The sequence below is a fragment of the Citrus sinensis genome, chromosome 5 (assembly GCF_022201045.2).
Source record: "Citrus sinensis cultivar Valencia sweet orange chromosome 5, DVS_A1.0, whole genome shotgun sequence".
Taxonomy (NCBI): Eukaryota; Viridiplantae; Streptophyta; class Magnoliopsida; order Sapindales; family Rutaceae; genus Citrus; species Citrus sinensis.
In genome coordinates this window covers 36004668-36141284 of record NC_068560.1, presented here as the reverse complement: position 1 = coordinate 36141284, position 136617 = coordinate 36004668, and the positions used below count along the sequence as shown (strand labels likewise).

General features: G+C 34.7%; 20 protein-coding genes, 1 non-coding gene and 1 pseudogene across 55 annotated transcripts in view; 10 read left to right on the top strand and 12 right to left on the bottom strand.

Annotated features, from left to right (window-relative positions):
- The window catches only part of LOC102627347 (mitogen-activated protein kinase kinase kinase 5-like), a 5506-nt gene extending 1177 nt beyond the window's left edge, over positions 1 to 4329 (top strand). Inside the window, exons 2-11 of the mRNA XM_006473321.4 lie at positions 1 to 575; positions 675 to 762; positions 1285 to 1347; positions 1438 to 1601; positions 1917 to 1992; positions 2665 to 2724; positions 2801 to 2926; positions 3226 to 3435; positions 3559 to 3659; positions 3778 to 4329. The exon at positions 1 to 575 is cut by the window's left edge and continues 229 nt beyond it. Of these exons, the coding sequence (XP_006473384.2) occupies positions 1 to 575; positions 675 to 762; positions 1285 to 1347; positions 1438 to 1601; positions 1917 to 1992; positions 2665 to 2724; positions 2801 to 2926; positions 3226 to 3435; positions 3559 to 3659; positions 3778 to 3988 (1674 nt within the window). The 3' untranslated portion in view covers positions 3989 to 4329. The remainder of the gene's footprint in view (positions 576 to 674; positions 763 to 1284; positions 1348 to 1437; positions 1602 to 1916; positions 1993 to 2664; positions 2725 to 2800; positions 2927 to 3225; positions 3436 to 3558; positions 3660 to 3777) is intronic.
- Positions 4330 to 5638: 1309 nt separating this feature from the next.
- Positions 5639 to 11592, top strand: LOC102626676 (uncharacterized). Of its 6 annotated transcripts, none has more exons than XM_052442085.1 (17): positions 5640 to 5895; positions 6026 to 6141; positions 6241 to 6504; positions 6610 to 6707; positions 7205 to 7367; positions 7465 to 7575; positions 7834 to 8850; positions 8934 to 9086; positions 9179 to 9278; positions 9373 to 9467; positions 9727 to 9918; positions 10012 to 10068; positions 10151 to 10222; positions 10370 to 10474; positions 10660 to 10791; positions 10914 to 11106; positions 11204 to 11592. In XM_052442085.1, exons 1-17 carry the CDS (start codon positions 5886 to 5888, stop codon positions 11248 to 11250), a joined length of 2925 nt encoding a protein of 974 aa, XP_052298045.1. In that variant the 5' UTR covers positions 5640 to 5885; the 3' UTR covers positions 11251 to 11592. The 6 variants fall into 6 exon arrangements, 5 of the variants coding, with proteins under 5 accessions (XP_052298045.1, XP_006473381.2, XP_052298046.1 ...); XM_006473318.4 differs by having other exon boundaries at positions 5641 to 5895; positions 10914 to 11087; XR_003064571.2 differs by lacking the exon at positions 11204 to 11592 and having other exon boundaries at positions 5639 to 5895; positions 10694 to 10791; positions 10914 to 11061.
- Positions 11593 to 12790: 1198 nt separating this feature from the next.
- On the top strand, positions 12791 to 20816 carry LOC102626180 (CST complex subunit CTC1). Of its 3 annotated transcripts, XM_006473316.4 has the most exons (16): positions 12793 to 14035; positions 14117 to 14235; positions 14482 to 14556; positions 14637 to 14715; positions 14857 to 14919; positions 15008 to 15085; positions 15268 to 15468; positions 15838 to 15942; positions 16064 to 16342; positions 16538 to 17035; positions 17199 to 17843; positions 17940 to 18031; positions 18951 to 19158; positions 19304 to 19421; positions 19793 to 20127; positions 20390 to 20816. In XM_006473316.4, the coding sequence occupies exons 1-16, from the start codon at positions 12980 to 12982 to the stop codon at positions 20561 to 20563; spliced, it is 4125 nt and encodes a 1374-aa protein (XP_006473379.2). In that variant the 5' UTR covers positions 12793 to 12979; the 3' UTR covers positions 20564 to 20816. The 3 variants fall into 3 exon arrangements, with proteins under 3 accessions (XP_024952234.2, XP_006473379.2, XP_024952233.2); XM_025096465.2 differs by lacking the exon at positions 14482 to 14556; XM_025096466.2 differs by lacking the exons at positions 19304 to 19421; positions 19793 to 20127; positions 20390 to 20816 and having other exon boundaries at positions 12791 to 14035; positions 17940 to 18036; positions 18951 to 19133.
- Positions 20817 to 22456: 1640 nt separating this feature from the next.
- LOC102620148 (hypothetical protein) lies at positions 22457 to 23251 on the top strand. The gene has a single exon (XM_006473826.3). The coding sequence runs from the start codon at positions 22594 to 22596 to the stop codon at positions 23017 to 23019; it is 426 nt and encodes a 141-aa protein (XP_006473889.2). The 5' UTR covers positions 22457 to 22593; the 3' UTR covers positions 23020 to 23251.
- A 503-nt stretch (positions 23252 to 23754) lies between these two features.
- LOC102625523 (uncharacterized) lies at positions 23755 to 27001 on the bottom strand. Of its 2 annotated transcripts, none has more exons than XM_006473314.4 (3): positions 26491 to 27001; positions 25752 to 26234; positions 23755 to 24175 (listed from the first exon to the last, which is right to left on the bottom strand). In XM_006473314.4, the coding sequence occupies exons 2-3, from the start codon at positions 26214 to 26216 to the stop codon at positions 24017 to 24019; spliced, it is 624 nt and encodes a 207-aa protein (XP_006473377.2). In that variant the 5' UTR covers positions 26217 to 26234; positions 26491 to 27001; the 3' UTR covers positions 23755 to 24016. The 2 variants fall into 2 exon arrangements, with proteins under 2 accessions (XP_006473377.2, XP_006473376.2); XM_006473313.4 differs by having other exon boundaries at positions 26686 to 27000.
- A 6044-nt stretch (positions 27002 to 33045) lies between these two features.
- LOC102625256 (transcription factor MYB77) lies at positions 33046 to 34394 on the bottom strand. Its single transcript, XM_006473312.4, has one exon. It carries the CDS (start codon positions 34160 to 34162, stop codon positions 33398 to 33400), a length of 765 nt encoding a protein of 254 aa, XP_006473375.2. The 5' UTR covers positions 34163 to 34394; the 3' UTR covers positions 33046 to 33397.
- Positions 34395 to 39737: 5343 nt separating this feature from the next.
- LOC102624970 (protein MIZU-KUSSEI 1) lies at positions 39738 to 40887 on the bottom strand. The gene has a single exon (XM_006473311.4). The coding sequence runs from the start codon at positions 40612 to 40614 to the stop codon at positions 39901 to 39903; it is 714 nt and encodes a 237-aa protein (XP_006473374.1). The 5' UTR covers positions 40615 to 40887; the 3' UTR covers positions 39738 to 39900.
- A 3001-nt stretch (positions 40888 to 43888) lies between these two features.
- On the top strand, positions 43889 to 45456 carry LOC107176375 (phosphoglycerate mutase-like protein 4). Its single transcript, XM_052441368.1, has 3 exons — positions 43889 to 43933; positions 44261 to 44386; positions 45196 to 45456. Exons 1-3 carry the CDS (start codon positions 43889 to 43891, stop codon positions 45454 to 45456), a joined length of 432 nt encoding a protein of 143 aa, XP_052297328.1.
- Positions 45457 to 45960: 504 nt separating this feature from the next.
- LOC102624674 (uncharacterized) lies at positions 45961 to 53267 on the top strand. Of its 2 annotated transcripts, none has more exons than XM_025096338.2 (19): positions 45961 to 46364; positions 46503 to 46690; positions 47119 to 47223; positions 47323 to 47394; positions 47747 to 47894; positions 48328 to 48410; positions 48891 to 48946; positions 49241 to 49377; positions 49512 to 49602; positions 49706 to 49771; positions 49904 to 50126; positions 50880 to 50981; positions 51136 to 51221; positions 51320 to 51442; positions 52152 to 52221; positions 52319 to 52410; positions 52647 to 52751; positions 52835 to 52955; positions 53063 to 53267. In XM_025096338.2, the coding sequence occupies exons 1-18, from the start codon at positions 46027 to 46029 to the stop codon at positions 52946 to 52948; spliced, it is 2199 nt and encodes a 732-aa protein (XP_024952106.2). In that variant the 5' UTR covers positions 45961 to 46026; the 3' UTR covers positions 52949 to 52955; positions 53063 to 53267. The 2 variants fall into 2 exon arrangements, with proteins under 2 accessions (XP_024952106.2, XP_006473373.2); XM_006473310.4 differs by having other exon boundaries at positions 45963 to 46364; positions 53085 to 53267.
- Positions 53268 to 54757: 1490 nt separating this feature from the next.
- On the bottom strand, positions 54758 to 56241 carry LOC102624395 (hypothetical protein). The gene has a single exon (XM_006473309.3). The coding sequence runs from the start codon at positions 56165 to 56167 to the stop codon at positions 55049 to 55051; it is 1119 nt and encodes a 372-aa protein (XP_006473372.2). The 5' UTR covers positions 56168 to 56241; the 3' UTR covers positions 54758 to 55048.
- A 7880-nt stretch (positions 56242 to 64121) lies between these two features.
- On the bottom strand, positions 64122 to 68224 carry LOC102623920 (uncharacterized). 2 transcript variants are annotated; one of them, XM_006473307.4, is made up of 12 exons: positions 67770 to 68224; positions 67576 to 67683; positions 67141 to 67242; positions 66887 to 67003; positions 66531 to 66789; positions 66270 to 66424; positions 65822 to 66183; positions 65618 to 65717; positions 65482 to 65541; positions 65210 to 65293; positions 65010 to 65126; positions 64122 to 64637 (listed from the first exon to the last, which is right to left on the bottom strand). In XM_006473307.4, exons 2-12 carry the CDS (start codon positions 67639 to 67641, stop codon positions 64338 to 64340), a joined length of 1722 nt encoding a protein of 573 aa, XP_006473370.2. In that variant the 5' UTR covers positions 67642 to 67683; positions 67770 to 68224; the 3' UTR covers positions 64122 to 64337. The 2 variants fall into 2 exon arrangements, with proteins under 2 accessions (XP_006473370.2, XP_006473371.2); XM_006473308.4 differs by lacking the exon at positions 67141 to 67242.
- Positions 68225 to 75774: 7550 nt separating this feature from the next.
- On the bottom strand, positions 75775 to 75847 carry TRNAF-GAA (transfer RNA phenylalanine (anticodon GAA)). The gene has a single exon. It is a non-coding gene; the product is annotated as a tRNA-Phe (tRNA).
- A 314-nt stretch (positions 75848 to 76161) lies between these two features.
- On the top strand, positions 76162 to 76852 carry LOC102619875 (serine carboxypeptidase 1-like). Its single transcript, XM_025096675.2, has 2 exons — positions 76162 to 76566; positions 76643 to 76852. The coding sequence occupies exons 1-2, from the start codon at positions 76188 to 76190 to the stop codon at positions 76789 to 76791; spliced, it is 528 nt and encodes a 175-aa protein (XP_024952443.2). The 5' UTR covers positions 76162 to 76187; the 3' UTR covers positions 76792 to 76852.
- On the top strand, positions 76847 to 78435 carry LOC112495560 (serine carboxypeptidase 1-like; the record flags this gene model as incomplete). The annotated part of the gene is made up of 6 exons (XM_025096674.2): positions 76847 to 77131; positions 77212 to 77454; positions 77561 to 77679; positions 77790 to 77885; positions 77980 to 78085; positions 78172 to 78435. Coding segments are annotated over 6 exons (993 nt in total), but the record flags the coding sequence as incomplete, so codon positions are not given.
- Positions 78436 to 79233: 798 nt separating this feature from the next.
- LOC102623624 (serine carboxypeptidase 1-like) lies at positions 79234 to 84421 on the top strand. Of its 2 annotated transcripts, none has more exons than XM_006473306.4 (8): positions 79234 to 79687; positions 82122 to 82229; positions 82336 to 82604; positions 82721 to 82972; positions 83253 to 83359; positions 83610 to 83696; positions 83935 to 84040; positions 84118 to 84421. In XM_006473306.4, the coding sequence occupies exons 1-8, from the start codon at positions 79303 to 79305 to the stop codon at positions 84259 to 84261; spliced, it is 1458 nt and encodes a 485-aa protein (XP_006473369.2). In that variant the 5' UTR covers positions 79234 to 79302; the 3' UTR covers positions 84262 to 84421. The 2 variants fall into 2 exon arrangements, with proteins under 2 accessions (XP_006473369.2, XP_052297721.1); XM_052441761.1 differs by lacking the exon at positions 79234 to 79687 and adding an exon at positions 81332 to 81355.
- Positions 84422 to 84545: 124 nt separating this feature from the next.
- On the bottom strand, positions 84546 to 91307 carry LOC102622450 (uroporphyrinogen-III synthase, chloroplastic). 17 transcript variants are annotated; one of them, XR_003064467.2, is made up of 11 exons: positions 91012 to 91304; positions 89809 to 89896; positions 89375 to 89444; positions 88723 to 88841; positions 88044 to 88139; positions 87385 to 87440; positions 86496 to 86581; positions 86105 to 86242; positions 85483 to 85549; positions 85090 to 85360; positions 84546 to 84931 (listed from the first exon to the last, which is right to left on the bottom strand). XR_003064467.2 is itself a non-coding variant. In XM_025096325.2 (10 exons), exons 1-9 carry the CDS (start codon positions 91225 to 91227, stop codon positions 85501 to 85503), a joined length of 918 nt encoding a protein of 305 aa, XP_024952093.2. In that variant the 5' UTR covers positions 91228 to 91307; the 3' UTR covers positions 84941 to 85371; positions 85454 to 85500. The 17 variants fall into 17 exon arrangements, 10 of the variants coding, with proteins under 10 accessions (XP_024952093.2, XP_024952092.2, XP_006473365.2 ...); XR_008054878.1 differs by lacking the exon at positions 84546 to 84931 and having other exon boundaries at positions 84941 to 85371; positions 85454 to 85549; positions 86181 to 86242; positions 91012 to 91307; XR_003064469.2 differs by lacking the exon at positions 84546 to 84931 and having other exon boundaries at positions 84941 to 85360; positions 85454 to 85549; positions 86181 to 86242; positions 91012 to 91307.
- Positions 91308 to 96909: 5602 nt separating this feature from the next.
- LOC102622145 (polyadenylate-binding protein RBP47-like) lies at positions 96910 to 101410 on the bottom strand. The gene is made up of 6 exons (XM_052441563.1): positions 100689 to 101410; positions 98675 to 99155; positions 97916 to 97983; positions 97713 to 97843; positions 97532 to 97628; positions 96910 to 97318 (listed from the first exon to the last, which is right to left on the bottom strand). Exons 1-6 carry the CDS (start codon positions 101037 to 101039, stop codon positions 97148 to 97150), a joined length of 1299 nt encoding a protein of 432 aa, XP_052297523.1. The 5' UTR covers positions 101040 to 101410; the 3' UTR covers positions 96910 to 97147.
- A 3418-nt stretch (positions 101411 to 104828) lies between these two features.
- On the bottom strand, positions 104829 to 105179 carry LOC107176374 (precursor of CEP9-like). Its single transcript, XM_015528789.2, has one exon. It carries the CDS (start codon positions 105177 to 105179, stop codon positions 104829 to 104831), a length of 351 nt encoding a protein of 116 aa, XP_015384275.2.
- A 6601-nt stretch (positions 105180 to 111780) lies between these two features.
- On the top strand, positions 111781 to 121068 carry LOC102621653 (uncharacterized). Of its 3 annotated transcripts, XR_008054765.1 has the most exons (17): positions 111781 to 111965; positions 112626 to 113030; positions 113152 to 113377; positions 113474 to 113719; positions 113827 to 113936; positions 114094 to 114192; positions 114330 to 114417; positions 115305 to 115534; positions 116574 to 116758; positions 116962 to 117161; positions 117883 to 118215; positions 118322 to 118423; positions 118582 to 118879; positions 119482 to 119630; positions 119708 to 119992; positions 120257 to 120818; positions 120916 to 121068. XR_008054765.1 is itself a non-coding variant. In XM_006473298.4 (16 exons), the coding sequence occupies exons 2-16, from the start codon at positions 112732 to 112734 to the stop codon at positions 120464 to 120466; spliced, it is 3060 nt and encodes a 1019-aa protein (XP_006473361.2). In that variant the 5' UTR covers positions 111781 to 111965; positions 112626 to 112731; the 3' UTR covers positions 120467 to 120857. The 3 variants fall into 3 exon arrangements, 2 of the variants coding, with proteins under 2 accessions (XP_006473361.2, XP_024951886.2); XM_006473298.4 differs by lacking the exon at positions 120916 to 121068 and having other exon boundaries at positions 120257 to 120857; XM_025096118.2 differs by lacking the exons at positions 111781 to 111965; positions 120916 to 121068 and adding an exon at positions 112004 to 112076 and having other exon boundaries at positions 120257 to 120857.
- Positions 121069 to 121253: 185 nt separating this feature from the next.
- Positions 121254 to 123506, bottom strand: LOC102619586 (uncharacterized; annotated as a pseudogene).
- A 2074-nt stretch (positions 123507 to 125580) lies between these two features.
- On the bottom strand, positions 125581 to 129637 carry LOC102621367 (probable inactive heme oxygenase 2, chloroplastic). 3 transcript variants are annotated; one of them, XM_015528860.3, is made up of 5 exons: positions 129073 to 129629; positions 127280 to 127503; positions 126514 to 126621; positions 126280 to 126417; positions 125581 to 125838 (listed from the first exon to the last, which is right to left on the bottom strand). In XM_015528860.3, exons 1-4 carry the CDS (start codon positions 129590 to 129592, stop codon positions 126322 to 126324), a joined length of 948 nt encoding a protein of 315 aa, XP_015384346.2. In that variant the 5' UTR covers positions 129593 to 129629; the 3' UTR covers positions 125581 to 125838; positions 126280 to 126321. The 3 variants fall into 3 exon arrangements, with proteins under 3 accessions (XP_015384346.2, XP_006473360.2, XP_052298800.1); XM_006473297.4 differs by having other exon boundaries at positions 125581 to 125846; positions 129073 to 129627; XM_052442840.1 differs by lacking the exons at positions 125581 to 125838; positions 126280 to 126417 and having other exon boundaries at positions 126621 to 126763; positions 129073 to 129637.
- A 721-nt stretch (positions 129638 to 130358) lies between these two features.
- LOC102620625 (uncharacterized) lies at positions 130359 to 136577 on the bottom strand. Of its 4 annotated transcripts, none has more exons than XM_006473294.4 (10): positions 135532 to 136576; positions 133925 to 135085; positions 132591 to 133748; positions 132422 to 132463; positions 132085 to 132161; positions 131876 to 131960; positions 131691 to 131774; positions 131470 to 131571; positions 131249 to 131347; positions 130359 to 130962 (listed from the first exon to the last, which is right to left on the bottom strand). In XM_006473294.4, the coding sequence occupies exons 1-10, from the start codon at positions 136279 to 136281 to the stop codon at positions 130852 to 130854; spliced, it is 3669 nt and encodes a 1222-aa protein (XP_006473357.2). In that variant the 5' UTR covers positions 136282 to 136576; the 3' UTR covers positions 130359 to 130851. The 4 variants fall into 4 exon arrangements, 3 of the variants coding, with proteins under 3 accessions (XP_006473357.2, XP_015384345.2, XP_024951854.2); XM_015528859.3 differs by having other exon boundaries at positions 133925 to 135102; positions 135532 to 135680; XM_025096086.2 differs by having other exon boundaries at positions 133925 to 135042; positions 135532 to 135679.
- Between the last annotated feature and the right edge of the window lie 40 nt (positions 136578 to 136617).

Here is a 136617-nt window from a genome sequence, read left to right as displayed (position 1 = left end):
AGGGGATTCTCTCATGATCTAAACATTGAATGTGCTAATTACAGCTCAAGGGCGGATATTATTCCGAAGAGTGCCCCAACTAGTGTTTTCTCGAGTCCTGCTGTTAGTCCACAATCATCAAAAACAGGAAATGTATTCTCGTCTTTTTGGGCTCCTAAAGAAATTCAGGATTGGTCAACTGCAGAGGTCCCTGACCTAGGTAGATTTGTTGGTTGTACTTCACCAGTATCACCTGTTAAAAGAAATGTGTATAGCGCTGACCATTCTCCCCTTCCTAGCCCCCCTAGGCAAAGTTCACAAAGTAACCTGAGGAGTCCAGGGAAAGTTTATTTTCCATTGCGTCATAAATCTCTTCCACAGAATTCGAAGGAGTTGCTTGAAAGTAATAATCATCTCAATGCCCATCCATTGCCCCTTCCACCTGGAGCTTTATCACCACCTAAATCATCTGTAACATCAGCCGTTATGCCTCACATTATGGAAAAGCCAAGTGCATCCCCTAAGAAAAGTCAATGGCAGAAAGGAAAACTTATTGGACGTGGTACATTTGGGAGTGTTTATATTGGAACAAACAGGTATGCAAGTATATGCTGAAATTTGCTAGTTGTTTCTTGTAATTTTTCTGTGAACACTATTATTATTATTAGTCTTTTTTTTTTCTTGGGTGTTAACAGGGAGACTGGAGCTTCATGTGCAATAAAGGAAGTTGATATTATCCCTGATGACCCCAAATCTGCTGAATGCATAAAGCAATTGGAGCAGGTTATTATTATCTGCATCCTGTCATCAGTTGATTACAGCATAGTTCTGTTATTTCACCTAATGAGGAAACCTCCAAATTTGACCCAGATGATTATATTGAAATTGATTTACTAGGGCATTTAATTTCAGGAATATGGGGTTGGAACTTGCGACTTTCTTTTACAAGTTATGGTCCCAATGGTTGATTGTTTGAAAACTTTGCACTTTTGTTTCCAATGATAAAAGATAAAGCCAGAACATGGAATAATGGCATATCATAGCAAAAAGTTGGAACCACCTAGTTCAGCCTCCCTTTTTCCTACTAGTTATTAAGATGCCTTTTCACTGCCATCTGCAAAAATACCTATAACCATGCTGATATATTGTTTCGTTTGAAGTTTCAATTGTTGTTCGTTACTACTTCAATTTTTTGCATTAAGAATACACAAGATGCCATGTGTCCTCAGATTGCTTAGACATTCTATTATAGATTCAGCATTTCTTTCAAAATTTACTGCTATAATGACTCATTCCTTCTTGCAGGAAATTAAAGTTCTCGGTCATTTGAAGCATGAAAATATAGTGCAGTATTATGGAAGTGAAGTGGTATATGGCCTTTCCATGGTGTAGCTAGATGTGACCGCATTTGCTTTTGTGCATAATTGTGTAACTAAGAGACTGTTGTTTCCATTTCAGGTTGATGATCACCTCTATATATATCTGGAATATGTCCATCCTGGCTCAATTAATAGATATGTCCGTGAACATTGCAGAGATATTACAGAAAGTATAGTTCGCAATTTCACCCGTCACATTCTCAATGGGTTGGCCTACCTGCATAGCACCAACACCATTCACAGGTGACAATTTTACTTGATATGGAGTAGAGAGTTATATTGTGATTCCACTTCTTCGTTAATGTCAGTTATTGTAATTTGTAAGTGCTGTGAAATTTTTACACAGAATCTTGTAAAAAGGAACCCTAGAATTGTCAGTGGTCCTGTATTCCGAAAAACTAAAATGATTGTATAGGTAACCATTATATGTACTTGCTGGTTGAATTTTAAAGATTGTTGAAGAAGCGGCACTTTTTTCGTTCACAAAGATTATTATTATTATTATTATTATTTTTTCCTATACAAATGATAACTAATATAGGAAATTGTGATCTATAGGGATATTAAAGGTGCAAATTTGCTAGTTGATGCATCTGGTGTTGTTAAGCTTGCAGATTTTGGGATGGCAAAACATGTGAGTTATCAGATCCTTTAAATACTTGCATGCGTAATTTGAGTATGCTTCTCCAATTTCTTCTTGTGGATGGTGCATGTTGTTATATTTCCTTAGTGCAACAGTGCTTGTAAAAGAGCTCCCACTTTTTTTGTGCGAATACAGTTCATCCAAAACTTTTCCATTCTTTGGCCAGATTCTCTTGACTAATTGACTGGTAACTTCTAATATGTATGTATTAAAAATAAACGAATAATGTCGTTTGAGAAAATTAGTTGACAGGTGCTTCTACGAGGATGGATCTGAAATGAATTTTGTTCCTATTTTAAGAAATCTTCTTTCCTTCAAGTAATTGTTGACAATGGTTCTTCAACAAGCATCCCTTAAACAAATCCCCTAAAAAGAATAGGAAAATTGTCTGTTTTGACATTGGATTGGTAAGCATGAACCGAGTCTTACATGGTTTATCATGGTTATTATTAGCATCTAGAAGTTTGATTATACCAGATACCGAGATTTTTGAATTTTGATCCAGTGCCTCGGTGTTTTACAGTATGTGCTATCTGTGCAACTATAGTGTTTTCTTTTCTTTTCTTTTTTCTTTTTTTTGGCTCTAGTAATGTCACCTGTATGGTTATATTCACTTCAGAACCTCAGTAACTTATTTATTTTCAATTTACTTGTTGTATTAAGCTTACAGGACTCTCCTATGAATTGTCACTGAAGGGCAGCCCAAATTGGATGGCTCCAGAGGTACGTCCACTGCACCAATTTGTAATTTTAAAAAACCCTTCTTTTTAATTTTTATTCACACTTGTTACTATTGCAGGTCATTAAGGCCGTGATGCAAAAGGATGGAAATCCTAAGCTTGCTTTAGCTGTTGATATATGGAGCTTAGGTTGTACTGTCATTGAGATGCTTACTGGTAAACCTCCTTGGAGTGAGTTCGAAGGGGTGAGTCCTTGATTAAACGTAAAATTCTTCTCTATTTAAGCTATTTTAAAATACTCACTGTTTTGACGGTTCAGTATAAACTTAAAACACTTTAAATTTACCAGCCAAGTTTTGATGCTTGTATTAGCAAATTTGTTGCAGTTACTTTTCATGTTTGTACCATTGTTTGCTATTATTTCTTGAAGAAAGGATCAGGCATTATAACATAACTTTTCAACTCTTCGCTTGCTTTCTTTGTAAGGTTTGCACATTCATTTTCTCTATTAATCTCTTTATCTATCTCGTCTTTAATTTTCCAGCCTCAAGCTATGTTCAAGGTCTTGAACAGAACCCCACCTATACCAGAAATTTTATCTTCCGAGGGGAAGGATTTTCTTCTACGTTGCTTTCTGAGAAATCCTGTAGAGCGGCCATCAGCTGTTGAGCTACTGGAGCATCCTTTTATACGAAATGCAAATTATCAAAATTTGTCGGTCCCTATGCGTGTTTTTTCCAGAATAAACCTAGGGGCAAGTATTACATACTTTGATTTCAGCTGTTAGTGGGCTCCAAAGTTTTTTTTTTTTTTTTTTTCCCTTCCTTTTACCTTCTTTCACAACATGTATCGTGATAGCATATTTGCGCTTTTATAGGATAAATCACATGATCAAGTAGAACGCGCTACACGTAAAACTGAATCACTGCCTGACTCGCCGGAGACAAGAGTTAGGAATAGGAAGTTGCCTTGTAATAGGTAAGAACATTTAAGTCATCTCCTCCCAGACAACTTGCAAGATGGTATTGGATTTAGCATTATCTTCTGTATGATTACTTGTTTTTTTATTTTATTCTTTGTGTTTTTCTTCATCCAGTGAAGTTTGTCGACAATGTCATGCGGGGACTTTTAATTGCGCTACAGCTTCTCGCCACTCTTCTTGTTCAACATTTGGGGTTCATATTTCTCTATCCACATCTAATTCACATAATTTTAGCCCTTCTTCCAGGAATATGCCCCTCAGTGCTGTGAACAACCACCCTTGTGCTCCTTTAAGGAGTCAAGGACAGGAAATTTCACACATCTGAAGCATGTTTTTGGTTGAATCAGATGTATTTGATAGCAAGTCCCCTGAGTACAGCTGGAGAAGCTAGCAATAGCCCTGAGAAGCTCCTTGAGCACCTACCCAAGATTTGGATCTGGGGCTTTCCTGACTCACCTACTTTTTAGTTGGATTCATCTTATTATTTATACTTGTAAATACTAAATAGAAGCTATCTTACTAGGGAAGTCAAGACAGATAGGAAGCTGAACATTTTCATATTCTTTAATCAGAGCTTGTGGAATGTAATAAAGTCATTTTTAGTTTCAATGGAATTTGAGAACTTGATATATAATGGAGGAGTTCCATTCTGAGTTTCATTTACAATACTTTTTGCTCAATGGCGAGTAAATTTTTACGGGCAATTGGTTAAATTTTTTAAATCAATACAATATAGTTTTTGAAAAATAAGTATTTAGTAGATGAATATTGCTACAATAATCAAGCCCATAATATCGCGGGGACGTACGGCGAGGGTTTTTGCACCCTTACAGAATTCTTATGTAGAGATAAATATCCATTTACAGCACAAACACAATTACTTCCCAAATTTACTTGTGGAATTCTCGTGTTTAGTTCATTTTGAACCATCGTTATAACTATAATACACAAGATGTACTTTATTTATGGGAAAGTGAAATACACTTTGAATAAAGCCGAAGACAGTGTGGAGATAAAACTTTTGCCACCACAAGCTCTCTGACCCACCTATATAGCAGAAGCACATCCAACAATTCTTGCGGCCGTTTGAAGTAGAGATTTATTAGGTATTAAAAGTAAATTTAGTTGTTTCCTGTTTGATTATGAGAATTTGACGATTAATTATTGGAGCTAGACTATTGAAACCTCTCTAATCTCCTCGTAAAAGTCCTTTTTCCTGTTTTTTTATTTTATCTTTAAAAATGTCACTTTTTTTTTTAAAATACATTCTTCTACATTTTTATTTATGAGTTGGACTATTAGCACCCCGTCTAATCTCCTGGCGACATTTTTTTTTGTTATATTTATTTTATTTTCGAAAATATCTTTTTTTAAAATAAACTTCTAATTTTTTGTTTTATTTTTTTATTATTAAAACTTGAAATAGTATTGTATTAATTGAAGCCTATATGGATTTGAATATAAATGTTTAGATGACATGTTCATTTTTCTTTTTAAATATCTAAATATGAGCGATATCTTATTAATTTTTATAAATAAAAAGTATTTTAAACATGTTTATTTAATATTTTATGCGTCGAAATGAGTAAATGACTTAATTTTATAATTTAACTAAGATAATTTTTAAGTCACACAAAAACTATTTAATTTGCTGAAATAAGACAGTAAATGTATTAACTAAATTTGCTCTCTATTATTCTAGTTGTCTTGTATGAGCAGAGAAATTTTCATAATTTTTGTCTTGTTATCTTTGAGTTATGAATTCACAAATAAAATAGGATATCACTACTAAAAAAGTTTAAAAATTATAAAAGAATTTTTTTTCAGTAGTACAAAATTATAAAATAAATTGATTGGCTTTTTCGAATGACATTTCATTTTCTTACATTTTTTCGGAAAGAAAGGACCAATAGAAAACATCCACGTAAGCAGTTAAGAAAATTTTTCGAAGTGCCGGTCTCAAAATCCGAATTTTTGCGATTGTAGCATTTCATTCAATTCGAAGACAAGATCTCTGTATTCTCTAGTGTATGTAATTCTTTGAAAAAAACGCACCGGATGGCGAAGAAAAGTTTCTCTCAGTCTACTCTTCCCGGCGACGAGGAAAGTGATTGAGTATCAGCAAAGAATCAAGTCCCGAACAAATAAAACAATAAAAAAAAAAAAGTAAAGAGGCTTTCGATACTACATTTGCGGAATTCTTGATTTTAGAAGTACTTCTCATGGGGATAGGCAATGCTTTATTACTCCTTTGAATTCCAAATTTTCAATTTATTACTGTTTGTCAATTGCATTTCTTCTCCGTTTGTCACACTGGGCTGGTAGTAATTAGGGATTTGCAATTTCATTTTTGAACCTGCAGAAGGGGCAGAAATTCAAGTTCCTAACAGTTTAATGGATAAGATTTACGGCGTGTTCTCTGACGGCATACATTTTGCGACACCAGTATCGTCCTCGAGAACAAATGAAGTTGACTTGGTATGCTCATTCCTTTGGCTTACTAAGATATCTGGCATATGAACCGTTTAATTTTAGCATTTATTTATTTGTTATTAGTATTTTTTATTTAATTTTCAGGTACGAGGTGTCTTACAAATGTTGCAAGGTCTTTCTAGTTCGTTGTTTTATTGGGATGAGAGTGTTCGGAGTTTTTGTGTCAAGACTGGGATTTATGTGACTCATCTTTCCCAGAAAAGTGTACATGTTATTTTGAATCAATTTATATATGCGGCAACATGTTTGAAACTAGTAGAAATTTATGTCTCTAGAGTGGAGACTACAGGCAGAATAAGTTCTCCTACTCTTCGGGCATTTTCATCCGCCGTTTCTGCATGGCTTAAGGTATGTGGCGTGGCATTAAAATTGTCGGATGTATTTTTTTAATTTTTTGTCTAGTGTTTTTATATTTGCTTTTCACAAAGAGTGGTGAATTTATCCTTGAATCAGATGTTCAGGGGCATTGCTTTAAAGGAAGAAATGAAGATAACTGAATCAAATGTTGGAAACACACCAACCCTATTGGGATTAGCAAGTTCTTTATCAAGGTAAGTGACAGGGAAACTTAAGATATTAAATTTAGAATGTGTGAGAATATTTGTAGGTTTGGACATCATGTTAGATACCTTTGTGTGAGAATGTTTGTAGGTTTCGACATCATATTAAATACCTTGACCATTTATTGGTCATCAAATGTGAGTTGAGTTCATTTATAACTTTTCATTTTGGAAGTTCTTACTATATTTTCTTAGACACAAGGATCCGGTCAAATAATGATTGTACAAAAGATCATATTCACAAGGCGATATTACATCCGTTATATGTTCTGTATTTTCCTTTCAGATCCATCTTAGGCACTAACATGGTCATCATGCTTCTTGTTTTCTGTTGGAAAAGTTTTATCACACCAGGACATACATATCTGCAGTTTAGTCCTCATTGCATGTTATTTATTTTCCAGGTTTTATGTGGACAATTTTTGTAATACACTCATGGTCTTGATCTTCTTGTTATGGAATTTGCTGATGATCTTTCACTTATTTAGTCTTTGCTCAGGTGGTGAATATCTTTTGCAAATAGTGGACGGAGCAATTCCCCAAGTATGTTTTCAGTTTAATATGCCTGTTCCAGCTGCTCAAGTGGCTGTTCATATCCTTGACTATCTTTACAAGAAGCTGGATGAAGTGTGTCTTGTTCAAGGTGGTGAGGTTGTAGTTTCTTTTTTGGATACTTTGTGTGTCTTGCATTTATTTCCATTTTCTGATTTCACAATTCAAACTTGAAACATGTGCTGATGATGTTCAGGTGGAAGAATATCAGATGCTACTTCATATATTTGTTGGAAGCTTATTGCCATATATTGAGGGTCTTGATTCTTGGCTTTTTGAAGGAATGCTTGATGATCCTTATGAGGAGGTAATTGGTGATTAAACTATTGTTTGATATCATAGAGTCTTAAACAGTGTGTTTAGGCATGATGGAATGAGATGGTACGGCGTTAACATTTTTTTTTTTTTTTTGGCGGTGTCATATGCCTGGATTGTTCTTGGCCTCAGTGATGAACATGAAGTTTGATATGCAAGCTCATTGGACCTTGAAATTGTCTTCCCTTGCTGCTTTATTCTTTGATGCTGTCTGCTTTGTAAAATGTATGATTGTTTACTTTCCATGCAGATGTTCTTTTATGCCAACAGAGCTATATCAGTTGACAAGGCAGAGTTCTGGGAGAAGAGCTATGTATTGAGACAATTACAGTGTTGGAAATTAGATGCTGAGTCCTCCAGCCTAACTTCTGAAAGTAGTCATGTACGTGAAACAAATGAAAAGAGGCAAAATGGTTTGAGGGAATCCATTTCCCTGTCTAGTTCTGTGAAAGGACTTCAAGCTTGTCCTTTATTTATCAAGGACATTGCTAAGTCCATTATTTCTGCCGGAAAATCATTGCAATTGATTAGGCATGTATCTAGCAAAAGTAATGACAATGGCATTGAATGTCTGGGAAATTTCAATTATGGTAGTGATTGGAGCACAGTTCATCATGGACAGAGCATAGCTGGGTTGACTCTGTCTGAAATTTTCTGCATTTCATTAGCAGGTCTCATAGGCCATGGTGATCACATCTTTAGATACTTTTGGCAGGATGACTCATGTGAATCTGAGTTTATCCCTTCTCTACCGTCCTACATGAATGATCAGACGACGATGAATGGGAATACTGAAACTTTGGCAGTCTTAATACACTCAGAAAAGATGTGGTTTAAGTTCTTGCTCGATACATTGCTACAGAAAGGAGTGATTGATCAAAAATCTGCTAATAAGATTGCAAGCAATGTTCCAAACATGAAAGAAGAGAATATGGGTAAAGATATTGAGAACAATTTGTCCACCCAAAAAACATTTTGTCCAGAAAATCCAGTTATTTCTGTATGTGATGTGTCACTTAATATTAATAAGAGTAGTAATATCTGGAACGCACTGAACTTGTCTAGAAACTATTATCTTCCCCCGTTAAATGATGAGGTGCTGCGGAAGGCTGTTTTGGGTGCAGAGAGTGGGAACATTTCTGAAGTTAAAGGAACAAATTATGCTTTTGGTTTCCTGTTTGGTGAATCTGAACATCTTCGTTCCCAGTGTGATACAAAGTTGTTAGAAGTCCTGTTCCCCTTTCCCACTATTCTTCCATCTTTTCGGGTAAACCTCGATTGATATTCCAGTAAGCGATTCTGTCACATTTGTTGAGGTTAATATTAAGCATTATTCATAATTTGTAACAGGATGAACTTCATATCTCCGAGCTCTTACCTTTCCAGAAGAATAGCACCCTTCCATCTAGAGTACTAAGCTGGATTCAAAGTGTTGAACCTAGAACTACTCCACTTCCTGTGGTTATTATGCAGGAATGCCTCACTGTCTACATTAAGAAGCAGGTACTGCTCATATTCATTTGTGGAGATTTAGTATATTTTTCGTTTGAGCATGCTGTTGATTCTATTGAAAAACTTACTTTTACATGTCATAGGTGGATCATATTGGCAAGCTTATACTGTCAAATTTAATGAATGACTGGAGATTGATGGATGAACTTGCAGTGTTGCGTGCCATATACTTATTAGGATCAGGTACTACCTAGATTGGTAGCTTCTACTTTCCTGGTTATATTGTTATTTTATCAAAGATGATAACTGACATGTTCTGGTACTTTGCTACCTTCAGGTGATCTGCTGCAGCACTTTCTGACTGTGATTTTCAATAAGCTGGACAAAGGGGAAAACTGGGATGATGATTTTGAGTTGAACACTCTATTACAGGTGCAATCACCTTTTCAACAATATGCTCTGCCATTTGTTTAGATTTATATGGGATAAAAATATCCAACTTCACCACTCAATCTTTAGTATATGTGGTTCAAGTTATAATGATAAATGATGTGAAAGTTTTGTTATTGAATTCCACTGGATCTTGGGTTCTGACTACACTTTAATGCGACACTTACTCGTGCTTTGTATTGCATGGAATTCTGGACCTGTTAACGTCTTCTCAAGTTTTTTATGTTTCTTATGCATCCAGGAATCCATTAGAAATTCTGCTGATGGCAAATTACTAAGCGCCCCAGATTCATTGGAGGTCTTGATCACCGAAAGTCATGGTTCTAACAGTGATGAGCAACCTAGTATGGCTAACCTTGCATCAACTCCTCGTAAAAGTCATCCACATAGCTTTGGAATAGATGGTCTGGATTTACTGAAATTCACATACAAGGTATATCCTGCAGTCATGAACAGTTTATTTTGTTTTTTAATCCTTGTCCCTGAAAGAAATTATTCTAATATATATATTTATTGTTTGAGACAGGTCTCTTGGCCACTTGAACTTATTGCTAATATGGAAGCAATTAAAAAGTATAACCAGGTAAATTTTTCACTCTTTGCCTATATTTCAAAACTGTTGGTTCTAATTTAGTTTTCTGTTAATTGTTGTGAGTTTGATGTAGGTGATGGGCTTCTTGTTGAAAGTCAAGCGTGCCAAATTTGCACTTGATAAAGCTCGGAGGTGGATGTGGAAGGTTATTCTGTTCTGTTAACTCCAACCTTATTCACCCTCCTCCACACTTTGAAAGAGGAAATCCCATTAAGACTCTTGAAGTCACCTGACTCACCTATGGGGCCATTGTTTCACCACTGATCTAATTCTTTAGTATTGTCACTTCCAGGGTAGAAGCCTTGCAACAAACAGTCACAGTCACAAGCGCCATTGGTTAGTGGAACAGAAACTACTTCATTTTGTGGATGCCTTTCACCAATACGTAATGGACAGAGTATGAGTTTTCTCAATATTCTCTCTTGAATGTAATTTGGTTGAGGTGTATACTTGGGCATGTGCATTTGCTACTCTGATCCCCTATATGGTGTTTGGTTGTTTTGTTGAGCTACTTGTAGAGGTCTCCTCTAAGGGAAGTATATAAAGCATTTTAGTTATCTGACATATAGATTTCATAAGTAGGTATATCACAGTGCATGGCGTGAACTCTGTGAAGGTATGGCGGCTGCTGGATCTCTGGATGAAGTTATAGAAGTACACGAGGCTTACTTATTATCAATCCAGCGGCAATGCTTTGTGGCACCAGACAAACTGGTGGGTACTCATCTCTATTTACTAGGGTCTTGGCAATCAATGCTGAATGTCTTCTCTTTAGCTGGAGAATATTGTGAAATATATCAGAGTAAAGAATGTTCAATGGTCTCTTTTGCGTACAGTGGGCTTTGATTGCCAGCCGTATCAACAGCATCCTTGGATTAGCTTTGGAGTTCTATTCCATTCAGCAGACTTTAAGTAGCAGTGGAGCAGTTTCTGCAATCAAGGCCAGATGTGAAATGGAAGTAGATAGAATTGAGAAACAATTTGATGATTGCATTGTTTTCCTCCTCAGAGTAGCCTTCTGCCCATCCTGTTGTCTTCTTCTGTTCATGATTTGACCATCTAGTTTGCAGCATCTCACTCACATTTGTCCTTGGAATCATAAGCTTCATCCTTCAATTTTATGCAGGTCCTTTCCTTCAAGCTAAATGTGGGGCACTTTCCTCATCTGGCTGATTTGGTTACAAGGATTAATTACAACTACTTCTACATGTCTGATAGTGGAAACCTAATGACTGCCCCTGGCTCTGAAGCAGGACTCGGCAGGACCTTTGCTAGTAGAACAGATTGATGAAGAGAGTTTCTTAAGATGTGGTGGTCTCTTGTCTGTTAAATTAATGAATATCGGACACGTGCCAGCTGTTTGTACAGATCTGGGAAGAAAGCACTTTAATTTTTTTATTTAATTTTTGTTAATTTTTTTCCTTCAATATTGTAAATTTGTAATTAGACACCGTATGACTGTTTGTGAGGAATGTTTTGTTGGCTAATTAATAATTTAAGGACATTTTTACGGTTTTTCGAATGAGAAATTAGGATTAAAATAACAGCGCTGCTATTTCCTCCAAGTCAAACTCCGAGTCAAGCCTCGAAAGTCACAAAACGACGTCATTTCGTTTTGATCTTGAAATTTTTTAATTTCAGTGCAAGTGTTATGTTGAGCAATCTATTTCAATCCAAATGACGTCGTTCTCCTTCAATTCTTCTCAAAGCACACGACGTCGTTCTCGTTCAATCTGTTTCAAAGCTCGACACAGCATCGTCTTTAATTCGTTTCAAAGCACACGACGCCGTTCTCCTTTAATCTGTTTTAAGAAAATGAGTGCGAGCATATGCTTTGTCCTTCGATTTCCTTTCAACAACAGCACTCTAGTTACAAAACTCTAAGTACAGAATTCTTAAATTGCAAAACTCTGGCTGGTTCCTCAAAGTTGAGTATAGAACCCCTAAATTGCAAAACCTTGGCTGGTTCCTGAAAGTTGAGTGCAGAACCCTTAAATTGTAAAACCCCAACTGGTTCTTCAAAGTTAGTTTTAATTTGTATATGAGTTTTAGCATAAGGTAACGTATTGGTTTCTCAACATTTACTTAAATTTTGAGTTGGTTCGTGGTCTGTAGCTCGTATGATGGTTATAAGTTGTGAGCGATAGTGGTTGTAAGTAGTGGTTGGTAGTGGCTGGAGACCTGTCGCAATTGTGGCTAGAGAACTCGAGGGGTTTGAGATTACAGATTTGCAATTGTAACTGTGAGTTGAATTAAAACGGTGTGTTTTTATTTTAATTAAAACGGTGAGTTTTAATTCATGATTTGAGTCGGAGCACAGATCGGAAGTAGCTTTTTTCTTAAAATAATTCTTGAACACGTGTAAGGTGACTGACATTCATAATTTTTTCATGATTGTGATGAAAAAAACTTTTTAATGTCTCTTGTACGTGAAAAAGGAGTGATTAAGTTTGTATCATTCCAATTCTTGATTCACTCTTTCGGTTCGGTTTTCTTTTTAATTTTCTAAGAATATCAGGAAATATGTAAAAGACTTTAACTCTGTGGCACAGGTGCTTTGACGCCGAGGAGTACAGAGTAATGACAGAAAGTCGTAACTTTTTTTATTTTAAAATTTATATTAAATGATATTAAATAATATTAAATGGTGTGTTATTTTTTTTTTTTTTAAATCTTGTGTTATTTATTGATTAGTTAAAAAGATTAAGAGATATGTAACACTAGTCGACGAGTATAACGCAAGGGACAATATTCTCCCGCCTCCCACCCAGTCCCGCGCTATTTCCCGCCCTCCCTTCTCTTCTTTAAACCCTGCAAACACAAAACTTTACAAATTCTTTTATCGTTCCCCGATACAATCGCTAACATATGCTTCTCCGAGGAACATAAAACTCATAAGAGTATGCTGGAGAAAAATGTAAAGGTTCTCACAATCGCTGAGCTAATCCACGGTGCCCGGCCGCTATCCGGAACATCCTTCCTCCACCCTTATCTCGACCGTCCGATCTCTCGAACTTCCTCATCAAACTACCGAACACCTCTTGGTCCCGCCGATTCAATTTCTGACTCTACTAACCCTAAAATTCTGACTCCACTTAACCATCCTGTCGTTCTCATTGGAACCCTAACCCTACACTCCTCGCACGATGATTGCCTCGAATTCACCGATAGTTCCTCTGAAATTTGCTGCGATATTCTCGATTTTAATGTTCGCGCAATCGGAAAGAGAATCCACGTCTCGGCTTGGAACTTCATTCCCTTGAAAAGCACTAACGGATTCTTGGAGATTATCAAATGGAATTTTCCAGAGTCGACCTCTGTACTTCACGGGTGTTCAAGTACTGATTCTTTCGATTCGTTTCCGTTATTTCAAAGTTCCGTCGCTGCTAGTGAAATCGATCATTCAAAGTCTCGTTATCGCTTTCATGGCGCAATAGAATCAGTTAGTCCTGTTTCAATTGTTCCGTGTTCACGTCCATGTTCTTCGAACGATTCAGCTAACATTCGAGGGTTTCTAATGCGAGTTTTGGCTTGTGACTGTAAATTTTGTACCGCTAAAGAGTGTGAAATAACACACGAATGTCATTCATTTACCAAACCGAAGTTTGTATATTTTTTCGGTGCTGCTTCATGTTGGCATCCGGTGGCGACGAAGCTTGTTGGAAAAGTTATTACTATCTCGGGGCTCAAGAAAAAGTTGGTTTTCATCGGGAAGGAGGAGTCTCAATTGATGTTTGTGACGACAGAGAATTCTGTTTTACATGTGCCTCGGTTGTTGAAAAAGTGGTCACCCCCTTCAAAGACTGTTATTAAGGGGAAGGGTGAGTCTGGAGTGTATACTGGTGTTGTGAAAGGCGTATACATGCAAGGCTTGCTTGTTGAGCTCGACAACGAAGTGTGGCTTCTGCTAACTGATAAATTACGCACTGTACCACATAGTCTTAGATCGGGTGCTGTTGTACGTGAAATAACTTTGTTTCTCTGTCTCTTCATTGCATGACGCTTCCGTTTTAGTTTATAACTTTTTTTTTTTTTTCAGATTTCTGTGAGAAATGTTCATTTTGTGAATCCAAGATTTTCTTGGACAAAAATTTTAATACTTGGGGCTTGCTGCAAGACTAGCATTATTGTAGAGTCATTTTCTCCATTGGAATCAGGGTTTGTACTGTTTATTTTGTCATTGTTTATATCTCTTAGAACTTTTGTCAAGTGATTAAAACATGGTATCTCTAGAATTGGCTCGTAAACCATTGGTTGTGTTTATCAGTTATTTAACTCAATTGTCCTGTTGGTCTCACTTTAGGCTCTTCCTAGGATGCTATTCAAAAAACCAAGAATTCATTCAATTTCCTAACCAGAAAATGCCCCAACACCTATGAAAATAAATTCAATTGTTTATTGCAGTTGCTATATGAATGCTGGCGCCCAAAATCTATTGGGGAAGTTCATTGAGTCTTTGTCATTTTCTGCTAGACTCTGGTATGAATTTTGTTAATGCTTTTAGGAATTTATAGAACCTCCTTTTGATCTTTGATATTCTAGATTGATTTGGATTTTAGGGCACTTCTTGTTGTCACATGTTTCCAGAAAAAGTTTTCTGGTATCTTATTGGATAAGGAGATTTTGGGATCAAAACATGTAAGTATTCGTTTTCTTGGTATTATATTTTGCTTCTAATGGAGTTTCTTGTTCTTGTGTGAAACCTAAAACTTCTCTTGCACAGTCATTTTCATATAAATTTTTGATGAGATGATGTGTATTGTTGCAAGGAGTTATCAGAAAAAAGGACTCGCTCAGATGTATTGTAGCTCACATTTACCGTCTTCCGTAATTCGAGCTCGGGTAAATTGGTAATTCACAGTTAGATATATGAATATATCTCTGTTATGGCAATTACATTGTCATCTTCTTAATGAGTGTCTTTTGGCAGCATGGGATGTTTACAGAATTGTGTAAGCATGAATCATGTGGCTGTGGTAGCGAACCATATTGTGGTAACCTTAGATTGGTAAGTCCGTGTCTGTGAGTTCTCTCTCTTTTTTTTTTTTGAAGGGTGATTTTTTTTTTAATACATTAGAATTAGCTAGTCTTTCTAGAATGGGCGGATTTTAATTGATATGTTCATGTTTGTCACATTTAATTGACAGTTAAAGGGAGATTAAGATTTAATATTTTTCTGGTTATCTTCAGGTGGCGCCAATCTCTAGTTTCATCTACCACTGTGAGGCTACAGGGATAAAAATGCTGTTAGAATTTGACAATGAATGTCATCTATCGTTTAAGAACAACAGATACATCCTTTTATCTTCTGAAGGTGAATACTACGGTCGGTCAAAGAGGCAGATTGTTCCTAGTGAAGACATTGGTATTGTTTTGCTTGGAAGTTTAAAGGTTAGTAGTTTGACTTCATTTCAGTAACGTCATGGGCTTCTTGTTGCGATAGTCTATTGCAATATGGCCAAACTTGTGTTTAGGGTAATAGGGGTGTGTATAAAAGATATATACTGATGCTATGTTTGGTTATTGACTGGGAAAGAGAATGAATCATTGATTTTCTTGTTGAAGTTATTTGATTTCTTGTTCTGAATTATAGATTATCATCTTAGGATGTTTGGTTTGCTACTTTAGTTATTACCATTAGATGCCATCCTTTGCACTTTCAGCGTATTTGTTCTTTGAATATGAAGATTTAATCAGATACTTCCAATTTGAGAGGCGCAAAAACTTCTGTGTATCTAATTGTGACTATTTATGTTTCAGATTTCTCCATCTTCTGGAAGGTTGCAATTGGTAGACATGACTGGAACCATTGATGTTATTATTCCAGACCTTTCATTAACTTGGGAGAACAGCAGTATATTTGAGGTCAGATTCATTGATGATTCAACTTCCTATTCTCCTCCATCTTGTTCTAAACTTCTTTCACTTGTGCTACTTTTTTCCTCTCAAGTCTATAGGGTAAAACTTGCTTGTGCTGGATTTTCAGATAATTGACTATACTCTCATGATGGAAGGCTTACCTGAAGTTGCAGATCGATTGTGGTTGCCAAAAAATGTTTCATTCTCATGCAAGGCAATTTTTAATTGTGCTCCGCTATCAAGAAAACGAAACTTATCAACTTTTGTCTACTTTCACATGTGCAATTCACCCAACAACTATCTTCCCTTTTATCCTTGTGCGGGCTGGACAAACGATTTCAAGGAACTTGAAAGTGGAATGTTCCATCTGATTCAGGTGACACACAAATTTCCTTTGCTACAGAAGGTATGTCTCATCTTTTAAACGATGTGATAATTTGTAAAAGTTTCTTCTTTTTGTTTTATTTTTTAATTCTGTAACTGTTTTTGCTTGAGAAGCCATAACGGAGGAGAATAGCTCAGTAGTAACTGTGTTCTCTCAATCAGCAATGCTTTCTTATATTTTACAGATTGTTAACCTTTTACATCTGTCTTTTACCAGTTTGAAGGTGATCCTTTGGTACTAAACAGGTCTAGTATGTTTGTTGAGGCCATAGTGTTGCCATGTAATCTAGTTCTTTATGGGAAGGATGGAACTGAGCATCCAACTAAGGTTTTAGGGGGTTTGCCGAATGAGCTCGTGAAACATTGCACTGGTGAAAATTACCGAGGATATGTTCCTGAAAAGAGATGTAAAAGTAATTATAAATCAGGCAGAGCAGTTAGTTCAGGTTTGATGGATGACTTGGCTTTTGTTGAATGTGAATTGAGCACTTGTTTTCAATGGGAATCTAGCAAGGAACGGAAACATACACACTTTGAAATGTCTCATGAAATTCCGTGCAAGGCTGCTGTTAGAAGTGCTAATAATCAGAGCTTGGTTCTTCCCGCAATCTTGTGTCGGATAAAGGCCAATTTAAATAGTAATGTTACCTTCCAATGTTTAACTGCTGAGAAGATCTTGCTGGAATTCAATTCTGAAAGTTTTTTGAAGTATCAGGTATCTGGTTGCCTTTTTGTTTTTCTTTTCTGGTCTATTTGTTTTATTTAAATATTTTATTTTCAACTAGTTTGCTTACATCTTTTGGGCATAATAAAATATTTCCCTATTTTCCTCGATTTTTAGTCAAGATAACATGTGCTTATTTGAATCTGAATTCCAGTTGTTGCAGATTGGTGGTTATTACATCTTTAAGCACCATATAGAAAATTGTTTTTGTACTACAAAGGACTCAGAGAATGTCGGCAATGCTAAAATCCCTGCCAAAATCCCAGTCAGTTCTAAAACACGGATGTGGAGTCTTACCTTCTCTACTGATGAAGTTGTCACTTATAATAGATCACCTTCAAATGGTGATTCTTCCTTCAGCAGCCATGAAGCTCTGGCAGTAGATCAAGTTGAACTGCTTCTTCATGGACTTTCGGACAGTTATTTAGGAAAATCTTCAGATGTCCATCTTTTTCTATCTGCCAATGCAAAAGACATCTTGAAGGTAAAACTCAAGGATTTGGAGGAAGACTTTATTAAGCCATCTGTGGGACCAGATCAGACTTCCAATATTTCTTCTTGCACACGGACCACATTGAATGTACCTGGGCTCTCATATGGACCTCTTGATTCTAGTTTCCTGGTTCCGGAGGGAAATTTAATCTCTCTGCATGGAGATGTGGTTGCAGTACATGGTTTTGATGACAGTTCCGTCAGTGAGCATCTAAGCGGTGAAAGTCTTAGTGATGTTCTTCAGTTCGGATTCTTTCAAGAACTTGGAAAGACCTTTTGCATTCATGTTTTGGTGGACCATAAACCTGTAATTGTCTATTATGATGTTTATTTCTTATTTTTTCTATTTTATTGTATGAAGATTGCATGTCTTATCTAGTCATCTTATACTTTGATTGGTTAGGTAAGGATTTTTGGTTCCCTAAGCGAACATGTGTATCTAATTGGATTTGGACCTGGTGTAAATGCAACATTTCACCGGATTCTACCAGCAAGGTTAGGTTAGCTGCTTCTAAAAAGACATACATTTTGCAGTCTATGCTTCAATACTTTAGTTAAACTTTCTTCAAGTGCATTGTGATTTATCTTTCTGATAGTATTTTAACTGTTAGTGTGATGTATGGAAATTCTGAGACAGGTCGTAGGCTTTTTGTTTTTGGGTATTTCCCTTCGCAATCTTCAATTGTTACTGTATTCAAACCCCAAAGTTGAGAGAGCAGTAAATTGTTCGAAGAACTCTAGTTTCCTCTCTCTGATACACCCTGTTGAAACAGAAAATGAGAAGATTACTTCTTGGCATGATTAATGATAGAAAATCTAAATCCTCTGAACCATGGTCTTTGGGTGCTGCAATTAGAGTTATAAAATTTAAGGTTACTGTGGAAAACCGATGCTGATTAGCAGTGGGTCATATGTTAAGTTGATTTATGATCATATGATGATAAAGTAGCTTTGGCTTTTAGAATACCGTAAGAAGGATTTTGGCATTTTATGTACCCGGAGATTGTAGTCTGTCACCAATCAAGATTTTCAGAAGATGTCAGATTATAACTGCAACAATCTTGTATTGGAGTTTGTCAACACATCCTTAGATTGATTGAACCATTACCCATGGGGAAATAGATCATAATTCTTCTTCGTCTTGCATTAGATTTTGTTATACAGGCTTGCTTTGCAAAACTCTTGCTGACCATAACAAATTCTCTCTTCTTTCCCTTCCTTTCAAGTGTGAGATGTGGACATTATATATATTGGCAAATGTTACACTTTCATGTTAATTGTTCATTATTCATGTGCCTGTGGCTTACACTTCACAATTTCAATGTTTTACAACCTCCTGCTAAATTGCTTCCTTGTGGTTTTGTTGAATCATCTTAATGAATACTAACATAATTGCCATTTCATGGTTTTCCAGGGTACCTGACAGCTTCACACTGTTATCTATATCATTTATTGTAGTAAACTCCATAAGAGTTGTCAATAATCCATTTATTGACAAGATTTCCAACTTATGGTCTAATTCCGATATGTGCAACAAAGCCTCACCAGACACTGTTTCTTCTGGGTTGATTTCAGAGTTGGTTCAATGCTCAGATTGCAAGCCAATGCGCTTATACTGCAGGGTAAGTTGTATTTAAAGCCCCAAAAAAAAAAGTTTGATTTCACATCTGTCTCTTAATCACACGCTACTGTCTTTGCTTTTGTATTCTTATGGATGAAGTAATTTCTTGTAATGAGGATAATCATGTTTACGCGTTCTTGTGATAGGTTGTTTCTGTCCATGTTCTCATTCTGGAACAGAAGAACCGAAAGTGTGACAGTTTACATTCAAAACCTCATTCCAGGGCCCATCTTGTTGACATTCCTCTTGCTTGTTTTGTGTTGGGTGAGTTATTTGTCCTTTTTAGAGAGTATTAATTGAATACATGAGTTGATAGTCCACATAATTTTGACAAAAGCAATGGCATCATGTCATCTCTTAACCTTTCGATGGTTTTCTATTGACATTGTTTTGCTATACCTAGTGGCACTTTTAAATTTATCAGAATGATGGAATAGGTCTCCATAGTTGCATCAATCAGCTTGCAATTTTAATTTTGGGATTCTTTCTGCATTATTAGAAAATGCAGCACATTACATATGCAACTGAGATACATCATACATGAACTCTGTGGCTTATCTCGTGCATGCGATGGTGCTTCATGATATTTATTTCTATTTTTTCTCTCCTTTTTGTCCATGCATTTGCATGTTTAGATGATGGATCATCCTCTTGTTACTGCTGGGCTAATGCTGAACAAGCAGCAACCTTTCTAAGGCTGCACGATGAACTCCCGCAGAGTGCTCTTGAAAACAGTGGATTGACATTGAAGTGGATTGGCATTGATAACAATGGCTGGACCACCACTATGTATCATCTTGAGAGGATTGTAAAGAAGCATGACAGAATTACTGTAAAGAACTATGGTTCGGCAGCTGATTCTTGTTACCAAGATCTCACTGTTTCTGTCAGTTCAGAAAATGTCCTCACCAGCTCAGATGAAAATCTCCTCAAACTTATAATCTACAATGCTTGCTTTGGCTCATTGTGGGTGAGTTATATACAGTAGATATTTTTCTTTGAGTAATAAGTATATGAAGGAAAGCGAGATGTGGTGCAACCCCATTAAATTTAGTATGATAAATTATTCTATTTGTGCCAGTCAACGACTGTTGTGTTCCATGGCTTATTTCTTTAATGGTCTTTTTTTTTTTTGGGGGGGGGGGGGGGGGGGGTGTTCCTTTTCTTTTGCATTCATTATTCTTCAATGTCGAAGCACTGATTGAATGAGGTATTTTCATTTGCCCGCGCAGACTGTTGTTGCTAGTGTGATGGATTTAAGTGCTGTCAGGTGGTTGGAAAAAGAACACCTTATGAATACCGAGATGACAATGAATTCTATGCAAAACATATGTGCTACAGAAGTCTATCACACCAATCCAATCACTGAGGCCCGGAATGTGATTCAAGAACTACAGGACAGGTAGTTGTTCCTACTGTTAAATTTGCTTGATGTGAGATGGATAATTATCTTCTGTACATGTCTTACCCAAAAAGATATGAAGTCAACCAGCCGTCAGTCCGGGTGGCACCAATAATTGTATTTAGATGATCTATTTTCCCAGCATGTATAGCAATTTATTTCCTCACATTTTGAACTAGACTCTCCAGATTGTTCACTCAATCAAATGTCATTTGATTCAAAGTAGTAAGATGTTAATGGAACTTACAATTCCTCAAGTGCTTTTCACATGATGCAGAAACTTGTAGGTTTCATGATTCTATAATAATAAAAAAAAAAAAAGCTCATAAAAAGCTTATTTGATGCACTATACCTACTCATATTGTGGCTAATCACTGTTTTCTTTTGTTTAAGCTAAACTGCCTTTGAACCATTAATTACTGAAGTGCTCCTCGCACATCAGTATGGTGATGGAAATATGTACTCCCCTTTACAGTTGTACTTCAGTTGTCAAATGGAGACATTTAGTTATTGTATTTATGTTGTCTAATTATGACTACCATGGCCCCGATAAAAAAGGATGTGAAGCCAATTTCCTGTAATGGCTTTTGTGGGGGTAAAGCCCTGTTGGTCCCGATCCATTGTCTGTGCAGGCTCAGATGTGCGATATCCTTGCCAACTGGGAGAAAATAAATAAACTCCATAATTTTCTCCGGGAAAAAGATCATGTCAGAAAGGGCGAAGAATTGAGTTAAATTTTAATATTTCGGCATCAGGCGACTGATTGGTTCACATCACTCTTCAGTTTAGCCCTGAGCATAATATTCGGCTGAACTGAGTAAAATGCTTGTGGGAAGAAGGGTATCAAATTGAGTAGCCCCTGCATTTCATACATTAACTTCTTACATAAATGTTTGTCTGAGTCTTCAACTCCTTTTTTTTTTACTTTGACCATGTTAGTGTTAATGTATTTGGTCTTCCCATTAAAATGCAAAGATGGCTGGAGATGGAGAGGGATGCAATAACATATTTCCAAGGTAACTAGTTAAGTTTGTATTTGTAGAGGGAAGAATGCAGTCAATCGTCTCATCCAAGTAATCAATTGTATGGGCTTTTCCATTTTCTCCACTGAAGACGAAATTAGGTAAATAATTCAAGAAATGATTTTCGGTCAAGGGAACCGAGGTAGCCAAATAATGGGTTAAAAGTCGTGTGGAAAGTGGTGTTCACGCGTTACAAGTGAGAGTTTGACTGTAGCATTGTTTTAATACATACGTACTGAGTAAAGAGTGAAGTGTTAAGGTTGTTTTCCAATTGCTTATTAGGAACCAGAAAAGGCACTGCAAAAGTTCGTCGACGTTTTTGAAAGGAGGCTGTCTAGGAGAAAGGATTTGGACTTTTTTAACTTTTGACAGACTCCTTACAGATTCCCTCGTCTTTTTCTCATCAACTTTTCCCCTTTTCTTTTCTTTCGTCCTTTTCACTGTCATTTCATTTGGGTTCTTCATTCAAATATTTTCCTTTAAAAAAAAAAAGAAAAAAAATTATTTAGGCCCATCTTCACACCATCGGATATTAGATCTACCATGTCCATGTGTTTCCTTTTCTCATATTATTATGTCTCACTCAATTTCTCTATCAAAATCTTCTCTTAAGCGGTTTTAAAAGAAAAAAGCAATTATATGTATATGTACTCACATACACAAATTATAGTTTTATTTGGAAGTTGAGCAACCAGTCCTGAATTTTAAATTTTTATTTTATTTTATTTTGTGTATTATACGTTTTTCTTCGCTAGGAGTAAGAGAGAATCTCTCTCTCTCTCTCTCTCTCTCTCTCACAAAGACGAGCCACACTACAATTCTACAAAGTAATAATAAAAGATTTAAAGCCCCTGATTTGCACAGAATGGATCAGGTTGTGTTTTCTTTCTTCTAATTTATATGCACTTGAACATCCGGCAATCAGTCTCTTGTAAACAACTTCCCAGACCAAGCCCTCATATACATTTTCACATTAACGTTAAACAAACAGAGATTTTTAAAGCAACCAAAAATGACAATGCCCTTAACCCAGCAACCACCAACAGCGACTACAACCCAGCAGTATTACAATGCTTATCCCAGCCACGGTTCTGTTGGCCCGGTCATAGCGGTACTGGTGGTTATCATAATCTTAGGCGTACTTGCTGGCATGATCGGACGGCTCTGCTCAGGAAAAAGAATCATGGGTTATGGTCAGTTCGATATGGAGAGCTGGGCGGAGCGCAAGTTCTCTTCATGCATTGACGGAAGACTTAGCCCCACGTTACCATTACAAAGGCCGCCTATTAATGTTTCGGACACCTCTGTTTCAACTCCAACTCCAGTGCCAACGCCAGCGCACCAGGAAAGAAAGCAAGAAGAAGAAGAAGAAGAAGAAGAAGAAGAAGAAGAGGAACAGCACTCATCTTCTTCAAACCAACCTACACATCACATGTAGATTATTAACAAGGTTTAATTTGTCTGTGATAACCACTCTTTGTGCGGCCATACTTTTATTTCTATTTGTTAGCTTAGTTACAACATCAATTTGATCTTGTACTTGGCGGTGTAGGAGAGGCTCTTTAATATCTTTTTGCCTTCTGCGGCCTGTTTTGTGAGATTTACTGTTCCCATTGTGTAGTGTAATGGTTACTACATTCAATCAAATCAAAGTGGGGCGGCTTGTTTGACATATCCTTCATTTCGCTTTTCAAAACTCCCTTCAAAAGGCTTGTGTGAAGCAGAGTAGCCTAAAGACAATTGGCCATTGAAAAAAATTCCGTTTTACTTTTTTGGGTTTGGGGAAAGTGCTTTAATTCCACAGCCAAATGGAACTTAAAAGGCTTGGGTTCCTTGCAGAGTCTGAGACTAACGTCCCCTTACAATTGGTTACACTGGAGAAACAATTACTAGGTAGCTGCCACAGTTTGCATGAGGGCCGGGCCCCACCCACCCCCCACCCATCCCCTCTCCTCTTTAAGCCTGCATTTCGGTATTCTAATTTTTCACTCACCATACGGTTCATTTCCGCTCAATAATTATGGCCGGCCTAACAAAGGAGATCCCTTCACAATATAAAGCAGATGCTCCTGGGAAAATTATTTGAATAGCACAACCGTAACAAACGCCTGGATGATCGTTCAGAGTTGTGCCCTCCACAGTTTTCAACAACCTTATTTAACTGACAGCAGTGTTGGCAGGGAATAAAAACTAATAGTTCAATTAGCACCATTTCAATTACATTTAAGAACAAACCAATTCAACCATCCAAAGGATACAAGAGATTTGATGCCGATGGGCGAACCACTTTTTCTCTGAATCAATTTCACTACAAACAATTACAACTCCACAGACCATTCAAAACTAAAAAATTTTAAAAAGAATTACAACTTCAGATACGACTTTCATGAACTTAACAAGGATGATAGTTTTTGTTGACTTCAATTCAATTTAATCTAGCTGTTCTTCTTCAAAGGGCGCTTCATTTTGAGAAGATGAGAAATACCAGCCACTACATGTAGTCGACTGCTTGGAATACCTGTCTTCGCCAGTGCCTTCCCATCTTTGTCCAACAGTACGAAACAAGGAACATAATTAATGTCATAATGGAGAAGCTGCATCAACAATGAATATAAATAAATTAGCAATCCAAAATGAATTTCATTTATCATTGGGATTGATGATCGAAATCCACAAAATGGACAATACCATTTCTACCGGAAGGAACTAGCAAACGGAGCCGACAGGATAATAAAGCTCAATGAAATTAATTATACCAGATTATGCACACATAACTAAATATGTTAATTATTCCACTAACTCATGCATTGACATAAAATCTCAAGACCAATTCCAATCAGCAACCGGTGAAAATAGCTGTTAGGGGCTGAGTGACCTGAGTTGCTAGCTCTTTTAGCTTAACTCATGTTTGATGCATCTTCTTCTGCAGAGCTTCACAATAAGTAGAACAAACAGTGATGTATTCCATAAAAGTCAGCAGCGATGACGCCATATGGGCTACAAATGTCTATCACACCAATCCTATCACGCTGAAGCCAGGAACATCATTCAAGAACAACTGGATATGTAATTTGTTAGTATTGTTAAATTTGCTAGATTTAAGATTTATCATTATTTTTTCTGCATGTCATACCCAAAAAATAAAGAAGCCATCAGGGAGGGTGGAACCAATAACTGTGTTTAGATTACCTATTTGCCCAGTATATAACGCGATTTATTTCCTTAATCCTTTTGAACTAGACTCCAGATTCTTCAGTCCATCAAAATTCTTTGATCCACAGTGGTTGCATAATAATGAATCTTCAAGTACTTTCACATTAGATGAAAATACTACTATTAGGATTCATAATTTTATAATAGAAACGAACATGAAAAGCTCACCATTTGATTAACTAAACCCACTCATTCTCCTTTGCATTAATCTAAACTGCTTTCGAATTAATTACTGAAGTGCTCCTTGCACATCAATATGGTGAGGGAAATATGGACTCAACTAGCTATTAAAGTTTCAATTGAACTTAACAGTCGTACTTTCGATGTCAATTGGAGAAATTATACGCATGTTGTCTAGTTATGACAAAGATAGCTAGATCTATGAAGCCAATATCCTGTACTGGCTTCACCTGCCAATACCCTAATCTGGGAAATACTTGCCGTAAAAAAATGAAAATTATTGCCAAGTATAACTACTGGCAGAAAATAAATGAGCATCACAATATCTCTTGGTAGAAAATCAATAAAGATGAGGCTGAGCATGTCAGAAAGGGAAACAATTTTCCTAGTGCATGATAAGATGATTGGTTACTATCAACATTAAGTCCTGAGCATTTATGCATGTTTCTTGATAAAACTATGAATCTTGTATGTCTAACTAATATGAGACAAAAATAATAATAATGCTGCATTAATTTAAATGTTGTAGAACTGATTATACCATGTGGCATGCCAATGACAATAATAAGATCAAAAAGTGAAATAAAATAACACGGGTAGAATCTCCATCTTCATGCTTTCGTTCACAAAGACAGAGATCATAAATTGTCGCCGGATGGTTATAGCACATAACAGAAAAAGTTTAACCAAACCCAAAGGGAAAGTCGTAATTTTCAGTCCATGCATTTCCAAATTTCAAGCATCTATGTAAAAGAAGTCAGGAAGGGAACACATTACCTCAGGCAGCCATTTCTCGTTTTCAGCATCTGCCATGACAATGTTCAGCCAGTTTGAATTTCTACTCTCCACTTCCGTGACAAAAGCAATTAAGGAGTTGCACAGACTGCATTTGGGTGAGTAGAATTCAATCACCGTAGCCTCTTTCCTACTTGCCAGCGCCAACGCAAATGCTCTTTGTTCGGCCTCTCCTTGTTCTTCTGGACTCAAGATCCTTTTCTTCGACTTCAAGTTATTATTTTGACCGGCTCTAACATACAATGGGGAGTGAGTAAAGGAGTTGATCCATGAATTTGAGGATTTCGAAAACATGTCGAATGAATTGAAAGCAATGGATCCAAGATTTCGCAGTGATTTCAACAACCAAGGGCCTTGGAAAGTACAAACATTAGGAGCTTGAGGGTTTTGATTATTAAGCCATGGCCATTTCAAACAAAAGAAAGGCTGTTTGTGAGAAGAATCCATCTTCTCAGATGGAAAGTACTGCTCAAAAAGATAAACAACAAAGACAATATGTCAACAACAGGCATATGGATATGGAGAATCAAACAAAACAAGAATATGAACATTGAATTGCTAATATTTTTACAAGGTTATAACATTTCTACAAAACGGCCCTCTTTACGCAATGAACCTAGTTTTACTGGAAGTAATACATGAATTGAACTTTTTCCCCCCCAAAAAAAGAAATTGTAAAAAAAAATGGTTATATGTATGATATGCCACGTAGGTTTCGCACCTCTCCTGGCCAGGCAGCAACTGCTCACATTCAACTCCAAGGCAGAGGTCGGACCTGGCAGCTCTAGCAGTTCGGCTTGAAGACAAGACTCGTGGAGTTCGTAAAAGCAAAAACCCCATAAAATCCCGCAAACCCGTATAAAAATATTAAGTTTCCTCCAAAATTAATAAAATAAAAAGAAATTTAAGAACGAACCTTTACGTAGCTGCTACAATTCGAATCGGTCAATGTAACGAATTACAGCTTAAAAGAGAGAAGATATACGGCTTACTGTTCCAGCACTGTCATCTAAAAGATAAAGCGAGCAAATCGAAACGGCACCGTAGATGGTGAGCGCCAACGAAGTTCCATTCCAGTGAATAGTTTTCAGAAAATATATCAAAAATTTTAATTTTCAAACTAATTACAAGTGTTCAGAAAACCTGTCAATGTCTTCAACTAACGAACCTAAATCTAAAACCTTCGTGAAACCACAACACTAACAGTAAGAAAAACGCAAGATCAAAACGACGGCGTTGAGTGATTGCTATGGCAGTTCGACTTTTAAGTGGGCCGGGTTATACATACGCGGAGTCCTAAAATTGATAAAAACGTTTAAAACTTTTTTTTTAATAATAATAATAATAACAAATAAATAAATTAAATAAAAATTATCAACATTCTTTTCACACTAAAATTATCACAGAATTTGCATTAGGATTTAGATTCTCATAAAAATTACACAAGGGATTAATTTATTTTTAAATGATCATCTACTGTATCTTACATTTAACACATGTACATTATTAGTGATCTATGATTTAGATGTATCATTTTATTATTTTTGTTTTTATATAAAAAACAATAATAAAGCCAAAGGCAAGATGGGGACAGGATCTCTAAATCCACTGGTTTAATGCGTATTCTTCTTTTCATTTATTCTTCTTTTAATCCAACAATTACCACGTGCTTGCTTGCTGCTTGGGAGTACTATAAGATTGCAAAATAAATTCAGATAAATGAGATCTGAAATGTTTGAATCTCATCAAACTATGGGCTTGAGGTAAGAATTATCATGTTGCAACAGTATGTATTTATCGTTATAAATTGCTGATCAGACTTCTCTCCTGATCTGAACGCTTTTGATCTTTTACAAATCTTATGCTACACGTGTTTTAATGTTAGTGGATGATTATGATTTAATTACTTTTTTTTTTAATTTATTAACTACCAATCATATTAATAAAATTTATTTAGATAATATAAGATCAGGAGAGAATCTTAATCCATAAACTGCTTCCTAACATGTCATACAAATTTGGGTAGCATCAAATCCGAATTTAATACGACCTTCACATATCGCTCTTAGGCTAGCATTCGATAAAAAACGAGTATAGCTAATAGCTCTAAGCGTTTACTGTGTACGAGAAACAATTTCCCAATGTCGAACAGCTGTGAGATGATCATGAAATGCAATGAAATTCAAGTTACCACGTACTATCACCATCACCGCCGAAAAATGTCATGAAAGAGCAGTACAAAAGGCCATGACGAAAACTCGATTACTTTTGGGCCTTTCTGGACAAAGACAAATCCTGGAATCGGTTGCTGGTAAGCACGCAAAAATGGACAAAGTGAAAGACCGGCCCATACGCTTCCTGTTTTATTATTATTATTATTGAGAATACTCGATCTCGAATCTGCCGTCTGTCTCTCTTGAGTCTGACCATGGGAGTGATCTCCCATCTTTGTACACAGCGGCACAGACAATAGCAATTATTAGCGAAACTCTGTTCGTGCCCTGTCACTACAGTAGCGACCAAGTATATATATATACACACTATCGTTGTCTTGTCCGATATATTTCTTCTTGAGTCTGCTGGTCCTTCGATATTAAAATTGTCTATTGATTAACCTTTTTAGTCCTATTTCCTGGAAAATTTCCCGTTCAGTTGGATTATGTGGTACGGCAAAAGTGTTTAGAACAACTCCAGCTATTTTTCTACCAAACTCGTCTCTCTGACTTGGGTCTGAAATTATTGCTCGAGATAAAAGGCCACAAACTACGAGTAAGGTCGGTATTAACAACTATAAAAACTAATTTTGTTCCTCTAAAATCTATTTCTAGTGGTTCATATCTGAAAAAATCTATGCATGCTAAAGGTATATGCTGAGTTCCAACGGTGATCTTTTGTTAGATAAATAATACTCCTAGAATCATAATAGATGTCCTAGCACATACGAACACACAAGATGAGAACATAACAATAAAATTAGTAACACGAAATAAATTAGTAACTGATTATTTTTACAGTACAACTATCATTAATCATTTTAAAAGATACCATATTACTAAACTGAACCTATAATCTCTCTATTAATGTTTAAGGTAGCGTTTACTTTTTGGATTGGAGTGGGAATTCTGAGGAGTACGAATCCTAGGATTAGGAGTGTGGAGTGGGATTGAGAGTAGGTTGTTTACTTGCACTGGAATTGAAGCATGGAATGAAGATCAGAATCCAATTTATGTGTTTACTTTGTCTTAGATTGTGAGTAAATAGTTTCAAATTATAATTTTATCCTTATTTAAAGAATAATAATTTTTAATTACAAAGTTAATAAAAATATATTTAATGAATAAACATTTATTTTATTATATTTGTAAATTTATAATAAATATTAATATTCTTAATTATGACCATCACAATTTTTATTAATTTTAATTTTAATTATATAAATTAAAAATTTTTGATGAGGGCAATATAAATGAAATATTTTTACTATTAACATAGTATGAAATTAATATTTTCTTAGAATAAACTATTTATTAGTATTAATTATTAATATTAAATAAATATAATACTATAATTTTTAAATAAATATAATATTATTATATTTTCAAATAAAGATGGTATATAATAATATTATTTTTTCTATTAATATAATAATATTATTTTTAAGTAAATTAAACTTAGAATCAAACCCAATTATTATTTAGTTAAATAATATTATTTAAATATTTATTAAATATAATTATAGTAAATTTAATAAAAAGAAGGATAAATATAAAATGAAACATTATTCTATTTAATATAATTATATTAAATTTATTATTTATTAATATAATATTGTTTAGTACAAAATTAGTAACTATTTATTATTATTAATTATTAATTATTAAATAAATAAAGTACTATTATTTTTAAAATAAATATAATAATATTATATTATTAAATAAAGATAGCATATAGTAATATTTATTAATTCTCTATTAATATAATAATATTATTTTAAAGTCATTTTAACTTATAATCAATGCAAATTATTATTTAGTTAAATATAATAATAATATTTAAATAAATATAATATTATTTATTTTATTTTAGTTTATTAAATATAAAATATTAAATCAAATTAAATTAAATTTAAAAAATGGTAGAAAAGGGAGAGGTGGGAGTGGATTCCCACTCCTACTCCCCACTCCAAAAATAGGTGAGGTCTACAGAGTTGAATTCCTAATCATTTCATAATTAGTTGAAGTAAACACTGGAGTGGGAGGAATCTACACTCCTCACTCTCACTCCAGAAAGTAAACACAACATAAGTCTCTTGCCGTACTATCAAGAAGTTATACCCCGTTTAGGCATGCTTCTTTTATAAAAATAATAAAAGTTTAATTCAAAGTAATAAAACTTTCGGTTAAATAAGAGCTATACTATTAACATTTATTTTCTCCTTACTTTTTCGATGCATGTGACTTATATAAGATTTGATATATATGTGGTTATTTTAATATGAACCGAATGTTTCTGAGTCATATATAATCATGACCTCTTTAATTTGTATGAAATATATAATATAGGTATTATAATTAAATCAAATTTAAATAATAATGTTAGTCTTTAGAATTAGTAAGAATAACTGGAAAGGTAGTGCCGCAAGAGTCAAGACATGAAGCTTTGGCGCAGTTAAAAACGTGCGCGCTGCAAGCGTTATGTAAAATTATATTAATCATGAACGTGAAATTGCGAAAATGTCTCGATAAAATGGGACACGGCTCTGCCAACTGTACCCCTAGTTTGTGAGACATAAAATTTGTGGGTTGCTCTTTAAAAATATATTTTTTGGGGACTTGTTTGGTCCGTTGGATAGGTTAGAATAAGATAAGAAGGGATAAAATAGGATAGGATTATAATTAGTGTTGTCTCAAAATTAATATATAACAAATAGGATTTGATTAGATTAGATTTATAATTTTTTCATTAAATTGGTTAAAAATAAATAAAACTCACTAAATGTTTGGGTTTTTTATTCTCAGTTGCTTACCTCACATTAAATTATAATTTTTATAATAGTTCTTAAATAAAATAATTAAATTAATAAATTTTAAATTAAGTGAAATTTGTTGAATATTTTCTATTAATAATCGATTGATAGTTTTTTATATTTTATTTATTTATAATTCTATATTTACATATTGATATGGTATTAATATTGATAAATTGGTAAATATACTTTGTAAAATTATTCCAACAAGTTCATCCCATGGGGGTTCATGGGATAAATTTTCTTAAGCTTATCAGATTATTTTGTGGCCCAGGATAAGTTTAATCAAAAGCTATGTACACACCAAACATAAGATATGACAATTTTTTTTATCAATTAGTCAAATCCCTAACTTATTATCCTGCCACTAAACGCACCCTTGTTGCATACTATACCCTATTTTAGTAAGATTCTAATAACTTATTCAACTCTACATTCTAATGAATATGATATACGAGTAGTTTTCTATTAAGTTATCTCTTACTTTATTAAAGTAAGGCAAGAGTTAAAAAAAAAAATGCACGCTCTAATACAATAAATTTTATCATGTAGTGCATTAAGATATGCGTTTTTTACTTGATAATCACTGGATATATGTGTATATATACTTAGCGCATGGTTTTGGATTTCATGATGGCTTTGAATTTCAAGCAAGTTCTTTGCACGTACTTAATATATTGGTGAAATTAGACTATAAGAAAAAAACATGAGTCAATTTGGGTTCTTGAAATAATTTTTATGAATTTTCAAAAAATTTCTCAAAAAACCAAAAAAAATGCCAACAAATTATGAGAAATTTTCGCATTGATGTGAAATTCCTGGAAGCCTTTTTATAGCCCAAATAGGGTTTTAATAGGGAAAAAAAAACCTCAAAATTTTCATCGGGTATAGAACAGAAGGCTAGCACATGGTTGTAGGCATTTATAGCACAATTTCACGAAGGTGTTGAATTTTGAGCTAGTTTTGCACTCACGTAAACATTGCTAGAACTAGACCACAAGAAAAAAAAAATGAATCAATTTGGAGGCCTGAAATAACTGTTACGAATTTCAAAGTATTTTCTAGAAAATAAAAAAATCCGAGAAATTAAGAGAATTTGTTAAATTGATGTGAAACTTTTTAGGAGACATTTTTTATGTCCCAAATAGGATTTTAGTGAAAAAAAATTCCTAATTTTTTGGGCCCACTTTAGCTACGAACTAAGGCTATAATGCAGAGTTTTGGGTCTTCAGAGATCGATTCCATGATGGTGTTGAATTAGGAGCTAGGTTTTTGCAAACATATATATAGATAATAGAGAAACTAGACCATTGGAGGGGGAAGGACCGAAGGAGTCAATTTGAAGGCTTGATATTTTTTTACAAAATTTTTATTTAAAAAAAAAAATTCCAAAAAATTTAGAGAATTTATAGGGTTGATGTGAAACTCTTTGGGACTCCCTTTGATGGATCAAGTTGGGTTTTGGTGGAAGAAACTCAATGTTTTGAGACCTAGTGCCGAAGGCTCTAGTACACGGTTTAAGGCCTTTAAACAACAATTTTGAGAACGCATTGAATTTCGAACTAAGTTTTTGCATGTATGTAAATATTGATTAAATAAAATCATGGGAAAAAAGGAAATTGATTTTGGAGGTTTGAAATAATTTTTATGGAGTTTCAAAAACTTTTCAAAAAATAAAAAATCCTCAAAAATTAAGAAAATTTATGAAATTGATGTGAAACCCTTTAGGAGCCTTTTTTATAACATTCACTTTAGTTCATGTTATTTGGTCCAATGGAAAGGAAAAAAGGAAGGGAGGGGGGGGGGGGGGGTACAAGGATCATGTTCTAGTGAAAACAACGATTGTGACATACCATCGCCATTCACCATATACATTCCCTAGCTCGAAGAATTAGAGAAGTTTCTTTGATTCTGGATATCTTTACTGGTACATGATACGAGTTTTGACCATGTAATGCAATGGATTTAATATTACAACAAGTATTCGGCCTCACATTATTTTATCTAAACGCGCAGAATTTAGCAACGAATCAAATAAAATAAAATTAAAAATCATCCTTTCTCTAAGTGATCCAGCTCAGAATTCAGATGCCAGCAACACCACTTTCCAGTTAAGGAAAGTTAATTTGTGTAATTGAAATTTAGAGAGTCATAATCAAGCATGCAATGCGGGATGACGTGGCATCATATGATTTGCCATAACCCGATAACCATGAGAGGAAAAAACAAATAAAATTAAAGACGATCTCATAACAAACAAATGATAGTAAATTTAATTCCTTTTCTCTTCGTCGTTGGTGACAGGCTGTAATACCAAACCACACAGAGACAGATGATAAGTAATTAACTTAATTTTGTTCACTTAATGAGAAAAAAAAAAAAAAAAAGAAATGGAATGCATGCCCTGAGCTTAGGCTATTCAGGATCTGTCTTAATTTTAATCCTTCATGTCCTTGATTGATTAATACATCCCCATATGAACACCAAATTAATCAAAAGAGACGAACAAAAAGGAGGAATAAGGAACACCACCACACCCATTAATGGATTAACAAAACACATAACACAAGCACGGTCAGCACTCAAGCACGACGCCGTATCTCTAATGAAACCCTGAAGTTCCGGACAATGTTGAACTCATATAGTCCCTCACTTCCCGTGCTATCACACCCCTCATCGCATCCCAAAACCCCGCCGGTAAACTCTCCGTCCTCTCCGCACTACTATCATTAATATTGATACTACTACTACCTCCCGGCGGCCCCAGAGTCAAAGCGGTCAATGCGTCATCTTCCAATCCCATGCACTGCTGCTGATGATGATGAGATCCTGAAACAGCAAAACCTCCGAGTCCAATATTTTCATTATCATTATTGTTATCGCCACCATTATCAACAGAATCCATTAATTGTTGTTGTTGGTGGGGTTGCATTTGGACTGGATGCTCTCTGGTTCTTCGCTTCAACGTGGAGTTCCAGTGATTTTTTACCGCATTATCGGTCCGGCCAGGTAGCAGTCGGGCAATGGTGGCCCAGCGGTTCCCGAATCGAGCATGGGCGGCCAAGATGGTGTCGTCCTCAGCTGGAGAAAATGGCCTGTGTGCGACACTCGGGCTCAACTGGTTACACCACCTCAGCCTGCATGATTTCCCAGACCTTCCCTTAATATACCGGCTTATAAGAGACCAGTTTCTTGGTCCATATCGTTCGACAAGCCTGGTCAATATCCTGTCTTCTTCAGCACTCCACGGACCTTTAATCCTCTCGGGTTTATGGGTCGCTCTTCGAGTTTTATTATTACCAGATAAAGATGACTCTGAAGACGATGATTCAGAAGATGAAGTGGAAGAATAAGAACACGCTTCCATTGATATAAAGCAAAAGAAAGAGATGGTCAGCAGTGATGTCTGATGATATTATGTAACGCAAGAATGACTAAAGGGGGAGTTTGAGGCTTATATACTGTATGTGACTGTGAGATAAAAGGGGGGTGCATGAACAAATCAAGCGCAAAGCACTAAATAAGAAGAGGGGTTACTTCCAGGAAGCTTGCTTTTGTAAAGTTGGTAGGGGTTTTTTTTAACTCGAATTAGTGTTTTTATTACTTTGATTTTCTTTCTGCGAGCTAAAGTTAGCCGCAGAGTCTCTTCCACTTTGTCTCCACTTGTTTATTGACCGTTTTGGGTTTTATATTACGTTTATAAGATAGTATAGCATAATTAATCTAGATGTGGGGACAAAACCATTCCACGATCATCTTTCAAGATTAGACCAGCTAATCAAATGTCTCTATGTCGAAGACTCCAAGACAATTTTGTTAATCTTGTAATTTTAAGTACTGTGTCTACAAGAGAGTAAGACACTGAGATAATTGACAATTCTTCCCCTAATTGCATAGATTACATTACTATATGGTTGTGTATATAGACAAAAAGACAACAAATATATTATTATTGTTCTTGAACTCGTGGGCCAAAAGAAGAAAAGATGGGCATGATTAAACTGTGTACAAAGTTGGTATGTTACTATCCTTTACCGTGTGTAGTAAGTTATCCCGATAGAACAATAGTTATTTTCTTAAATATATTTACGTTAGACCCAAGCTTGATTTTTTGCGTGTTGCACAGGCCACAGGGTTACAATACTTAGGGGTAAAAATGGAATTGAAGGGATCTGGGTGGAGAAAAGAAAATTAATAAAATCATTCTCGTACTCGAAAACTATGCTAATAAAAGAGCGTTTAAAACATGACAGGAAAGGAAGAGCTGTTTAACACAAAACAAACGTTTTAAAACAGAAAGTGGGGCCTATTCTTTTGACTAACTTTTTGCTCAGATTTACAGCTGTTACACTGAGTTAGTCCAAATCCGGATCCTCAATCGCTTAAATCAACGGCTCAAATCGACCGTCACAAAAGACCCCTGTTTAAAGGAACCTCTTAAAATAACCAGATTGAAGATGACTTCAACGTCTTCCACGTAGGATGGGCCCACTCCCAGCCTGTAAGAATCTCACGTGATTCGAGTTGAATCTCTTTGACTTTGTACTGTGATCCACGATTACGCAATCGTCTCACTCTTCTTTTAGGAGCGTGACTTTCACAATCCAAATTATTGCATTTCTAACAGTTTCTAGGAGCGGGATAAATCATTTTGAAACAACATAGATACACAGACACACGCATATAAAGATTTAAATTATGTTGCATATCTGAAAAGTATAAAGAGATGAGATTTCTAAATATCAATTCAAAACTTTTCTTCTAAAAGAAATTTTATTTGACTTTCATTCAAAAAAAAAAAAAGATTTGACTTAAAAATATTGTTGCATAAAGTTTTCAAATAATTTAAAGAAGCATCAAGTTTAATTAATCAATACAAAGTACTATGTGTACCACTACTTTGAAAATGATTTAAAAGGTTTTATTGCATAAAGAATGAAAGTATCTTTAAATATTATTTTTAAGGGGCTCAAGAAAATAAGTGAGACTATTTGTACTCTAAAAATTATTTTGAATGTTATATTATTCTATACACTCATTTATTAAATTTACACTCTTAAAAACGTCAAAAATTTTTTTTAATTAGTTTACTTAAAATACTAATAAAATTATTCAACATGCTCGAATAAAATTTTCAAGAAATTTAACATAACTTACAACAATGGAATTAAGTCAAGTTTCAAATAAATTATTTAAAAAAAGTTTACTTATTAGTTTTGGTTAATTAAAAAATGTATTCAATATTAATTTTTACACCCTCAAAGTCTTTAAGATCAAGAAGTATGGACTTTTATTGACTCGCAATAATAACTAGAAAACAAATTGTCATATCACAGTATCACACAAAGAAGAAGAAGAAGAAGAAGAAGAAGAAGATGCCGACTGGATTAGTGGTTTTAAAGAGATTTTAATTTTTTTAAATTAAAGACAAAAAATATGAGCACCTTTCCAATATTTTTAGTTTATTTTATTTTTTGAAAAATATGAGGGTCACAAATACTTTGTCCTCAAAATAATTTAAAATATTAATTTACTACATATTGAACGAAGTGTTTTTTTAAGATGTTAAAAAAAATTTAAAAGTCCGTGGTAAGATGATTATATGTTGAATAGTGAGGGTGCTATGTTAGTGTTTAAAGTAATTAAGTTACATTGGCTCATAAATAAATTATTCTTAATAATAATTCACATAATGAATAATTTTATAATAAATTATTTTATTAAAACGAGAGTATTAGAGTAGTTTTTAGAGTGTAAATGATCTCATCACAAAGAAATGCGCACTCAAACTTTTGCAAACATTAATTTAATTCTATAAGAAAAAATACTTTGACCCTCATAAACTTTCCACAGCTTATATACGACTTTATAAAAGATTTAACAATTTGAATTTGCCTCTCTTTATTTTATGCTTTCCAGAGACTAAATGAATTTGCACGAAACGTGATGATATAGTGAAAAGAAATGGTAAATTAGCTGGTGAATGGCTCGTAAAAGAGCACGCGCTTAACATAGACTGGGGTATTAAAGCCCGGTAATCTGAACGGAACTGATATCATCATTGCATCCTAGCCGCCCACGTGGCGATATTTATGGATTTTGGAGTGTTATGGTGTACCTTGTGATGCAACTTTAGCAAGAAGCAGTTGGGCAGTTGATGTTACAGCTGGCATCAAACCCTGACTCACATTCACCGACTGGATTGAAGAGTTTTTCAAACATCCAATGAAAATACAAGGCACTAACATGCTCAATGAGTGAGTCCTCTCAATAATTTATCCACCAGCTGTTGAATGGTGGGGCCTAAAATAGAACCCTGTCTGCTACAGAAATTTAAATTTTTGTGACGAGAGGAATTTGAGCCGCATGATCTTCATGTTTTTAGCCATTCGGTGGGACCTTAACTGTTCCCTTCCAACCCAATTGCCGGTTGGTTTGGTTCAATCGACTTCGACTGTTTGGTTAGGCTCAAAACCGCGTGGGAACGGGTAGTTTGTCCTCTTGTGCACGAGTCAACAATTGGTTATTTTGGTTGAATCCTGTTGTGGTTTGTTTTGTACCTCTTGTGTTTTTCCCCCTTCCTTGTGTGCTAATTAATAAGAAAACAGCACAATAAAATCTCTTCATTCATTCAAGGAGGAGTTTTAAAATATATCGAACGGACAATATCAATTGTATGATAAGTATATAATATTATAATATATATGTATTTATTTAAAAAATTTATTATATAAGTAATAAATATATATATATATATTAGTTGATTGTATTATTTCTGATATATTAATTAGTTGTAATACTTATGAATAATTAATTTTTGGCGTGATTTCAAAACTTAAAGCTACTTACTATTTAAGTAATTGATTTGAAGCTCCTAAGTTTTCTTATTATCAAATATCAACAAATTGGCTAATGAAACATAAACTAACACATAGCGCAGATAAGAAAATTTTAAGTAGAATGGCTCCAATACGAACATATTTTAGTAAAATGTTTTCATGTATAATTACGTTCATCCCATGTTAATATTCTTCTGTTCATACGAATATGTCAAAAATTATCAAAATAATACTCTTTAATAGTATGATATGTGTATTTTTTTGGTTATTATATATTTTTACTTATTTTTAAAAGTTACAAATAAGGCAAAATTCAAATTGCTTATTTTAATTCTCTAACATCTATAGGATTCAAACGGCGATGCCCGGCCGCTTGGCCAAGTAAATGAAGCATGGTTGGAGGTTATTGACTTACCGTGCAAACGATGCAGAAATATTTATTTTTACCCTCAAACAGTAAATCTTACTGGAACTTTTAACACGAGCATTTTAAATGTGGTTTTGATTGTATACAGTTAAAAAAGAAAAAAAAGAATGGTTTAATTTCTACTTCGTTGGTCAACTACAACTTCAATTCATGAATGCGAAGATTGACAGAAACCCGAAAAAGGAAAAAATAAAAAAGACATCAACGTGGTGAACAAAAAAAAAAAAAAAAAAAAAAAAGAGTGGTAGCAAAGTAGCAGCTGACACGATGTTGGGTTTCATTCAATTTGGAACGGCGCCTGAAGTTTCCCGAAAACAGCTCACTAACATGACCATCAATTAACTGGCTACGGGCCTTTAGGTGAAGGCTTGGGTACTTTGCCACCACTGTGGATAGGGCCCATCGAATTTAAAACGATCCGCGCAATAGTGACAACGGATCGTCTGTGACAGTGTGGTCCAGTGGGCTAGCTCTATCAAGTATCAAGATTTTTCTTGGCTAGTTTGCAGATGTTTAAGTTCGAATAGGATTGCGGCCGGCGGGCTGGGTGCCCAGATCGACTTAATATATTTTTTTTTTACGTTGATTTTTTATTTTTACTTTTTAGATAATTCATTCGTATGTTTATTTTTTGATTTTGGCCTTTTTTTTTTGTTTTATTTTCTTGAACTTGTTATAATTAATTCTATAAATACATACTTGTAATACAATTAGATGTATATTAGCTCGGATATCTGCTGTCACAAATAATGAGAGAGAAATCTAGTTGCAATTTACACTTGTAGGATAGAGAATTAGAATGAGTCTATCTGTCTATGTGGGGGCTCAAACTCACACCTTCAAGCATTTTGAGGATGTGAGTTACCACTGAGTAACTAGGCCTAGTCCCTAGTGGCAGCAGAAGTTTTGGTTAAGAGAGAAAGGAGATACATGGTTTTTAGTTTATGCAGTGAGAGCGTATTAGCAATGCCATAGCAAGAAAGCGAGTGGCCTCTAAGAAGGAAATGAAAGGTACTTCGCGACATGATCTTTTTTCTGCATTGTTGCTATGTTCATCTAATTCCGTTGAATGCGGCCCTTCATCATACACATAATAATAATAATAATAATAATAATTTTTTTTTTCTTTTTTGTTTTAAACAAAAGAAAAAGAAAACGCCAGAAAACTGACAGGGAGGTGAGACATCGTTTGATAGATTGATGGATATTTCACCATCCATATTCCGTAACATTGATTCCACTACAGTGAGCATTTCTTCTGGACACGGCAGCTTTCCAATTTGAGCCCATTATAAGTAGCACGCGTTGAGATTAGGTGAAACCCTTTTCTTGATGGCGTCCACTTACTCTCATGATAAGACTTTTAACTTCATTTGTTTGTTTTCATGCCAAATAATGGAGCTTTAATTGACAATGATTAATGATTATCGGAAGAAACAAAAACGTCAAGCATGCTGATGAATATCATAATTACATATTTCCTCCACATTATAATATTTCAGGTACTTTCTCCAAGCTTCCAGCTAAAAAAATAAAAAAATAAAAAAAAATTCTCTTCTGGGTCGTGCTGACCGCTGCTGAAGCAAAACGATGCAATCGATGGCATGAATTGGAATTGGAAATTAATGGACTAGGAGCCAAACGATATGTATATAAGACTACAAAGAGAAGGCCGATAATTAATGATCTTCGTCCTTTTAAATCATTGAACAATAATAAAAAAAAGCATAAGCGACTTTTCTTTTATGACATTCGTGACAAATGTTTAATTCACAGAATTAATTACGAACGTACCTAGCTGTAGTCGTAGTACATATACATATAAAAATAAAAATCTAATTAATGGTTTCTGACAAAGAAAATGCTCAATTCAGGCCCTGCTGCACCCTCTGGATTGATCATATAAAAAGCCTCAGAATCCTTAGACCCAGCAACCCTCTCAAATCTTGCTCTCATGTACGTCAATTCACCATCTGTACATGCGCTTGCTTCCTTCTCATTTGGAGACGGAAGCACACCCGCGCCCATTGACACACCTCGCAAAAGTTGCACCACATGAAGTTCATCGTCTGACAAATGCTTCCTCCTAATGGAGTACCCGATTTTTCTGCCATTACAATACACGGCCCAAACAAACTCCTCTAGGAGCTTCTTCTTATGAGTCTTGGTTTCAGATTCCAGCGCGATTCTAACGATATCAGAAGCCATTTCCTTTTGAAGAGCGGTTGTAAGCATGGGTAGCTCTATAACAAACATTGGTAAGCAATGAGGATCTTCTTGTATGGCTAGACACACTCTCCCTTTGCGAAAACCAAAAATAGTGCCCGTCGTAGCGCTGTCTTTGAGTAAAGGCTTTCGCGGTCTACCCAATAATGCAACCATCTTGCAACCTGAGGTTAGCATAGGAAAGAGCTTGAATATCTTTAAAAGCCCGCCCGTGGATGATGACTTGGAACGCTTCGGTTCACCCGTGCCGGTAGTAGTATGCCGGAGCAATGATAGTATCGCCGGATTATCCATTTGGTAATATGGACTTGAGTGTATTGGTGGCATCTTTGAACGTAAATAATTAGGGTATGTTTGGTGGAAGATAAATCTAGGGATGGTATAGCTATGGCATATATGTATGAGTGAATTAGGACGGTGGTTGGATTGTCCTTGGAAACTTTTTTAAGTGGGGAAGGGAAGATAAACAAATACAAGTTGGTTAAACTAATGGGACTAAAGTTTTGATGTGACTAAGTTTAGTGATGAAAAAGAGAGATGGTTGAATTGAATGTGATTTAAGATAAGGGGTCGGACCACGAGGTGTGGGGATGGCAATGCAGAAGAAAATTAAAAAAAAAAATTCAGAAAAAGATGAAAAAGGGGGAGACTGCTAATGTTGGTTTAGCATGTGCCTTTCTGATCATTACATAGGGCATCAACATCACTTCACTTGCTTTATACTTTCTTTTTCCAAACCGATTACAAAGGTCACTAATTATTGAGGTGCAGCTCATCTTTCCTCAAACATTTTCTCCTGTTCATCCTTGGAAATTTTGCTTTAATTTTTTCTTTGTGGGTTCGGTGACTCTACCTTTCTCTGGTTCTCATGAGTTACTTCTCTTTTTCTGGTGTCAGAGCACCTTAAAGTCTTATTCAATAAAGTCATTTTAGGCAACAGAAAATGAAAAAGATAATTGGATATTTAGCACTTCTTTACATTTGGTCACTCAGCAAAACAAAAACTAAGTAGTCGTTGCTTAGAAGCAATTTCAAAGCATTTTATTAGTATAATGTCCAAAACAAGTCAATTTCTCAGAGGGGATGACATGACTAAGTTGGAAAGAAAGACAGATACATATAAGTGTCGGCATGTTGCCATTGCAAATTTGAATATTTATACTTTTATAGATAGACTAAGTTGTTCTGATCAGGTTTTTATATTAATCTACTGCTATGATTACGCTTATATTGTACAACTAACATAGTTACGTAAAATTTGTCAACCCTAAATAATTTTTTTAAATTAGGTGACTATTAAGTTATGTTAACGGTACGTTTGGGATTGAGGTTGGACAACTACAATTTAAAAGTTATAAAACTAAAATGTTTGGTAAACAATAACTACTGTAACTTGAAAGTTATGTCGATATGATTTTTCACTTGTGTGATAGAAAATTTATTATATATTTAATAATTTTTTTAAAATTATTATTTAAAATTTATATTTACTACATATTATTAATTTTTATTTTATAGTTATAATTTTTTTCTACAGTAGCGGCAGCTTAAAAAATACAATAACTCGATCTCAAATAAAATGTAAATTATGATAGATTACAGTAGGACTAATCTAATAAGCTTTAGTTGATAATATAAAAGGCAAGTAAATGACAAGAAATCTTAAACAGAACCGCAAGCTGGACACGCAGAATCATCAAGCACGTGTATTGATTAGACAAAAGTTATGTTCATAAAGCATACTTGTGGGGTGTGGCGTGTGAGCTAGTCTTACCACGAAGAGTTGAATTTGAATTGATGCGCCATCAAGTTTAAAGAGCTAGCATTCATAATTAGATGACTCTTAGAACAGTAAGTAATAGAAAAGCCAACTTTTCATTCGAAAATTAAATCATCGATTCGATTAAGGACGCTTTAGCTGATTACTGAATAGGAAAGGAAACTCGTTTGATAATTAAAAAGTTGGTGATTATTTTGCCTTACTGTCGTTGATTTTGAAGTAAATATGACATCAAAGGGGAGCTTCAAATGAGTGGAAAAAGTGACCTAAATGTGATTCTATGAATCTAAGGTGCTTTATCTTTGCCTTCTAATTAAATTTCCTGAGATGGAATTGTTAGGCCGATCTGCATCAGTTACAGTTCAATGTGACATTCACCAGTTTCATTTCGCTAATATAGCTTAGCTTAAGAAAGAAAATTGAAGGCATTCATATTGATAATCGGACCATGGTTGAAGATTACAAACTCATGAAGATAATTAAATTTTAATTAGCTTGTCTCAACATAATTAGAAGGCCTTAATCCTATGTCTGGAAAAGGTCTAATTATAAGTTGCCATCCCACACTTCTATGATTAAGGGGGGCAACAGATGGGCTGCAGCGCATAAATTGCTTTCCGTAATGATTGAAGCTTTTGAAGATGCTTATTTCCATACACCAGAAGTGCTTCTGCTCTAGAAGTGCTTCTGCTTTTGCCTACTACTTCAGAACCAGATTACATGAACCTGGTACTTTTTTTCTGAATGCTTTATCATTTTTATGAAGAACTCTTAAAAGGACTATTGAAAGAAGAGTGACAATTTGCTATTAATTTGGAAGAAAATTATTCATGTGCTTGAGCGTCAGAGCATGTGTTATGTTATTGAACCTTATCCAACTTCATAATTTAGTTCTGATAGCTAGGTTGATAAGAGCCTCCACTAATTTTATATATATAATGTTTGGATATTTATTTTCCCAAAATAATTGCAAGCAAAGGGGTCCCCTCTTGTTGTTGGCAAGCTCATCATTAGACGATGGCGCAAGGTATTTTGAGTACTAAAATGAAATTTGAACATTCTCATAGAAGACTTAACTAATCCAATAATACATAAATAGGTGGTAGGCAAATTTTAATTAGTTTCCAAGCAGACCAAGTTTCTCTTTTGATCTGATCAGTGTTTTCTCAACACAACGTGATCAGTGGGCAGGAGAGGATTTTTGCTCTTACCGAGGATGATGTTTAAAAGTTGAGAAAAACGCACCCGTTTATTTCATAAGTAGCCTCAAATTTTATTTATCCAAAAGTTTCTTTTACACATTTTTCATGGACTGCATGACGGGTGTACTTAGAATTGATCACGGTGTTGCTAGTGCATTGTTGCTTTATGTGCCACGCGCCCAAGTCCGTAATGTGTGACAGTGCGACCCACGGGGAAGCCCGAGTGAGCAAAGTAGCGTAAACGGGGCCGTGTGTATGATTAACGCGTCCAAAAAAACGACGCAAGTGCAGCATTAAAGATACCCGCCCAATTGTTTGACCTCCTCAACGGCAATAGAACTTTCCATTTACGTAACAAATCCGTAATCCTCTGTCTCGGCTGCGCCAACTCAAACTCAATGGTTGATTTAACGGCTGTAAATTCTGATTCAAGTTTTTTTTTGTTTTTTGGTTCTACCTCTTCTTGATTTTGAACTTCGATGCGTTAATTCTTGTAACTTGTAAGTGAGTCATTATTTAGACTGGTTTATTTTGCTTGCACACGTGAATCTACTAGCTCAGAGGAGAGGAGCATTCCTTTTCTTTCATACTTAGAAGTGGGTACCGCGAGATTATAGTGATGCCTCATGGAGAAGCAGCATGGAATGCTGATGCAAGAATTCAAGTTCCTTCCACTTTCTTTACCCTCTGTTTATATTGTATAGAGGACGTGATTATGATGTGATTTAATTTTAACCTTGAACGTACAGAAGTCAATTATGTGACAAATGAAGCACACTTAGGGTTTTGTTGGTTGATTCTCATCTGTGCTTATACCTCAACTATCATGGAATGATCTTGTTTGCAAACATTTCCTTTTTTTTTTTTTTTTGGGTTATAGTTTAATCTTTTTATAGGGATGTGGAATTGAATGATGTTAGATGACAAGAAGCAACTGCTGTAAGTTAACTTTTGCTTCTATTAAAGCTTTTGTGCCACTCTTGATGAATAGCCAGCTTTGGTCAAGGTTGCTGATCGACTTTCGAAGGAGAGGGCAACCTCTGCTGTGTACTCATCTGACTTGAAACGAGCTTTTGAGACTGCTCAGATAATTGGGAGCAAATGCGGTGATCTCGAGGTTTATTTTTTATAAAATTTCATAACATCTTACCCATGAAGACCTGGTTTTCTGACTTATTGTTATGCTTATGCATGAATGATATGCTACTTGGTGCATGCTAATATCAATCACATCCCTGGTGGAAATAAGCAATTATGTTTTCGCCAACAAGATTCTCTGCTGGCTTGTTTATCAACAAAACCATATTTAACAAAAGCTAGGTAGCTATCAAAAATTGATTTTTTTTTTTTTTAAAGGAATCGGATTGACTTTCAGTTCTGTTTTCTGTTTTTGGTATCTCTAATTGGGTGTAGTACAATGGAGATACTCACTCTAGAACCTCTCTTGTAATTGAGTCTGCTATTAATTTATGTATTCCTGTTTGATTGGCAACTTCTTTCTTCTTTCACTTTATCTTAAAAATATTTTGTATTGGGAAAATGTCCATCTACTTATGCAAAATTATTTGTCTCCTGATCCATAACTGTGTCAACTTGATGTTCCTATTCAATTGATGGGTGAAAATCAATAGTGATGTCTGATAATAGTTAACAGAAGATAAGATTTTACAAGATTGAAGTTTGAGATAGCTCATTAAATGACCAATGTGAACAATTTGATCAGGGAATCGCCAACTAAGCTATTTCACAGAAGCCGAGAGGAGATTACTATTTTTATGCTGCACAATGTTTATACGACTTTTATTGACAAGTGTCAGAATGACTGATGGTGTCAATTAATTTTTGTATTCTGACTGTGTTGTTATCGATCACTTGTTACCTGCAGCCTGATATTTGCTGCTTCCGAAGAACTCTAACCCATTTCAGGTCATTACAGATCCAGACCTAAGGGAAAGACATCTGGATGATCTCCAAGGTTTTGTATTACAGGAAGCAGTGGAGCTGAAGCTAGATGCTTATTTAGTATCTTTGTCTTCAAGGACAGATCAAGAAATCCCAGAATGCAGTCGCCTATTGCCGAAATCCAGTAAAGTTTTTGATTTTTTAGTTGAAGCTGCTGATGTTAGCCATCTGAATAAAACTGGTTATCTGGAGACTGCATTGGGAGGTGATAAGACTTATGGTTAGGAGATGCGGTCTGTGCTTCTGTCTGTCTGTATTTGAATGTAATGTATAGCAAACATGCGGACATAATTTGAGCATCTGTAGGAACATAATTACCTTTAAAATCTTCCTTCTCAAGTTTCATATTTTATATTTTAAGCACAACGACTTTGGTATACATGCTGGAAACCGTGGCTTTTTCTGCTTGTGCAGTTAGCTGTGAAGGATTCATAATCATAGGTTAGCATTGTTAGATTATGAAAAAAATTTCGGAGCAAAAATGTTGAAATCTGACGCCTGTCTGTTTGGCTGTATTAATATCATTTTCTACTCCCTCAATTTGCCTTTGTTTTTAATTTGGTTTATTTCATGATTAGTCCATCTGTCCGTAGATGAAGTGCATTCACCATCACTACTGTATTGCATGCTTGCTCGCATCAATGTGGCAAATTATTATTTATTGGAAACCGAGAGTCAGGATGCAAGCTAAGTGTTTGATATCCTCAAATCAGACGGTGATAGTTATTCCAAGATAACGTGCACCCGAAAACACGATACCGTTGATTCAAATTCAATAATCAATTGTAAAATGAAATGGCTATTTCACTACTCTCAGCCATTACCACTCTCACTCGCTTCTCTGCCTCTTCATCTTCAGCTAGCATCAACTTTAAATATATCTTTAGTAGAAGAACAGTCTTCACAGCATCGCCCAAGAGGCAAAAGCAACGAGGCTGTAAAATAATGGCTTCAACGAGTCCGGTTCCGGAGACATATTCGGCAACACAAGACAAAATCACAGCGCCGTACGGCTCTTGGAAGTCACCACTCACCGCTGACGTAGTCTCAGGCGCGTCCAAACGACTTGGCGGTACCGCTGTTGACGGTCACGGCCGCCTCATCTGGCTCGAATCACGTCCTACTGAAGCAGGGTACGCTGAGACAACTGAACTGACAACTGTTATACGAACAGCTAAAATATATGATAAATACGTTTGATTGTCTAATTAATTAATTATTATTACTTTATCTTGTTAGTGAATCAAATTGATCTGGTTAAATGAGTTCAGGCGAGGGGTTCTTGTTAAGGAACCAGCGAAAGCAGGGGATGAACCTAGTGATATTACACCAAAAGAGTACGCCGTGCGCACGACGGCTCAGGAATATGGAGGCGGTGCATTCAGGATTTTTGGTGACACTGTCATTTTCTCCAATTATAAGGACCAAAGACTCTACAAACACTCAATAGATTCCAAAGGTAAAACAGATAAGTGTGTTATCCTGTTCCATTCTGTTCACTTTCTCTCAATCTACTTCCTAACTGACACTGTTATTAGACTTCATAGTTAATTGAACTGATGGAGGAGCTGAATCTCATGTTAACTGAAATAGAAATGCAAATATGACCACTCTTAACTTTTCCATGTTACAACATTTTTTGGTTGATTCTTTTGTAGTTCACATATTGCGATCTGAATCTCACATTAACTGAAATTGGATGCTTGTCTTCACAGTTTGTTATCGCGTTCCATTCTGTTCTCTTTCATATAGAATTGATGGAGGACCTAATAATGTCCATGGGTGCTCAATTCTAGGTCATACCGTTTTAAGGAATCATCAATCATGAAGCAATTTTTTGGTGCACATTAATTAATTAATTAATTTTTTTATTTTTTGTGTGAGCAGATTCTTCTCCTCTACCAATTACACCAGATTATGGTGAACCACTTGTGTCTTATGCTGATGGAATTTTTGACCCTCGCTTTAACCGATATGTTACCGTAAGAGAAGGTAGATTACCGCGGTTTTGTTAATCTCTGAAGGCTGATGTTCGGGTTATCTATTTTCTTTTATATGAAAAGCATTTATTTATTTATGTCTATTTGGCAGATCGTCGTCAAGATGCTTTAAACTCAACCACAGAAATTGTAGCCATAGGCCTCAATGGCCAGAATATCCAAGGTGAAATTTCTTAGAAAGCAGTTGACAACTGTTTCTTTCATGTGAAGATATGTTGGACATATGAACACCCAACCCTACTCCAGTTAAAAAGGAATCCATGATTAAGACTTGTGTGATGCATAATTTAATAAAGCAAGCAATGATGACCAACAAGTTGATGGTTAGGATCTTAGCACTTGATATAAAGAGGACTTAGAAAAAGGTACAAGATGTGGCACAATTTAGGTTTCACGGGGATTTTCCTTATGATTGATTATGTTTGTACTGTTTAATGTTATTTTTGTCTTGCTTTCACCACTAATGAGGAATGATTTCTGTGGCTTCTCTCTCGCGCACACCATATTCCATTCAGAACCAAAAGTTTTAGTAAGCGGCAGTGATTTCTACGCCTTTCCACGTATGGATCCACGAGGTGAACGGATGGCATGGATTGAGTGGCACCATCCGAACATGCCATGGGATAAAGCAGAACTCTGGGTTGGCTATATTTCCGAAAATGGGTGAGCAGATTTCTCTACGAGCAGATTTCTTTATGATTGCATAGCCGTACTTTACTAACCTTACTGAACAGTTACCAGAATTTTGTTTAATGTTTTATTATTAAAATGATATAAGTCACTAATATATAAGTTTTTTTTTTTGAGACATGAAAACGGGATTTAGAGAACTCGGTTGAAAACTAGAAATGTGACACACCTTTTAGCTAATTATGTTGAACTTCCTTATGGTAGTTGATCACTTGACATATTTTCATATGTAGCCTTATGGAGTCTTTTATATTTGAAATGCCTTCTCTTGCTTACTCCCACAGTTGTTCTTTTCTCCTATTTGGTTTTATAGACTCCCTGAACTCTTGAACTTTTGTGCTTTTTATCTGACTTCTATATATTTATCTTTGATAAATTGGATTAATTCTTTAATGCTATAATACAGAGATGTCTACAAACGTGTTTGTGTTGCTGGCTTTGATCCTACAGTTGTGGAGTCTCCGACTGAACCCAAGTGGTCCTCCAAAGGTGCTTAAGTTTGAACTGCTGATGTTAGTCAGTGGGGCTAAGGGTAACACTGTGTCATTTAATACATATTACTGAAAGTAATTTATGTGAAATCTCTGCCGCTGGGTAGATGCATCTAATTCTTCGATCAAATTTCTGTATGGTTAACTACCCATTAAACAACATTGGCACCAACTTCCTTTACCACCTAGTTCTTGTTAACTCAACTCAACTGAGTCAACGTTGAGATTTAGTAGAGGACCCAAGAAAAATATTGAAATCCTAGTTCATGCTGGGGATTTGGTTATTATTTTATTTCTTTTTTGTTTGGATCCTCCACTTTTTTGGGAAACTTGTGTTGGTTTTATTGGACAATGATGGTTATCAGATGCCACGTATGACAATTCATATGAGAATCCAAGTAAGAAATATTGCTAGATTGGCTATCTCTATAGTTTTAATTTGTTGCATATCTGAATGTTTATCTTTGTATTTATGCAGGTGAACTTTTTTTTGTTACTGATAGAAAGAATGGATTTTGGAATCTCCATAAGTGGGTAAGTTCAATTATTTGACGTTTTCAGTATTATAGTAGTTGAACTCTACAGCTCAATTTTACCTCGTATGGTGTTTTTTTTTTTTAATTAAAGGAGAAGGGTCTCACATTAATATGAGAGTGCGGTTAAAGTATAATATGTAGAAAGCTCACAGCTTCATAAATTTTTTAGGTCTTCTTTATACTTTTCATGCACCGCAGTCACACAGCTTGAATGTGGTCATGCAGTTGAACATCCTTGATAATTTGAATGATTTACTTTTCCATGAGACTTGACTTTCTCTACCTACAACAGATTGAATCCAATAATGAGGTACTAGCAATTTATTCCCTGGATGCTGAGTTTTCAAGACCATTATGGGTTTTTGGCATTAATTCTTATGAAATTATTCAAAGCCATGGAGAAAAGAACTTAATTGCTTGCAGCTACAGGTAAACTTGAGAAAGTAATTGCTGTTAGGCTCTTTAATTTATGTTGTCGCACGCTTATGTGAGTGCATGCACACTTTTCACTTGCAAGTTATGGTGACTTTTAGTACATAAAAGTATTTTATGTTTTGATGCAGGCAAAACGGAAGGTCATACCTTGGGATTCTGGATGACTTTGGGCATTCCCTATCTCTGCTTGATATTCCTTTCACTGATATAGATAACATTGTATGTTCAAAAAAACCTTATCCTGTCATTTTTTATAGCATTAAAAGAGTTTCATCACTGAGAAGCATGATGATGGTTTTTATGATGTGAACTAATTGTGCAGACTTTAGGAAATGATTGCCTGTTTGTTGAAGGAGCATCTGGTGTTGAGCCGTCATCAGTGGCTAAGGTTCTGGAACCTGCTTTTGCTTCTTATTTGATGATTTGACTTTTGTTTACAGCTCCAAAATATCATCAAATGATAGCATTAAAAGATTATATTTACTGATATTAGCAGTCACTTTTTTTCGGGTCTTTGTAGGTGACGTTGGATGACCATAAATTAAAAGCTGTCGATTTCAAGGTTGTTTGGTCTTCCTCACCAGATACTTTGAAGTACAAGTCCTACTTCAGCTTGCCAGAGTTAATTGAATTCCCAACAGAAGTTCCTGGTCAAAAGGCATATGCATACTATTATCCACCATCTAATCCTATCTACCAGGCTAGTCCAGAAGAAAAGCCTCCACTATTAGTGAAAAGTCATGGTTTGTTCACAAGCTTAACATTTTTTTTTATTTACTGGTTGTAGCTGTAGGACTCATCCTACCATCTGAAGCTAACACAACAAAAGGAGACATTTCGTGCAAGTGTAGGGAATTTATCGCTGCAGTATTTATGTATCTGTCACTTTATATGCATCATAATTTATGTTATGGTTTCTCTGTCAGTTCCCTACAACTTATGTCAGATTTTTGCCCTTGCATTGGTGTCCTGGTTTGGACTGCACCTGCCTGTGTTTGTGCAATAGAGTTTTATGTTTAAGCAGCAAGCTGTGTAAATGTGAAATATGAACTGCAAGACCTTATGGATGATAGAATAAAACAGAAGAGTCAGAAGGAGTTATGTCCTGAGAAAATGTGAACATTATCTTTCACATCTCTCGTATGTGCTGGTGTATACTTGATTAATAAAGGTTTCGGTTAAGGAATGCGAATAATGCTAACTGAAATTGCAACCAAAGTTATTGCAATAAGAAAGAGTTTCTGTCTATTTATGGCCATAAATTGCTGCAAACTTTTTGAGTATATGGTCTTTAGAAATTCATTTTGATGAAGTGAAATCAAGAAAATTAAAATGCCTAGTTGCTTTCCTTTAATAGACTCAGCAATTGCTAAATTGTCAAGGCCCCAAAGTTCTCCCTCTCTGTCTATGGTAGAATTAGCATTCTTTTTTATGAAAGGGCAATCTCATTTGTATATTGACTTTATATATGGTGACATAGTGTTTAAATACGGCAGGAGGACCTACAAGTGAAGCACGTGGGATCTTAAACCTAAGTATCCAATATTGGACCAGTAGAGGCTGGGCATTTGTCGATGTGAATTATGGTGGAAGCACTGGTTTGTCCTCAGTACCCTCAACCAGTATATTTGTTTGAAGTCCCTTTCTCAGTTCAGCATGTTCTTTACTGCAATGTTTCAACATGTTGAAGAAATTTATATTAGTTCAACGTATTTCATCACTTGATGAGGGTGACATGCATGAACATGTCAGGTTATGGCAGAGAATTTCGGGAAAGGCTTTTGGGGCGCTGGGGAATTGTTGATGTTAATGATTGTTGCAGCTGTGCTACATTTTTGGTAATTACATTTTTTTTTCCTTCAGTTCTTGTTATGTTCTTGCCATATAGGCTTCCTGGGACCGTTCAGTTTATGTTAATATGCATCTTTTCATCTAGGTTGGCAGTGGAAAGGCAGATGAAAAGCGACTATGTATTACCGGTGGCTCTGCTGGTGGCTACACAACCTTAGCTGCTCTAGCTTTTAGAGACACATTTAAGGCTGGTGCTTCCTTGTATGGTGTAAGTATTCCAGTCATAATTTCTGAAGAATTGTGGAGTATCTCTTGTGTGTAATGTTGTCTAGGTCATGTTTCTTTCCTTAATATAATCATTTTATGTTCTCTAAGTCAGTTTGCAGTTGAAATTGATTCTGCTATAAAATTAGTGTCTAGACTTGATAGATCATCTTCCAGTTTGAAAAGAAATTTGTGACTTCTGGTTCAACCTAGTCAAACTATTAACATGCTTTTAGCCCTCATAAAATTTTTGGATCTGAATACAACATCATGAATAATGTTTATTTAGGTCTATTTAGGATTTGATCTGGCATACAATTTAATAGCGGGTGTTTTAGTGTTTAGTTGAAGGATAGCATGCTGTGATGAGCTCAATGCCTCAGTGCCTCAATCCTGTATTGAGATATCTCATTTTAGCCTGTTTTTATCTTTTCTGTAGCTGAGTTATGCGATTCAAATGCATGGAGACCCTCTAGGGCATTAGTCTGTTACTCTGGTTGCTACCAATAAGGCTACAAAAACTAGCAGTGGCTCCTCAGAATCTCTTTGATGTTTCTTTGCCATGTCTCATTGATGTGTATATTTTTCCATTTTTTGATGTATTATTATTATTATTTGAGGTTTTATATACTTATGTTTGTGTAATTTCAAGAAATGATAAAAGGCAATATCCTCTATTAAATAGGAAACTAACAGTGTTTCATTCATGACAGGTTGCTGACTTGAGCATGTTGAGGGCAGAAACTCACAAATTTGAATCTCGTTATATTGACAATCTTGTTGGTAATTAAAATAGAAACACACATAATATATCATTTTTTTCTCCTTTTGTCCTGTTTACTCCATGATGCGGCGGTGATGTTTTCTTGGTGGGTTGCAGGAAGTGAAAAGGACTACTATGAGAAGTCACCAATCAATTTTGTTGATAAATTTTCTTGCCCCATAATTTTATTCCAAGGATTGGAAGACAAGGTATAAATTAAATTATGGTTACTTTTCATCTCTGTGCCGTCCTGCTTGCGGTTCAAATATTTCCATCTACAAGTCACGTTTGATTGGATATTGAAATAGACTTCAGCTGGTTTTCTATAATCTTCTTGGGTTAATAAGTAAATATTGATATGTATATGTGATCAAATTGTTTTCTTTTTTATTTGTGTAATATATAAAAGGTTTTGGGTTATTCTGATATCTTGTACTTTTTGCAGGTTGTACCCCCTGATCAAGCTCGTAAAATCTACAAGGCACTGAAGGAAAATGGTTTACCTGTTGCTCTTGTGGAGTATGAAGGAGAACAACATGGATTCCGGAAGGTATTTACTATTTTACGGGATAACCAATTACAAGCTTCTCTTTACATCTGGGTATATTCTCACTGCCCTTGTTTGCTTTACAGGCTGAGAACATTAAGTTCACTCTTGAACAACAAATGGTGTTTTTCGCACGAGTGGTTGGACACTTTGATGTTGCAGATGAGATTATCCCAATCAAAATTGATAACTTCGACTGAGCATTTAGTATGTATATCTGGTTTTGGTATTTCTAGTAACTGCTCCAGTATGAATGAAGTGCTAATAATTAGTCAACTACTAATGTCTTTGTTATGTTTAATCATATATTATAGCAATCAATTTTTAACTTTCCAGGAAGGTCGTGAATGTTTACCTCGCAGAGAGCTTCAGAAAGCTGGGAAAAATGAGTACAGGATTGTGGAATGCATTTAACCTAGTCTCTGGTACTTCTTAAAACCTGAAGGTGGATTATATTACTATGTTGTGTGTGAATTATAGACTCTTAATAACCAATAAAAGTTGTTCCTGTTATGTCAACTACATTATATTGAATTTTATAGTTTTTTGCTAAATTTCGATTGAACCTTGTGGTATTAGTAAGATTTTCCCTTCCACTTATGGTAATAAACTTGTTTGTGATCCCACCCAGTAGTGGGAATCTGGGGCGGTTTTTGTTTTCTCGTGGGAGGTTAGCACTTGTAATAAAAGGAACAAGGGGTTTTAAGAGGATGTTAGGGCTCCGATGTGTGCCAATAGCACCACTCTAAAAAATTTAGCGGGTCTTTTAAACCCCATTTAGCCCGGCTGCTTGGTGGCTAAGCTAAATGGGCCCTTAAAATTACACTTTAAATCTTGAACAAGAATGCTGCGTTTGTGTAATGGTTTAATTGATTTATTACCAATTATTAATATATTATTTTTACAATTCATTCAACCAATGGATGTCATATGAGTTGAAATATAAACTAAAAAAAGTATTTTAATTGAGTAAGTATGCCATCAGTTGTTGTGAGATACAACTTTATAGTCTAATTGTGAACTACTCATTTTGAATTTTTATTGTAATTCAAGGCTTTGTTTGGTATATGTGATCGTGCCATAAAAAATATTGTTAAAGCATTTGGTGAACAAATATAAAGTTGTTTTCCAACAAAATTGATTTTTTTTCTAAGAAATAAATGTATGTTATCCTTTTAATTTTATCATAAAAATAGTTATATTCTTCTTAATTAGAGGTGTGTGATTTTTCTCTTTTTTATTTAATGGTTTTACTAAATATTCGTGAGCTTTTAGTTAACAACCAGAAGATATATTCTACGAACAATTATAATTTCAAAGCCACGATATCAAAATATCAAATGAAGCATAATTGACAATAACTTGTTTGGGTAATTACCAATTATTTTGTCATTTGTCTTCACTTGGAAGGCCCTGTATCATCTCATCATTCAAGAAACACAAATGCAATCATGCCAATCAAATCAAGCCTTCCTACTTCTAGAAGTTGACAATGACAATTTGTTTAAATAAAACCTTTTTGTTTCCGGTATCGTAAAAGAAGATTATTGCAACTAAGATTGATATTTTTATGCAAGTTCATATCTATCCAAAATCCAGCTTATTCCTTAATAATTGTTCAATAAATATTTTAATATGGTACCGGTGACAGATGTTACGCTGTTCCGTTAATTATTTGACTTTGTAGCAAGCAGTTGAGTCCTGATCCTTTATTCATAATATAATCTTGTAAATTATAGCGTCATTAATGTTTATTGAGGATGTGGGCCACCACATCTTTCAATTCGCATTTCCCTCAACTATTTTAATTATTTTTTTATCAGCAATACAACACAATATACTGTATTGGTAGGTGATACCTGATGGGCTGTCTTTGTTTCTTCTGAGGGAGTCCATGTGATTAAGTTTTAATTTTCCATGTGCTTGACGAAATTACTTTTTCCCGGTTTATATCATCTTTAAGGGCGCAAAGAATGATCATGAATAAAAAAAAGTAGAGACATCTTAAATGATTACGTCCAAGATTAGCGTGCAGTCACACACTAATGAAATTTATTGAAGTAATAGAATTTGCCAGATATTGCTGCTGGGCAAAATATATATGATTTGTAAAAATGAATCAAAGATTACAATAATCATGGAACTAGTCACAAGACCAATTTGTTCATCATGTAAGCTCTACAATTATAAAAAGAAACAACAAATTATCTTTACAACAACTAAAAAATATTTATATGTAAAAATAACTAATTTGGTATGAAAGAAAGAAAGAAAGAAAGAAAGAAAGAAAGAAAGAAAATTCAGGAACGTGAGAAAGCCCCAAGTCCGTGGAAACCCAGGATGCCGGATTTGTAAGGCAAGAAAGTTTTCTTGTTCAAATCCTTAGAAGCAGCTTTATTCTTAGTATAATGCAACTCGTGAGCGGAAACCGGTCCTTTTCTGCGACCCGAACCGGAGCCATCGGTTGGGCGGGAACTCGTATTCTTCGTGTCTTCGTTCCTCTTGAAAGCTGAAAACTTCCTGAGGGGATCTTTATCTGCTGCCCGTCCCTCGGATGCGCTTCGGAACAGTAGAAAATCCGTGAATCTCCATTTTCTTGAAGAACTCTTTGTAGAAGAAGCAGCAGCAGCAGCAGCAGCAGGAGGCGGCGGCGGCGGCGGCGGCTTTGAATTAACCGAAGGCTGCTTGACGGGTGGCGGTTGTTGATGCTGCTCTTCCTCCCATGGATATTGAGATACCCTGTATGGAGACAGCGATCTTGTGGCCCTGCGGCTCCCGCTTGATAAATCATTCCGTCTTTGCCTTCCTCTTTCTCTTTCATGTTCTGTTGCTTTAATTTGGGTCTGGACGGCAGACGGTTCGGCTTTCTTCTTGTTTCTTGGTGAAAAAGCTTCGCGGATAATCTTTTTGCCATGCGAAATAGGATTAAGGGATGATCTCGGCGATCTCGGAGAAAGCAGGGGACTTCTCTGGCCAGCCCGCTCGTCAGCCCGTGATCTTGGGGGAGGCTTGAGGGGGCGGATTTTACCGCCGTCAAAGAGCTCGTCAGCTGTGAGCGAGGCCTGCTCCAGCTCCGCGCTGAAGCTGAAATTGAAGGCGAAATCATCTTCTTTCGGGGATCTCGGGGATTTAGATTTGGGAGTACCAGGCCTTTCTTCCCAGGAAAAAGGAATCGACGAAGAATTGATGCTGCTGCTGCTGGTATCATGGTCGTTATCATTATTATTCATCATGAAGTAGCTATCAAATTCCTGATAAAACTCAGAAATGCGAGAGGGACTCGAAGGGGCGCTGGTGTAGTAGTATTGGCCGAAACGTCTTGGGGATGAAGGAGCGCTCGGCTGCGGACTTGATCTCGCGCTGTTAAAATCGAACTCCATGCCTCCTGGTCCCTGTGCTCGAGGTATCACTATCTCCATCTCTACCCTAGCCTGCCTGCCTGCCCTTTTGCACGCTTTGGTTTGATTCAATGATTTCAGCAATTTAAAGGAGGAGACTCTCTTTTTATATTTATATATAATAATAATAATAATGATTATTATTATAATAGTAATAATTGAAAGGAAAGTGAAGAGAAAGGGCGGGGTGTTTTGAGGAATGAGGATAAAAGAGCGGTAGAGATTGTTGACCATTAACACCAAAATGAAGCCGCCTTTTAATACTTTTTTGCAAAATATGTGTTTACTCGTCAATTCTCTCAGCTAGCTGCTCACACACAACGACGCAACGTGGGGTCCATCATTTTTTGTTTCCTTTCGCATGGGTGGGTTTTATTTTATTCAACATTTAAATTCGGTCGTTACTGTTACGATTAGGGGTGGGCATAAACCCTCAACCCATAGATTTATCCAAACTCAAACCAAATTAAATGGTTTAGGTTGGGTAAATTATTAAAATGGGTTAGATGTGTGTTTTATGTAGAAAACTATTTCATTATGGTTTGGGTATGGTTTATCCATGGGTTATGGATAAAATCCCAACACTTAAATTTTTAAATGAAATAAATGAAAACAAAATAAATTAACACAAATAAGTGAAAGACCACCATTAAATTTTTTACGGCGTGATTAATTGTCAACAGTTAGAAAATAAAAATAACAGTAAAAATAAATTTATATTAAATAAATATTGTTGTAAATAACATAAATTTTTTTTCTTATTTACAAAAATAATTCCTCCCACATAGAAAGATCATCATAGAAAGAGCAGGAGACTCTACTAATGATCAATAATAATTCGGCTTGGACTAGGTCCGATATGCTAGATGTCGGCTAATTTTTGGTTAATAATTGAATGTAATGCCCATATTAAGTATTAAAACAAGAAATATATATTTTGATATGAGTAGAAAAATTAATAATAAAATTTTTTCTTGTAATTATTTATTTTGTGAACATTTTCTTATAATAAATATTTTGTAATATTTTAAAATTAAATGTAAAAAGTATAGGTAAAATATTTTATTATTTATCTTATAATAAATTTTTATTTGTCAATCAAGTTTTCTTATAATAATTTTTTTATCATTTGACTAATAACGTTCTTATATATTTATTATAAGAAAATTTTCAAAAATAAATAAGTATAAAAAAATTTTATTATTAATTTTTTTGTTCATATCAAAACAAATATTTCTTATTTTTAATGCTTTATTTTTTATTTAGTTTCTATTCATGTGATTTATTTAATTTAGAATAAATATAAATAAAAGAGTAGTTGAAAATAAGGGTAATATTGTAAACTTATACTATTAGAGGAGTTTTTGGCCATTATAAAAGCAGAAGGGGAAAAAATAATATATGTTGATTACTGTAGGGGGGAAACTGGCAATCTCCCTAAAATTAAACATATAAGTAGACAACATAACGCAAAACTACCAAAACGATAAATAAAAACAAATATTGCATAATTAAATAAATAACAAGTGGCAAAATTTATTATTAGATTGTTAATGTCATGTTTGTGAAAGTTTATTATTAAAGTGTACGTTCTTATTTATTGAAAAATAATAATTTTTGTGATTAAACTTTATTTTGATTTTCTAGTATTATTTAATTTAAGGATTAAGTTATTGTAAAATTTATAATTTTTATCCACTATATTTTTTATATTTTAATATCAATTTAATAATTAATAACAATTAATAATTATTATAATTTTGATATAATTAAATTTTATTAAAATAAAAATTATTTTAATAATAAAATTCAAACCAAACCCAAATGGTTTGGTTTGGGTTGGTTTGGTTTGAGTTAAAAATATTTGAATTGGATCTAAATTTTTATGGTTTGGTTTGAGTTGACTTAAAATCCAACCCAAACCAACCCATGCCCACCCCTAGTTACGATTAGTCTATTACTATTACTATTATTATTATTATTTATTTTATTTGTTTTCTGGGGATTTAGGTGAGGAGGAAGAGTGTTGTGTTAACCTACCTGCGTCTGAATCTTCTTCGCAAGAAGCATAGGCGGAATGGGACGATACAATGTTGTTGACAAAACAAAATTTTATAAAGATTAAAAAAAATTTCCGGGTTAAGTTTATTTAATTTGCTTGAGCGGCACGAGCGGCATCAGTTATTATGTATGGCTTTCATCTCTGTCTCGGTTCTCACCCTCCAAGGCTCCAACCTTGACTTTGCATAAAATAAATCTGCGGTCAATTGAATCCACAAGTGGCTTTGGCCTCACTTGTGACACGACCCAAAATGTTTCTTTTCTTTTCACACAAATACAATATTATAATAATAATAATAATTAAAAAAAAATGATGAGACCGGGGACTACCCTTTCAGCTAACCATCTAGAAGGAAATTAAAATTAACTAATTAAATGGTGAAAAATAAAAATAAACTTGCAGAAGTAAAAGAGAATTTGGGAGTCGAATCACGGGATCTGTTTGTTGTGAAAATGACTTTCTAAGACGAATTTAGACTTCATGTTTGTCATGATATATGCCTAATACATTTTGTTTAGAATAATTTTAGAGCCACAAAATACTTAAATAAATAACTTTATATATATATATATATATATGATTAGTTAATTAAAAATATAAACAAGAAAATAAATCATTTAGGTAATATAATAGTATTAATTAATACTACTAATTATAATATATTATATCAGTCTGTATGACATTAATGCATGGACAATAAATTCAAAAGATTTTTATATAATAATTAATGGGTAATTTTTAAAAACCTCCCCTGAGGTTTGGGCTTGTTGCAAGTAGATGGCGAGAATTGATTTATTTGTAAACAACCCCGTACCGTCAGTTAAGTTTAACATTGACCGTTAGTTGACCGTGCAAAGACAATATTACCCTCAACAATAGTTTGTAAACGAAAATAACTAAAAAAAAACCAAAATTATTGGTGCAAAAAGCACAAACCCTATTTTTTGACAATTTTATCCTTGTCAATTCTAAAAATTTACAATATTATAGGTAAAGATTATAACTATTTCATTTTTAAATTTTTAATTTTATCTTTCTTATAGGAATTTTAAGGAAATATCAATAATTTAAAGAGGATTTTTTAATTTTTTATAAGAACTTTAAGAAAATATCAATAATTTAAAAAGTGTAAAATAGCTAATAATTTTGGTTTTTTTTTTAGTTATTTTCGTTTATAAATTATTGTTAAGGGTAATATTGTCTTTGCACGGTCAACTAACGGTCAATGTTAAACTTAACTGACGGTAGGGGATTTTTTACAAATAAATCAATTCTCGCCATCTACTTGCAACAAGCCCAAACCTCAGGGGAGGTTTTTAAAAATTACCCAATAATTAATCAATGGGAATTATACGGAAAAAAATATATTAATATATAATTAATCTATGGATTGGCAACCCTACACACCAACCACTTTTGACATCTCAATATTTTATTGCATGGATAGTAATCATAGAAAATTTTGTGTCAAAAAGAAAAGGTGTTCAAATTTCTAGACTGGGCCACAAGGATATGTGACAACTAATATAATTTTTATTAGTATTATTATTATTATTATTATATCAAACACGACATTTACATTATTGTTAGTTGAATAATTCATGTGAGTTGACTATCAAATTCCTCGTGCTTAAAAGAAGTATGGCCACGGATAATTTTTTATTGACAAGTATTGTTTTTTTTTTTTTTTTAATTACAATTAGTAGCATGTGTGTGAAATAGATCAATTAGAATGATTCCTGAATTCTAGAGTTTAGACTTTTAGTTTTAGGCCTCCTAAATATCTGCAACGCACCTGACTCTTCAGTCTTTTATTTGATTTTTAGATGACAAATGCACCGAAATTTATTAATATATATATATATATATACTTTTTAAATGAGTTTCTTAATCAAACAACAACCAATTTTAATTTTTTTTTAATTGACTTGCTTTTGAACAATTCCCTTTCATCAAGCTTGTTTTTCAATCCATGAGCAAATAAATATTGGCTTCTAGAATGTAACCGGTGTAAGCAATGATTTGTTTCGTTCACATTGGTATACTATTTGACAACTTAAATGATAATGGGTATTGATTATAAAATAATGAAAATGGGATACCAATGGGTATTGGTTACAATAATAAGTAATAATAATTTTAACAACAACAATAATATAATAATCAATGATAATAAAATTACTAATAATCATAATAATATTATTATTAATTCATGATGATGATGATGATACTATTGATTAATTAATAACAACAACAATTATTTTGAATAATAATAACAATAATAAAAATTATTATAATAAATAATGATAATAATCAATTAAGGTCATTTTAGTAGCTTGTAACAATTCATTCTAATTTCAAGACAAAGTAAATATATCAATGACAAAGCAATTCATTTCGATTTTGATTTACAAAAAATTTATTTTGATTTTCATTCTCTATTCTGATTCTAACATACTCTAACTCCAACCCATTTCGATTACCACGTAGTAAACACACCATTAAATTATTATAAATCTTAACTTACCATCTTTTTTTTTTATAAAGAATATAAAAAAATTTTCCGTCAGCCCACTCCCATTTTTTCATTATTTTTTGAACAAAAATAAGAGTTAGCTGAAACTCACAAGAGTTTAAGGGTATTTTAAAAATTATTATTTCATAAGAAGATAATTCAAAATTTACTCAAAAACAATTAACAAAAGTGGACATATTGTGTCATAAGATTTTAAAAATGGTTGTTCTAATAAAAATAAGATAAAATGAATTAGATCCCTAAATTCCTTTTTCGTTTTATTTATGAGAGGAGAAAATTTTAAGCCTTTCATTAGGACTCAACTTTGTACTCTTAATCAAAGTTAAGAGCACAAATCTCACCAGTAAGCCAAGGCTTTTGTGGCCACTAGACACTAATATCATGCTAAGTCCGTGTTACTTTAATTTTGAGCAGGATTATAACGTGATATTTTAGCTCTGTGTTTTTCTAATCTTTTTTAAAATACAAAATTCAAAAGAACATATAGAAGACGAGAAATTCAAAATTTGGCGGTTGTTTGGCAATAAAAAAAAATAGTCAATAAGGAATTTGCAAGGCTTGCATAAGAAAAATAATTAAAGAGAGTGTAAAATGAGTTCAACAAAACAAAATATGGTAGTTGGAACTGGTAAAATTTGACATGATCCATTTACCCAACATGAACACAAGAAGAATAAATAGGCATGGGTCATCAAATTTGATACGATTATTAATAGGGTTGGATCCGAGTCAACGTGATTTTTTTTTAATGTCAGGTTAGGGTTAAAGTTGTTGACTCATTTACTCAATCAAATATTAGACATGATTATCTTTTTTTTTTGAAAGGATAAACATATAAATAATGTTTCATTTATAAAATTTTATATAAATTTAAAACTTCAATGGTGTAAAAGTTTAATATTTGGATAGATATTATATTTTGTAATATCAATAAATTATATATGTATGTAACAATGCACAAATATTTGATATAAATTTTGTTAAATCTATAGATATTAAGCAACCTATTAGATAACCTATTTATTTTCCGTTCATGTCAAAGTTTCAATATTTTAATATGATTATTAAATAAATTGTGTTTAGTTTAATTTAAATTTAACACGACATAAAACTGATACAAACATGACCACATGGCCTATTTTGTATTTTGCCAGCTCTAAGTAAGTTAATTATCATTAAGTTACTAGCGATTCGCACGAAAACAACAAGTCAACAACACTGTATAATGAATGATAGGATGGCACCCTCCAAATAATGCCGCCATAGGTGAGTTGGTCCTAGTCCAAAAAGGTTGGATGATTTTATGCCCCAGATTATTAAAATCATTATCTATTCGTTTATTTTATTTATGGGAAAGTAAAATTCAAATTTCTTAAAACTAGACTTCATTAATCATAAATACCCATGGAGACCTCCATCGTTAATCCATTTTCTTAAGTTCGAATGACAAGCAATTGTTCTGAAAACCCAAGTGGTGTCAATGTTCAACCGATCAGCCACCATCACCGTCGTTGGTGCCGGAAGTGATGGCCGACCAGTATTTACTCTACGCACACACGCGTATTATTTTCATTATTATAACAATTTAACAAAAATATTTGGTAAACACTTAATTAATTTTGTCTATAACATAACTAACAATTATTATTTTAAAAATTACAGTATTATTAAATTCAACACTATTAATTTTGCCTTTAATAGGTTTTGATCGACTTTTGAGTGCATATATTCAATAAAATTTGTATGCAACACCAACACAGATAAAACAATAAACAATGGCGGTCTTTATGGAAGTGCAGAGTTTCTTATTAAGTGTTCTTTTTCATCTTTTATCTACATTTGTAAATTTTGCATGTTACTTTGCTGGGCCAATAATTGCCTTGGGCCAAGCCAACGATGTGGTTGTTTCCTAAATTACCATCCTTTTTCTTAATGTCGATTATTTTCAACCTCTCCATTTTGTTGATATTATGTAACGACAACTGTAAATACATATCCCATGTAAAATGATTAAATAGATAATTAAAATTTAATTATGTTAATTCAGCGAGCCTCTTATGGACACAAACCTGAGCCTTTGAAAATACGATTTAATAAACCCGTTATGAAACCGAGAGAAATATATTTTCTAGCAGTAGAATGCTTTCGTGCATCAATCATCCAATCAAATTAATAATCTGTGCATGTGAATTTTGATGAGTCCTTTGGATCGCATAAGCATCATATGGGCCTTCTTCTTGTTCTTATAGTTCTTAATCACAGTCAGTTACAGAAAATTAAGGGTTAATTTCGGATTATCCTTTACGAATTAATTATCTTCAAATCACTTTCTTATCTTTTAAAATCTTAATCTATCTATTTTTTTTATTAGGGAAAAAATCTTTTATTTTTTAATAAATAAAGATCATTTAAAATTTTTAAAAATAAAAACAATGATTTAAAGATAATTAATTCAACTGGCTAAACCAACAGCAGTATCCAAGTAGGAGAAAATGAAGACAGACACAGGCTTCAGCTATTTGTTAACGTGTGATTGATCCCTCGCTCTTTCGAAACGCCATTTGTTCTTCACCTCATTTTAGCTGGTGACTATTGACAAAACTAGGCCCATATGCCGCAACTGTCTTTCAATCATCATTGTCACTGCATAATTCTTATAAAGTTTGGACCACATCACTTTCATTCAATGAATCCATTTTCCCAGTTCCAGCTTCAGCATAAGACAAAATTTTCATTCCATAACCAAACCGGCCGGTTTAATACAACATAATCTGGACATAATCAAATTATCTTCTTACTTTTTCATTATCTTATCTTAATAATACCTTTGGAAAGAATTTTCAGTGTCACTCCCCCCCCTAAAATTATGTAAATGTTAATTAACATCATTCTCATACAAATTTAATTGACTTCAAAACTAATATTATGAATCGACATCGATGATCAAAATTGTTAATTGAGAAAATTGGTATAAGAAATAGCAGCTTGTCAATGTAAAATTAAAATGTGCACCAGTCTTACTTATGGAAATTAAAGTGGCCTCTCTCCTTTCTTGGACCACAGGCTATAATGAATTGTGATAGATGTAGCTAAGTGAGTTGGAATTCCTATTCCTCTATCTTAACTAGTCTCAATGGACAATGGCAGCTCCTCTGTTCACTATTAATTAACTTTCCAGACACAGTAATGGTCCCGTCACTGTTCACACCCAAAACTCTTTTAATGAAACTACCACCCCTCTGTTTCCATTGTCAGTGTAGTTGGTTTATGAAACCAATCATAATCAATTCAGCTCAAGTTAAATCTAACCACTTGACTTAAGCTTGCAAACAGTTCAAGTTGAAGTATATGTTATCTAAATTGATTCAGAAATCAACTTTCTGTACACAAATCTTTCATCAATAACTAGTTACAAGAAGAATTTGATATCAGAAGAGAACATTATTTCACTTACAACTACATACAAGAAAAACTAGATCCAGATTATACATTTAATTTTAACATCTATTCTCTAGCACTGTACAAAACTGTAACTACAACGCTCTAAACAGCCATGTAAATAGAAATTATTTCAAAAGACGTGCAAAAATTATTCATGCATGTAGAAGATACCTAAAACTGAACTCATATGGCATAACTTGGATGAATTGTGACAATGGTTCATTTTTTCCTCTCTCGAGGCATTTTATTGCTTTCTTTCCTAGTTCACATGGTAACTGAAGGCAAATCCAATCGAGTAATGACTCGAAGTCCTTTGCAAAGTCAAGTAGATACCAGTCTAATAGCTTTGGGATTGCAAACTTTTCTGATGAAATGCCAACTGCAGCCTGTAGGTACTCTCTTTTGGCAACTTCTAGTTCACTCTCAACTTCAGATGCAGTGTACACCCTCACCTTCATATACGAAGCATAGTCATTAATCAGTAATTGAATGATCGGTAAACCTTCCCTACATATAAGTCTGGATAAATTCAGGATATAAACATTAAGGGGTTTGCCGAACAGTAAGAGATTCTTGAACTGGAATCAACAACGGCATAAACTGTAATTAAATATTTCCCGCTTAACAAAAAAAAAAGGCTTAGAATGCGGCATTACACACAAAATTTACACTCTTACCAAATATTTGTGTAATGGACGGATAGTTAATCATAAAATTCCAGAAAATATAGGACCACTGAAGAGTTTCATTAAATGATATCAGAGTGCATGTGGGAATAAAGTAGATAATGAAACCAAATCTATCAATTTCATGATTGGACTTACAGCAGGGGAGGACCAGCTTCCACAAGAGAGGGCAAATGTTACCAAGGGTTCAGATAACTCCAATCCGAACATGAATCTGGCAGTCATTTCGTCATTTTTTGCACCCTTTGAAAAGGTCTGTAGTGCATGTAGAGGTAAGTTGCTGAGAAAGTCTTAATTAACAAGCTGAGAAGGGTTGAGTTGAAATGTGCAACACTTACATATTTTGAGTGATAAGGCAATCTCAGGATAAAATGTTCAATGGTTATTGCATTTAGCAGGTGGCCCCCTACTCTTATTGTTGCCTGAGGAGTAAGAAATGGGATCGTATAAAATAGTGGTTATAATGTTATAAGCTACAAGTTGGTGGAGGAGCAATATACTTTTCCGGGATTAAGCTTTCAAGCATCTAATAAACACACCACTAGGCCAAAATAATAGCACACGAAATACAATATCACTTCTGTATATATGATTCCTAAATGTTTCATACCTTTTGCATCAGTGCAACAACCATCTCGGGACTCTCTGGTATTCCATTCTCAAGGAATGCCTGAAGCAAAGCAGTATTAGAATTTGCCTCTCTGTCTTTGAATTGACGAGAACAAAAATAAGCACACAGAACATACGTTCATCATGCAGGAATTGTAAATGTTTATCCAGAATGCAAGCTTCTCCTGATGATTAAGGTTTTCTAAATTGAAGGAGGCAATTTTTCCAAGGAGGATTCTGAGAATGTAGGATACAAAATGGCCATTACTACAAGAATTTTATTTTATTTTTAAAAAAAATAAAAAAACACGAACAAAATGAGAAACTATTTAACAACTTACTTCAATCTACGAACAAGGAACATGGAACTTGATGTTCGGTTAGTATCGATAGAGTCCGCCTCAATTGCAAATAAATGCTTATATGGACCGATATCTCTCTTTCCAAATTGTGAACAAATACCATAAGGATCCTGGAACTCTGTTTCTTCATTGCTTTCTTCAGATGCTAACGTCGAAAAAAAATGCAAATTTTCTGCAGTGCCCTTTCTCTTACCCGAGCTCATTCGTAACAAGATGGTTGATAAACATCTCACAATGTCCTCAGAAATTCTGTTTGGACCATCATCTCCAGACTCTCTCTCATCCGGCACACTAATAGTCCTTGCTCCTTCATTTTCTGGGTTTTGTAGTCGACATGCTAACTGAAAATTAAATACAACTTAATGCCTCATTTGTCAGAAAATATTTTCGCTACAACATTTTAATTGTTATCAATGTTAGCACAAACCTGTATCTTCTGACGATCTAAATGCCTCATTGTCTGTTTACAGTCATTGGAAGGTCTCTTCACAGGAGTTCTGCCTGTTTGGACTTTGTGAACAGAGGATCCTTTCTTCTTCATAGAATTTGTGCACAATTGATTCTCTTTTCCCCTCCCATCAGCTATTAGCATATCAACAAGGAGGATTAATATGTAAACGCTTGATTATAATTCAATACCAGCTAACTAAATACACATTGTGAGTGTAAATGTCGTGCCGACACCTACCAGAAAGAGCTGCCAATTGCCTTATTGCCGATGTCGTGGATCGACCCACATTTCGAGCTAAAAACTTGGATTGTTCTTGTTTAGAATTTGTATCATCAACGCATGGATCACACAAATCAATTGAAATCTCCATGTTCTTCTTCGAGGATGAAATGTAGACCGCTTCCCGATACAAGTCTTGTCGGAAATGCACTACCTGTTCCTCAAGCCTTACAACTTCTTCCTCCAATACAGCCACTTCTGCAAGAAGCTCCTTCGTCTACAAAAACCAAAAGAAACCCCCAATTCAAACACGACTATGGCAATCGAATTCGACAATGAAGAACACAAAGCGGATGGTGATTTTTGTTACTGACAGAAGGAGGAAGATAAGGCGGTAGACGAGGCAGAGCTCCCAGAGGCCTACTGAAAGCTCTCTCCAGAGCTCTGTGAACATTCTCTTCGTGTCTAAGCTTCTTCTTCAGCTTATCAACCTGAACAATTCCAAATTTCAACACAACTATCACTAAAAGAAGCTAAAACAAAATTAAATCCAAAATAGCAAATTGTGCAGTCACTAAGACGACAAAAAAAATAATAATAATAAATAAAAAGATAAAAACATCCCCACATCTTGCTGCAACGCATATTTTCGTTGTGCGTTAGAAGCTCTTCGACTCGCAGTTGTTTTTCTGGCACCCGTTACTTTGGTTATCGGCATTTCCACCTTCTCCTTCATTGCATTTGCACCAGAAATTGAAATTTATAAGCGCGAGATTCAATTTGAAAATCTAGCATCGGATTCTAATCAAAACAAGACCAAGTGTTCAAAATCTTTAGGAGCGTTTCACTTTCAGGAGCCTAGCTTCTCCGCATCGAAATTGAAGCCATATTATATATGTGAAACTATATTAACCCCCCCTCTGTCTGTGGCCTCCATGGGGAAATAATTACAACATTACATTTACATGATTTAATTTGAACAGAACAATCATACTAATAAAAGCTAAGGGGGCCCAGTTTAAATATGTGATCAAAAGTTGATTTAATTGTGATTAATGGTTACTTTATCTTGATTCAATGGAGCTTCAAAAGATTGGCATTGCAGTGAAGTCCTGAGTCTTCTACTCATCTTTTAACAGCCTCTGCAGAAGCACAACAACAGGGACAACTTCTGCATAATCGGGAAAAGAAAAATCAGAAGACGTCATATTGAAATGCATTCATATTAATTTGACAAGAAGAGAATCAAACGCAGACCTCGTTAAAAATCTTGTATGCATACGCATGTAAGAGAAGTTCAATAATTGCGACGCAGGATCATTGCCGAAGCATTAAACAAATACGAGGCAGAGAAAGAGGAGCTCCTGAGGATGAGCGTGTTAGTGTGGTAATACAATATCCTCGATGCTTGCTGAATGGTGGACAGTGGCCTTGGAATATCATCTAATAAAAGGAGAGAAAGAGGTGGCAACTGGCAAAGTGGGTGAGTGAAAGCTCAAGGCTGAAGCGGTTGGCTAAATTTTGTTAAAAAGATGCACATATTGATAATAATATACGACCGTACGTTGTCTGTTAACTTGGAACTCTTTAGCATTTAAGCGACTCTCTCTCTCTCTCTCTCTCTCTCTCTCTTTACGATTGGGAATTGGGATTTCGGATCGGGATCTACCGTATTCTCCGTCTATCCTATGCATGTCATCATAGATCAGTAAGCGTGCGTGCCTCTGCGTTGCCCCATCTCCTTCTTTTTACACAACTATTTACCGTTACTATTTCTTTGCCAATTCCCTTATTTCATGGTACTTGTAGTAATAGTAATATATCAGCTAAATATTTTATTAAAAAAAAAACAAACATTAGGGCGGCGCTTCGATTAATCATAAAAATAATTCTATATATACACACATAATAAAAAACGAACAATAAAGAAAATTATGCTTTTAGAACGCTAGCCACAGTCTTTCAAACTATTCTATTCTCTCTCTCTCTCTCTTTCTATATATATATTTGCGCATATCCAAAAATTTTCAACTTATAAAGCATAAATTCGGATCTGAAGAAAATAAGAGCTCAATCACGACACACTTATATTTCAAATAGAAAGTGAGAGAACGGAAAATTGTCTTTAATAAGCTGGACTTGGGACTCAAGATTGGATTCCCCTTAGGTGCAACAGTGGCACCGTACCACAGTTGCACCTAGCCGTTGGATGCAGTTGGATTGGTGGGATCCACTGACATCCAACTGCATCCAACGGCTAGGTGCAACTGTGGCACGGTGCCACTGTGCACCGTAGCCTGATCCCTCAAGATTTATCTCAAACAAAGAAATGTAGCCTACGAATATAAATCGAACCCTCTCTCTCTCTCTCTCGAAATAATCTTATTAATTGACATGTGTGGGTTAAAAAAAATTAGAAGTAAATGTTTGATTATGGGTCAGTGGGGGTAATTGTGTAATGAGGAAATTAAATTAAGATTAGTTGCTGGTATTTGAAGGCAAAAGCTGCCCAACTCACATGTTTGCCAACTAAAAATATTTTCGATTTAAGGGGAAAAAGAAGTTAATTAAAGTTGGTCCAAGCCTTGCCGGGACTTGACATTTAATATGGCGGTTCGTTGTCTCTGTCTGTTTATCCCATAGTTGCAGTGCGTGCTCTAAATGTATTGCAAATTAACTTGGTTTGCAAAATGATAAAATATTATTCGTACGAGTTAATTTTGTTCCATTTTGGGTCAATGTGATGGAGTATCCGTCGTTATTTATGATTTTATGGAAATAATCAAAAGTTTTCTCGATAAGTAGCTATTAGCCCAGACTACATTCAAATTCATGCTCACTATAAGATTGAATGTACCTAATTTGTGCCATTTAAAGTCAACTGGTAGAGAAATTTTATAATATCTCAGATGTATTACAATCAATTAATGCATTCATAATATGTATAGTTAAATTTAATACAACTATCACTTATATGATAGTTTTTCAAAATAAATATACACATATTATGATATTATTTACTTATTATATAACTGATATAATATCTCATATGTATTTTAAAATTTCTCTATCAAGAATGAGTTGTTCGATACACATGAGTAATTGAAAAAAAAAATTATACAATTATTGTTTCTATTTTTTTTCTGGAGACTAACGTTAACCCCGATATTATTTTGCACAGCTTCATGGTTTATAAATTGAGTTATGACGGCATGAGGCAGTCAACGAAATATCGGAAAGGGATCCAGCAAATTAATATCTCTTCATAAACGAATCAAATTTTTTATACACAAAAAGCTCAAAGTTATCGGATTGGAATATTGATTTAGAAACCCCACGTCGCGTGCAATGTCTACCTCTCAAATCTATGATCTTAATCTGTCCCTTCAAAAAAAATATATAAACTCACCAATGGAACTTTGGTCCTGTGGGAGAATTCTTACACTTAAAATAATTAGTATAAGGGTTCGAGTCTCCATAAAAATATTTATAAAGCTTATTTACAATCATTCATCAATTATCAAATAATTAAGTAAAGTTAGTTTATTCCTCACGAAATATGAGTAGCGTGGACAGCCCTCGAATATTTGAGAGGGTTTAAAGAATTTAGGCAGCGTTTCAGAAGAGTACATGCCACGAAGAATGTCTCAATTATAAAATTTATTTATAAATATTAATTGTAATATCTATAGTCCTATATAACAATATTAAATATATATATATATATATATATATATATATATATATATAAACTCTTTTAATCAGCAGTACGAAAATGAAAGATGACATATTAATTGTTTCGTTTATATTTTATTTATCAATCTTTTATTTTATTTTATTTAATCTTTTTTTTTTTGGGGTGAAAATGAGAGGATATAGAATCCCATGGAATGAGACGCTGTCGTCATGATTGTTTTGTTGGTGATAAAAAGCGATGATAAATATAATGGACACACCACTCGTAGCCACGTGACAGTGACTTTTTAGCTTCAGAATTCAGATCAAATGAATAAATATTAATTAATGTTTAAATCGTATTAGCTGTTGATAATGGTGTTGATGATTGCGATCTCTGAAAGCCGAAGCTAAAAAGTAAACCAAAAATCAGTTGGGTTTGTACAATTATTAATTAAAAGCTTTTTATTTTGGGTATAGAAAAGATTAATTTTACCCTTATTTATGATGAGGCAATTATAATAAATCAAGAATAACGAAAAGACAGCCCCGGGGCCTGACCGCAAAAACGAAGCCAGATTTCTAATTTTTGTCGGCCAATTTAATAATGAATTTAATTGAGTAATGTTAGGTTAGGTATTCCAATACTTACGTTTTAATTTGAGTCTCAATTAATGTAATATTCATTTATTAAATAGTAATTAAATAATTTTGTAAGTTATAAAATTTATTATTCAATAGATGAGTGATAAATGTAATTAAGATTTAAGTTGACAATTTGACAATTTAGCATAGCATTGACTTGTTCCCAGCACTACGTAATATATCACGAACAAATAAATAGCATTTTGGAAATAAATTTTGTAATCGATTCCGCAATCCAGTTTGGTAACAACCATACCTTTGTGTCGGTGAATTATGATTATGTGAGAAAACATAATAATTAGACTACGTGAGTACAGAATCATTCATGTTCTTTGTCTTACTACTAATTATTTCCCATTTAAGGCAAATACTTTTAGGTGGCCGGTTCAATTGTTCATTATTATTTAATTTCAATTACTGATATTAGAACTAAATCCTAGCAAAGATAAAATAAATTATATTGGGTGAGTTTTATCTTCTTTTTTTTTTAAAAAAAAAAAAAACTTAAAACGACGTAGTTTTATGAATATTTTTGTCAGGTTTTTATCATCATTTAGTCCCCCAATCATTTTTCTTTACTTCCATACAAAAAGTTGTTAGTCTTTTTGAGTCGAAAATCCATTTACCATTATCAAAACTGGAATACAAAGTATGCGAATTGTTGCAATATGGTCCCAATTGTAAATTATTTACGTGTTCTGGTCCATCTACATTATCATTTTTGTTTTTTTTTTTTTTCACTTCACCCCACTTTTGGCGGCAATCCATTGCTCGGTCATTATCATGAGAAAAATGGAAAAATAATGTTCGATTTAGACAAAATAGTAATAAGACAATTCTTTGATATAGTTTTTATAATTTTGTAATTTTTTGGGGGGGAAAAGGACGTAAATGTTAGATTAACCCAAAACAAAATCTTGATTACCGAAGATGAAACTGACTCCTCTTCTGTATGCATGCCAGTTAATTTTTTTTAAAAAATAGGCAAAGAACTTGGCTGGATGCCATGAATACATGTATGTGGATGTATATTATTGGATTTGCGATTAATAAAAAATGTTAAGATTATCAATAAGTTGGACCTTGACTAAACAATATTAAATTAGACGTATTTAAGGCAAAAAGCAAAAAAATTGCTTGTGAATGTCACTTAATGTTGTTGTCACAGCCTCACAGGAGCGTAACGCTTCGCCAGGCAGATAAAATGTCAATCTCAAGAAAGCAAATTATATTAATTTTAATGTATAAAGTTTTATTTGACATTTGTAATCTATTAATTAGAGGTGTACAGGTTTGGTTGAGTTTTGGATTTACATGATCGTCGAGGATTTTACATGTCGAAATGTTCTTACTCTCTGTTTTGAAGATATAATATGTAACGAGGTGTGTAGTTTGATTGAATTAGAGTTGCATAATAATCAACGATTGATAATGTAATCTACTCAATTTTGAAGGGCTTCGCTTCACGTATCATCTTAAAGTTACTTTTTTTTTTTTTTGAAGAAGTCAAGAAAATAATCATGTAGATTTCTAAATTTTTGATAAAAGATATCAATACTGTCTTTTTTTTATGTTAAAATAAATTTAATAATAGATACATTTAAAAATAAATTTATTATTTAAAAAATATTTTGATAATTTACAATCTATTTGACATATTTTATTATATTAAGCTAAAATTTATAGTGAACAAAAACGTAATGTTTAAATAAATATAAAAAAATTAAATTATTCTAAAAAGCGTATAAAATCATTTTTAATGTCATTAGTATGTAAAAAATATTGAATTAATTATAAAATCTATTTAACTCAAAGATTTATTTAAAAATTTAATAAACACAAATATATTGTTAATATAAATATAATACTTTACATTTTTTAATTATTTTATGTTCCAAAAAATATTTTAATATTATTAATAATCTACTAGACTAATTAAATTATTTATATTATATTTGTATCTATTAAAAAATTTTTAATTCATTTTTTTAAACGTAATATTCAAAGGGCATCATAATAAAAAAAGGGATCCTCATGCCGTTTAATAAAAATTTTGGGCCTTGCATAATCATTTTTTTCAAATCTTAGGGGTTATAATTATCTTTTCTTTTCTTTTTTCCCATTCGTTTCAAGTGTTTTAAATATATATATATATATAGAGAGAGAGAGAGAGAGAAATGTTCTAGTCCAAAATTTTAAAGTGCGGGCGGTTTTAAAGCTTTTTCGGATTTTAAAATACCTGACCAGAAAACTACTAATATATATATATATATATATATTATGAAAATTTTATTGCCATAGAATTCGACCATCTACAAGAAGCATGACAAATCACATAAGATTTAAAAAAAAAAACTTTGGTAAATTATTTAGAATGTTCTTTTTTTTTTCCCCTTCCTGAAAAGATATTATTTGGAATGTCAAATGTGAACATTACATTGTGTCATTGTGTGTGAAATAATTGAAGTACTAAGAGACATGGCACATGAGGTTCGATCCCACAATCGTGTAAGGGCATAGAGTTTGTTTAGATATGTGGTTTGACCCTGCTCGTATGCGTAGTCAGAATAGAGAAGAGTTTGTTTCCTATTCTTGCCATGCTTTATAAAATAAAGATAACTAAGAATTTGGTAACCAGTAATTACACTTGTAAACTCATCAACTTTTTTATATTATTAAATTACATGAAATTAATAACGCAAAATTTATGTTGTCATTTTAAGTTTATATGTCCCTGTCAAGGTGGCAACCAAGTGGTGAAGACGATAGATTTGATTTCCAAGCTATGGTTGAAATTTAGGGGAGGTTTCATATAAGAACTAAGAGCCATTTGGTCCCTTGAGTTCATATACCACTCTTTCACCAAGCACGGCCATTTAATTTCCACCAGAAAAAAAAAAAAAACAAGACATTTGGGCCTACGCCTGCGAATAACCAACGTCAACTTTCCATATTTTCATGCCCACTAACAAGAAAAGCACTGTGTCACTCGTTAACATTTCGATTACTAGGACTCATGATTGAATTTCCGATTGGGGTAAATTAAATGTGCTCATAGTATTTTGTGAAAATGAGAGAGAAAGTTCAATGTTGGGTGGGTAGGTCCAATAAAAGAATCAATAAGGCGTAAGTATGTGACTCTTCACCAAAAAAGAAAAAAAAAATGAAATTCCCAATTGCTCTAGAGCTGCTGTAACTCAATAGTAAGAGATGTGACGATTGTGTGCTACGGATTCCTCAAAAGTAAATAATAACCCTCGGCCCATTTCTTCATTTTTCTTGCACAAACAGATGTTACCCATACATGTTATGGATTCTCCCAAAAAGTTGAAAGGTTCTTGTAATTTTACAATAAGCTTTTAATTAAAGTTTTTTTCCAGTGTGGGGACTGATTTGTCATGCCACTGCGCGCTATGATAACTGTACCCTTATAGCCTCTTTCACTAAAGCTTCTCTTTTCTTCTTTTCAGCTTTGCTCTTTTTGCTTTTTGGTTTCAGTGATGCTGTTTATTTGCATATGCTTGAGCAACAATTACAGTGAATTATCTTTCTTTCAAAGAGATTGTTACTGAAGCAATGTGCACCACTGTTTCTAGAATATTGGGTTGGCTTTAGCCTTTAGGTGGTCCTATTGATATTATATCCATCCACGGCCATGGGTTTCCGGAAATGAAAATAGAATAATAACTTTGGATCTGTGCCACTCCTGAATCCTGATGATAATCGATGAAAAAAATATTAAAAGTGGAAAAGCAGCTACATGCTAAAAGGTTAGGTGTCTCTTTTTACATATTGTGGCAGCTCTCAACTCAACTCAAAGCCACTTTGGGGGTTTTGGTCCCCCGAGCTGTTAAAAGTTAATCACTGTTCACTGTCTAACCTTTGCCTCTCATCCTCCTCTCCTTGCAATAAGATCTGAAGGGACCCTCTACAATTCACCCCTCTACAATTCACAAATCTCCATTATGGAAAGCAACACCTGTTCAATCAATTAAGATAAAGCAAAAAAAAAAAAAAAAACTGGTACAATGTTCACTTGGTGGGTAATAAAATCAGTAGGATACCAGCTGGAAAATATTGCCACCCGGGGCCATGTTCCTCGTAGGATTTATTTGTTTTCACTTTTCTAGTCACAGAAAAGGCATCAACCCACTTTAATATGGGTGCTTCATTCACAGTTACCACCGCAAGGCCACACTTGCCGTTCGATCTTAAGCCGCCACGGAATTAGGAAATAGGAATAGGGTTACAATTTACTGAGAGAGTGGTAGCGGAGGCATTCGTATACTGTAATGAGACAAGGGCCACACATGGAAACAAAGAGAAAAACTTGGGTGGGTTTGTACATAGACGAGTCATTGTCGCTTACTTGTCACCTTATTATTATAAATCTTTTTGTGCCAGCTCTTTCTATTGAATTGGTCCCCGGTATCTAGTTAATCTGTTAGCTCTTATCTTAGCTAAGCTAATGCTCAAATCTTCTGCAATTTCAATTTTAATTTTAATATTTCCATTTTAAGCATAAGAAGAAAATCACCATTCTTGGCGTTATTTCACTTTCAATCCAGCGTTGGATGCATTTTGCTTGTCACATCTGTAAGAGCAATTAAATTGTTCTTTTGATTATAGTTTGCTTTGTTAGTCACTTACTTGAAGAACAACTAAAATTATGATAAGAACTTATAAAATCAAATAAGTATTTTATGGTCATTAAATAAGTCATACCAAAAAGGCAATAAAATTTTTAATTTTAGCTGCTCGAGGAAATGGAAATTCCTTCTTTCAATTATGTGTAGCTATCAAGGACTTCAATGTCTTGCTCTTGTATAGTAGCAGAATGTGTTTTAATTTTTTTGGATTACGAAAATTGGGCCGTATGCCCATAACTTAGCTTGGCCCATTTGTTTTTCGAAACTGTGGGAAAAAAACGCGAAAATATAATTGCGGTGAGCGTGGATCGAACACGCGACCTTCAGATCTTCAGTCTGACGCTCTCCCAACTGAGCTATCCCCGCATCGATGTTGTCTGGATGCAAACAATATTTATTAAACAACTCCCCGTCTAGTTTTTCAGTTAATGCAGTAGGGTAATAATATTTTGGTTCTTATTCTAATATTATTAACTACTTGCATATATATTATTGACTAAAATTCTACCCACATGAAGACAGTGTCAACATCTTTCAACTATAAACTATTGCTTAAAGTCAAAATTGACGCATGTACAACAATGTATAGTCTACACTATTTGTTCTGCTTTTCTAAATAATGGTCAATTGTAGTTGATCAACTTATGGTATCAGTAAGAAATCAAGACATACGAATATAGTGTAACTCAATCCAAACCCAGTAACAATGGCCAATTCTGCGTTTATCATTTGGATTTCTCTATTGTGCTTGTCAAACTGGAAGTGCTATGGATGGATAGATATGAATCCATTGAAATTCATAAAGGAAGAATTATCCAAGGAGAGGGACAATTATGCACTGACAAGTTATAGTTCGGACATATATGCAGTTGCAGGACATTCAGCCTTGCTCAATAGCCCTCAAGATGGACTAAAAGACAAGGATAAAATTGAAAGCCTGCCTGGACAACCCCTTGGAGTGAACTTTGATCAGTATTCAGGATACGTGACTGTGGATCCTGAGGATGGCAGGTCATTGTTCTATTATTTCGTCGAGTCACCTCAGAATTCTTCTTCCAAGCCGCTTGTCTTGTGGCTCAATGGGGGTAAGCTTCTTGTCATGCTAAATTTTCTGTAGTATTATTGCAAACAATTATATCTCTTTTATTTTCTGGTGGGCAGGGCCTGGTTTTTCCTCGTTTGGAGCTGGAACGATGATGGAACTTGGGCCATTCAGAGTTAACAAAGATGGCAAAACTCTTTATCAAAATGAATATGCGTGGAACAAAGGCGAGTTTCTAAAGTTTCAACACTTGTCTTGCTTAACATAATCTCTAAAATTCGAAATAACCAATAGACGTAATTTGGATTTTATTTCTTTGATGATCACTTTCAGATGCAAATATCATTTTCTTAGAATCCCCCGCCGGTGTTGGATTTTCTTACTCAAACATAACCTCAGATTACAAAGTAAATGGTGACATAAGAACTGCACGGGATTCCTATACATTTCTTGTTAGTTGGCTGGCGAGATTCCCCGAGTACAAAACTCGAGATTTTTTCATAGCTGGAGAGAGCTATGCGGGACATTACATACCGCAGCTTGCACAGGCAATTCTTTACAACAACCAGCACGCCAACCAAACTATAATCAATCTAAGAGGAATTGCAGTGAGTCTCATACATATTTACATACTTTGAATTCCATGGCTTTATGTTAGATTTTGTAACAAAAAGGTTTTGATGATTAGATGGGTAATGCGCTTATTGACCTTGAAACGATGATGAAAGGGACAGTGGATTTCTATTGGACACATGCCCTCATGCCTGATGAAATCTACCACGGGCTTACATCAAGCTACAATTTTGCTTCACTAAATAGTTCAGATAAAGTATGCTTGGAATTTATTGATCAAGGAGACGCTGCTGCTGGCAACATCTATTCCTATGACATCTATGCCCCCTTGTGCAATTCTTCCTCCAAATTTAATACTGTATGTATTTTTTTACACGGATAAATTATCTAATGCAGCATATCTATAGTTTTTTTTTTTTTTTTTGAGTATGTTGATCCCTCTGCTAACAGGAAATAGCAAACAGGTTTCGACATTTGATCCCTGCTCAGAAAATTATATTGAAACATACTTGAACAATCCTCGAGTTCAGGAAGCTCTACATGCAAACGTCACCGGTCTTCCTTATCCATGGCAATCCTGCAGGCACTGCCCTATATACCAATTATAAGTTAAGTTTCAATTAGTATCTTGCAGTCTCATAATTTTCTAAATCAGATATTTGTCTTTTGATTTCATGCTACCTCTGAAAACAGTGGAGAAATAAATCGAAATTGGAAAGATAAACCACAAACCGTGTTGCCAATCATTCAGGAGCTGATGGCTGAAGGGATCCGCATATGGGTATACAGGTACGGCAATGTAAGTGAAAATGTTCATCCTATGAAAAATTAAGTCATTTCAGTATTCAAGCTTTAATTAATTAGTGTTTACCATAATATGCAGTGGCGACACAGATGGTGCCTTGCCAGTGACATGCACTAGGTATGCCGTTAAAAAATTGGGGACACCGGTTAGGACGGCCTGGTACCCCTGGTACACTCAGGGAGAGGTAAGGTTTCGCGAAACTAAGCATTCGTTTTAATTTGAAAAAGGTATTCTTATCATTAAACTAAAGTAGATTTGTTTCATGTTAAGGTCGGAGGATATGCTGTTGGATATCAAAACCTGACATTTGTGACTGTAAGAGGCGCCGGACATTTTGTTCCAAGTTATCAGCCAGCTCGGGCCCTGGTGCTATTCTCCTCATTCATAAACGGCACGCTTCCACCTCCTGCATAGAGAAAACTAAGAGAAAGATTGCTAATACTGTTTCTTTGTTAGTTTGTACCTGAGTTTCTTTGTTAATTTATACTTAAGCTTATGTGGAAAAATAATCAGGAAGCAAATTTTCTTCCTTAATTATGCTTGGTGGATTTAGCTGACAACTGAAGGGGTAATTGCCAGTCTCAGTACTCAACGGCTTATCTCACAAAATAAAGCTGACAGCACTCCTATTGCTCGCGTGAAAGTAAGGGCAAGAAATGAAGCCTCTTCAGAATTTTGCTTCTAAGTTTAAGATTTCAGATTTTGAATTTTTGATATCACGACCACCTGTCAATAAAAAACTAGAGCACAGCGCCTTTATTCCGTAAAAGATAAGAGGAGCTAATTAATGGTCTAAAGCATCTAAAGGATCAAGAAAACAACAACATAGTCTTCAAATTATGCATAGTAATTTAAAACTGATAATGACTGGCCTGTTGGACATATTGATAACTTTTTTTTTTTTATTTCAAAATAAAACGTTAAAAGATATATATCAATATGCAGGCATAATTTACCTAAATACCCAAATGGCACCATTTTAGGCCCTCCCTTCAGTTCAGTGTGATTCTGGAGCAGCTGCATACAATATTTTAAAATATTTTAAACCAACAAAAATGACTGAAGCTCAATGAAGACCAATTATAAAAGTGCAAAATACACCTTTCTCCCATGAGAAAAGAGGAGGAATTAGAATAACAGCGCCCTTAAATTTGGACCATTAAGATGATGATGTTTACCAAATGCTCAAACAAAGTTCCAAGTACTGGCGTTTCAAATTCGAACAATTATCAACAACAAAATGGAGGGCCCCATGTTTGCTTCTTTCATTAGTGTGCAAGCTGTACAAACCACATATATATAAGTTGCGTCACCTTAATACTGCCATCTCTATCAGAGAAAAATAAACCCTTAATATACTCTTTTGGCACTCCAAAAGCTAGACAAAAAGGCTATCAAACGATGAAGGTTAGTCTCACAACCACAACCACATGGTGGCTGCTGCTCTCACTCTCTTGCTACCAATTGGCTTGTTACGCAAACCAAATCGACAACCTCAACAGGTTGATTAACTCTAAAAAATCCAGAAACCCTCAGCGGACAGAACCGTGGACTGATCAATCAAAAGTCAGAAATGTTATGTCTCCGGTGGATATTGGACCCCAAGAGGGGATGATGGAGGCTGACAAGATAAAAACTTTGCCGGGACAGCCTGAAGGGGTGGATTTTGATCAGTACGCAGGCTATTTAACGGTAGACCCCAAGGCTGGAAGAGCATTGTTCTACTATTTCGTTGAGTCCCCGCAGAGTTCCTCCAGCAAACCTCTGGTGTTGTGGCTAAATGGAGGTAAATATCACGCTTCAAATTCATCTCTGTGCCATCCTTTTTTCAATTTCCTTGTCTAATTTTCTCATTTATGCCTCTAAAATCTTGCCTTGCTGTTTACGCAAATTACACACACATGTTTGTAAAGTCCCCATGCATAAACGTATTAGATATTGACGCGCACGGATTAAAAGAAAATCTTTACACCCTTAACTTGCTACCCATAAATTAATCTTTGATTATATCTATGTATTCTGTGCTACAAATTGCTCTGTGTTGTATGAGACTTTTAGTGGAGTTCATGTATTGAATCAGAGTGTCAAGGAGAAAGAAATTAAACTAGGCAAATTTAACACAAATTATCGCCAAAACTCGCGCGTGACCACAGTCCACTTTAAAAAATGGTTAGTACGAAAATAAAAGATTCCTGAAAATTAAGCTTCTCCTAATCTAGCTAGAAATGTAAACTTAGAATAGACGTCCATGAAATTGGCTTACAACTAGTTTGGACTTATGGCTAAAAGGGCATTTTTCTTTTTCTAATTTTATTTATAATACCAAATATTCTTATTATTTATTTATTCATTTGCGTTCAAGCTCAAATTTTAATTTTTTGAAATAGAGATTGCAAAGGTTTCTTTTTTTTTTTTTTTTTGAAAAAGAGCTGAATTGTTTAAAATGCTGACTTACATATTTCTGTTGTTACAATTTTACTTCATTTTTCTCCAAAACCTTAATTAAAGAACTTGTTTATCATGTTGATTATACAGATTTTGTTAAAAGTTGTGATTGACAACTAAATATTTATTTTTATTTTGAAAAACTCTACAAATACCGAAATTTACTAAAGAAACTCTAATTGAAAATGAAAAATAATGCCAAACAAACTCTTAATGGTGTATTGAAGATTGTCATTAAGGAAGGAGATTAGGATTCTCTCCTTGTTTTTTTCCCCTCTTAGTCTCTCCTTATTTTTTAAATTTAATTAAAAAAACTCTATTAATTTTTAATATTAAAATTTAAAATTCAATGTTTAATATTAAAATTTAAAATTTAATATTTAAGACTCATTTATCGAGAAAAAATTATAAGAGAAAAGAAACAATTAAATAATCCTTGCGGAAAGCAAAGAGCACCCAGGGAATCTTGAAATTTCCACTAAGCAGTAGCTAGATATGTAAATTATGATAAGACTTGATGCCGTAGTCCAACAAGGAAATATATATATATATTTATAAAACAGGAGTACCCAGACTTACTACTCACTCAGCCTTTCGCTGTCACCATCTTACTTGGGTGCTTACCCCCTTATCCGTGCTGAATGCCATTATTGTTAATTCTTAATATGAATTGTGGATTTGTGGGGCAAAACATAATATAGGCAGCCACTCATGGCCCGCCACAGAAAAAATACCACCCAGCACCATTTATAGTGTACGTAGGTCAAAGCAACTGTATTCTAGATTACTATCGGGGCAATTCGATGTTATTGTTGACTTCAAATTGTTCTCTCATATCTTTTTTTTTTTTTTGCTTTGGCTTGTTTTGTTCATGATTGCATCTTAATTAGTGACTGGTCAATTTCGAAGGGAGCCACAGCCACTTCCACATGGCTGGGTGGTGTGAAGTGCGAACTGCTACCCTCCACCTCATGGGACTCTCCTTCCACCCAAACAAAGTTAAGTGGAGGTAGTTTCCCTTTACAAATATAATGTGCTAGAATTGTCCATTATGGATATACAAGTTCGGCCTAGGTCATATTGGTGGTCCTCTTTCTTCTCTAGGCCATAGATATCAGATACTTTTTTTCCCCCAAAAAGAAAACGGCCGGAGTCGCATAGTTGGATATAGAGCTGGCATGATCCACTACCAGTGCCAACAGTTATTACCGCGTATTAGTGCCTGCCATTTTCTGAATTATCATCATCATCATCATCTAACTTACGTACTAGACCTAGATACTTGTAAACAAATTTTGGGTTCCAAACTCGTCGACTCATGGAATCCTCCTTGACTTGCTTTTTCTACTGGTAAATTGACACCTTTTCTCTTATCAATACTTTCTGCTTTTACTATTTACTTTCTACTATTTCTATAATAATTACTATCGTTAACATAAAAAATTGTAACTTAAAAATCCATATCAAGTCTACATTTTTTCCTTATAAAATGGGAGGGGAAAAAAGTCTATTCATGTCATCCACTCTCTCTGTTTTCAGAAGCGTTTGTACAATTTTCGACTAAGCTAATTTTAAATCATAATCGCATAATTCAAAGATAAGTAATTAAGTGTTGCTACCTTGTGCAACCAGTATTTTTGTTTCTTGAAAATGCAACTAAATTAAGCAAAAAAGACTAAACTTACCGTAAGATTTGTCTCCTTCACCTCACACATTGAGTAGCCAAAAGAAGAAAAGAAAAGAGTAACCCATAATAATTTCTGAGATGTATACAGGTCCAGGATGCTCATCTCTTGGATATGGTGCCATGGAAGAACTGGGCCCTTTCAGAGTAAACAGCGATGGCAAAACCCTATACAGAAATGAATATGCTTGGAATAACGGTAAAATGCATGCACGCTGTTACCAGTTTGAAAGTTCGGCATGTTTTTTTTCTGTTTTACTATCCAAAATGAAAACCCGCATTGAAGTTAAATATGTATATTGCAGTGGCAAATGTGCTATTCTTGGAGACGCCAGCAGGAGTCGGGTTCTCATATTCAAATACCTCTTCGGACTACAGCAATCTCGGCGACAATAACACAGCTGAGGATTCTTATACTTTCCTCGTGAATTGGTTCGAGAGATTTCCCCAATACAAAAACCGTGACTTCTTTATTACTGGTGAGAGCTATGCTGGCCACTATGTCCCTCAACTTGCTTACACCATTCTCTCCAAGAACACAAGTAAAACAATCATCAACCTCAAAGGCATAGCTGTGAGTTTGACCAATAATAATTCATTAAGCTTATCCAATCTCTCATTTTTTTTATTTTTTTTTATAGTAATAATGCTAGTTAAAAACTGATGTTAATTGCTGGATCATATGTGCAGATTGGGAATGCTTGGATAGATGATAATTTGTGCACCAAAGGAATGTTTGACTTTTTCTGGACGCATGCTCTCAATTCCGATGAAACCAATGCCGCGATTAACAAATATTGTGACTTTGCGACCGGTCAACTTTCAACTTCGTGTGATCAATATCAAACTCAAGGAGTTAGGGAGTATGGACAGATTGATCTATACAACGTTTACGCTCCACTTTGCAAATCATCAGCACCACCACCTCCAACAGCCGGCGTTGTAAGTGTGTCGATTAATTTTATGCTCGTAATCACGCCATTCTTTTAGTTTCGGTTCAATATAAAATCAATATAAAGTTACGAACCTTAATTTCCGTTGGTTTTCTATTTTCAGCTAATTAATTACTACTTTTAAAGCTAATTCAGGAGAACAAATAAATAATAATAATAATAATAAAAGGGGAAAAAAAAGAATACACGTTGAAACCAACTGGGCCTTGCACAAATTAACCGATCAAGCAATTGATGATAATGATCTTGGTATGATCTTGTGTTATTAGATCAGCGAATATGACCCCTGCTCCGACAAGTACGTTAATTCCTATTTAAACCTTGCCGAGGTGCAAGCAGCTCTTCATGCGAAACATACCAACTGGACAACTTGCGGGTAAGACCAATTTTTCTTTAGATTACATTACGAGTTAAACATGTTTTGGCTAAAAATTCGACCCTTCCACAAATGTCAATTCTTTTGACTGCACCACCTCTGATCCAAGGGGTGTGGGCTCAAATTGATTGCGCCGAACACTAAAAATTAAACGAGATAAAATTATAAAACAAACTAATAATATAAGTCCTGATGAAATATATTAAAGGCTTATAGCTGATTTTTCTTCGGGATTATTTGAATTTCCCAGCGACTTGAGATGGACCGACAGCCCATCAACTGTGCTTCCAACAATACAGCAGCTGATAGCAAGTGGAATTAGGGTGTGGATATACAGGTATGTGAGTCCGGATCGGCGGATCCTATATGCCTGCTAAATTGCCTACTTAGTTTTTTCTTCTAAACTCATGCTCTGGAGAAATTTTATAATTCTACTTCCCCCACAAATGTTGAAGCTATACAACTGAAACGACACATAGTGCAATTACTATCAATAGTAATAATAATAATAAGACCACAGGTTATCGAGCGTACTAATCTAACACTGGATACATAATTGAAAATGAAACCTGCAGCGGTGACACAGATGGGCGAGTCCCAGTGACATCCTCTAGATACTCCATCAATGCTCTGAACCTTCCGGTTGAAACTGCTTGGTACCCATGGTACACTGATGGTGAGGTAGGAACGATCATTCAATCACATTAAGACCCAGAGCTGTAACTAGACGACATATTTATAATATGATGTTTGCGCAGGTTGGTGGATATGTGCTCGGGTACAAGGGAGTGGTATTCACTACTGTTAGAGGGGCAGGGCATATGGTTCCTACTAACCAGCCACAGCGAGCTCTCATCATGATCTCATCTTTCCTCGAGGGGAATCTTCCTCCCTCCTCTTAAGAAAGACATCGAAAACTGTTATCCCAGCTTGACATATTAGTTATTTCACAATTTGAAATTTCAGTTCCATTATGCATTCTGAGCACGAAGAGTTCCGATGCTATTATACTTGTATGTCCTAAATAATAGTAACCAGAATAAATGAATTATCATTAGAATACAGCGTTGCTATTTTCAGTCTTTTGTTCCAAAATGCTAGAAGGTATCTTGTGATTTGCACCAAGATGCAAGCGAAGCAAGTGGAAAAAGGAAATAAAGGGGGATAAAATGAAAGAATCTTATGCTGAGAGAATTTTCAAAACATCTGCATATCAATTTTTTGCCTTATCAACGTAACCAAAGTTAACTTACTGCAATTGGCAACACAACCAGTCCACTTCCCAGTGTTGACAAGTCACAACGGACATAACACTCAAGGAAGTTCTTATTACTAAATACAATAATTGAAGAGAAGGGGTGTTGTAGAGGGACAGACGGCCGGACAAAAGAGAGTAAAGGAACTCATAATGCAGAAACCCAATAGTCTTCAATGCAAGTTTTACGATAACCGGCCATATAAGTGATCATAAAGCTCTATCCCAAAAAAAAAAAAAAAAAAAAAAAAGACTACATAGCACACGTTGAGTACATCCACAGGCATAAACCCCATCAAATCATGAGATCTCTCATTCTGCAACAGTAAAATTTAAACACATTAAGCATAAACATGTCAGATGAAATGAGCTTCAATTACAAGCTTAAAATGTATGGAGAAATTAATCACAGCTATACAACAAAATATACCACTGGTTAGCATTTCAAGAAGTTGAGTATCAATGGGTTACGTACTGATGATAAATCAGGTATACAAATACGAGAAAAATGCATATACAAGTTGAGAAGCCTCTTTCTCCACAAAATCATATGAATGGTCTCTTCACTAACGTCAAGAGAAAGCTTTGCCAACAAGATACAATCGGTCAGGAATATGAACCATCTTGGCACCTTTCTCTTCTACAGCTTGACAGGCTCTCAGGATGATGATGCAACTCGTCCAAAACTCATTTTATTTGGAGAGCTGCTTCAATCTTGCAGCGTTTTGCTCATTATCAGTCACAGCCTGTGAGAAAACTAAAAAGGTATGAATGACTCAATAATCCACAATGGTAGGAAATGCTTTCTTATTTTAAGACAATGGTTTTACCAAACTTACCAGTGGAAAACGTTTTCTCAAAGAATTACCTGAATAACTTGAAACATCTAGAAGTGACCATGTTCTCTCAAGGCTTCAAGTATGCTATCTACCCAGCTGCCACCAAAAAATTATAAAACAAGAAATTAAAAAAAAAAAAAAGGGCACCCATCTACCAATTTGACTCTGGTAATTTGGGCTAATTCATCACTCTCCAATAGAATTCAGGTTTTGCCAGCCGTGGGTGATGAAACCTTATGTTCGCAAGAATCATACTTAAATATGTAAATGTATTAGTGCTCCTAGGAGCATCCTTTTGCTTTAAACCAGGATTTACTATATTGAATTTAAGTTGAAATAAGTGCAACTTATAGCTTCCATTCAGCACAGCAAAGCTTATGTCTATGATATTTTGAGTTTTGAAATTAAGTACGTAATCACTTTTTCATTTGAAAAAGAAATATTTCCAATTTATATACTAATATTCGCACAAAATCAAATTTCTTTCTCAGATAGCTTCCATCTCTTATCCCAATTACTAATATTCACACAAAATCAAATTTCTTTCCCAGATAACTTCCATCTCTTATCCTAATCAACCATACGGTATATAAGAGGGCCATCAGCATAAAGCAGAAGCTTCAAAAAATGCTAAATGAGACCGAGGGTTACCCTTCAAGACCAGGGTGAGTTGGGTAGTAAACATTTTTCAGGCCTAATCTTTTTGCTGCCGAAGCAGTAGTCTCACCAATGCAGGCAACAGAATTGCTCCACTGCTCTGTGTCTGAAATAAGATTGACCCAGGAACTGCTGCAGCAGGGAAGTGTAACTAAGTAAAAGAAATAATTACTATTGCAAAGGAAAAGTATTTGGAAGAGAATTATCAAATCATGAAACATCGGTCATTTAAGGATCCCAAATGGGAACAACCAAAAATTTGGAGCGTTCCCACAATTCTTAATTGGGTGCCAGGGAAGTAAGTTCAGTTCATGAGTTTCCTTGTGAATGAATATAAAGCTTTTAATGACTATGGTAGGACCGCTGCTAGCAACTAGCTACTTACCGAACTGCAGATGGTGAAGCAACAGCCACCACAGGGATAGAAAGTGCTTGCTTGAGAACTGTTTGGTCAACATGATGAACGGGTTCCTGAAAGAAATTATGAGAAATCATGGGCTAAATGACGTAAATCATTCAATTAGTGATGTCAAATACCTATTTAAATAGATTTTTAGGTCTTCTGAATTAAGCTACCATAGAACAAACACTTCATAACCAGCCAGGATAGGTAAACATATAATTTTCAAATATGAGAACAGGGCAAGGACTTGAGAAACATAAGGCTGAGATAGCAACTACTGTGAATTTGTGATGGCTTTTGCTGCAGGATTAACTATGGCCAACATACACACAAACCATGACAGGAACGCCATAACCCCAGCACCACATGAACAAGTGAAACCATGAGCTCTTTGGTGTATAAACAAGCTTCTTACAGTCGAATTATCTGTATAGCCGATTCAATAACTGATGGGAGACAAAGCAAGCAGCCAACCTCATGGCCGCATCAAATCAGCCACTGGTAGCTAAGTAGAGTCCTAGGACACACACACACACACACACACATATATTGATCATCAAATATGCAAGAAAATATAGTAAAAGAGTTACTTTTCCTGATTATAGAGCTCTCATGCCAAAGCAGGAGACAATAACCAACAATACATTACAAAGTTACCAAACAACCATTCCAGACAAGACATAATATAACAACAAATAGTGTACCTTGACCGGTGAACCATGATTCCTTGGATTGTATGAAGGAATACAACACAAAAATAAATAGCTGTGTCTCAAACAACCATTCCAAACACAAACAGGAAACAATGCCTGTACAATCAATATTGAAGAACTGCACTCACAGGTCACAATGCCAGCATTGAAACACTTACCGTAGTGTATGTATTCAGCCTCACAACCTCAAATCCACGATTGGACAGACCTTCCTCTGAAACATAAATGACAAATAGGCATTCAATATTACATCTACATTCTTTCACATTGAACCCAATCATGAAATCAACTGCTACCTTACGACATATTCAGGTATTATATTGTACAATTTGGGCCTTAAAAATCTATCAGAACATCAGAAATGAAGAAAGCTCAGTGTTAGAAAGTTACAAAAAATATTATACGGCAAACTTACACATTGGCAAAAATTATCTATACTATAAAGTGGAAACCATTGCATGATGTGGATCACAAACTACTGATGCTCTCAGAGTCAAAAGTTCTAGAAGTTTTAGAGGATCGAAAAACCGTACATCTAAGTTCAAATATAACTAGAAGAAAAAGGATCCAATTATAAATTAAACTCCAGATTCCAGCAGTTCACAAACTGAACAAACTCCAGCTTGTAACCACAGTAATAGGAAAAGATTAAAAGCAATTTGGGCTGCAGAAACCAGTCAGATTAAAGTGGATTGATGAACATTTACTCACAGATATAGCAAACATGAAACAATCGACTGCCAGAAGAGGAAAAAGAAATAGAGAGAGAAAGCAAATCAGAAAAAGGAAAGCATAAAACCAGAAGCTTTTAACATACCAATCTCATTGCTAGCTTTTGCAGAAGCAGGATACAACACAGTGCATTTTTTTTTTCCATTCTTTGGAAGCTCCGAAGCCAAAATTTTCCCTGTTGCTGCAATGCAGAATAAGTTACGAAAAAAATTTGAAATCAGCACAGATGCTTTTAGAAACCAAAAAGTGGCAATCTACAATCATTTACCAAGAAACATCAGAATCTATGACTGTAAAATAACAAATAATACAACCATGTCAGTGATGTTGACCACTCATATGTCATTTACCAAGATACTTTTCAAGGAGAGAATGTTGAAATATTATATTAGCATTGAAGTATGTTTTCCTCAGAGCCAAGCATATCCACAAAAAGACGTGGGAAAACTGGAGAAGTATCGACACAAGGCCCAAATACAATATATCTGCTATCTAGAGTTTAAATCTTCAATTTCATTAATGTAAAACATACACGCAAAGCAACAAGATTTATGCTGGAGAGTTGACCATTTGCTTCATGTAGAATTTCATAATTTTTGTTTTATATTATTGTTAGTACTACAAAACAATGGGAAGAGATTCCTATCTGAAATGAATGCAAGATTCTGACTTTACTTGAGTCTCCTAGAATACAATGATGCATAACAGGCAACAAAGAAGTCCAGATATATAGCATTCTTGCACTTATAAACATGAAAGAATACCTTTTGATGGCGAAAAGGCCACATCCAGTGAACACTTTGAAGATTGAATTACTTCCTCAAAAATGCTTGCTGTGCCAGCGCCCACAACACCAATCCTAACATTCGGGGTTCCAGCTTCCCTAAGGACCAGAATTCAGGGGATAAAAATAATTAATTATGGAAATTAGAAAAAATAGAAAGTGAAAAAAGAACTAAACGTAAAAAACCAAGGTGCCTGCCAATGCACCCCAGTTTATGAAGAAACAAAATACATCAGGATATGAGCATTGCTCTATGAAAGGAATTGTAGGTAGTGCTTGTTCAAGCCTTCCAAAAACTAAGCAGATAACAAACAAATTTAGGATAATAACTAGACAATAATAAAAATAAAACTAATTTTGATAATAAAAGATACTTTGAGAACATAAATCTAAAGGTCCATAAAAATTGGATCAACTCATCCAAAACTACAGCAGAAGCAGTGAAAGGAAGTAGACAAAAATATGAACATCCTAGGATAAACAGTATCCATACAAAATTTTAAGTCACAAAATAGAACTGGTTGAAAAGAAAAAGCCAAAAATAGACTAAATCATCTCTGCAGCAAAGTGCAGAAAAGGAATTAATATATAGAAAGTAGGATAGCGCCTTGCTAGTAGTTTCTAATCCTTACTTCCATGCCTCTAGAAACACAGAACCAGCTTCAGGAGAAGTTATGATAATCCAGTCAAATATAGTATCTGCTGCAAACAGAAATATATAGTAAGAAAAAAAGAAAAGTGAAATAACTCATATGAGTCTTGACTTTGGCATAATGTTAAACAAACAAAGACTTCAGTTGCTTCAGATGGAAAAAGTGGTTTTACCATGCAGAAATACTTTCAAAAAAATAAATAAATAAAATTTACAATGCAGAACATTTGCTTTGCCAGAACCAAGCTCATGAAGAGCATGGGGCATAAAAGAGAGCGAACCTCAAAACATATAGGAATTTTTTCCTGTGTAGGAATCACTGCCACATGTATTGAGATCATTCCATATTCAGGACCAGTGAAAAACTAGATCAGTCATCTCTTTTTTAACAGGGGGGGTGAGGAAAGAACTTACCATTTAATACAGAAGAAAGCCTATCCGTATCAGGCCCCTGTGCATGCTGAATCAGGGGGAGTTCCAAACAGTCAATCCGATGTTTAGCCTGCTCTCAGAAACAGAAAATCAATTTTCTGTTCATCCTAAGTGCAAAACAAGGAAAAAATCTTTGCCCTCGGTTAGTATGATGAATATACCATGCAAGCACCACATGACACAGTTTGGTACCAAGTATTTGCACAAGCAACATTATAGCTAGCGTGGAGCCCAAGACAACAGAAGCTATAAATAGTTAACTGATTAAAGACATCAAGCAACCGTGATGTGAAATTTTAAAGATATGCATTAGAATGGAAGTGACTGAGCTTCTAACAGCTCTCCATTTACTTTGTACTCTTCCAAGCTGCAGAGAAAAATTGATGATGACAACTGGAAAACAAATCTTTTATTTATTTTTTGGTTTTCATTAGAGGCAAAAAGGACTAAGAGCACGTGAAGCTTGTTAATGACACTGGAGAAGTGCAAAAAATAGTTGAAACACGTAATGCTCTATATTAGCAATTGATTTCCTGAGATCTTATAAACAATCACGTTTTCATTTATGTCACTGGTGACTCCAATTTTGTTCAGTGATAGTATTCGACGTAAAAAATGCATGCCATTCAAAGTAGAGCTACTAAGTTCAGTAGCCAATCACACTTACACTCGTTTCTTCTGCAGAAAGAAAAATGTTAACAGACATTAAAATTATCAAAAAAGTCTCAAGATTTATTTACATTTTTATATTTCTCCACATTGACTACAACATATACTTTCTTGAAAGTTTCACCATCTGAAATATATATTCAGTGATTCTTTATTTTCACAGATTTTCCACGTTATATTATTAAACCAAAAAAAAAAAGACAAAAAAAAAAAAGAACAAAAGCAATGATATATGCTACATTCATTTCAGCATTTGATCAAACACCTCATGCTAGAAATGAATCCTCAATTCATATTCGAAAATGCGCACTACAGAAAGGAAAAAAAATCCTGAAAACATCTAAAACTAGAATATTCTTGAGCGCTTAAATCCAAAGCTACGAAAATTGATACCGAAACCTTCTGTGCTCGAACAGTTTCGAGAAATAGAAAATGACGACAATGTATCAAATTATAAAATGAGATAGCTGAAGAAACGACAAAATTGAATGGAGTACGAGAAAATAGAACGCGTACCAGAGCCTTGATGAGCTTGCCGTTTTTGCCGCGTTCTCTGGTGACCACGACCTTCGGATTTGAATTGGAAGCAGAAGCAGATGTTGCATCAGAAGAAGCTTGAATTCTGCTGAACTGAAATGGGAGTGGCCTGTTTAGTCGCAGACGAGAAGAAACAGCGGAAGCTGGAAATGGAGAGGAGAGAGAGAAGAGAGAGAAGAGAGAGACTTGTGCCATTGAAACGTGTTGAGACTTTGGAGGCCGCAGGACCAGCTGTTACCAAATTAAGCACTTCATTCTTTATTTTATTTTCCTTTCGCTAAATATCTGAGGAATATTATTATTAAAATCAAGACTAAACAATATAATAATAATCGCGCTTATAATTCTTGGTTTTAAGAAAAACTAATTAAATAGAGCCGAGCCAGAAGGTAACACTAGGGACACCTGTAGAAGTTACTGGAAGACACGTAGCTCTTAACTGTGGGGCCGCGGCGCTAGCATCTCTCATGTGCATCCACTGCCAACGAAACGACCATTCAATAATCATTATGTGTCTTTTCTTCATTTGGAGTTATAGTCATGTGTTTGAAGAATGACCTTTCTATTATGATCTGGACCGTAGATTTCTCTGCAATGATAAAGGCAATAAATTTGTCAGATAATCTAAGGGTCAAAATTTGATAAAGATTAACTAATCCAACTTGAATATTCTTTGCTTCCCATCCAGGGTACCCAACTGTGGTGTGCTGTGCGCCCGTATGGGCCAACACTGGCCAAATGAGTGGCTGAAAAGTTGTGAGCTTTGATTGTCGAGTACTTGGTGTATCATAACTGCTTAGATATCTTCATCTTCTACCGTTGAGATGATTGCTTATCGTGTGATTCAAAATCAGATGGTAGAGAATGTCAGAGACAATGCCAAATAAGGAAACTGGCAGCATGGGATGGTGCTCCCATGCGCCACTGCGGCTCTGGGAGATTACGTTACAAAATTTTTGGGACAGACGTCTTCGTGTTTTTTTTTTTATTATACCATAGGAAACTGGCACAATTATATGCCAGTTCGATTGTCAGTTTGATCTCAAATCTGGGACAGTAAGATTAGTTTGGCGATGCTGTAGTTTTAAAGATAATTATTGTTAATTGTGTTGTAAAAATAATTTATTAAATATTTAATAAAATATATTTTTAAAAGTGTTATGAGTTTTAAAAACAGTTATATGTATTTATTAAATCTTACTATTAAACTATTGTGATAACCTAAAAAATGAATTAGTGATAATGTTAAATAAAATTTATTTAAAACATATATATAATATTTTTTATCGTGTAAGTATAATAATTGATAACTAAAATAAACATTTTGTATTATTAATTTTATTTTTTATTTTGTTACCTCAATCTAATTAACAATAATAATAATTTTTTTAAAGTTAATAATTTTATTTTCTAATTAATAAGGATAATTTTAAATTTTTATAATATATATGAGGATATTTATAAAATTACATTAAATATAAAAATGATTCTCAAGATAAGATTTTAAAAAGCCACTCTAATTCTGTTTTTTAAAATTTACTGTAAGATAAGGCGATTTTGCTAAAAGTAATTTTTAAAAAATTTTAAAACACCAAAATTAATTTTTACCTTTTCAAAATCAGTTTTGAACTTTCTAAAAACAATTCCAAATGGGCCTGAGATCAATAGAGGTCTTTCATGTTTCCTTATGGTCTCAAAGTACAATATCGTATCATAATCACAGTCCTCATAGACAATGTTGGTAATTTTTTTCAGTCTAGCAAATGATAGAAGGGCTTTATTAAACCAATTAATCACAACATTGCAAATTTATTGAAGTGATTGACTAGCTCTTTACTTTGAACTAAGATTCTCTACTCTTATTAACTTTGCTAAGCTTTTAATAATCTTTGCTCCTATTTATATTATTGGTTATTTGCCTTCCTATGCTTAATGAATGTTAGTTACGTGATTAAATAAATTAAGAAAGAATAATTTGATGAACTCAAAGGCCGGTCGAGGAAAAAAAATGTTTATATGTCAAAGACATAAACTCTATGGAGAAATATTAAAAAGGTTGAGATATATATATACTGTTGAGTTGTGTCCCACATTAATTAATAAAAGAAAAATATTTAGGTTTATAAGGAGGTATATCACTCTACCTAAAAAACTAGTTTTTTGCATTAGATACTTAAAAATATTATGCTAAGTTCCTCCAACAAATGATATAAGAGTTAAACCATATTAGTCGGAATGTGGTGGTGGAACAATTCAGGTGTGTCGGGCGAAAAGACCGGAGTCCAACGGTGGTTTCATCTGGGGGAAATTGTTGAATTACGTCCCACATTGGAAAGTGAAGGAGAGATACTCAAGTTTATAAAGAGGTAAGTCACTCCACCTAAAAAGCTATCATTTTGGGTTGGATACGTATAAATCTTATGCTAAGTCCCCCAACCTATACCAATACACAGCAACCACGTCTCTCAACATTTGATATTGATCTGTATATAATATACAACATTTACATATTTGTGACACACAATTTACATCCAATTGCCGATTGCGTGGTACCCAAGGGTTCATTGAGAATTTTTCATCATCTCTATTGAAGTCATAAGCCTCCTAATATTAGTTATTTCAGGCTTATTACCTCAATAAGCTCATACTATAGATGCTGATTCCATTAATGTGGAATATGTGATAAGATCGTTTATTAACGACAGAACAGTGTATATATAAAGTCAACAATTTTTTGTTGGGAAAAATAGTATGATTTAATTAATGCACAAATTGTTAAATGTTAGAGTAGTCCAAAAAATATTTATTTATTTAGGTAATTATCAACCAACTACTCAATTTATGATGAAATACAATTACTGAAATATTAATTTTTATCACGTAACTATCTAACTCGTAGAACAATGACACAAACTACTTTTCTTTTTCATCCACATCCCGTTAAACTCTTTTAGAAAATCTTGGTATAATTACTGCAATTGCCTTAAAATATATATGATTAAAGTTAAAATATTTTTTATTTTTTATTTTACTAAATAATCACTGTGAATTATTATTGAAATTTATATTTTAAAGAAGTAAAATATTAAAACATACTCACATTGAAAAGCAATTGTGAGCAATAAACCCATGTCGAAATTATTTAGGAATATTCATGTTGTCCTTGAATGCAGTGGCGAGCAATCTGTCGAGTACCTAAGGTTCAGGCTCATATTAGATGATATAATTATTGCAAGAAATTTGGTGTAGCCTTTAAATTTTTTATAAAGTTTGTTGCAGATTTATGAAGGTCCCGTGTGTTATTTTTACAGAAAATTATTGTAATAATGTTATTTTTATTATAGAAGATTATGTTCATAAATTTCATTACAAAAACTATCCATGAATATATTTTTTAAAATAATATTTTTCATACCTCACCCCCAGCCTCCATTATAATCACAAATTAAATAAATTTTTCTTGTAAAATTGGTTTTGCAGAGAATCAAATGGGGATGGCAATGAGGAAGGAAGAGTAATCCTTGTATCAATCCCCCATATTTTAAATACGTCCCCCTCCCCATCATAATTACTTGAGAAGAGGGGGTTGGGGTCCCCGAATAATAACAAGAGATTTGAAGATCCTTGATCCCCGAATGATTTAATAAGTTCTTAATTTTCAAACTTAACTTAATCATATTAACCTAAAACTTTTGCTATATATATTATTCAAATAATGCTTTTCAAAACAAAATTCAAATAATGTGAATTTACACAATATTCACGTGAGTGCTATCCGTGAGTAATGATGCCTCTTGGCCACCGACTTTGGCACAAGGAATGCCATGCGCTAGGGTGCTAGCTGATGACGCGATGAGCTAGATTGTTTTGCCACGGACAACGGGATGTGTTACTAGGCTATGACGAGATGAGGACAATCCGTATCATGGCTATGGCGCATATAATTTGGAAAAAATGAGCGGGATTGTGAGAGAGTGGCTTAGGGTTTGATTTGTGGATTGTACACTTGTAGAATTGCGAGCTTTAGGTTGTGATTAAATATAAATTATATTAAAGTCTATATATTAAATAATATTTATATAATTTGTATAAATATATTGATATTTGTTATTTACGCCAATATTTAATATTTTACAATTTAAGTTTTATTATTTTTCACTAATAATCTCGGTAGGGGTGGCAACTTGGGTTGGGATTTGTTTATTTGATTCGATTTGAAGCAAATTAAATGGGTTTAGATTTGAAAAAATTGATTCGTTTAATAAATGGGTGAATTCGATTTGATTCGTTAATTAAACAAATCGAATCTGGGTTTGAAGACATTGATTCGATAATTAGTTCAGCACTCGTTTAATAAATGGGTTATAACGAACCAAATACAATCTATTCGTTTAATTAAATTACTTATTTATTTTTGAATATTTATGAGAAATTTAAAATATGAAGGTTAATATGGTAATTATAAATAATAAGTAAACATCTAAATGGGATGAAAACTTTGATGGTTTGGATTATTTATTTAATTTTTGTAAATGAATTCATATTCAATTCGATTCGTTTATTAATTCTATTAAATGAATTAAACGAATCAAACCGATTATTCGTTTAATAAACTAATTGAATATGAATCTTGATATTTTAATTTGTTTAATAAACGAATCAAATCTGAATCCACAGAATTTTGACCGAATCTGTTTAGGATTCGATTTGATTATCCGTTTTACCACCCCTACTAATAATTCTAAAAATTAGAATGAAAATGAAAATGAAAATTAAAATGAAGAAATAAAGAGGGGATGGAGATTCCACCTCATCCCATCCTTTCGCCAAATAAAAAATTAGATAAAAAAATATCATTCCCTTCCCTAAATAAAAAAATAAAGTATAAAATAATTTTCATACTCTTTGAAAAAATTCCCCAAGACCTTCATTCGGGTGGAAATTTTTGCCATCTCTATAATCATTCGGTTGACATATGCACGTAATTAACAATATTCCTGTAATGTGCATGACACCTATCAATTTTTCAGGTGACCACTTCGTTTACATTTTAGTGTAGATCAATTGACAAAAATTATAGCAGTTCTTATTTTACTAAAACGACGGCAACAGCCACTTTGCTGGTCAATTTTTTAGATTTTTAATTAATAAATATTAAAATTTTGTTATATGTATCTTCTGGATTTTGATTCGATGGGCGACGTAGTGAGCAATAACCCGCGTGCCGAGCTCCGTAAGTCCCGTTTCACAACTCTCCTAATAAAATTGGACATGTGAGCTATTATGATGAGCAACGGTGGTGACCAAATCATTCTCATATCCTTTTAATCAATTAGCCCCAGCTATTTAACATACTACAGTTACGGCCCAAAGAACATCAGTCCATCATCCAGACTCCAGGTCTAGAGTCTACTTGTCGCATTTTAAAGCCACAATGTATTTTTCTGGGGGATTATGAAACAATTGTAATTACCTCACGTTCTCTCTCACTGTGGAGGTGAAGATCGGTACGAATGTACATTACCTACTTGAGCAAGCAATATTGCCCACCACTCGTCAAATAAAAAATTGAAAACAAAAATGTGAAAAGGATACTCGGTACGAACATAGGAACAGTAGAGGTGCATGATTAGCAGACGGTTTTTGACCAAAACAACATACTCTCGCTAAACCAATGTGCGTAAAGAGTCGTTTGTATCTTCATATCTTGAGAAGATTTACTTGAAAGCCTTTTAATCTAAGTTTTTACGCGGATAGGCACGCAATATTAACGCAAAATCTCCCAACCATTATTAATATGATGAGTGTGTGTGTGAGCGCGCGCGCTGAATGGTCGAAGGACAAAAGCACGCACACTACAACACATGGCAAGATCAATTATTCCAATAAATAAGTTTCCCATCTCATTAACACCCTTAGTTCTAGACAAATAATAAATCCAATCCCTAGAAACTACCTCAGGTCGTCAAAATTCAATTCCGCTCCACAATGGACGGCATTTTATAAGAATTACTACAGAACCAAGAGACTACCGAAGATCAGGCACATTTGCCCTTTCTAGCGTGATAACGTTTAAATTTCTAGAGCTATACGTATTCTCTCCCGTGCAGTTACCTCAGCTTACTTGTTGTTGGTGGCTGCCATACACAGGGTAAGCCCCATAGGCCGCAGCTGCTGCAGCGTACATGCTTGGGTCATTTGGTGGCGGAATAGCATACCCATAACCATCATAAACTTGCCCTCCATAGTATGCCCCACTCCATTGATTGCCATAATCTGCCCTAAACTGCTACACCAAAAACATTATAGTTCATGAGAAATTAACAAATCAACTGTTTTTCAAACCCTTTTTTTTTTTTTTTGGTTGTTTGGGAAGTCAATAAGATAAACAAGTTTTAATAGTTTTTACAAGTTAGTTATTCTACCAGTTCCCTATTTATTAAGCATTATATTCAATTTTCTTAAATTGCGTACTACTAGTAAAAGGGGAGAGAGATGCCTGCTTATTTGCTGGGTTGCGCCCCCAAGAAAGACGCACACTTTGCTTGCCAATTACTGTCCCATTCAACTTATGCAGTGCTTCCTCAGCATTCTCTCTGTTAGGAGAGATCAGATGGAGAATCACAAGTCACTGAGTGAAGCAAGAGCTAGACTAGTATTTCATCCATTGATAAAAATACCTGTTGGCAAATTGTACGAATCCGCATCCTTTCCCGACTGGTATTTTAACCGAGGCTATTTCGCCATACTGAGAGAAAGGTTGTCGTAGATCTTCATCTGTGACATTAGGGTCAAGGCCACCAACAAATATCTACAACAAAAACATGAATTAGTCAGTGCTGCTCCTAATGGCCAGAATCAGATGGAGGAGCTGGAAACTCACTGTTGTGTTTGAAGAGTCTCCTTCAGATTGAGGGCCTTGGCCTGGGGCACCATTTGACGCATACCCTCCTATTAAAACCAAAAGAAAAACGATATCGAATTGCAATATGAAGAATTTCTATGAAAACACAACTTGTATAACAATGTTCTCTCTTCTCTCTCTCCTTTCCTCTCACAACAATGTCTTCTCTTCTCCATCTCTTTCACTTTCTTTCCCCTTTTTTACTCTTTGTGGTCCTGCATCACCTCAGAAACAAAATCTGATCGCAGAAACAAAAATAAAGCAGATTGAACCTAAGTGGCCTAACAAAGAAGCAAAAGTGGTTTCATAAAACTGAAAATAGATAGATAAAGGATGAGGCAGGAAGAGATGTAGTTCTCAAACTAACTGAACCATCGTTACTAGAGAAAAACTGGATTCTACTCATTGGTGGAACCAAACACTTTAGTTATTACACAAAAGCAGAGGAAGCATTTACAACACTTGGTCATCCATGAGGTGCTCCAAATAAACTTTGGGTGCAAATGTTGTAGATAGGAAAACAAAAATTGGCTGATTATAGTCATAGGAGCAACTACGCCATAGCTATTGGAGCATAAACTATTCCCACTAGGCAGTAGCTATAGGAAGGGAAGGGTCGGACCATGCCTCAAAGCATGTATAATAAGTTAGTAACAGGACATATGAAACAAAGCAGTGTCAAGAAACCTCGCGAACCTGTTCAGCATGCAGAAAATTGCAAAAAGAAAAACCAATTACCTTGAGAAGAGTATTGCTGTTGATAACCAGAGGACTTCCTTGGAGTTGCAGCACCAATACGCATAGGCCTGCTTGAACAATAGACACCATTCATTTCAGTCATGGCCTGGGACCTCTCATTATCATCTCCAAACCTTACAAAACCATAACCTTTTGATCGACCAGTATTGGCATCAAAGACAACTTTTGCTGCTTTAACAGAAGGATATCTACTAGCAAAAGTTTCATGCAATAAGCTATCAGTAACATCGGCAGCTAAATCTCCTACAAAAATAGAAAGATCAGGACCATTATCTGAGCGCTTGTCACCCGTACTAAATGTTGCCCAGTTCAGGCGGAAAGGCTGATCTGTGTTGGGCATCAGAATGCTAGTATAGCTCTGCAGAACTTTCTCAGCTGTTGCATGGGTAAAAAATTCCACAAATCCATAACCTTCTGACAATCCTGTCTGCTTATTGCGAATAACCTTAATGGAGGCAATCTAAATGATATATAGCATTTTTTTGTCAGAGCAAGAAAAATAAGTAATCTAAATGATATATAGCATTTTTTTGTCAGAGCAAGAAAAATAAGTAATCTAAATGATATATAGCATTTTTTTTGTCAGAGCAAGAAAAATAAGTAACAAGAGAAGAACAATATGAGTGGAACTCATCCATATGGATGAATACCAGGTTAAAGAGTTCTCTTAGCTGAATGATTTAAGAAAATAGTCAATAATCTTTCGACAGTCCCAAACAAAACAAAGTTTCCACAAGCTTTTAGTACATAAAATATGTAGTAAGGAGTGGTACACAAATAAAAGCTTCTTTTTCCAGAAAAAACTTCCATAACCTTATTTCCTTCGGACCATTTTATTCTTCTTGCAAAGGAGAAAAATATCTAGAGAAACGAATATCAGTATTAACATAAGCACTATGAATTTCATTTACCTCTTCTACATTAATATATTATTTAGTTTAAAAAAAAAAAAACCACGTCCACCCTACTAATAACAAGCTTAAATTATACTCTACTTTTTCTCTAAGACACTAACTCTACTCTTGGCCAAAAATCCTTTGTATTTTCAGTATACTCCAACCATGATATCAAGCACAAATATGAAACCAAAAAAAAAAAAAAAAAATTCAAGAACATTATACCTTTTCTTTTATGAGTCAAACTGAAATGTAGTAGTAGTAATCTACAGATAAAGGTTAGGCCAAAAAGTGGAGAAGTAATTAGGCCAATGCCAATTGAAAGCAAGTGACAAACTTGTCAGCAAATCAAAGTAAACAATATGCAAGGACACTTTGTGTCTAGTTATAAAAAACAATAGCCATCTGGTAAATATTACTATTTGAAAAACTGCAGAAAACTAACATTGCACATTCCCAAGAATCAAGCACTAAAGAGCACGCAGGAATATCATTCACCTGCAAAATTTGATCTCAATGTTTATTTTTATAATTGTGGTATTAATTTATTTTGACCAAAAAGTCACCCTATGCCCATGGTGAAGAAAACAACTACTACAGAATCTCAAAGTCCTCTCGCACAACACATGCAAAAAGTGCACAAGCATGTACCCATGAGTCTATTTTTCATTTATTATCATTCAGACTATCTAACATGGAAGCAAAAAGCCATATTATCAAGAAAAAGTCACGTACATATAACTCCTAAAACAATTTAACACTTAATTCTGAACGTTTCCTCCACACTCTCAAAAAATGGTTTCTTTTTATATCCGGATTAATATTCTCCACTGAAACTCACCATTTGCTTCACCCTATCATCGCATATTACAAACTAATCATCACCATAAAACTTTCCAAAAATAGCAACGTTCAAATTTGCCAAAATAGTTAAAATAATTATCCAACAAGAAAACAAAATATCACAACAGCTAGTTCAAAATTTGGCCACAAACTTTAGTATTCATTAATACAAGCACACTACATATCCCCGTGAAGTAGTCTGTTTACCCAAAAAAAGGAAAAAAAAAAAAGAAAAGTTCATAGAGATTTAGTACCTCTCCAGTGGAAGCAAAACAGCTATGAAGGTAGTTCTCGTCCATCCAATGATGCAAATCACCGACCCAGATAGTCTTATTCTCACCACCGCCAGATCCTTGATGCTGCTGCTGCTGTTGGTGCTGTAGATGCGGCTGGTGGTGATGCTGGTATTGGTGATACGGCATATAGGGAGGTGGTGGTATCGGGTAATGTTGAGGTGGCATCATTTGGTGAGGCATTACCATCGCCGCCGCTGGATACTGCATCGCCATCCAAGGTTGCTGCTGAGGAGGCGGCGGCTGTTGTTGTTGCCGTTGATTCTGCTGGTCCTGCGATGAATCAGAGCCGCTTGATTGCATCTTATTCATTTATCTTCCTCTTCTTTATTAAAAATAAAATGAAAATGGAAAGATTCAAGGATAGGGTTACAAACAAATGTAACAAAATATAATTAATGAATCTGCGTTGTTGTTAAGAGAGAGAAAACGATGAATCTGAGAGATTTCAACAAAGAGGGAGAGAGAGAGAGAGAGATTAGGGTATAAGGGAGAGGATTTATGTTGAGCTGAGGATCAAGGATGCGTGTGCTGGCTTTGTAAACGCGGTTCGAGTATAGACCAATGGATGAGGAGGTGGGTTCTCATCTTAGCCGTTCATTTGTTGTCAAAACTAAGGATATGCATGTGGTACTGTTTTGAGTGTTAAAGTGTCTCACTTCCTGGATCCGCCGCCAGGCCAGCTGCCTTGAGTCCTTAACCTCGCCTCACCTCATCTCTCCTCCCCAACTTTATCAAATTAAAATATAAAAACAATTTTTTTTTCCTTTTACTAGGAATGGCAAACTGTGCTTGCCATGGTATCTTTATCACTTTCAGTGTCACGCTTGCTTATGGTAAGTCCTTTCTTACTGCTCAGAGCTTTGTTAACGGCCACTCAAGATTCACTGCGCCTGCATTAAAAAGTTATAGCATCACTCAAGTACATGTCATCTGATGTGATGTGCTTCCTTTTTGTTTTACCGGCATGTAACTTGAAAATTTCTGAAGCGAAATTACTGGCGAATAATTAATAATTAGTCACGACTAAATTATTATTATTATTATTATTATTTTTAGTAAAATTATTTCATGTGCTTTCATGTACAGTTTTGAGCTTGTTGCATTGTTGCCCATTTGAGCAAGTTGTTGTGTTGCCAGATACGGCCCATTTTGCTTGAGGTGACTCGAAAGTGTGCGGCCCAAAACCTTCTTTGTTCAGGGAGCTGGGAATATTTACCACAAAAGGCAGATACAATGAGATATTAAATGTGCCCCTGTCAAACCAATCTACAACGTGTCATTTATATTCTCAGCTTAAACCCGACATGTAGTTTATACCATAACTAGCAAGGAAATGTCATCGTCGCAGGGCATAGCAAGAAATGGTATGCCGTTGGCATTTTATGCTTCGTGTGGATATTCACATTTTCTTTCCATATTGAAATTGATAATAATTCACCTAAAAAAAAAAAGCTAATATTTCCTAATATGATATAGGGCAAGTTTGGGATTACGGTTACTGATTAAATAAGCTGCTTCGGCTGTACAGATGTAATAAGCAATTGATTAAAAAAGTAACTTGGTGTTTGGTAAACTATGTTGTTACAATTGTTGTGAGTTTAAAAAATAATGTACATGCGTTTGATTAATTTTATTACAAATATGTTATTTTATCATATAATAACCAAAATAGACATAAGTTTAAATTATCTTTTATTTTTTTTGAAGTAAATTTGATAATGTTTAGACATACCCTTTTCTCTTTAACACACGTAAAGTTATATTAAGAGAAAAAAATTTAATAATTTATTATATAAAATATGATAAAAATGCATACTAACATATAATTTAGATACAATAAAAATGTAATATGTATTACTTTCACATTAAACTTGTTGCAATAAATACCATGACTATAAAAAAATATAAATAGATTGAATGTTAAAAGCCATGGTTATGAAATTGATTTTAAAAGTTATGATTAATTTTCATATGAAATTGTTCGTAATTCAAAAAAATTTAAATAATTATATGCAAGTCTTTTTTAATCTTATAATAGAAAATACAAGTATAATATAAAAAAATATGAACTTCCTGGATCAAAACTTTGATATTAGAGACAATATGTAGTAGTTGTGATGGTAATTTGATTGTGTTGTAATATGATATCTTATGGCTTATATATTAGAGTGTATGGAAAAATATAATATAGTTGTTTTTGTTAAAATATTAATTAAGGTTGTAATAAGAACTTTAAAAAGATGTGGTATCTTATTTAATAAGCTGCTTATAAAAAGCAATCATCTATCTGCATTTAAAAGCTACTGTCGAAAAAAATAAAATTATAAAATAAACAGTTTTTATAAAATTTATCAAACACTATTTTTGTCATAAATTATTAAATAAATAACTTATTGAGTCTTAACCTCAATCCCAAACGGGGCAATAGTGGAGGCAAGTGCAACTTCAAGTAAGTCTGATGAAAATAGCTCATCTACAAATATTGCACGTGTGATTATCTCGCAAAAGGTTTCTTCCACTTGGACCATTTCTATGAAAGGAAATAATCACTTCAACTGCTGAGTTTTTGGTCATAAACATCTGCTTGTACTCCCATAAAGAAAGTGGTCTATACGCTAAATTATAAGCTTACAATAACTATAAAAAAAAAAAATGCATTAAGTGGTCGACAGTTTCAATGTTTATATCCCTATCCACATTTTAAATATCCGAATTAATTAAAGTTAGAAAGGATATGGAATCGGCACATATATTTTGTAATAAATTCCACATGTCCTTAAGCAATTGAAAGCGTCATGTACTAGAGCCCCAGAACGATATGATCATGAAAGTTTCGGACACACACACACACACACACACACACACACACACACACATATATATATATATATATATATATATATATTCTCCATGAATAATTCCCTCCGCTTTGTTATTTAATTAATTAGAAGATTTTTTTTTTTCAATTCTGATGCTTTTTTTTTTCTTTGGAAGGAGCACTTTGGATGATATTGGGCTTAGCCTCAACAACTCTATTATGTCCTTTTTTATTCTAAATGTTGGAAATTGCGGCTATATAACTTTCTACAGAAACTTTTCATTTGTTTATACATATGTTATTGGTTTTGATTACTTTTTTAAATTGATGCTACGGCAACAAAATAATTAGCTTAATTAGCCTTTTTTTTTTTAAATACCATTGGAATCCATTTTTTCACAAATCATTCGGAGTGAATTATAAGAGGATTTTTTTTCTCTGATTCTCTCTGGTTCAATCACGGATCGAATTTAATAATATAATTAACATTTCGCTGAAATTTTCAAATGGTTATCAAGATCGAATCATTTTTTGTATTTGTACAAATTGATTCAAGGACTGAAATCGTTGAAACTTAATATGGAAGTGAAAAATCCTGAAGATCTCTATTTTTTTGGCAGCTACTAAGTTACATTAACAGTAACTTACAATTGATCTAAAATTAGTTTTACGCTATCTCTAAATTATTTGAGTGGAAACCCATTAGAGGTACAAAGAAATTATTTTTAAGTTGTGGTACATTACAACTAATGTAACGTTGCCAGAGTCCTGTTTTTATTTGGAAATTATAGGAATCACAGGAAAATTGGAACCAAAATCAAAAGGCCATGGTCCTTTTCTTGGCACAAGGTGTAAACTTATGTATATAACATTTTATACACACACACACGCACGCATATATATATATATATATATATATATATATATATAAACACACAAACACACTAAGATCACTTTCCTTGAGGTATGTATCAAGTTATTAAAACTACACTACAAAATTACTAGATAAAATAAAATCGAAGGTATGTATAACACGTGATATATACATATAAACTTATCGTGTATTTTTAGAAATACACGATATGGAATAATTTATTCATGATATGAAATGATTTAAAAATACACAATACATGGAAGATAAAAGAAACCCTACAATAGAGGGCTGTCGGCCGGATAGAACCCTTACATTACAATTATTACATACGGCGAATTACCAAATGCTTACTAATATTAGTTATTTCACAATACATCCATGCATAATAATTAAGAATATATATATATTAATTAGGAAGACCAACGCTGGCGGGTCCACTAGAGTGGCCGGCACCGGGACTGTGGCCTGGAGTGGTGGGACGGAAGTCGTCACTATCCCCTGAAAGTCTGGGAATACCGGGGCTGTGACTGTGACCTGGTGTCAACGGACGGAAATCATCCTGTGCTGAAACGTTGCCAACACCAGGGCTTTTACCAGCACCCGATACAGCATTTCCCAAAAGGTTGCGGCGCACATCACCATCATCTCCACAATCTTTTAGCAGCCTTTGCTCGGTGGAGATGATTCCATGTGAAAAAATCAATGCAAAAAGAAAGGCAGCACTGAAAGTGAGCTTAAAATAATTATCATTGGCCATAGTGAGAGATTATGGGCAATAAATGCTAGCTAGATAGCTCTTTCTTAGCTGAAGAAAAGAAGATTCAATTATTTAGCTAATTAATGAGGGAGAGCCAGGTATGCTTTAACTCAGTTGACACCTTGGGTATTTATAGAGTTTAATAGCCAGTGATGGAGTTGTGGAGCTAAGAAATTTTCAAGCAGGTGACATGATTATGTTCCCTTAGATTCTTTTTCTGTCTGAAGAGTGTGTGATCGGTATATTCTTTTATTGGTTGAGGGTATACAATTTTCTATTTTTGCATGTCCCATGCAACTATCCTCGGTAAAATTTAGACACGCAAGTGGCGAAAAGGACTTTTCCGGTAGAATTTCAATATTTGACTTAATGTTTGGTTCTTAAATTTGCACTCAAGAGTTTAAATGGAGGTTGGAGACTGGAGAAGACTGTTTTGCATTATCTTTTTAGTGCTAACGTGGTGAAAGTACATGCATCTGCGCTTACTTTATACATCTATATGGAAGTTATTCCCAGTTAAACAGCTATCTAACATTTATCATTTCACTGATCGCTGGATTCCACAATTTAAGTCGGCCAGTTTAATTGTGTGGGAGCAAATTGGCTCGTCTGATAAAACTCTTGGACGATACGACATGATGGGCTTGTTCTTCAAATGGATTGGAAAAAAATATTTACTAATTTTCACTTATGTTAATTTTTTTTTTAAAAAAAAAGGAAAGAAAATGCGCCGTCTCAGAAATTACAAATGAAAAACCCTAATAATTGCAAAAATAGCCAAAAAAGCACACAAGAGTTGGCATATATATCCCTAACGCCAAAGAATGAACCGATAACAAAGCATGGGAAGAAGATGATGAAAAATTTTAACAGCAATCCGTAAAAGTTGTTGGAATTAAAATGTCATTTTTCTTGGAAATCATGGATCTAATCTCCTTCAAGCTTTTAAGCTTGCTCTTAAGTCATAATTTGTTTCCCCTGAAACATGTTGGTATTTTTCAAATGAATCGTGCATACTGTCTTTGAATTCTTAGCTAACATTAGGTGGTTGGAAACTTGGAATATTCCAGTTCCAAATCTTCAAGTCATATTTTTTACCTTTTACTTTTTATTTTGAGATCAATGTCAATGTTGATGTGGTTGCCAGCTGCTAGAGATAACTTAACCATATATATAGTTGCTTGTCTAGTGACTGCATTTTTTCCCGAGAAAAATCTGTTGGTTATCATGATCAGAATCCTGTGAGGATTTTGTGGGGCTGCGATCGTGCCTGGAAAATCTTCTTCCATGTGAAATAAAATTCAGATTGTAATACACTAATACTTATACCAGGAACTTTAGTTGAGCACTTAAGTTGGCCAGAATCAAAAGTTCCAACTCATCACCAAATCCCAACAGATGAGAATATAGAGGAGCTACCTTCCTGTTGGCTCCATCTCATTTGGGTGACCCAAGTCCAAAATTTTATTAATTTAGGTGTTTAAGCAATTAAAAAAATATTGTGGGACTAAGTCAAATTAGCAAATAGAAAATATAATATATAGGGCAAATAAGTGGAAGCAGCAGCAATATGAGAAAAACGCAATGAGACAAGAAAAAAAATACAATGGCTAATTATTATGATTTGGGGGAAAGGATTTCAATTTTTGATTGGACAATTGAAAAGTGTTTTTTAACTCTATTTTCTTCTAAATTTGGAGGGTAAATTCCTAGCACGCCTTCTGCATTTTTACTAGTCTTGATTTTTGTTTTATTCTCTTGTTGGCTGTTATTTGAGATATTTGTGTGTTAGAGAAACATATATTAGGTTGTTACTGTAAGTTATGATTGTCGGGATTTTTAATGTTGTTAACCTCTAGTGTTATTTATAGAAGAATTTGTATTATAATCTCATTATTATATAGTGGAAGATCATTGGACTACAATCCCTCTAATTTGAGTTTTTTACGTAAAAAATATGTATATCTTGTGGTTAGTTTTATTACTTTGGATTATGTGAATTTGTTTTAAACTTATTAATTTGTAGACACATCCCATTTCAATCACACAAAAAGGAAAAATAGTTTGTTTCCACTTAATTTGGAACTGCTTGTATGGTTTCTTTCCCAACACTTCCAAATAGAGGGACACTCATTATTCTTTACCTACTTTCTTTGTGATTAATTGAATTTGGAAAAAAAAAATACATAAAGAAATCCCAATTGATCTTCAACTTCAAACTCTTGATTTTTGATAAAGCATGAATATGCACTAAAAGTATCCAAGATTCTCTGGTCGATCACACATGAATAATATTCATTAATTTTTTTAACACATGTTAGCGGTCTAACCATACCAAAAACTTACAAGGACCATCAAGAAAATTCCCCAAATAGAGCAAGCATCATTCTAAAACCATGATCAAATCAACTTTAGTAAATAAAAAAAGAAATTAAGGAAGAGATTACATGTCGAACAAATTAAATGGTGATGGGAGATATTGATGTATTATTAGTAGAAGTACTAGCGATCTTGACCAAGTGCGGCACTATGTTTTCAGAACTTTTACCACTAAAAGAAAGGACCACAAACTTTCGAACCCCACGGAAGTCCGCGAAGGTCCCACTATTTTGTATAAATCTAGACAAGGAAATTATAAGTCAAATTAAAATAAATTTAATTATGTCCTCGTTAGAACTTAAGCGTCAAACTTCCACTACCATCAGATCTTGAAAATGAAGAAGTTATAATGGTGCCCCGTTGGCTCCTCAAGTTGCGGAAGCTACCTTCTTCTCACCACTAGAATAAATTACACATACATATGGTGAACGGCGCCATCAAATTGAAAGGAATCCACTTGCAGAATTATTGAACCCAAGTGAAAGAGCCCACTTAAATATCTAATAGTTGAAGCCACAACAGAGAAAGTTGATAATTAGTGCAGAGTATCTAGCTAGGTCTGGAATCTTTGTGAAGTAGGGGCTGGAGGTTTGCCACTTTGAGCACGTTTCTTTACCTTCCTTAGTGGGTAGATCATCATTGCCGGAGAGACTTTTTTATTTTATTTTTTAATACTATTATACAGAACTGTTACTGATATTACATCAGATACAATTAATATTTAGGACTGTTACTGACATTATATCAAATATAATTAATATTTACAAATAGATTATACAACTGAGACCTTCGTATGTCCACTTCACTCACATTTCGTGAGAAATAGACGGGCTCCACTCAATTATTTGATAATTGAAGGAAGACTGAAACTAACCCTTATAATACTTTTATAAAAGATCGAACTCTTACTCTTAACATTGTAAGTGTAAAGATTCTTCCACTGTACTAAATGCCTATTGGTCATTGCGAGAGACTTGGTTGGAAAATTGAAAACTGAAAATATTATTTTAGCAGGCTGAAGGATGCACATGGGACATGGACAAGGGCACCAGGGTGCTTCAAAGTTCAGTTAAAGGTTGGATGGGCTAAGCCCAACAACCCCTCATACTAGGTCTCCAAGGAGGCCTTTTGAATTCCCCCAAAATTCCTCATAAATCTTCTTTTTAATTAAAGTTATTTAAACAATCAAATTTAATTTAATTCATTTCTTTTATTAAAAAAATAAATCATTTCTTATTTTTTAAAATGAAAATTCAATTAAACACTTAAATAAATTATTCTTTGAACAAATATTTTACACTCAATCTATTTCAATTTTTTTATTTAAACTCATGTTTTAATAAATATAATTTTTGAGAAAATTATAGGAATTTAAAATTATGAAAATAGAAATGATATAATAAACAAATAATTTTTTATTTTAAGCTCTGTATGTGCTTTATAGATAAATTTTTTTTAAATATACATTTTTTAGGATAACAAATTTTATAGAAAGATGGTTAATTTTTATATATGGATTTATATTTTATAAATTAAACTATATGTATTTTAGGAATTAAATTTTAAAAGGAGTGTTATAAGAACTTTATTGGTTTTTTATTTTTTATTTTTAGTTTTCTTTCTCCTAACACAAAATGAAGTCTTACTTTTTTTAGTTTTATTTTACAGTCTTATTTATCAACCCTCCACATAAACAAATTTCCAAGGTGATAAAATCTTATAATGCTAATTGTTGATTTAAAGTAAATGTATTTATATTTTAATTTAAAATAATTGATTTTTTTCAAAAAAAAGAGAGAGAATAACGAATCTCTAAAGATGGGGGGTCAAATATTATTTCAACAGAATAATTGATAAATGACGATTGAAGAAGAATCACAAATAGATTACAAATAAATCAATGACTTGTTGAAATGTTCAAAGAGTTTGCGGAGAAAACAAACAATACAATGAGTGGGTGTGTTAAGGAGTTTGAAGTAAGAGAAACGGTGCAGATGATCAAATTCAGAACAGTGCGATAATAATATATGTGAGCTTTTACCCTAATATAAGCTAGACAAGTGATTTCATACTCTAAGGCCATCTAATCATGTGGCTATTAGAGTCTAGTCTACATTACAAATCCTAAAGTATGTAGATTAAAAATTAAAAAAAAATGTGATTGGATGAAAATATCATTGTTCTTTTAATAATAAGTTATAATGTAAAATAATTAAATTAAAGAATTGTGCCTTCAATTATAGTTATTGTTCAAGCTTGAAGTATTCGCTACATGTTTTAAGTGACATAAGATGTCCACTAACTTATTCTACTTTATAACCTTTCTCTTGTGATGAAAAATAAATAATTAGATTAAAGAATTATGCCTTCAATTATAGTTATTGTTCAAGCTTCAAGTATTCACTATGTCTACTAAATTATTCTATTTTATAACCTTTGTCTTGTGATGAAAAATAAATCGTTATTACAAGTATAGATTTAACTAGGCTAGGGACTTTTTTTTTCTTAATAGTAATTTTTCATAACTCAAGAGATTTTATACTTTCTTTCATCAAATAAGTGAAATTAAGAAATTTGATCACTTCCATTATGAAAGTGGTAAAAAAAAGCTAAGTAATCAATAGGAGTTAGTCTATTTATTTATCTAAGCAAGCCACGTGATAAAAATCTTAAAAATAACTCACAATTAATTTGAGGGGGCGAAAGAGATATTATAGGCAAACAAATTTTCTGCCTGTCATATGCTCAAACCCTCGTGGGATCAAACTGTAAATAAGCCTAAAAAGCATGACCATGTTTTTATGTAAGAGGGAAAAAAATCTAAAAATTTCCTCTCTTTTGTAAATAAATATAGAAATGACCACTTTATTTATTTAAACGACGATTTGTTTAATAAAACATAAATATTTTATTTCATTAGCTCTGATGAAACTTGTGTTTGGTAAATTTTACAAAACAATATTATTTCATAAGTTTCTCCATTTTAATAGTTGCTTTAAAAATAAAGTATAAAGCCAATTTGAAATTGCGATGACTAGTAAAAGAAGCTACTTCCACTATGCAAATGAAATAAAATTTATCTGCTGATTGAAAAAATAACTTGGTATTTGATAAATTATATTGTTCTAATTGTTGTGAGTTTGAAAAGTAAAATACAATATATGTCTGGTTAATTTTATTACGAAAGTATTATTTTACTATAGAATAACTAAAATAAATATAAGTTTTAATTGTATTTTATTTGTATATTATGATTTATCAAAAAGTAAGACATCATTATCTTTTTATTAAAATATTAAAATTATAATTTAAACTTTAGAGAGGTGTGATGACTTATTTAATAAACTACTTATAGAAAACAACTCTCAATCTGCTTTAAAAGCTGATTACCAAAAACAACCCCCAATGTGTTTTAAAAGCACATAGAAAAAGCAATTCCTAATCTACTTTAAAAGTAGCTATTAAAATTAAGAAACTTACAAAATAAGCATCTTTTAAAAAATTTATTAAATACTATTTTTGTTAAAATTTATGAAATAAATTATTTATAGTATTTCAACTACAATATCAATGGGAGGTTTACATCTCTTTAAAAGTAACCATTTAAAAGTGATGGACATTTAAGCACATCCAAAGATGACCAAATTCTTTTACTATGCAATATTTTTCATATCAAGTGCTATAGCGTGATGATAATCGTGAGTCGTGACCATGTTTATCTTGTTGATTTGTTGGCAGGATTCTTTAAGAAATTAACCTTTAAAATGTTTAGTTTGAGTTTTCAAAAAAAAAGTTGTATGAAATAATTGCATCATGAAAACCATCAATTTATCGTACAGAGTACATGCCTTCCCTTCTACATTTTCCAATTGATTTTCGTAACTTCACGGATATTTCAGCAAACAACTAAATAAATTTAATTAAAAGAAAAGAAAAGAGAAGGAAAGGAAAGGAACAACCAACGCGATTCATTCTTTGATTGAACAAGCACGTGGCCGGTGTCACATTCAGGCTCAGGCCCATTATAAGTGCATTAACCCAAGTCTCAATCCAACGGTCAACAATCTGAAAAACGTGGGTTCAAAAAACATCCCTTTATGAGCCAAAACAGTGAAGTCCAGTAACCAATTTTAATTTTAATTTTAATTTCTGGATTTTTTTTTTCTTTTTTCCGTGACAAGGAAAAGTCAAAATTGAGCAACGCGTAACCTCTGCAAAGGAAAAAAAAAAAAAAAAAACTAGTTATGTGTAGTGAAGAGAATATGCCATTGTTTAGTTCTTCGCAAACATTCTCAGATGCCATTTCCCTGTCGTTTTAAGATAACTTGACGCAACTCTTTTTCATTTTTATTAATTATTTATCCTTTCATCCACATGCACGCTTTCCCTTTCTCTCTCTTCTTCCAGGTACTTTCTCCTTCCAATTTACCTGCCTGTGTGCATTATTAAATTTCTCTAACTGCTAATTGTATTATGTTTTCCTTCAATTGATTTTTAAATTTGATTAATTTTGCAAAGGTTTGTTCATAAGAACTGCTGTGCTTTTTGTTGTTATTATTATTATTATTATTTATGCTTGTGGCGGTTTCTGCTATGGATTTGATACATTTTCTTTTTTTAAGGGAACCCTAATGTCTGTTAGTTTGCTGAGAAAATGTTTTGGAGACTGGAATGACTACTGCTTTATAACTTTTGATTTTAGTGAAACATTTTTCTGTGCTTTAACTGATGTGCGCCAAAAGTATTTTGCTTTGCGCATGCGTGTAAAATCATAATATTAACATAGATTCTCTGGACTTATTTACTTCAAAATTAATAAGGTCTGACTTCATTTTCATTGATTTTGTAGTAGTCAATCAAATAAAAAAAAAATGATCTGCAGTTACTTAAATGCTAAGGTTTGCTTTCTTGAAAGTTGAAAGAAATATTGAACTAGGGTATCGGTAAGTTTGGTAAAAATATGTGATGATCTTTCACCAGTTTGTCCATGCCTTCGATTAATATGATTAATCAACTTGAATATATTAGCATTTCTTTTAATGACATTGGTTTCATTGAACTTGGCAGTGCGGCGGAGGTGGTCTGTACCAGAGTTTTGGTTCACACGAAATTTTTGTTGAGCTGCAAGAACTTGAATTCTGTGATTAACATGAATTAGTGCAGTCGCTGCTTAATGGGTTCTGATAAGCATTCTGCTGGTTTATTAGATACTCTCCGGATGGAGAGGGTCAGGACAATTCTAACCCACACACATCCTTATCCACACGAACACTCGCGTCATGCTATAATTGCCGTGATTGTGGGTTGTTTGTTCTTTATCTCCTCTGACAACATGCATACTCTCATAGAAAAGTTGGATAATAATATCAAATGGTGGTCTATGTATGCTTGTTTGCTTGGCTTTTTCTATTTCTTTTCGTCTCCATTTATAGGGAAGACCATTACACCGAGTTATTCAAATTTTAGTAGATGGTAAGTTATTTACGCTGAAACCTATTTTTCATTTTGTAGTTTGCACAAATCTGCATAAGTTATATTTCTGTTAACATAGTCCTTACGGACATTAGGATGATTTGGAGCTTTCTTTTTGCAGGTATATAGCTTGGATTTTAGTTGCAGCTGTGTATCATCTTCCTAGTTTTCAGTCAATGGGAGTAGATCTGAGGATGAATTTGTCTTTGTTTTTGACAATATTTCTCGCTTCTGTTCTGTTTCTTCTTGTTTTTCACATTATATTTCTTGGCCTTTGGTATGTTGGTCTTGTCTCCCGTGTAGCTGGAAAGAGACCAGAGATCTTGACGATTATCCAAAATTGTGTCGTAAGCATGTTTGGCCTCATATAGTAAATTAAAAATATTTACCTCCTTTTTTGTGATACTTTTTTTTTTTGAACTTTTTTGGTGGTTTATCTGTAGGTTATCAGTGTATTCTGCTGTGTATTCTATAGTCATTGCGGTAATCGTGCTGTTTTGAGACACAGACCACTTGAACGTAGAAATTCTAGTTGGTTTTCTTTATGGAAGAAAGAAGAGAGGAATACATGGCTTGCGAAGTTTCTCCGTATGAATGAGTTGAAAGACCAAGTCTGCTCATCATGGTTTGCTCCTGTTGGGTCTGCAAGTGATTATCCACTTTTGTCCAAGTGGGTTATATATGGAGAGGTACAATTGGAAGCCATTTATTTTGTCCAATCTGGTTTTTCCTGTAAATGAAGTGCCTTATGTTGTTTATAATTTTAATAGTGTTAGAATCTTTTTCTTCTTTGCAGTTAGGCAATGACAATGGTGGTTCATCAGATGAAATCTCTCCTATATACTCTTTGTGGGCGACATTTATTGGCCTTTACATTGCCAATTACGTAGTGGAGAGGTCGACAGGGTTAGTTTTAACGCTTTGCTTGAAATTATGACAAATAAAATATTTTTGTTGTATGTTGATTTGATGTACATGTAAGAATATTATGCACGATTACATTTTGTTTTGATAATGCACGTCTGGTTTGCTTCTTATTATGTTGATCTCTGACTATCATCAGGTGGGCTCTTACTCACCCTTTGTCTGTTGAAGAATATGAAAAGATGAAGAAAAAGCAACTTAAGCCTGAGTTCTTGGATATGGTTCCTTGGTATTCAGGGTATATGTCATTGTTTCTTTGTCTCATTTAGCTTTCATGCCTTCATTTTTTATTTTTCTTCGATTGGGATGGGGCATGAACATCTTAAATGGAATTTTAATACTCATACTCACATTGCTAGTGCCTCTTTATTGCAGAACATCTGCTGATTTGTTCAAGACAGTTTTTGACCTCCTGGTATCAGTGACTGTATTTGTTGGTCGGTTTGACATGCGCATGATGCAGGTATTGTTACTTTTTGATGTTATACATACATCTCACTCCTTTCTCACAATATTCTACAAAAAAATTGTAGACTTTTTGGGCTAGTTGCTGAACAAAATGATGTTTCCTTCTGAAATATCTTCTCTTACTGGCTTAGTTGTTGCTTAATTGGCTAGGGGTAATCTAGCTAGATTCCAGGTTTGGTCCTCTGTATTTCCAGGCAAAAAAGAACTTTACCTGCGTAGGGTTTAAAACCATTGTAAGAAGATCCATATGTAGTATGTAATATCTGTGTATTGTCATTTTTATGTTTCTGGTTTACAGCAGTTCAGACTTCCTGTCTCTATTTTTGGCTAGATATAATCATACCCATTCTGGTAATATGCTTTGTAAGGTGAATAGGCTCTTAGATAGGAGTCATCTGGAGCTTGAGGAATAGAGTAAAAGATTATGTGTTTTTGTATTTAACTATATATCTATGTTAAATTTCTTCTCAATTACTTCTTTTATGCACCTAGAAGAAAACAAGAAAATCTAATTTTCTTTTCTGGTTAATGTATATGAGATAATTAATGGGTTTGTATCATGGGATAGTTCTGTATCTTCAAATTTTGCATTTCAAAAAATAAAAATCTAGGGGCAAATGACACCTACAACCCCTGAAATTTGATGAATGTGTCAAATGGACCTACATGAGCAAAATCAGTTACCCTAAACCCTGAATCTAGGATTTCCTTTTAAATTCAGAATTAACGGAAGGGGCTCTGTCTGTTACTTGTTATGCACATGATGGTCCATTTAACACATGCATGAAATGTTGATGGTCTTGGTGTCACGTTCCCAAAATCTATTCTAATCTTTAAAAGGATTTTATGACACCTTCTTCCCTCCCATTTTGCTATCATCAGGCAGCAATGAACAAGGATCAAGAAGGTGCACAGCATGGAGATTTATTATATGATCACCTTAGTGAAAAAGAAGATCTATGGTTTGACTTCATGGCTGATACTGGTGATGGTGGAAACTCATCATACTCTGTGGCACGACTACTTGCACAGCCTCATATTCGGGTTACAAGAGATGATTCTGTTTTCACCCTGCCACGTGGAGATGTATTACTTATTGGAGGGGATCTTGCGTAAGTTGGCTAAATTTCTTATACATGATTTATAATATAGTGTGATGATACCAAAATTAACTACTCTTATTGGCTTACTAGTGTAGCTATATGTTGATTCTATTTTGATAGCAGGGAATGATCAAATAATTGCTCGCTCTACTAGATTATCAATATAAAGAGTTTTGCCAGTGGGTAGAGATGTTTAGAAAGATGACATTGCTCAATGCGAAAAAGGCTGATTATATTTTTATTGAAATAGCTGAGTTTTTTGGGATATAATAGATTGGATGTGTAATGGTAATCGTTATTAAGAGTAACTGTTTGAGTTGCTTTTAGTCTGATATTTTAGTTACTCATTTAGACATTGGATTAAGGATAATTACAAAATCGAACTCCGTAATGATAGTTCTGCTGTATAATTTAGTTTTAAAAGGAAATATCCTTGATTTGAATAATCCTAACTTAGAGCAAAATTCTGGATTTCCATCCTGGTTTCGAGTTTGGCATGCTAGCATACTCATTGCTACAATTGTCTTTTCTGAATCTCCACATTCTTGCTGCTTCCCATTGTAAGTGCTGTCAGAGCTGCCTCCACCAAAAAACTCCTAGCTTTGCTGTTCAGTCACCATTGCCTTATCATGTCAACTTCTCCTATTTTGGCATTATCAAACTGCTAGATACTGGTTATTGGTTTTCCATCAGCCTTTGTGGGTGCTACTTTGTACCAGCATTGTTTTCTGAACTGATCATATTAGTACTCTGTTAGCATGGTGTTGACACCTTGGTGTTAAAGCTTAGTGAAGCTGCAGTGGAATTTTTGTTCTTGCATATGTACATATGTGATATTTATATGACTTTTATCTGCAGCATTTGTGCTTCTGGGATGCTTATATGGCTGTTCTTTTCGGAGCACACTATTCAATAAAAGTATCCATAGTCTAATTGCATATGTTTTTTAACATTGAAGGAAATAATATGCCTTTTGAATCTTCTTTTTTAAAATAACTTATGTGTGTATTTTTATGTACTGTTTACGGTTTGTGTGGATTCATTGTAGGTACCCTAATCCATCAGCATTTACGTATGAAAGACGCCTCTTCCGTCCCTTTGAATATGCTCTTCAGCCCCCGCCATGGTATAAAAAAGATCATGTCGCTGTAAACAAGCCTGAGGTACCCAGTGGGGTTCCTGAACTGAAGCAATATGATGGGCCTCAGTGTTATATTATCCCTGGAAATCATGGTTAGTTTTAAGTTTTTGCCTGAGCTGCTTCTAAATCTTAGACTTATGTTGTTCTTGTCTTTACGTCTCATGCTTTAATGATCTGATTACTTCAACTAGTAAATGTGTTTACTTTCCTGGTTTCTGATCATAATATTATGTTCTACATTCCTTGCGATTTACTATTTTAAGCTGGTTTAATGGTTATTCTTTTCAAATGACAGACTGGTTTGATGGACTAAATACTTTCATGAGGTTCATATGCCATAAGAGCTGGTTGGGTGGGTGGTTTATGCCTCAGAAGAAGAGTTATTTTGCTTTGCAACTCCCCAAAGGATGGTGGGTATTTGGTCTTGATCTAGCACTTCACTGTGATATTGATGTGTACCAGTTCAAATTCTTTGCTGAACTAGTAAAGGAACAGGTAATTTTCTACATTCTGTTCCTCGCTGTTTTAAGATATATTCCACACACTAGCTCACTAAATAGATTTAGGTCCCCAATGATCTATAGATTCTACCATGCAACCCAACCACCCCATCTCCCTCCTTTTTCCCCTGCAGACATACAAATTAATCTTAATTCCTCCAATGTTGTTGTGGTTTTGGTTGTTTTGTGTGTGTTGGGTGGGGGGGGGGGGGGGGGGGGGGGAGGAAGCAGTCTCACTTAGCCTTTCCTTTTCATGAAGGCAAGTAAGGGGATGAGGGGTTGTGTACAGCCTTTACTGCTTAATATAGGGTCATTGTTTGTATGAGATTCAACATAAGAAAATCAGAAGAATAGATCTTTTCCATTCCTAATAGGAAAGGAAAAGGTAGACTTAGGGCGTTCTAGACAGACTGATATCTTGACTTCTTGCCCATCGACAAGATATCTAATCAGTCAGGCTATCCTGTTAGTGACAATCCATGAAATGTTTTTCTCATCTTAAGCTTTTGGTTCAGATATTTCACCTTTCAGTTCGTTTATCTCTAGTTTGTGAGAATTTTATTAGCTTTTGGTTCGGATATTTCACCTTTCAATTTGTTTATCTCTAGTTTGTGAGAATTTTATTAGCTTTCTTTTTGCTTTTCCTTAGGCTCTCTTTTTTCTGCTTATCTTTGATCCTGTCTGGAGATAATTCATGTCATTATTTATTCTTTTAGGTTGGAGAGCGTGACTCTGTTATCATCATGACACATGAACCAAATTGGCTTCTTGATTGGTACTTTAATAATGTTTCTGGAAAGAATGTCAAGCACTTGATATGTGATTATCTGAAAGGAAGGTGTAAGCTACGAATTGCAGGGGACATGCATCATTACATGCGTCATTCATATGTTCCATCAGATGGGCCTGTTTATGTACAACATCTACTTGTTAATGGCTGTGGTGGGGCATTTTTACATCCCACCCATGTCTTCAGTAACTTTAGAAAATTTTATGGAACTACATATGAAAGCAAGGCTGCTTATCCTTCATTTGAAGATTCAAGCAGGGTAAATGTTTGGAATTTATGCATATTCTGTACTGCTCTGGCTTGATTTTCCTTTATTTATCTATTTATTTTTTGGGTTGCTATTGCGTGTTTTTGTCTTGACATAGATAGCATTGGGGAACATTTTGAAGTTCCGAAAGAAGAACTGGCAATTTGATTTCATTGGTGGCATTGTATACTTTGTGTTGGTCTTTTCTATGTTTCCACAAGTAAGTTTCTGTTCAGATCTGAATGATTCAGATATTTGCTTATTAGTTTTTCATTAGGTATTTTAGGACTCTGGTAGCTCTCAATGTTAGAGATTTGACTGAATTTTGGTAGCTTTCAATGTTAGAGATTTGACTGAATTTTCTCCCCTTATTTCTAGTGTGAGCTCAACCACATTCTGCGAGAAGATTCATTTTCTGGTCACTTGAGGAGTTTCTTTGGCACAGTGTGGAATGCATTTATGTATGTGCTGGAACACTCTTATGTATCCTTTGCAGGTGCTCTGCTGTTGCTAATTGTAGCAATTACATTTGTTCCTTCCAAATTATCTCGGAAGAAACGGGCAATGATTGGAGTGCTACATGTTTCTGCGCATCTAGCAGCAGCCCTTATTCTTATGTTGCTTTTGGAACTGGGTGTGGAGACATGCATTCAACATAAACTACTAGCAACTTCAGGTGAGTTTTTCATTCTCGTATCATATAATTCTGTAACCATGAATGATTGTGAATCCCAGTTTCTGTGATATTAGCTAAATCATTTAGTTAATTGTCTTTTTATGTGGTAACTTGAAGTGTATGATAGTCTGATCAAGATAGTGGTTGCATTATGCTCCTGAGAAATGGACAACTGCTTATTTTGAAGTATTAAAATTTTTAATTCTTCTTTATATTTTCTTTTAAGGGTAACTTTAGAATTATATTTTTAACAAAATAAGAGTTTATATTATGTCACACTTTAACAATTTGAATTAATATGAAATGCTATTTTGTTATAAAATAATCTGTATTATTGTGAGAGGAAAGGATGACTTATCTTGTTAACCCGGAGATAGGTGTAAGAGTACCATCCTCCTGTCCTCCAGGCAGCCATATTTCACTTCATTGATTCAGAACTACTATGTGGGTGGGACTGAATTGAAGCAATTGTAGCAGCTAGAGAATCCAATTGTTAGATTATTTCTTATAAAATAATCTGTATTATTCTGACAGGAATATGCTTTTGAAATTCAGTTGATTGATGAGTTTATTGAGGTGATAACTGATGAATTTTAGTTCAGGTTACCACACTTTATATCAGTGGTACCGATCAGTGGAAAGCGAGCACTTTCCAGATCCTACTGGCCTTCGAGCCCGTATAGAACAATGGACATTTGGCCTTTATCCAGCATGTATCAAGTATCTCATGTCTGCATTTGACATTCCAGAGGTAACAATCTCTCTGTTCCAGACATGATTTTTGTTCTTCTTCCCCTTGAGTATATTCATGGGATAAAATATTGTCAGGTAATGGCTGTTACCCGCAGCAATATTTGCAAGAATGGAATGCAGTCACTATCTCGAGGGGGAGCAGTCATATACTATGCTTCTGTCTTTCTTTATTTCTGGGTCTTCTCAACACCCGTGGTTTCATTAGTGCTTGGAAGCTACTTGTACATCTGTGTTAACTGGCTTCACTTGCACTTTGATGAAGCATTCTCTTCCCTGAGAATTGCTAATTACAAGGCATTCACTCGATTTCACATCAATCATGATGGTGATCTTGAAGTTTACACTCTTGCTGTTGATAAGGTAAGAAAGTTCAATTCACTTCACTTTCTTGTTGCAGCTCTTGGTATTGTGATTGTTTAAATGTGATCAATTTACTTTTCAATTATTGTAAATTTGATCAGATTTTGACTCCCAGTTTTTAATTGGGTATCTGGACTGTGGTTGATGCTTCTACTGGTTCAAATAACTGTTTAACTAAACAAATTCTTTCTGATGTATTCTGGCTCTAGGATTAGTGAGTCTTAAATTAGTTGCTACACATTTTTCATCCAACTTAACATGCAGGTCCCAAAGGAATGGGAGCTCGATCCGGACTGGGATGGGGAGCTAAAACAGCCACAGCAGTTGAGCCACCTCAGAAGATTTCCAAGTAAATGGAGGGCAGCCTCTGCACACCAGGACCCCCTTAATACTGTTAAGATTATTGACCACTTTGTTATTCAACAAACAGACAAACCTGATCTTGGAGCAAGCAACAGATCAGTTACTTGCTGATCTACTTTTTTTTTGTAACATGCATGTAGTCCATACCATTTAGAAAGCAATGAAAAAGGAAAGAAGAGGAAAAAGAGGAGGGGGTGGGGGGGAGCAGTTTAAATGAAAATGGTCTCAATCTTTTATTTTCTTGTTCAAGTAACTAACTATTCTTCAATATTTACCCTCGATGGCAAATCAAATCGTTGCAGATCAAGCAGGACCAGCATCATTTTCAGGCCAATCAATTTTCTGAGTGTTTGGAAAGCATCCTTCGACCTTGAATGACGTGTAAATGCGGCATTATTCTGTGTCGTGACTCATGAGTCGCCTGTGTATGCATGTTTACTTCCACCTTATTACGCCTGAGTTGGTGAGTTACTGAGTTTTAAACTTTGCCTGTCGATTCTCACGAAGTTGTTTATTTTTTCACGAATGATTTGGCGTTCTCGCAATTCATGTCTGACTAGTGACTACAGAGTCCTAGTAGTGTGGACATGGGCATGACACGTCGCCCACTCCGGGAGCACCGTGTTTTCGGCATTTGTCAACATAACTTTTGCATGGTGAGCATGTTTGCCTTCCATTGTCATCAACGGCAGGTTGCTCATCGTATTTGTTTACATGTTGAGCTTGTAATTATGAATCTTTTCGCGTAGATGAATGGTACGCAAGCGTTTGCAAGAGGAAGTAAACAAAAGGAGGATGAATTAAATGAAAAGTAGGCCAAAATTGAAGAAAGAATTGCTATCAATATTAAGCCCTAAAACGTATTAAACGTGCATATTTATTCAAACGATTACAAAAATTACACCCGATAGTCTGAATGCAGGAATCTCTCATATGATGTTCCCTTCAATGCTTTCTGGACATCATCCCAGTTCTCAACTTGTTTTGATAATGGCCCGCTGTGTATCTTAACCTGACGACTTGTAAGCTCTCTATATGCTAGCCTCAGAAATTCTTGTACTTCTTTGAGTGTCTGCACAATAGATTCCCGAAAAATCTTGTAATTAAAATAGAAGAAAACAATATTCAGATTATGGGGTGGTAACACTATGCCAGTCTTACGGCTCGGTTGGTGATAAGATCCTCGTAGTAAAAAACAATGTGGCGAGTGCTCTTGAAGTATTCGATAGCTTTGGCAGTTGTCTGCTCAATTTGCTTGAGTTCGGGTATAAGTAGCGTGGCATTTATGGTTGGTTTGTATTTTGCCAGAATCTTAGCCTGCAGTCGCGTTTCTGAGTATGAGACTACGATTACAAAGAAATTAGCACACGAGAAAGATAAATGATTCTGAGAGAGAAACCTCTGCTGGTGAATGGACATGAGATTTGTGGGTTCCATTCAGTAGCTTAGCATTTCTATCGTAGGAATTTGCAAGAATGGATATCATTCTTCGGAGCAAATTTCTTCTGAAAAGGAATATTGCAGAAACTCCCTTTTTCTTGAAGTACTCTGCTATATCGTTATGATGCTCCATTAGACCCTGCAAAATACACCGCCCTCTGAGGACTCGAACTGAATCAACAAAGATCATGATTAGCGAAGTTGCTGGACTATCAGAAATTCAAACTGTGATTTATATTTCCAACTAAATGACATATTTTACTTTATCAATTCTACTTCATCCCCCTGCCCAATGGGGAGATATTCCTTTTGCCATGATTACAAGTACCGAAAAGGTTATAATAATATGCAAAGCCAAAGCATCAACCAAATTCAAGAAAAATTTGATGTGAGAGAGAGGGATTTGTTTCTATAAACACCTCAACATGGATGCCAAGCTCCCTACATGTAAGACAGGAACCTCATGATCACATCAAAAGAGCATTTATTTGCTAATTCAAATTATAAAAAAATAACCAAAGTAGGATTTTTTAACTGCTTTTCCGATCAACTGTAATCAATAACAGGTAAGTTGAGCAATTGATTGCAATGACGGGTTCAATTAATTGTAATTTGTACGCATTCTTTCAGTTCATAAAGCCAAAATTCAGTATGAGTACGCAACTCACCTGATTCATCATCCATTTGAACCCAACAGCGGCAGAGCACTCATTTTTTGATGCACTGGTGAACCAGTCAAGATTATACACTCGATCCATTGTGCTCACAATTGAAGAGATATTAATCCTCCTATGCTTAACTGAAAATATTTCTCCATTTGAGCTTACGTTAACATGACTATTTAACAATGTTTCAAACCATCCACTCCCTGATCGCTGCATCGACAAGATGGCAAAATATGGAACAGGATTACATGCACATTCCTCCCTGCAGTAAAAAGTCTTCCAGTTTTGAGGAAACATGAAGTGATAGAACCGAGAACAAAATGCAATCCATGTCCTGGGTTACCTGTTAAATGTCACAGGATTCGGATAATGCAGAAAGGGAATTTCAGATTGTTGAATGTTGGTAGATTGACATGGCTGGTCAATGACTTTGATGTTTAGTAGTTTGGTTTTTGTATGTGGGCTTGTTTGCTTTGAGCACATTGAGCAAATATAGACTCCTCAGACCATGGCAAAAAGTAAGACCATCGTCCTCAATACTAATGGAGATTTCTTAGGAGCCTTTATCACCAATGCTTCCTGTAAATCGTAATTCAAATATTACATTACCCATATGTTATTTTCTAATGAAGATGCCAATGACGAAACAATATACATGATTCTGACAGCATGAAATTTTAAAAGAGAATTATTAATGGCCGTAGTACATACCTGTACTTCCATATAAAACCTCCATGAAAATAAAAATCAAAATTAAGCAGATAAAAATGAAACGATTACTGGGTTTCACCTTTTTTTCTTTTCTACATATTGAGAAAAACAAGGCGAAAGAAATGGTCTCGCTTGAAAATACCAGATCAAAGCATGCATATTACAACTAGCGGGCAGTTCGATATTTGTAGTAACTAGCAAGTGGTCCAAGTCAAACGTGTGCATTTTTTTTTCATCCCTCAAAATAAAAACGTGACGTTATTAATTCATAATGATTTTGGAATGAAACTTGCTGCTCAACTTACCTTGTTGAAGTAACAAATAGTTTCAGCCATTCTTTCAGGAAACAGGGCAAGAAAGGAAGATAAGATGGCATTGGCATCTTATAGCTGGTTCCTTTTCAGCTTCCCATTTCTCTCATTTTCAGAGCAAAAGCTAAAAAAGGAGGAGCCCTTAAATACAACAGAGCCATTCCTCGTGAAAAACGACATCATTTAAGGCCTCCTCGCTCTAGTCTCCCAGTTTCTTTTACTTTATATATATATATACCCTAATAGATTTCTTATTTTCACTCCGGCTTCTTTTCTCAGCCTACAATCTATTTCTTTATTCTTTTCAATCACACAAGCGTAGAAAGTAGATCAACAAAAACTGTCATTCTCTTAAAGGAGCAGCTGCCTCTCATGCCATTGCCATTGCCGTCAACCAACTTGTTTCTATTCTTGAAACTCATAATTTTTTCTATTTTAATTTTTTGGTAATTTAACAGAAACTCATACTCTATGAACTGAGGCTCTGCATTAGGTCGAAAATGGTAAAAATCTTGAAGGGCACTTAAAATCATCTTTTTATGTCTTAATGATGCAATATTAATAGCTAGAATTATAACCCGTTAAATGTTTGTGTATGTAATTGTGGGGAATGAAAAATGTAGAGAATTACAATAATAATGATGGAATTTTATTATGTAAAGTAACGTGTTTATAACTCTTTACGTAAGAATAAAATAATAGTAATAGGTAAATTGCAGAAAATAATGTGCCCTTCAAAGCACGTTATAAATATTGTTTTCCTTAAGACGTTATTTACCTCCACCAATTGAGTGATGCACATGAGTTAAACAAATACGTCTCTAAGATACAACGAAGCACTTGTTTGTTTGCTTGTGTTATAAATCGATGAAAGTAAACTAAAATATTATTGAATGCTACAAGCCTACCAAGAGACAATATATTGTTCATGTAGAAAATAATATATTGGATATTTAATGCACAAAAAATGAGTGTTTTGTGATGAAACTCGTTTTAGAAAAGAGAGATCAGAAAGGAGTGGTGTGGAATCATTATTTTTCATATATAAATGACTTAAACACGATCTCTATTTATAAATATACTCGTGCCCCTTCATTTGGGTTATCATCTTTCATGCCCATTGGATCAAGATTTAATTTTAATCAATGGTCCAAATTGAACCATTACCATTTCAAACGAAATGTTAACATATGAAATGATACATCTCCAAGTTAAATGTCACTATAAAAAGTTATATCTTTAAGTGAAAAGATATTTTTTTTTATAAAGCACAATTATTTAAACATGTCTTTACAATAAGACGCAATTTATTTAGATATGTCTTTACAACAAAACACCATTTATTTTGAAATTTTTTTCAACATTAAATCTATTACTTTTGAACTCAATTACTAATCAATAGTGGGCGTATGGTGTGGGCGCCATTTAGTTGAGCTAGTATAATTTTGTGTTGAAATAGAGGGTCTGAAATTCGAATTCCATTCACATACATGGAGAGAGCATTAGACTGAAGTTAAGCTAAATAATAATAATAATAATAATAATAACAACAACAACAACAACAACAGTAGTGGGTTCCAATTCTATGAAAAAGTTTTCATAGTAGATGTTCTAATAAAATTTCAAAAATATTAAGATGGATTATCTAAAATTAAAGGTAATTTTAACTTTTAGGTGAAGGAATTATCATTAAAATGATTCTACTGTTAGTCCACAAGATATTTTTATAGGAATCGGTGCGATGTTGCGTTTGCATTGTCTTGTGGAGGACTAGAAAATAAGTGCTTGTAAAACATAAAGTAGTAATCGACAAAAGGAAGACGCTGAAAAACATAAAAGATGACCTTTGCTTGCTTTGTGTTAATGCGTTTGTGTGCTTCCCACTGTTTCTTGTTTCAAATTTCTTTAATAAGCAAAAGCATTCTTCATCTGTAGTTTGGAGTGTTTCGGCCATTGGCTACTTGGCTTTGATCTCAAAACGGCCAGTATCCAATAGCTAACAGGGCAGAACAGCAGCAGCTGAGCATTTGATTGATAAAGCCAAGGTGACCTATTTTTAGTAGATTTCAGATACCAAGAGTTTCATGGGCGGCAGTCGCAAGTAACTCACAATGATTTCACCGTAAAAATTGGGAGGTCAAGTGTGAAATCTCAACAATGCAAATGCTGCTTCCATTCTGGCGGCGACCCTTTAATGAGATTGAGAATAATGAATGTATAATTATCTTACTAGAAGAATACATTGATTTTGTTGTGTGTTTAGAGAAAGTGCTCTTTCCACTGGTCCTGATTATTTGATAAGCAGGGCACCATGAAGATGACTGCTGAGCTGGTCCAAAGCTGGAATATGCTGCTTCTGAACAGCTGAAAAAGCAACCACTCATCATCTCTAAAATGAATTATCAAATTTAAAATTTTGAGCAACAGAAATGGAGCTTTTTTATTTAGCAAGTGGGGGAATTGTTAAGTTACCAAAACATACAATAATTCAATGATATAATGGGCAGTTGGGCACCCCAATGCTATTGAATCTATATTTATGTCATAATTGAGTATGCTGTTATTAAATTCATGAGTCGTGACAGGTTGCTTAAGCATCAAACTGGAGGGCTTTGAATACCATGACTAGATTGCTCCATAGTAGAGAATAACAGAGCGACTTTCTAAAGATAGTGGAGTTAATACAAGAGGGAGTGCCAAAAAGCAACATAACAGAGAATAAGTTGCCATTGAAAAATATATGCAGGAGTCTGCTTGTGAATTAAGTGAGCATGCCAAAATTAAAAAGAAGCCTTACCTTGGCCAAACTTTCAGAGTTGTTAAACAGAAATGACTGTGGTTATAACAAGATGATCAAGCGAACTATCTGGCCCAGAAACTTGAATGACTTTGCCGCTTCTTTCAAGGATTTGTTTTTCTGATCTCGAGTCCAGTGCTGCATTGAAAGTAATACAAAACATTCAACAATGAATATCAAGCAATGTCATGTTGAAACATAAAGCAAGTCAATACGTGGCAGACTCAAGCACACCTCTCCGAGCATGTTGAGCTTCTCACGGACATCTTTCAACATCTCTTCTGGATCCCCCTCCCATCTGTAGACTTCAAGCTTCCTTCCATCTAGGATCTTCTCAGATACCTAGAGATATAAGCGAAAAAAGGAAGAGTTGAGGTTTTAATTTGATTCCAGAAAAAATCTCCCCAGTTTGACATGCTTATGAAGCATGTTTAATGCAAAATCTTGCGTCTCCACACTCCAACGTCAAGATGCATTGATCAGGCTATTAGAGAAAAGATAATCAGTGGATACATCCAAAAGCATCATGTTTTGAAACAGATAGAGGGCATCAAACACAGCAATAGGTGTTATTTGCGAATATAAAAACTTTAATCATATACCGAATTGCAATGATATTTCTGTTTAATTAAAATTATTACAATAATATTTAGCTTTAATTAAAGACAATAATCAATAGCGCCTTCATAATTCTACAGATTTCCACGATTGACATGGAAATGAATTCCTTTCTAATGACAAGGGTTAGACAGGACATACAATTTTTGTGTCTTGAAGATTCTGAAAAGTCTATTTTTTTTCATCAGGATAAGTTTCCGAAAAATTATAGGGCAAAAGAGACCAACCATCAATGAAGCAGTTGCCCCAAATTTGGAAGTAAATAATCAAACAAATACACCATTTGCAAGAAAAATGTAATTTTGGATACTTATTCCCCTCAAAATTCTTTTGACTTACATAGAAATTTCAAACAATCTCAACCAGAAGAGTTTGTACATACCTGTCTTTCAATTACTTGCCCACCAGCTACATGCGAAAAGTAGATGTTGTAGAAATGAGATAAGAACAATGGGGCACTTTTCTCAGCAAGTTCCTCCAAATACTTGGCATACGAAACTCCTGGAGTGCTGGGTTCTGGAATTATAATACCCTGCTCACTAAACCATTCTAAATCTCTTGAAATTCCTTCTGATCGTTCCAATCCAGTTTTTCTGAAATAGGCATCTGTAATAAAATAAACACTTGAGATTCCAAGCACATTATAGAAGCACTTGATAGATCGCAAACAGTTCATTTAGCAAGAGAATCAACGGGAGATAACCAAATGGTTAATCAAATCTATTGTACCAAAATTATAATAAGCCCCAAAGACAACAAAAAGAAGGCCACATGAGTATAGGCCCAATAAGTAGTAACCCGGGTCGATTTTAAATAAAAAGTCCAAAGGGCAACTCTTCGGCAAAGCGCTAAAGGTAAGTTTCTACAAAAAGTAACTTAAATCCATTTTCTACAAAGAGCGACCTAGGTCCACTCTTCATAAAGAAGGACCTAGGTCCATTTTGAATAAAACGCCCAAAGGGCAACTCTTCGGTAAAGCGCTAAAGGTAAGTTTCTACAAAAAGTAACTTAGATCCATTTTCTACAAAGAGCGACCTAGGTCCACTCTTCATAAAGAAGGACCTAGGTCCATTTTGAATAAAACGCCCAAAGGGCAACTCTTCGGTAAAGCTCTAAAGGTAAGTTTATACAAAAAGTAATTTAGATCCATTTTCTACAAAGAGCGACCTAGGTCCACTCTTCATAAAGAAGGACCTAGATCCATTTTGAATAAAACGCCCAAAGGGCAACTCTTCGACAAAGCGCTAAAGGTCAGTTTCTACAAAAGCGACCTAAGTCTATTCATTATAAAGAATGACTTAGGTCCATTTTCTACGAGTAATGACCTAGATTTTCAGCATCGGAAATAACATTCTACAAAGGTTACATGCATACGAAATGCCATAAAACTAATCCTCTTTACGAGGAACCAACATAAGAGTTGAAGTGCTTGAGTCCAACGAAGAGCTCGAAATCATGACAAGTGTTCAAAGAAGACTTGTCAATGAGCAATCTTGACACGTAATGACAGGTGTCTTCATGCATGAGTTTTGCACACACTTGTCATTAAAACAATGCCACGTGTCATGATAACACCTCCACCTCATGAATCAAATTGCCTATATAATGATCAGAACGTCCCACACCAAAAGGAAGGAGAAAAGAGGGGTAACGAAATGCTGTCCTTCTCTCTTTAAATTCTCTCTCTATAATCAAAATTTGACATGCTGACTTAGCGTCGGAGGGCCATCGCCGGCAACCCCAGCACCCTTTGACAATTTCATTTCTTTTGCAGAACCATTGACAATAGAAACTTTCATGTCATAAAAAGATGATTCACAAAGCTTAATTTAGAAAGGAGTACGAAGCAAAAAGTTGGTTATTACATGTCGAGGAAAAAATTGCAACGACAAAATCTAAACCCATAAACTCTAAAATGTAAATTTGTTCGTAAATTTCTTCACAACCACTCATAGAAAAATGACAAAAGAATTAGCTCGATAATCCAATTATCTGTTATAAAAGCAGCATTCAAAACCCCAGATTTGTGACAAAATCCATCATCAGTGAATGTATGTAAATTTGAAATATCTTTATCACTTTCTTAGACCTAAAAAATGAATAGAAATAACAACACTGCACAAATACGTATGCCAAATTTTTTGGGAAGTAAGAAAATAAATAAATAAAACTTACAAGCCACGTCATTGGAATCATCAACAATGCGCTCTATAGTGTTAAAGACAAGCTGGCTATCAACCAAGTATTTAACAAACCCATCCGTGCTGGGTTTCCATGTCTCTCCATCATTATCTTGCTTTACTTCTTGTTCTTGTTCTACGTCGTCGTTTGATGAATCCTCGCAGTCACTCTTACTATTGTGAGAAGAAGGGTATTTTTTGCCCTTTAAGTTACGGAGTTTCATAGCCACAAATCTCATCTCTTCAGTGATACCTTTGCTCTCTCCTGGATACTCCCTCCTGTACCTCACCCTTTTTTTCTTTCGCATCACTGGCGGAGCACTAGTATTACTCGTGCTTCCAATCACAGCCGTTGAATCTGAGGAATCACAGCAGCACAACTCCAGGGGTAGCGAGTGATTCTTGTTTTCGCTTGCATTTGAAATCACCAGCTTCAAACTTAAACGAGATGGATGAACAGGACTATGCTCCCATAATGTGATTTTACACGGCGCCAAAGACCATAACGACGACATTTTTTTTTAATCTCGTCAGATGGGAGCAGGAACACTCCGCTGCTTTTGTAGCTAAAAAGGACTATGTTAATGTTGTCACTGGGCTAGCAAAATGGCCCATTTACATTGTGGGTTTCAGTTCCGATTTCTTTAGTCCATACATTAATCTAAAAAAGAGTCGAGTTATTGGCACCCTGCATTATTCTTACAAAATTCCCTTTAAATAAAATTATAATTAAAGACAATTAAAAATTAAACACAAATAAATTTTTTTCCAACAAATTACTTAATTCATAATCAACCCTTTAATATATATATATATATATATATATATATATATATATATATGTTACTTCCTATCTAACTAAAATAAATTGTACAAATTTAAAATAATCTATTATTCTCTTTTGATTCCTTATTGATTAAATATTTTTATACTTAAAATTACTTCAAAATTATAATTTAAAATATACGTAATTTCAGCCAATGATTAACACTAAAAAATTTATCACTCATATAACTTTTTAATTTATGTGTAGGATAATAATAAAATTGAAAATAATGAAAAAAAATCACAATAATACTTTGAGTTTTAACAATAGAACAAATCAAATGAAAATTGAGAACTTAGAAAAGTATATCTAAAAAAAGAGACTTTCAGAAAATAAAATGAATATAACTAAAACTAGAGTTTTATCAAGAGATTAGAGAGGTGTCAATAGTTCAACTTAAAAAAAAAAAAAAATGGCTACCCAATCGATGTTACCACATTTTACATTTCGTGAAATTAGGAAAAGAATAATCTTTGATCTCCAGGGCATGATTGCGGAAATGGGCCCGGTCTCTCGAAATTCTGTTATAAAAAAGAAGTAAATGAAAAGCACAGAACAGCTAAACATCAACAATCAGTGATACCTTTTCTCTCACTTTCCTCTTTGCTGCACAGCATGTACAACATTTTAAAACCTAGTGTGAAGGCCTTATCTACATTCTACATATAAAACTGAACCGGAGAGGGTGGAAACATTAATGTACAGCTTTCAGGAAAAACAAGCAGAGCTGAGAGATGAAGTACAAAAAATAATACAGGTGCAAGCTCACTTCTGCAATCAATCTAAGCAGGTAATTTATCTGGATCCAAAGGCCACACCAATCCTATAACCTGACCCTGAGCACCAACATTTGTTCCCAATAACCCACCAGAATCAGAGACCTGCTCAAAAATCTAGCTTGATCAAGGAGGTAAAGAATCAACAGGGGAGGAATTGTGAAGCATCTCCTCATGTATAATGGGCTCTCAGCTTACGCAAGAATTCTAATATTTCTGTATATGAAGGATCAGTTCGATTAACCGGTTTGCATGAATTTATATGATCTGTTGACTCTAATACCTGTTTCAAACAAAACAAAGAAACAAAGTTAAGCAATACAAGGGTTTTTATGAAGATTTGCAAACATTCAACTATATTTTTCTGCTATTCTAGACTAGGTAAAAGAAGCTGGGTTCTGCCCACTCAACCCCTGTAACTAATTAAGTCTTGGAGATTTACGCGCTACATAACTGCTATGACATTTGGTCTATAAATGTGAACTCAATTATCCATCTTATTTGAGAAAGTGCATTCACAAAATCTTTTGAAAAATGCAAATCCATAAATTCAATTAAACCACACTTACAACAAGATCCCCAAATCCAGGATATGCTGATTCAATAGGCACAATTTCCATTCGGAATGCCCATCCTCCGTAACCTTCAACAATTGGAGTTACCTTGGTCTGCAAATAATAATTAAAAAAAAAGTCTGTAAACCTTCCTAAGAAAAACATACACATGATGGCGTGCATGTCCACACAGACGGTAGTAAATTTTCTGGGATGAAGAACTGCAGATACGTTACCTCACAAAAACTAAGGACTTCAAGCACCCCTTTCTTATGAAGGTGACGGATATAATCATTGAGTTCTACCAATCTTGAAGAACCACTTCTTAACTCCCCTATCTGAGAAAAAACAAGAAGAAGAAATGCATCAGTTTATGCATAAAAAAGAAATATATAGATAACCAACAATTATGTATTAATAAAACAATAGCTTAAGTTATTGAAGATCTTGAACTAACAGTTGGTGCTGGACGAAGGACAAGGCCCATTCGCCAAGGCATGTCTGCAAGTTTGCTTCCAAAATGTGGGCAGCTATAAAACACCTAAAATCATGATACAATATCCAACTTATACAAGTCAATATTAAAAATTTATAGAATGGTCAAGTAAGAATCCAATTACTAAATGAAGAAGTGAAGCATACAAGGCCAACAGTGTTCTTTACAAAATTATCAATATTTTCAGTCTTCGCTTTATGTAACATCTGCTTGACAACCAGGCCTCCCATGCTGCAGAAAGGGCAAGCAATGCATTGTATATAAACCAAAAGAATAAGAAATTTTTTATCCAAAAATTAAAAAAAAAAAATTGTTAAGTGCTAGAAGAGAACTTATAACAATCAAGTAGTGCAACCTGTGTGTCACAAAAACAACAGGACGACTTCCAATGCCTGCAGCAACAAGCTTCTCCAGTAGCATGGTGCTGACTTCCTACACATTTCAACCATGATATTTACAAGTTTAAGTAACTATGTCAGAACAGCTAATCAACCAGACAACATTAAAAATCAACCTAACTCGGACAACCAAATCTTTCAAGTCAACAACCACAGAGGTTCAATAACAAGCTGATCAAGTTCATGAAATAGAAGTTTAGCATTTAAACATAAATTAAATTCAAACCAAAACATTCTCAGATGGTGAATGGTAATACATTATAAGCCAGTAGCTTTTAATTCATCAATCCAAACCTGAAGAGGCAGGCTAGCACCAGACCATTGTGTAAGATTTGACTGCATACAATGTAAATTAGGGGTTAGATGTGTATTAATGTGATGGACCGAACATAGAACTGAATTAAGAAACTTCAAATCAAGTGGAGATCCCAATGCATGAGGACGCTGCATTCTTAAAACAAACCTTGTATTTAAGAGTAAACATGCGAGCTTGAGGGAAGTCAGCTGAAAGCCATTCAGCTGGCCAAAATGTTCCAAACTTCCCAGCTTCCTGATCAATCTTCTCAACCAAACCTGACTTAGTTGAGTATTTGTCATCAGAAATGCGCCAAGTCTTATAAGGCCCACCACGCAGGCCATGAATAAAGACAATGTCTACCAGGGGAACCACAGACTGTGAGCTGTTCTGTGATTCATCAATGGAGCTACATGAGTCACCAACATTTGAAGCTTCAGTTTCAGGTGTAGATGGACTATTAAAATCAGTCTTACCAACAGAAGACTTACTCCTCTGAACATTGTCTCGATGTTTATCATCAGGACACTTCCAGTGGGGCAGTTCAGGATTAATTAAAAATATCATGTCATCATAACGCGGACAGCTTCTGTTTCTGTATGCTATACCACTGTCATGAACACCATCATCTGAATCTAAAGAGTCTCTTCTAGCTTGCTGATTGCAAGATACATTTAACAGTGTGGCCCTAGCATAACTTTGTGTTTTAAGGTCATTACAACCTTGGATCTTTCCATTAGCACAATCCTCGAGCCATTTACACAAAATTTCATCTGCCATAACAGCTTTCTGGATTTCAGGGAGGAGTGAAAGGACAGTTAGCAGTCGAGCTGCATGCTTCCGAATATGAGATGTAGGTGGAACTCGAACACTAGATGGATTATTTCCATCTGAATCAGATGATTCATCAGGATCATCTGAAGTCCTCTTTTGAGCCTCTACAGCTCTTGAAGCATCATAAGCTTCCATAGCAGCAAGTTTCTCATAATCATCATGTAACAGAAAGCGTCTTAGCAAGCACAAGATCCCAAAATTGGACAACTTCTTTTGACATATTGAATCTTCAGAACAAACTTCTGTAAGTGCTTTGATCCCTTTAAGGGTTGCCAGGGCAGAATCAGTAGCATCAAATTTAGATGCAGTATCTTTCTTGAGATTCTTTAATGGTCCTGTAAAAGGTTCCAGAGAAAGAAGATCCAACAGTGGGAAAGTTTCATCAGCATCAGTGGTTGTAACCAATTGCTTTCTAGCCAGATTAACAACAGCACTTGATAATTGATTAGCAGTCTGTGTAGCAAAAATGATGTTCGACTGATCAATCTGAGTCTGCAAAATTTAAGAAACAGTTTTGATCATTGGAGAGGAAATCAAGAGTAAAGAAGCCGCATTCTAGTCATAGAAGCAATAAGGATTATACTCAAAGCTGAGAACCAGATTAAAGTTTCAGCATGCAGAATCATTTTAATGAAAACACAGTCAGTGAGGGACAAGAATCTCTATACCTTCACTTTATCATTTTTAGGCTGTGAGCCATGTTTGGCAGAAGCAGTGTTGCTGGAACCCAAAATTTCATTTAGCATAACAGCCAACCACCCCTGAGAAATCGGTATTGAAGAAGGTCCGTAATCTTCAAGAATGCATGAAAGGATTTTTATGGCTGAATACCGGGTATTGTCAGAGGAAGATTTTCCAAAGACCCAAGGAAGCAATATGCCAGACCATTTCTGACTTTCTTCGAGTGATAATCGCATGTCCCCAGTAGAAATCATATCTAAAACCTTTGCCAATGTTTCTTGCACCTCTTTATGCTTTGTTGTCCGCTTAGCAGCATCTCGCATTAGCTGAAGACCTTTGTCCATCACTACCTCTTGTGCCCTAGGGCTTCTCTCTATAGAAACTAAAAAAGCAGATAAAGCCACCCGAGCCAAAGGAATATCATCATTTTTACTCGCCTGAGAAACAGTTGAAAGAAGGCTGGAGCTCCAATCAGAAACAGAATCATTTAAGGGCAGATCACGATCTTCCAACAGCAACCTAGCCACCAAACTACCATGCCACTTCACAGATCTCTCAGGCGCCATTAAAGCAGTCATGACAGCATGCCCATCTTGATCCAATTCTTGAATATGAGATCTGTTAGCTCCTGATGCCATTGCCCAATTGGCCAATGCCCAGGCAGCAAAAGGCACAGCGACATGTTGACAATGCAAGTCATCCCACAGACCAGGAACAACAGCAGAGGACAAATTGGCTTGTGATGATGAACTGTCATGCTTACTGAGCAAGGCAAGGGTTTTAGGAGTAGGTCTATCAGATTCTACTCCAACATCATCAGTATCCCCCAACTTCATAAGCCTGCTAGTTCTTGAAAGCCCTAAAACGGTTGTACCTTCAAGAATTTTAATCCCAATCCCCCTCATTCCTCTTCCACCTTCGTCATCGTCTTCATCTCTTTGCGGCTCACCAAAATGCATGCCACCTTCCTCAATCACCTCAATAACATCGGCAATATCCCTTGTTTCAGCATTTCCTGGCAGTGCTGGCTTAAAACACACCTTTTCCAAGCTATCACAGTTGGATGTGACAACATCCATAATGGCAGCAACGAGCATGCTCCTACCTTTCAAAGAATCAGAGTTATCGAATGAACTACGTCTTGAATGCTGCTCCCACAGAAAAGCTATATATCAATGGTAAAACACAACTCAGAAGAATCAACAAGATCAGACTTTAAACATTCACTAACCAAGCGCACGATGTCAATAATAAACAATGCAGAGCAAAATGAATGACACAATAATTAAGTGATGTTTTCGCTCTAGCTGAAACAAGCACTCAGATGTCTCATATACAAAGCACTTTCAAGCACTCAATATTGATTTTCATAGGACTGTATTTGAGTATTAACACCAAAATTAAAAATGAATACAATCCCAATCAAAGACAAGCACATTAATCACAGTATGCTATTTTTCTAGCGCTGGTTAACTTTAAAATGCAAATAACATAGATGTATAAACTATAAAATAAATTTCTATTAGCCAAGGATACAATTTGAATCAAAATATAGTATAATGATTCTGAAATTTTAACAAAGCAACGAACTGACCTTCTTGGACTTTGGTTGACAGGAAAAAATAAACCTCAGCAAATTAGGGACGGCACGAGGCCGCCCTAACACGTCCTTAGAGACATCAGGGTCGGCAATCAAGTAAGCAAGTGCCCTCGCCGTTTCGGCTTGGGTCCCACACCCGTCGTTTCCAAATGCCACCGTCTCCAACAACCAATCAACAACTTTCCCGCCACCCGCATCAACAATCGCCGCCCTCCTTGCCGCATTAGCCGCCGAGATATCCGCCAAAAGCGACGCAACCCTCAACTCAAACCCAGCCCTCACCTCGTGGTTCGCACTGGATAACACCGAAGTCAGAGACTGCCATAGCACCGAAGCCGCGACGCCTGTTTGCTTAACGTGGTGAACAACTCTTCTAAACGACTCGTTTGACTTGTAAATTGTGTTCTCAACCGTTGAGTAAATAGTGGTCGTGATTCTATCATTATTGTCGTCGTGACGATCGCTGGAGAGGATGGCGACAGAGGCAATGATCGCAGATAGGAGGGTGGCGGAGAGGGCAAATATGGAATTTCGGGAGAGTGAGGTGGTTGTGGAATGAGGAGAGAGGTGGTTTTCGATAACTTGTGGAGAAAGCGATGGAGGTGGAGGTTGAGGGGCATGTTGGGGATTTTTGAGTTTGTTAGAGGAGGATTCGGTCGCGTTTGGAGGAGAAGAAGAAGAAGAAATGTGGCGATTGAGAGGAAAGCGGTGGAAACGGCGGCGTATCAAACAGAGACGGAGCATTGTGTTTTTTTTTTCTTTTTTAATTTTATTTTTCTCTTCGAAGAATTTTGAATATGTTGTTGAAAAGATAAAGAAAGAATATTCTTCCGAGTCCTTGATTTATGTTGGGTTGTTTGTTTCTTGTGTGTTGCGTGCAAGTATAAAGCCTACAGGGCGTCTATGGCGGGAGGAAATTTCGCGATTTGTACGGCAAGTACGAATGTCGATAGACGCTGTGGACCGTCTATGAAATGGAACTTTTTAGGAGGGAGAAGACGCGAACCTTGTAAGAGCGGCATAGACTATTGAACTCCGGCAATGGCTATGCGTTTTTACACCACCCAAAATTTTTTATAA

Excerpts from the sequence above, each read along its gene's own strand:
- LOC102624674 (XM_025096338.2), top strand. The coding sequence starts at position 46,027 with ATGGCTATTTCACTACTCTCAGCCATTACCACTCTCACTCGCTTCTCT. Across the intron at positions 46,365-46,502 it reads TCACGTCCTACTGAAGCAGG|GCGAGGGGTTCTTGTTAAGG; the intron begins GTACGCTGAGAC and ends AAATGAGTTCAG. Across the intron at positions 52,411-52,646 it reads TCCAAGGATTGGAAGACAAG|GTTGTACCCCCTGATCAAGC; the intron begins GTATAAATTAAA and ends TACTTTTTGCAG.
- LOC102625256 (XM_006473312.4), bottom strand. The coding sequence starts at position 34,162 with ATGGAAGCGTGTTCTTATTCTTCCACTTCATCTTCTGAATCATCGTCT.
- LOC102623624 (XM_006473306.4), top strand. The coding sequence starts at position 79,303 with ATGAAGGTTAGTCTCACAACCACAACCACATGGTGGCTGCTGCTCTCA. Across the intron at positions 82,605-82,720 it reads TCAACCTCAAAGGCATAGCT|ATTGGGAATGCTTGGATAGA; the intron begins GTGAGTTTGACC and ends TCATATGTGCAG. Across the intron at positions 82,973-83,252 it reads CACCTCCAACAGCCGGCGTT|ATCAGCGAATATGACCCCTG; the intron begins GTAAGTGTGTCG and ends TTGTGTTATTAG.
- LOC102624970 (XM_006473311.4), bottom strand. The coding sequence starts at position 40,614 with ATGCCACCAATACACTCAAGTCCATATTACCAAATGGATAATCCGGCG.
- LOC102625523 (XM_006473314.4), bottom strand. The coding sequence starts at position 26,216 with ATGGATTCTTCTCACAAACAGCCTTTCTTTTGTTTGAAATGGCCATGG. Across the intron at positions 24,176-25,751 it reads ACGAGAAATGGCTGCCTGAG|CTTCTCCATTATGACATTAA; the intron begins GTAATGTGTTCC and ends TTGTTGATGCAG.
- LOC102623920 (XM_006473307.4), bottom strand. The coding sequence starts at position 67,641 with ATGAGTAGAAGACTCAGGACTTCACTGCAATGCCAATCTTTTGAAGCT. Across the intron at positions 67,004-67,140 it reads AATATGCGTTGCAGCAAGAT|GTTGATAAGCTGAAGAAGAA; the intron begins GTGGGGATGTTT and ends GGAATTGTTCAG. Across the intron at positions 65,718-65,821 it reads TTCCTTGTTCGTAGATTGAA|AATCCTCCTTGGAAAAATTG; the intron begins GTAAGTTGTTAA and ends CTACATTCTCAG.
- LOC102626676 (XM_006473318.4), top strand. Across the intron at positions 9,279-9,372 it reads CATATACTTATTAGGATCAG|GTGATCTGCTGCAGCACTTT; the intron begins GTACTACCTAGA and ends TGCTACCTTCAG. Across the intron at positions 10,475-10,659 it reads ACCAATACGTAATGGACAGA|GTATATCACAGTGCATGGCG; the intron begins GTATGAGTTTTC and ends TTTCATAAGTAG.
- LOC102621367 (XM_015528860.3), bottom strand. The coding sequence starts at position 129,592 with ATGTCGTCGTTATGGTCTTTGGCGCCGTGTAAAATCACATTATGGGAG. Across the intron at positions 127,504-129,072 it reads TGATTCCAATGACGTGGCTT|ATGCCTATTTCAGAAAAACT; the intron begins GTAAGTTTTATT and ends ATTTTATTACAG. Across the intron at positions 126,418-126,513 it reads AGCTCAACATGCTCGGAGAG|CACTGGACTCGAGATCAGAA; the intron begins GTGTGCTTGAGT and ends CTTTCAATGCAG.
- LOC102621653 (XM_006473298.4), top strand. The coding sequence starts at position 112,732 with ATGGGTTCTGATAAGCATTCTGCTGGTTTATTAGATACTCTCCGGATG. Across the intron at positions 115,535-116,573 it reads CTTATTGGAGGGGATCTTGC|GTACCCTAATCCATCAGCAT; the intron begins GTAAGTTGGCTA and ends GATTCATTGTAG. Across the intron at positions 118,216-118,321 it reads CATTTGAAGATTCAAGCAGG|ATAGCATTGGGGAACATTTT; the intron begins GTAAATGTTTGG and ends GTCTTGACATAG.
- LOC102626180 (XM_006473316.4), top strand. The coding sequence starts at position 12,980 with ATGCTGGAGAAAAATGTAAAGGTTCTCACAATCGCTGAGCTAATCCAC. Across the intron at positions 14,716-14,856 it reads AGATTTTGGGATCAAAACAT|AAAAAAGGACTCGCTCAGAT; the intron begins GTAAGTATTCGT and ends AGGAGTTATCAG. Across the intron at positions 19,159-19,303 it reads CAATGCGCTTATACTGCAGG|GTTGTTTCTGTCCATGTTCT; the intron begins GTAAGTTGTATT and ends TTCTTGTGATAG.
- LOC102619875 (XM_025096675.2), top strand. The coding sequence starts at position 76,188 with ATGGCCAATTCTGCGTTTATCATTTGGATTTCTCTATTGTGCTTGTCA. Across the intron at positions 76,567-76,642 it reads TGTCTTGTGGCTCAATGGGG|GGCCTGGTTTTTCCTCGTTT; the intron begins GTAAGCTTCTTG and ends TCTGGTGGGCAG.
- LOC107176375 (XM_052441368.1), top strand. The coding sequence starts at position 43,889 with ATGCCTCATGGAGAAGCAGCATGGAATGCTGATGCAAGAATTCAA. Across the intron at positions 43,934-44,260 it reads ATGCTGATGCAAGAATTCAA|CCAGCTTTGGTCAAGGTTGC; the intron begins GTTCCTTCCACT and ends CTTGATGAATAG. Across the intron at positions 44,387-45,195 it reads GCAAATGCGGTGATCTCGAG|GTCATTACAGATCCAGACCT; the intron begins GTTTATTTTTTA and ends AACCCATTTCAG.
- LOC102624395 (XM_006473309.3), bottom strand. The coding sequence starts at position 56,167 with ATGGAGATAGTGATACCTCGAGCACAGGGACCAGGAGGCATGGAGTTC.
- LOC107176374 (XM_015528789.2), bottom strand. The coding sequence starts at position 105,179 with ATGGCCAATGATAATTATTTTAAGCTCACTTTCAGTGCTGCCTTTCTT.
- LOC102620625 (XM_006473294.4), bottom strand. The coding sequence starts at position 136,281 with ATGCTCCGTCTCTGTTTGATACGCCGCCGTTTCCACCGCTTTCCTCTC. Across the intron at positions 131,961-132,084 it reads GTTGTTTTTGTGACACACAG|CATGGGAGGCCTGGTTGTCA; the intron begins GTTGCACTACTT and ends CCCTTTCTGCAG. Across the intron at positions 130,963-131,248 it reads CTGGATTTGGGGATCTTGTT|GTATTAGAGTCAACAGATCA; the intron begins GTAAGTGTGGTT and ends TGTTTGAAACAG.
- LOC102622450 (XM_025096325.2), bottom strand. The coding sequence starts at position 91,227 with ATGGCACAAGTCTCTCTCTTCTCTCTCTTCTCTCTCTCCTCTCCATTT. Across the intron at positions 88,842-89,374 it reads GTGTTTCTAGAGGCATGGAA|GGAAGCTGGAACCCCGAATG; the intron begins GTAAGGATTAGA and ends TCTGGTCCTTAG. Across the intron at positions 86,243-86,495 it reads GCTTCACCATCTGCAGTTCG|CAGTTCCTGGGTCAATCTTA; the intron begins GTAAGTAGCTAG and ends TCCCTGCTGCAG.
- LOC102620148 (XM_006473826.3), top strand. The coding sequence starts at position 22,594 with ATGACAATGCCCTTAACCCAGCAACCACCAACAGCGACTACAACCCAG.
- LOC102622145 (XM_052441563.1), bottom strand. The coding sequence starts at position 101,039 with ATGAATAAGATGCAATCAAGCGGCTCTGATTCATCGCAGGACCAGCAG. Across the intron at positions 97,629-97,712 it reads TTCGTACAATTTGCCAACAG|AGAGAATGCTGAGGAAGCAC; the intron begins GTATTTTTATCA and ends CTCTCCTAACAG. Across the intron at positions 97,319-97,531 it reads GCAACCCAGCAAATAAGCAG|TTTAGGGCAGATTATGGCAA; the intron begins GCATCTCTCTCC and ends TTGGTGTAGCAG.